Raw genomic sequence first — 104,525 nt, forward strand, 5'->3', positions numbered from 1 at the left:
AAAGGCTAGCAACTTCTAGCTTCTACCTAGAACCAAAAAGCTACCTCGCTGGTGGACTCTGACTAGCGTGTGTACCGACGACGCCTTTCACAAAGAGGGTTACGGAAATGTGGTGAGTGAAATGCTGGCTGTGTAACTTATTTTTTCTATGTGCAGTTGTATTTAATCATACACAGCGCTGCTGCTGTTAGTGGTCAGACTGGGGCTGACCTCTGCCCTCTACGGCGCAGCACCTGATGGAGGTGTGCGCGTGGGCGTGGCCATCCGCGCAGGTGGATGAAGTGGTTTAGCTTTCTTAGTAGCATCTGTTGGGTTAATAGTCAGTGGCCAACCAATGTCTTAAAATCAGCCGTGAAATAAACTAAAATCAATTACCTATCATCCAATTTGTTCCTCATCTTTTGGTTACCTTGTTAGACCTCCTTATCCATGAAAATATTGCTTGTTTTAATATTTTTGGTGTGGGCCTCTGGGCCGTTTCTTGGCCAGTATACCCCCACATTTCAATGAAAAAAAATAGTCAAATGAACCTAAAGAGAGGGTTGTTCTTCTATCAGACTGTTACTGAGGGGAATTCAAACACATCTGAAATACATTTGTTTTTTTCATTCTAATATTAACTATAAGATGTATGTAACATCCATGGTGTTTTGACCTATGTGCATTTAAAATCAAGAAAAAGGCTTAAAAACATTTTTTTCAGCCATTGAACTTTATTACAAAACACAAAATGAAAAGCAGAACAAGTCATAACACAATATACAGATTTGCAAGGTCAAAAACACCAACCAATTCAGCAAATGTTATTTATATAACTTGGTCAAAACTGACCCCAACACAAAAAGGTCATAATTTTAACCAGAGCATTTCATAACTTAGTACAATTTTTTGTTTTAATTCTGCTTAACTAGGGATTCCTATCAAATTCAAAAAGCCTTTATGCAACAAACATTTTATGTGGTTTTTTTATGCATTTAAAACCTAAAACAGGCCAGTACCGACACACCACACCCCAGCAGCTAGAATAGAAATGTTTACTTTTCTAATTAACATAAAAGATAAACATGAAAGCTGATTTGCTAGTCATAGCGCAAATATTGTGTTATCAAAGCAACAATTAAAATGAAAGTCACACCTTAAGTACAAAGTAATGACATCATGACTATGAAAAGGTGGGATTGTTTATGTAAGTCCACATGACCTTTGAGCCCAGTTATTCTTCAGTACTTCAGGCAGTGTTCTCACATTTTTTCTGTCATCCCCCAAAAATGTTCATGTCTCAAGAAAATGGTCCATGCTGAATGTAATAACTTTTTGTGACTGCTGCGGAGATCTGTGCTTTTTTTTTAATAGAATAAAGAAATTGCAATCACTTTTAAGTAAACCAGACCGCTGCATGAGACTAAAATAAAATGTTCGTTAAAACCATGCAAATGAAGTTCTTTCTTTATTTCTCTCTGCACGCCACCTGTAATACCACACAGTTTGAGAAATTCTGAATTAAAGTGAGTAGTACATTAAAGTGCATAAATAACTGTCGTGGTAACGTGCGATGGGGAGTCCTGCCTGGAGTTGCTGTGGAGAACCAGTGACCAGGCGGCTGAGATCTGGAGGTCACCGAGGACTTAGAGGGAGAAGGTCGCGTCCGGAGAAGAAGATGCAGCCATCAGCTCACCTCAGCCTGCAGCCGTTCAAGTGACTCCATTGCAGCCAGAGACTAACATTTAGTTAGAAAAATCCCCCCCAAAACGAACGGACACACGGACACACACCGTCTTGAGGGGAGAGGCGTGGGCCCATCCCCGGTCCCAGCAGCAGCAGCAACAACAGCGCTGTGGCTTTTTTCTGATTAAATACAACTGTAGATGTAGAAGAAAAGTAACACAACCAGCAGTTAACCTTATGCGCACCAAGCCCACAGCATTCAAAACAACACCTTAATTATCTCCACAACCAGATAGTTGTTTTTTAAAATTGCTACAATACTGTAACCCTTGTGAGAAGAGACCTATGGTTTGAAAAAAAAGGAACCAAAAAACCCGGCCATAACACGCCTTTTGTTCCTCGTCAAAGTGGTTAAATAGCTCTGCAACTCATCCAGAAACCCCGTGTGACCTCCCTCCATGCCCATAATAGTGCACAAAAAGAGCAGATTGAGCGCCTGCTGTCCACACATGACCGGCATAACATAGATTGCTCCATCAGACAAAAAATAAAATGTTTGTTAGAACCATGCAAATGAAGTTCTATCTTTATTTCTCTCTGCACCCCACCTGTAATACCACACAGTTTGAGAAATACTGACTTAAGGTGAGTAGCCTACTGTAAAGGGCATAATTAACTGTCAGATTTAGTTAAATCAAAACAATCCCAAAAAATGTGTCAAACACTGCGCACACACACACGACATCACCAGCTGCCATAGACTGTAATACAAGTAAAGAGTTAGAGTAGTGAGTCTACCATACCACACTGCAAAGTGCCACGCTGAAGCGTTTTTTCATCTTTTGTACAGTTCATAAAGAAAAAGGGCAAACCAGTGCATGAATTAAAAAACCCAGAATGACTGCAGGACATTGAACTTAAGGTGGATATTACAGAGCACTTCAATAACCAGAACAAGAAGTTGCAAGGCCGAAAGGAAGTTTTCACACAATATTATGACAGCATGCACGCATTGCAAATGACCAGTTACTGCTGACATGAGTCCCTACAAAGACAACATTGCTGTTGGAGTACAAGCAGCGGTTTCAGGTCTCTGGTGAGCTTGAGACTGAGTTTGCAATTTTTTGCTCACTATTTACAGTTAAAGTTGCTCGTCGACATACAGCTTGAGATATTTTGCTTACAATGGCCGCGTTTCCTAGATTTGTTAAGAAGCTCTTAAGCGCTAAGAGCGTCTTAGGAGCGCTCTTAAGAGCGCTGTGAAAAAAGGACGCGTTTCCCAGAGCTGTTCTTAGCTGACCCGGTGATGAATCCCGCACAATACGCAGAATAAACTGGAGCCAGAGACTAAAAACAAAACAAAAGCTTTATTAACAACTAGAGCTAAAATTATTCAAATCAAAAGTGCACAAACCAAAAGTAAGTCCTGTGGTACTTAAACTGCACTGTCAGAGAGAGGAGGGTGACGGAGCTACAGTAAATAAAGACAATAAATAAACCACACAAATAAAATAGAATATACTCAGGCACAGCAAACCAACCAAAATAACACAATAATAAAACGCCGACGTAAAATGGCTGCCCTATCACTCGACCTCTCTCCTCAGCCCAACACAAAAACCCACTAGCTCAACTTAAAACATAAAACGGCCCATGCTGAATGAATACTTTAAAAAAAAGGGACATGTAAATATAAAAAGGCCTGGGAAAAACGTTGTTTCTTTCCAAGGCTCTTTAAAAACAAAGACAGAAAACATTACAACAACACATTACAACAGCACTAAACTAAACACACTAAAATCATGCTTTTAAAACCTGCATCAACAGAAAAAAGGGCTCACCAAATTAGTCTCCACACAGCTGGCCTCAGCTGCTCTCAGGTGTGCTCGCTAACAAAAGGCTCAGGTGAGCTTCCCACCCCCTTTTTAAAGGCCCTGCCCCCCTGGACGGGTCCCAAATGTCAGGCTGCCCATGGCCTGCCTTACCACACCTAAGAGGATCTATTTTGCTAAGAAGGAAACGTAAGATCAGTCTGACCCACTCTTAACAGCCTTCTTAGCGACCAAACGCTCACTGCAGCCGAATACTAAAAGCATGCGTCATGATGAATGTGCGCCCACAGCTGCAGAACACAGACGCAAGAAAAAATAATAGCATGCAAAGAAAAATAAAGATATAAAAATAAAGAATTGCCCATGTGTTCCTGTAGCTCCATAAATACAATGAATCATCATCATATCACCCATTACGTTTTCACCGGCCTCAGCAAGGCATTGTTTTCACGGAGTGTGGCAGCCGTGACGCCGATCCTCCTGCGTCATGCCCGCACACACATCACAATGCCCACCACACGGGACGAGGTCCGCCAGGTCCACCGTGGATCTCATGCCATGGCTGTGATCCCCCGGGTGATTGGTGTCGTAAATGGCACCCGCACACACGCACACACGCACCTGTGTGTGGGGACCACAGGGTGTTGTGTGTGATTTATGCGCTGATAAAGTGGTGGGTGATCGATTAACCTGGCATGGATTGATTTAGTTTCAGCAACACGGCGGTGGACAGCTCCCACTAAGAGCGTCTTAGGAAGCTTCTTTGGCGAGATCTTAAGAAGGCAGTTAAGAATGCGTGTGGGAAACGCTCCTATCTTAGTGCTCCTTCTTAGCCAAAACCTTCTTACGAGCCTTCTTAAGTCCTTAAGAACGATTGAATTTAGGAAACGCGGCCATTGTGATCATGATTTAAAGGACAAATTTGCCTTGCCCCTGAACATTGTGCAATATAATGTCAATCAGCGCTCGCTTTTAAAGCGAGGAAATCTCCAGGCAGCTAAACAGTGGGCTGATATCTGGGTTTTTGACCTTTATGTTTCTGGTTTTTTGGAGAAAGACCTTAAAATAGGGTTTATCATCAAAAAATCTTCACCAATGATTAAACCCAGATAAATATTGTCATTATGTATGCGTTAATAAGCTATCATTTTACTGGACTGGGCAGTATGTGACCCCTTAATTAAAATAAGTTTGACACCCCTGGTTTAGGCTTTAAGTCATTTCATCAGATTGGTTAATCCACTTTATAGATTAGTCACCAAGATTTGTGAAACATGTTGAAGTGAGATGTTATGTTCACAGTGCAATGTATCGGAAAATCTTCATTGAATCTAAAACACATTCCACATTAATGTAATGCTTCTCTATTCTTTTAAGATTAGTCGAGAAATAACGATCTCTAAATAAAGCTTTGTGTCTGGTGTCATACCCAATTTTACCTGCCTACATTTATTTGGCTCATTTTGTTTGGTAGCTTGTTAATTCAGCCTTTTATGCTACACTGGATACAGAAAAGGATCTGAATTGAAATGTTGGTTGCCAGCGAGAGTGCGTCTTATGTCTTTACGCCACTCCGGAGAAGGACAATCTACATAGCTTACTAGCCAGCCATCCGACTCCCAGGAGTATCCACCACCATAATAACAAACAACATTCGCATTTTCTTTTGTACTGGTCAAATAAACCTGAAAAACAGTTCAGAGGCTGCGCTCATATTTTATTTCATGCCATTTCTATTCGCTATATAGATGGGAAAATGGTTTTACATAATGTAAGTGATTTGGTAACGAGTTGTCAAATCATCTAGAGTTGGAGTGTGGCCTTCTATGCCCTTTGCGATTAATGATTGCTTCATGACTATCTAAAGTCCAACTTTGTGAGACAACAAGTGAGATGATGACATGATTTTTTTTGTTGCTATTAGTCAACCTCCATCCTCAAAGCTGACTCAATAATATGGCACTGCTAGTCATATTTACTTATTCCTATTAATTAACTAATTGTGAATTTGATAATGTGTTTATTCCTACCCAGCTGTTTATATTAATATGACACTATTGTGTGTGCTGGAAACATGATACGCAACTATATGTATCACATAATGTGTGATACATATATTGAAATGACAAGCCAGTATTAAACAATGTGTACCAAAGTACTTCAATGCTTTTATTTGCAATTTGCAATGGATGTTACATATTTGACCAAAAAAAAACTGACAGAACATAGATGAGAACTTTAACATTGGATTTAGCAGTTGAGTTTGGCATCAGCTGTAATCCACATTGTCTCCGCTCAGGGCCAAACGCAGCACTTGCAGCTGTCACCAAAGATGGATCCAGGTCCGCATCTGTTCAAGTGGGTGATGCCACCAGCACACATGTAGAAGCTGTTCTTGTCTTCGGGGTGGGGGTACAGGGCGTCGGGTTTGCCGTTGCAGAAGCCAGGTCCTGGGGCGTGGGTGGTGACAGTGGTGGCGGTGGTTGGACGGGCGGTGGTGCTAGCACCAGGTTTGGGGGTGGTGGGGGCGGAGGTAGGGGGCAGTGGGGGCAGTTCTGAATGGTACAAAAGAGAGGAAGGGGTTTGAAGCAAAGAAATACATTTTCTCTAACTCAACTATGATTTAAATGACTAATCCAGATAGCACTGTATATTACTTTATTACTCCAATAAATGACAGAGAGGGTGGCTCTTTCTCAAGCCTTACAGTAAGAAGTGGTTTTACAAGCAAAGTACCTGTTTGAACATGCATGTTTATCTTTTTTATATGGCAAATGACTGTAAAATGTCCCTTTGATAACCACTCATTACAGGCCCATAATATAGAATATATTGGTAACAAAAATACCTGATGCAGATTTAAATAAGACAAACTATTCGAATCAACTCGTTGGGAATGTTTACTATGAGAGCCAAAGATAATAGTAGGGGTAATAATTATTAATCAGTCGACCACTAAAGACGTCAAACATTATTATCTGTCTTGACCATAGTCCAATACCTTTAAAGGAAACTTCTGCTTGAAAATGCTTTGGACTTACCAATATTAAGAAGTTTGCGGAGATGATTCAGCAGAGGATGGTTCCCCTCGTTGCAGAATCGTCCTGCAAAATCATCCAAATCGAGTGCCCACACAAAGGCACCACCAAACTTCTGCTCCTGCAGGTAGCGAACCTATTGGGGGCAAACAGAAAAATGAACTTGTGTAAATACTTTGGATTTGTTATGAACATGTTACATTCTACAGCTGATATGCCACCTACCTTGGTCTCATAGCTTTCCTTGGTGTCAAATCCCACCCACTCATTGTTCTTGGAGGCATAGGGAACCATCTGGTCCTCAATCCACTGAAGAGTGGTGCCCTTCATGAATCCACAGATCTAGACCAGAGAAATCATGAGGATTGTGTAGCTTTACATTTATTTTGTCTTTCAAGCTCGCCATTAAATGCCACTGTAACGGATATACTGAACACCATATTAAGCCTCATCTAAACTATACCTCATAGTAGGCCCAGAATCCAGCTTCACGTGTGAACGGTCCGGCTGCTGCAGGACCGCTAGCTGGGGCTCCAATGCCAGTGCTTGCTGATGTCAGGCGGAAGGTACGACCATAAGTAGCAAATCCCATGTTGAGCTTCTCCAGTGGCGTGCCTTTGTCTCTCCAGTACCTCATGGCATAGTCCTACAAAGTTTGATGGAAGAGGTGAAATAAAATTATGGGCTAGGTACCCTTAAGTATATATTCATCTCCAGTACCCAATGTCAACTTACGGTGTTGAAGTAGATGAGATCACCATGGTCCTCAGATCCACGGAACAGTGGGCTGTTGTGTCCAGTGAACTTCTCCCAAGTTCCATGAAAGTCGTAGGTCATCACATTGATGAATTCCAGTTCCCTGGAGATCGGGGGAAAAAGGACATTTTCAACTCATACAACTTTGTAGAACAGTTTACTCTCTTCAGATGCATCAATGAAAGCACACTCACTTTGCAATCTCAGCAATCTCATATCCAGCATCAATGGTTCCCTTTCCAGCAGACACTGCAGCAGTTACCACGAGCTGAGTATTGCGGGTGGACTTGGCCTCAGCTGCGTATGCAGCAACAAGCTCCTGCAAATAAAGACCAAAGAGTGAGTAAGAAAGAAGTCAATATGATCTAAACCATACAACAGTAGCAGTGAATTACAGCAAGAAACTCAAGCAGGAGTACCCACCCTGCAGAGCAGAGTGAACTTCTGTTTGTCCTCTGGGGGACTTCCGCGAGATCCAGGGTACTCCCAGTCCAGATCCAGACCATCAAATCCATGAGTCCTCAGGAATTTGATGGTTGACTGGATGAATTTCTGACGGTTGGCTGCAGAGGACACCATGATGCTGAACCTGTGAGGAAGACAATGTTATGTTTTCACACTTGGTTCAAAAACCTTTTTGTTATAGTTGACCAACAGCGTTTGGCCATTGGCAGATTTATATTGGAAATTGCATTAAATGGAAAGAAGTTTTAAGTAGAAGCGTTAAAGTTAGAAGACCACACTATTTGGCTGTCTATTTGCAAGTGACTTATTGCTGGATGTCAAAGCTAGCATCCACTAAATCTTCATTCAGAAAAGTTACCAAAAAACCCCCATCTATATATGTCATGTAGTGTTAAAGTGCTTTGAGTGGTCGGATGACTAGAAAAGCACTCTCCAAGTACAGGTCCATTTACCAAAAAAAAACCTAAATCTATACTAGTATATTTAGACTATATCTCAGCACCATTTTGGGACAGTTAACACGTCATTGAACTTCCAGGATGTTTCAAGAATGTCTTGGTTACTGCATGTGATTTGAAATGTTACTCACTGTGCTGAACCAAAGTTCCATCCACCAACAGCCAGAAGAGTCCTCAGATGAGGATTTCTGGAAACACAGAGGATAGGTCATTCCCACCACACTTTCTCCAAGTGTGTCATTCAGACTCAAGTAGTGTATTTACATTTTACAGTAGGGAACATATCTATACTTGAATGCTTTTTAAGCAAAGTCACAATTTCAGCAAGCATTACCCTGCCCCTTGTGTAAGGCACTGAGCCTCTGCTAGTTAGTGTTGGAAGACAAACGTATTCACGCTTTATCAGTTACTGTTTCACTGTTATATTCAGACTTCTCATTGAACTGTCTCTGTTTATTTTAACACACACACACTTGGCATGTTTCCTGATAGCGATGAGACTGGGGAATGTGTAGCTTTCTGTCTGAAAGAATGTGCCTCTTAAATGTGCTAGCTTAGCCATTTAACTATTGTTACTTACTTGGTCTTGAGGGCATTGAAAGACTTGTAGAGGACGTCATCATTCCACTCATAGGTAATCAGCTCGTTGTTACTGTTGATGATGGAGAAGGCGTAGATCAGGGTGGTGCACAGGAAGGGGTCCACATCTTGAGGCATGTACTTCCCCAAACCAGGTCTGTACTGGGACCAGTTGGTGAAGTAACACACCATCTGGGTGGCAGATCCTGTGATGGAGTAAAGGAACAATAAGGAAGTATTGAGTCCAGTGATTTCAAATGAAAATCCAGATCAAATGTTGCCAAGTTTTAAAAAGTATTACAACTTACCCAGCTGGCATATCACCAAACATAGGCCTAAAGAATATAGAAAAGAAACAGATTTTTAAAAAAAGCACCAACCAAAACATTAATCAAAGGTCCAGTGTGTTGGATCTGGTGGCATGTAGCTGTAAGGTTGCAGATCTCAACCAATAAGAACCTTCTCCTATGTGCCACGTGCATAGAGGAACTACAGAAATCACATGAAAACGTGAATGATCCTCCCTAAAGCCAGTGCTTGGTTTGTCCTTTCTGAGCTACTGTAGGAAGATGGTAGCCAGCTCTGGGAAGATGACTTGCGCATTTTGTAGATTCAATGGGCTCAATTTAAGGTAATAAAAAGACAACATTTGTCACTTTAGTGGATTCTGCACAAAGGGAAACACACATATTGCTATAATGTTTAATTTCAGCCTATATATCCTCCTTAATGCTACACACTGTTCATTTAAGTCAAATCAGTTGAAGAAGAAATTTGCCTCATTAGGCTTTGCAATCTGTACATCATACAAAACACTCACTCCTTGGGGCCCTTAATTTAAGATAAAAACCCTTTAACAGGGAAAAAGTGAGAGAAACAGGAAGTGAAACAGGCAGGATCCCTCTCCCCGGACGGACAGATAGATAATAGACGCTGTGTGTACAGAATAGACCACCATAGTAGAATTACAATATGGGCAACCAGGATGACAACGTTCTAGATAGTATAGTCTGTTAGTGGAGAGTAATGGAGCACCAAATGTAAATAATTACCTGCTAGAATTGTAAGTCTGGTCATCGTGAATTCACTTTTCACAACACTAGTAGACACAAAGTGAAACAGGGTCAATGATGGAAACAACAGCAGAAATAAACCATTCACAAGATGATCACAAGTAAAAATGAAAACTTAGAGGAATTGATTGTAAACTCACCTTGGGACAAGACCAGAGACCCAAATAACCGCAGCAAAGTTTGACCTTTTATACAGTCGATTGTGCACAGAGAAAGGAGGAGGTGTAGCAGCCTTTGATACATTGGGGTAATAAATGTTGTGGTTATTAGAACAGGTTCTGATAAGATCCTGCAAAGTCTGAACCATAGGATGTGTAGACAATAATTTACCGAGTGCCACACGTGGTTCACAGCATGCATTCAACGCATGAACTGGTTATAAATATAGCCGGAAATAGATGCAAAAATTTCATCTCATCTGATCATAGTCCTGATATTTTAGGTTCGATCAGGGGTCGGCATATTGAAAGAGCCATATTGGACCAAAAAAACAAAAAAAATCTTTCTGGAGCCGCAAAATATTGAAAGCCTTATGTAAGCTTTATAATGAAGGCAACACATGCTGTAAGTGTCTATATTAGCCCACTATTAAAATGACTAAGTAGGCTACGAATACATAATGAGCATTCTTGGTTAAATACTTTTTTTTCCCTGCAGCGCATCCTGGAGCAACCCTGTCTCCTACAAATTACGTTCCCCGAGAATACGCATCTTCAATTACCTTGACTAGAAACGTACTTTCTCCCTGATGACGTCTGTCTTTCACGTATTACAAATACGTTTATTATACGTCTGTGATTGACGTACTAAAATACTTGTTTTAGTATACTTATTGCTTATACACGTATCTTAGTTTCATTGTTTATTACAAATACGTTTATAATCGTGTATTAGTGTCATTTTTTTCTTGCTTTCCCGCTGAATTTAAGCATGTTTGAATTTCTGAACTCTGCAAAGGAAAAGAGAAGGGGCGGTTTGAGGCCGGTAATGGGGCCGGTCTGAAGACCGCTTTGCCGCCGATGTGAGGCTGATAATGGGGCCGAAGGTGCCGTTAACGGCCCGCGTCGCACTGGGGTCCGGGACGGTAACAGCCCCCATCGCGCCGGGTCTTCTCTAAGTCGGGTTGTTTGTGAACGCAGCCCAAAGGGGGTGATAAACTCCATCTAGCGCAGTGAACCACTGCAGTGAACTCAACAGACACTCGGATCATCTTCTCAATAAGCTAACATGCAGGCAATCCTTCCGCATTAGCAATGAAAGCAAATGATTCGGTCCAAGAACGGTTGAATCCTCTGTTCTCCTCAGCTAACTTCTCTTTTTTAATTGTCACTGTAACTTGACAGGAAGTTAAAACATCACTTTCAAATAAATTAATTCATTACCTTCAGTCAAGTGATAATTCACATTTTATCATAAAAAATACATTATATTACTTGTAAAACCCAGACATTTGCTGGATCGAGTTAAACATTATTAAAATAAAATACCTTCGTAAAACCAGTAATATGATGACTTTGGGCTACATGGTTGTCATAGATTTACACATGTGGACTAGTGAATAATATGCACAGCAAGCGTAAAGTGCATGTATTTCTTGTCTGGTAGCTGATAAATTGTCACATTGTTAAATGAAACTGGCAAGAGGAAGGGAAAACATCCAAAAGAAATCACTATGTGGCACTTACTATGTTTTCACGGACTTTCCAATCATAATAATAAAAATAAATAAATAATTTAATGAATTGATATAGACTTTGGTTCCTGAATGAACAGCTTTGATTACTTTATCTCTGTCCTTTGTTGGACACTGCTAACGACCGTTGCCCATCAAGATTTTAAACAGCTGGCAGCTTGTTTTTCCACATTCACTTGGAGATAAGTGTGGAGCATTCTGGGACACGGTGGTGCGACAGTCACAAAAAAGAGAATGAATATCAAACACACTGAAGGTGTAATCTTGGAACCCCAATGATATTAAGTATACGACGATGGCAGCTGGTGACAAACTAGTCATATCTCTAATGATTGTAAAATGATGAATTCAAATAGAGAAAATGTATGTATGACAAATGAAACAATAAAACAAAAGAGGTATTTTGTTGTTTTAGTTTACATACTGATTAATCTACAAATTTTACTAAATTACTGTACTGCATTAACACAATTGCCATTGCCCATAGCACCCTGCCTTATCTGAGGTTGCAGATTGTAAGCAACTGAAACGTCTCCTGCGGTCACAGCGTGTAAAGAATTACAATGGCTGTAGTAAAAATGTCAAAACTTGTAAACGTGAACGGTCCAATCTAGAGCCAGTGTTTGGTCCGTTCTAGGCTACTGTAGAAACTTAAATAAATAGATATAAATATTTATATATACTTATTTTCAGAATTCTTAAAGAATATTATGTTCCATTTCTGCAAATCCCACTTAATGCTACAAACTATAAGGGACAATTATCTAGAAACCAAAACCGAGAAACTGCAGTTATTTTGGAACTTCCAGATTGGCTTTATTTTTCAAACACATATTTGTTGCATTGTACACATCTTCTGTACTGAGGTGAGTGTTCCATAGACGATAAGGGCAGATGCAAAGAGAAATTGCTGCTAAATAGACAAAACGTTATCGCCATGACATTCCATTCCATTCCATGTCATTTAGCTCACGCTTTTATCCAAAGTGACTTACAATAAGTGCATTCAACAAGAATCAAGACAGTACAATTTCTTCAATAAAGTCAAGCTACAAAGGGCTATCAGTAAGAGCCATCTAAGTGCTGCCAAAGTGCTGCTACTACCGTCTTTATTCAAGGTGTAGTCGAAAGAGATGAGTTTTTAGTTTGCGGCGCAAGATGTAGACACTTTCTGCCGTCCTGGTGTCAATGGGGAGCTCATTCCACCATCGAGGAGCCAGGACAGCAACCAGTCCAGACTTTGTTGAGTGTTTAGTTTGCAGCAACGGAGCGACAAGCTGATTGGCAGAAGCTGAGCGGAGCGGACGAGCTGGTGTGTATGATTTTACCGTGTCCTGGATGTAGGTCGGACCCGATCTGTCCGTAGCACTGTACGCAAGTGCCAATGTTTTGAAGCAAATGCGGGCGGCCACCGGTAGCGGAGTAGTGTGAGGGAATTTCGTGAGGTTGAAGATTAGTCGAGCTGCTGCGTTCTGTAGGAGCCGTGAAGGTCGAATGGCGTTAGCAGGTAGAGCGGCCAGGAGGGATTTACAGTAGTCAAGGTGGGAAATGATCAGAGCGTGGACCAGAACCTGTTCTTGTGACTGATCCTTATTATTGGATACAGCATATGAAAAGGTATATGTCAACCATTTCACTGCAAATTTTCCCCAATGGATTGCAGTTAGTCTTCTGAACCAGAGAGCACCAAGCGCTGTGGCAGAAATCTGCAGACCTGGTGGGTCAACTGCATGCCCTCTGAATGGGTATGTAGCTGTTGTATGCAATTATTGTAACCATTGTCTATCTTTCCATTCATCTTCAACTGCATGCAGCTTCCAACTTTTTCCTTTTCCAACTTATGTAATATGTTATGTTGGGGGGGCATCATGTACCGATGTGAGGGTCCTGGGACAGAGGATGTTGTCTGTGTACAGATAGTAAAACGCACTCTTAGGTGAATGTGATTTTGGGCTATACGAAATAAACTGAATTGAACTTCTCGCAACCTTAACAGTAAATCTATTACAGCAAAGCATTAATGAGGCAGATTTTTTAAGGCAGATTTTGAGTAATTTCAATGCCCAGAAACCAGTTGGGATTTCTATTTGGGTATGTCCATAATGATCTTCTTTCTATAGCCAACTAAAAAACAGTAATGACCTAATGTGTTTTTATTGCTCCTGACTTCTCGTACCAAGTGCCAAAGGGCATGCGTGATAAAGTGGAGTAAAGCCAAATATGAGGCAACGCAGTCTGACAGGCGTTCATTCGAGCTGTACTCTCGAAATAACAAACTCTGAATGCAAAGGTCCTCAGGCAGAAATAAAAGCGATGCTGAATACAGTTGTGAAAATTTCCCACTATGACTGATATTGCGCTCGTATACAGATATGTCAAACATTAACAGCTAATGTATGACATATTTCTATAACAGCACAATATCAAATGGTGCAGCATTGTGCCATTGATCTTATAGGCTAATCATAAGCCTACATGCTCATTGGCTGAATTCTGGACCATTTGTTATTGGTGAATGATTTTTTCGAGTTTTGTAGCCATGCGAGTCCATGCCATCTCTTCTCTGTAAAGGTGGAATTGTGCGGAGATGTGAATTTATGGTTTAAAAGTATCCATTAAATATGAGTGCTTCATTTGAACCTGTCTTTATGAGCTTACGCTTTGTGGAAGGCAAAGTGTAGGGTGTATTTCCAAATTGATCAACCCTACAAAATCCTAAATTCCAATTTATATGAAAGTGAAACATTGATCAAAGTACTGATTTGTTTGTTCATGATCAGTGTACCTTTAATATTATTAATATTCTGTAACACAAAACCCATCATCTGATAACTTCAGTTGCTAAGTGCTAACACCTGGATGCTTGTGACTTTGCTTGCACAGCTCACTACACTACCTGTGACTTCAGCAACCTTAAAGCATCATAAGATACACCTGTGTTGTACTTACCTGTGTTAGTCAAAGTTGACTGTGTGAGCTTTCTGCTTTTACCAGAATAATCAATTGGTTGGAGGGAAACATGTCAGTCTAGAATGAATGAAGCAGAGACTTTATGAGTTTCACCAGGTGGGAAAATAAACATTCTATGCCAACACAATGCAGACCACCTTACCATTTTTCAAATGAGACGTCTTTGCTGCCGTGCAATTCCAAACCAGAAGGGAATTTGAACTTGTACTCCATTTGTACTCCATTTGAATGGCAATGATGTTGACTTGTATAATCTTCAACATTTATACGATTGGTTGAATTCTTCATATACAACTGACAGAAATGGGTAGGGTTAGCTTAAGAACTTATGTTTGGGAATTAACTATTTGCCAAACAAATATTTGATCTGTCATGTTTCTTTTATTCTGATGCATCATACTCTAAACATTACAATGTAGCATTTTATAGTCAAAAGCACAAGATGCTCAGATCTTATCCCAGAGGCCCTCAGCAGTATCCAGATATAAGTCAGTGACAGTCTTACACCAGGTAACACTTAGGGCCACGCACAGCACTTGCAGACATCATTAAATATGGTACCAGCTCCACACATCCTCAAAAAGGTTCGGCCTCCTACACACATGTAGAAGCTGACTTTGTCAGTGGGGTGGGGGTACATGCCGTCGACCTTGTCATGGCAGAAGCCACGTCCTGGGATCGGGATGGTAGTCTTGGTGGATGGAGCAATGGTGGTTCCACTGGGTTTAGAGGTTGCTGTGGAGGTTGATGCCGCAGTGGTAAAAGCCGGTTTGGAGGTTGTGGCTGATGCTGTGGTAGTAACACTAGGTTTCCTGGTTGTGGTTGCTGGAAGTGGAGGCATCTCTGTGACAAGTGAAAAGCACAGAAAGACAACATTAAACCAAAAGGTACATTTTGTTAGAATATGGCATGTATAAATGGGACCAAAAACCTGCCAAGACCATTAATCTTGTCTTACCAGAATTAAGGAGTTTGCGCAGATGGTACAGCAGAGGATGGCTTCCCTGTCCACAGAACTCTCCTTTAAAGTCATCTAGATCCAAGGCCCACACAAAGGCACCGCCATATTTCATATCATTCATGTACTGGACCTGAGGATTAAACAAGGAGACAAGTCAGACAAAAGATAATGAAAAATTAATCTTGAATTCAACCCTGCACACGAACCCTGAATATATAATCCCTCAGTATTGATGTGATAGCTACCTTGATCTCATAGCTCTCCTTGTTGTCGAATCCCACCCACTCGTTGTTCTGGCTGGCAAAAGGAACTTTCTGGTCATCAATCCACTGAATGGTGGTACCCTTCAGGAAGGTGCAAATCTGAAAGACCGGAATAAATGAATGCTCTTGGATTGTGCAATCGGTTTATACATTCCACTTATTTAAGTAGGCATTTTATTTAATTCATACTCTACCTCATAGTAGGACCAGAATCCAGCTTCACGTGTGAATGGGCCAGCTGATGCAGCACCGCTAGCTGGGGCTCCAACGCCAGTGCTTGATGATGTTAGACGAAAGGTACGACCATGAACAGCAAATCCCATAATCAGCTTCTCCACTGGAGTGCCGTTGTCTCTCCAGTATTTCATGGCAAAGTCCTAAAAAGGAAAGGATGAATGATCTGGATTTGTTGATGCGTGCAGGAGCAACTCATTGCTTTTCCTGAATCAAAAAGGTATTCTATGCACTTGTTGTTGCACTTCCATGAAGTTGGGGACTTGTGAGAGATAAAGCAGCCAGGCTTGTGATAGCTTTCTAGTCCCCTTTAAGTGTCCCGGCTAAACAATCCAATATTCCCCATAATCCAACTAACTGCATTATCCCCGTAGAAACTGGAAATGCCTAAATCTTGGGTTTAGAAAAGCTATGAAAGCATTCTGGCTTGTATACTGCAAACATACTATTGAATGCAGGAGGTCATCCAACTATTTTTTACTCACTATTTATTACATTTATTTTTTTAATTTAATTTAGCTGACGCTTTTCTCCAAAGCCCGAAAAACGTTCGGGCCCCACCGCCCCAACAACATTGGAACTAAATGGTCCAACTTTTTGAGACTCCATCCGTGCTTTTTTAATGAATAGATTAATGAAAATGTAAATCCCTTTCAAGTAAACCAGATTGCTCCATCTGACAAAAACTAATAACATGTGAAATCACTTTGTTAAAACAATGCTAATAAAGTTATATATGTGCAAAAAATAACTAATATTTGGTTAAAAAGATTACTAAGAAAGCCGGTTGGATCTCTGTTTTCTCCAAAAAGTGAAGCCCCAGTGCTTCACAGCAGCACAAAGCTTGTTAATTACTAAGGATGGTAAAATGCAGAGAATAATTCCCCCACTGTGGGATTAATAAAGGATTCTTTTAATATATATATATATATATATATATATATATATATTATATATATATATATATATATATATATATATATATATATATATATATATATATATATATATATATATAAGAATCCCCATCTCCCCTCGCGCCCCACCTGTAATACCTCCGCGCCCCACTAGAGGGTCGCGCCCCACAGTTTAAGAACCACTGCACTAATGGCATCATTATGGCATTTTCTGGGTAATCGTTACAGACTTATGAAATATGTAACTTTTCCGCCATATAGTTGCCGTTCCGGAAAAATTAAAATAAATCTGCTGTGATCTGTAATTAGTTGTTCCCCGTCACTTCTATGCAGGGACGGTCTCACGCTGAAAAGTAAGCAATGGGGAACGCTTGTGCACCGATATGGAATCAAACCTTCCGCACTTCGACATTGACAACAATGGATTGGATGTCACAAGTAATCTGAAATGTGAATGGCCCCTTACAACGTTGAAGTAGATGAGGTCACCACTGTCATGTGAGCCGCGGTACAGTGGACTGTTGTGTCCAGTGAATCGCTCCCAAGCCCCATGGAAGTCATAGGTCATCACATTGATGAAGTCCAGATGCCTGGAATGCATATGAAATACCGATTAAAACTATGGCTTATGAGCCAGCCTATCATCAAACATATGTATTGATTTAATATAAGAGCATTTTCAATAACGCTGCAGTACTTGGCAATCTCAGCAATCTCATATCCAGCATCGATAGTTCCCTTCCCAGCAGACACTGCAGCAGTTACCAAGAGCTGGACTTGGCCGGTGGCCTTGGCTTCAGCTGCGTAGGCTTCGGCAAGTTCCTGCAAGTTAAGACAAGGAATGACTTTTGAAAATATATTGTTAACAATGCAACGTATGAATATGTTCCGTACTGCTCAAGAGTTCATGACCCACCCTGCAGAGCAGACTGAACCTCATCTTGTCAATTGCAGGACTTCCACGAGATCCAGGGAACTCCCAGTCCAGATCCAGACCATCAAATCCATGAGTCCTCAGGAATTTGATGGAGGACTGGATGAACGTCTGACGGTTGGCTGGTGTGGACACCATGATGGAGAACCTGATGAAATTTGTTTAACTCTGAATCGGACTTAAACTGAAATGCACCAAAGCTTTTGATCATGTGTTTGACATTCCTTACGCTTCTATTTGTGTCTAAATCTATGCCTTGTTTAGGATATTTTTAAAGAAGTGCACATTTGATAGACAAAGTAGAAACACTTACTGAGTTGAGCCAAAGTTCCATCCACCAACAGCCAGTAAGGTCGTCAGACTGGGGTTCCTTTAAAACACGGCATGATTTGTTTAATGCAGAATAATTAAGTTGACAAAGGCCTGTTTTTCATACTCAGTGTTTGTATGTATAACTATACATAAAATGGGATTTTGAAATTTCACATTTTAATTCATACACATGAAGATTTAGGCACAAGCTTCACTGGGGAGAATATTTAATAACACGGAAAGACAAGTTCTTACGTGCTCTTCAGGCCGTTGAAGCTCTTGTACAGGGTCTCGTCATTCCATTCATAGGTAATCAACTCGTTGTTGGTGTTGATGATGGAGAAAGCATAAATCAGATGGGTGCACAGGAAGGGATCCACATTTTCGGGTGTGTATTTCCCAGTCCCAGGTCTGTACTGGGACCAGTTGGTGAAGTAGCACACCATCTTGGAGGCAGTTGCTGAATATCAGTGAAAGCAAATCAGAAGTCAATATTGCACATAAGCTCTATTATTTGTATTGACACTTTAAGTCAGTGTCAATACAAACTTCAAAGTGTATCACAATGTCATAATGTGTACTAAATGTAACTTACCCAGCTGGCACATCGCCAGGCACAAGCCTATAAATAGGCACAAATTTGAGAATAAATTGCATGCAATAAGTTGAATGTATCATGTGATCAAAATATAGAAATGAAGCACTGAGGAATGCTGCTTTACCTGCTAGAAGAGTGAACTTCGTCATCTTGGTTTTCAAAGCTCAAGACTTAAACTTATTTTTTTCTAGAATAAATAAACACAAGGAAAACACAAAGACACATTAAATGAATATAATATGATTGCATATTCTTTGAAAATGTACAAAATGTACAACTTGACTGTAACGAGTATTAAGCATATTGTATAAGTTGGTGCACAATAACTCCACTAATGTGAACTATCATAGTTTATTTTTAATGTTTATGCTTGAGTCAAACATTATATAGTCAACTATATATTAGTTACCCCAAAAAATGTCCCACATGAATGCAACTAATTTCACGTTGTTTCAGGAATTCATAATAGCAGCAATGACATAAATTGCACCTGTACCATGTTCTTAAAAAAATAACTTAACAAAGAAATGTCTCTAGATTAATATGCTGGATTGAGCTTCGCCGTGCTCTTTCCCTGTGAGCCCCATGTTGCAGGTGGAACTATGTCTGGAGGATTCCAATCCAGCCCTAAAAACAACTGCAGCACTATTCTCAAGCTTACAGGAAGCACTGTGTATCCTATTGTCTAATAACTGACTCATACTAAACAACAACGCAATATCTACACAGCTGAATTACAAGTGCAAGCTTACCTGAGGACCTCAGAAGGAAGTTAAAGCATGCAGGGTTTCAATCTTCTTATATACATGAGGAGGATACCGGTGCCCCTCACATACCATGAAAGGGAGGTGGGAAATAATGGCATGTTCTTTATGTACAGAAGGGGATAAGATAAGTGAAAGGCCTGAACCGACATATGGTGATAAGCTTTGGTATGTGGCGGAGACAGCTTGAAAAACAACCTATTTTTTTTCCAAGATATGACTCAATTTAGGTCATGACAAAAACGCTTTCACCTGGAATATTCAAAAATAAGTGTATTTCTAGTGTGTTCCTGTCCTCTCCTGAACACTGTTAAGCTGTGTTTTTATGTTTTGGTCTTTGTCAGCAGGTGTTACCACAGGAACACAGCTCAGCAACGTCCTTGAGCTGTCAAAGAGCCGATGCAGGGGTTTATGAGCATTAGTAGAGACTGCGACTGGAACATATATGTTATACATTAAAACATAACAATGTGAGGCTGGGCTGGCATCAGGTCATGTCCGAGGGACTGCCCTTCCAGAAATGATAGAGGCTTTGAAGGCCAGACTGTTAAAGAGGCAATTAGTAGGAAATGAGCACATTTTTTAATGCATTTTTTAAGCAAAACAAAACAATTCTGCTTCCTGCTGCCACTGGAAACAATGAAAGTGAATGAAAATAGTCAAGTTGGAAGTTTGTAATACCAAAACAACAATCTGAAGAAAACCTTGAGCCGAGGGAAGAGCAGTTATGAGATAATCATCATGATGAGTGACTCTTTTTTGAAAAAGTAACTTAGCCCATTGTTTATAGTGCAGCTTTAAATAAATCTTCATCCATTTCCATCAACTTATCCAGGGCGGGGTCACGGTGGCAGCAGGCCCGGCAGGCTGACCCAGGCTTCCCTCTCACCCACAACATTCACATTCTGGGGGACCCTGACAGCCCAGGTCTCTAGCTTTGGGCTTTACTGTCTGACATGAGATGGAGTTCGATCATCTCATCTCACGTGAAATGAATAAGTTATAAGCTGCTTTGCAGCTGCGGCTGCAAATAACTAACTGACCACTGGCCACTCCTCTCCTTCTACTAAAGGCCATTTATGGAAACTGAACTGCCCCAGGACATGCAGATCATCTGAATAATGACACTGGCTTTCCCTAAACACTCAATGCAAATCACTCCATCGTACACAATGTTGCTGTGTGACATCTGAACTACTTCATCTCCCTTGGTAGTAAAAAGAACGTTGAACACAACCATCAAGAAGACTAGTTATCAATGATTATTACTACATGTCTGATAAGAGCACAAATAAATGATTAATGTTTCTATCGATAACATTGTTATGTAACTGGGTCAACAGTGTTGTCTATTTCGCATGGTGTTGAACCATGACCAGCTAAAAGTCCGCAGAGGTTCATTTAGGAGAGCAGATATTTTACTTCTGACGCAGTCTCTGTCCCATAAACACTTATCTAACCTGCAGCTGTGTAAAACTGCTCCATGTTGACGTTTTCCTTTTAATGTTTGAAAGTCAGACGCTACTTACTACTTAACATTGTGCAACACAGATTGTGAAGAGTGCTACATCACAAAATATTATGATTATTATTATTGTTAAATGCTCGTGGTCAAGACCAAAATTCATGGTTTTATTTTCACTACCAACTTCAATCCTCTTTTAGATTAGGCGACTATTTTTCCACAGGAATGCTTGTCTTGCTATCAAATGTTCAAACAGCTTGCCACAGGAGGCGGGTGTGGCACGTGGCAACCTGTCTTCCATCCTTTGGTTCAATGCTGTGGATCTCAGGATGAAGATTCACCAACAGTCACAGGACACGAAGCATTGCCTTCCAAGAACAGAGTTACAATCTTAAAAACTATCCTGATAGTGCATTTACTTCAGCCTGTGGGGTTGGGTTTTGATGGTGATATGATAAGTCTAACCCACGGACACTATGTAAATGATTTTATATCCCTGCTAGTTGAGCAACATTCTTGAAAAACGATTCTCACTTTCTAACTATTAACACAGTTTTTTTTCCCTTGACATGAAAGATACAGCACGTTTATGTTATTAGACAAAACAAGTAGTCTACATGACACAGCCCTGCAAAATAAACCTGTAAAATATACACATTTTCTATGACAATATTTTTCTTATATATATGCTTTTGCTGTTTTTACAGCAGCTCAAATGAAGACAGTGGAGAAAGGGACGACGTCAAATGTGGACATTAAAGAATACGAGACACAGAGGACAGTTACACCATCTAGTGACAGGATGTGGTTACCTGCGTGATACATGCGTTTGACAGCTCAACCCTGACAGGATAGAAGTCACAAACGCAGTATGGAGTCGTGTGTCACCGCATCTAAATATGTTCAAATGTGTAAAACAAATGTATTCAAATGTTTCAATGTCAAATAGATATCATTTCTGAATGTGAAAAGAGATGAGCGCGTACAAATAATTGCAGAAATAGTTTCTATTCTGTGAGTGCATGAAGAAGATGAAGAAGAAAAGGTTTGCACATCTATCTGTTTATGGAGTCGAGTAAAAATCAGTAAAAGAGATTTTGACCCTATTGACGCTTCTTCCTAAAAAGCCAACGAGGATGCTCAGATTAATATATCATTAGACGACCACGTCCCGGAGCCGGGGACGCGAGCCTCGTCTGCTGTGAGCCTGGTTGCAACGAATACCAGTTTCCTGTTTGTTGCTGCAGGTTATCACCCATGCATATTTCTGCATTTTTCAAGATGCATGCAAGTTGTACCACATCCACAAATAAATAATCCTAGCACGTTTGCCAAGCCTGTAAGCGTAGATTGATGTCTGTAATGTTACACTTAACTATTGTTTTTCTTCATAAAGTTTGGCTGGATGGAAATATAGTGGAGATTTTGCGTATTTTGATGTAACGACTTAGTTTTTGTTTTCAGTATCCAAAAAAGACACAGGTGTAGAGTGTGTGAGGGCGACACAGTTCCATGAAGTAAGAACATGGAGTAAGACCATAATATATATATATATATATATATATATATATATATATATATATATATACATATATATATATATATATATATACATATATACATATATACATATATATATATACATATATATATATATATATATGTATATATATATATATATATACATATATATATATATATATATGTATATATATATATACACATATATACATATATACACATATACACATATATATATATATATATATATATATATTTAATATATACTATTTTATGCTCCGATATTTTTATGGAATTATATATTATTATTTTAATGACGTTTTAAAAACATGTACAAGATCATTTTTATGGCACATTATAGTACTTACTTTTAACTCCATACCATTTCATTTTTTGTAATCAGATTTCCTTTGCCACATTGTTTTATAATTTTCTATGGCTTACTATATTATAAGAACATGTATGACATACTTGTGGCAGTCTTTATTATGTCTTATATGCAAAACTGTTTGATTGATTCCTCAACGCAGCCCCTCACAAAGATGGATTCATGGTTTTTCAGACAGTACAGACACTTTATTAATAATCCACTCATTGTTAGATTGTCTACGAAGACACATGTAGAAGAATATGATACAGTTGCGTGTGTAATTAATTAATTAATAATAGAGTGGACACAAATCATGGATTTGTAACTTTCACTTCAAACTGCAAATGAAGGCATAATGAAGCAGAATAAGATTTATTGAATCAGCAGTTCAAATTTCAAAGAAAGAAAGCAGTGAGGCAGCTGCAAGGAGCCATCTTCTCTTCCTGCTTCCTGTTGTAGCCGAGCGCTACGAGGTTGGACATTCATGGGCGAGTTCAGTCTGTGGCTCAGGGCCAGTTGCAGCACTTGCAGGAGTCAAAGTAGATGAGGCCGGGCTGGCAGCGGTGCAGGTACGTGTTTCCCAAGAAGCACTGGAAGTAGGTGCTCTTGTCAGTGGGGTTCTCATACAGGCCATCGAGGCGGCCGCTGCAGAAGTCTTTGATGGGGTCCCGGGTGGTGGTGGGGGCTGGGGTGGTGGTGGGTGGTGGGGCGAAGCCTGCACATTCACACGCGGGGAAAAAGAATGCCACGATTGAAATTCACAGACAACTGTAAGCTCTTCGGACAACTGAAAAGTGCACCAAAACTAAAAGGTTCCTGAGATCGCTGTTGATTGATGGATCGATAGATTACGCCGTCAATTCAAATGAGTTATGAATGAATTAAAGAATGCCTGCGAAGCGTTTAACTAAAAAACTATGAAAAGGTACTTGTTTTTTTTTTTTAAATAAGGTGTAGTCTGTAAAAAAATCTGTGAAGTACTTGAGAATTCAAGTCTCATGACTTCAAACGTGCTCTGGGCTCAGTATGGACTATTAGGAATTACTATTGCAAACAACAACATCCTTTCACGTGTAAAAGACATCACAGTGAGCCGAGACGGCCTTGTACGCTCGTTGAGCTGCAGTATGTACCCATTGACATCCTGAGGTGCTTGATGAGAGGATAAGCTCCATCTGAGCAGAAGTTTCCACCAAAGTCATCCATGTCCAGAGTCCACACATGGGCACCTCCCAGGTTGTTGGCAGTCATCCACTGGACCTAAAGGATGAGCACATCATTGACAAAGAGGATCAAACAGCTACATCAAGTAGACCTCCACCAACTTCACAAGAATATTTGATCACAGGTTACGTGAGTGGTATTTTGCATGGTGTCATTATAACTGCAAGTAAGAGTGAGGCTCTTGGTTACCTTGGAAGAATAGCTGCGCTTGTCATCATAACCAACCCAGGAGCTTCCATAGGTGGCGAAAGGTACCTCCTGTTCAGGGATCCATTCTGAAGAAGTACTGGAGCTGAAGTCACAGACCTGGTAAGACAGAAACATCAACAGAGTGAGCTCAGACATGAACACGGGGCTTTGGGATGGAGATACTCTTAGTTTACCAACTTTACTGATAAAAACACCTAAAGGGATGTGCTTATGATCGCGTGGCATCTAGCGGTGTGGTTGCATATTGCAACCAACTGAATATAAATCTGCTCTCCACTCCCTTTCAAAGACCGCGATAACGTACAACGCCGCGGTAACGCCGTGGTATCTTTCAGGACTTTGCCTCACTCAGAGGCCATCCACTACTTTAGCAGCAACAAAACAAGCGTGTAGAGAACCACACAATGGCCTTCAGGTTATCTAAAACGTGAAAGGCTCTCTCGAGGCTTCCTCCGAACACGTCCCCTGAAATGCTTCCGAATTTAAAGAAGAATCTGCATTCATTTTTTATTCCTAATATTGGATTTGTTTCGCTTCTCAGTTGTTGAGCACCATTTTTTTCTTGATCAAATGTAGATGACCGTAAGTCACATGGATGTTGAGTCAGGTAGCAGCCGTAACCACAATACTTATCGTGTTCTGAATGTAGGCCGTGCAGTACCTCATAGTAGGACCAGAAGCCGGCAGTGCGAGTGTAGGGTCCGGCATCAGCCGGACCGTTAGACGGTGCTCCTAGGCCAGTAGCACCGCTGGTAAGGCGGTAGGTTCGTCCGTAGGTGGGGAAACCCAGCAGGATCTTCTCGGCTGGTGCTCCCAGAGCCAGCCAGTGGGTGATGGAAGAGTTCTAACGAAAAGGAGATATACAGCGCGGCATAAAACTCAGTTTCATGGACATTGGAGCAGATGCCTCCCTGTAATGTAAAATGTGTGTTAGCATTGTGGATCCAACTGGGAATAAAGTCTGTATTTTTCAGCTCATAGTACAGGTTTAAAGGTCAAGCAGCAAAAAAAAAATGTAGATTTTTACTCAATACTTTGTGGGGACCAAACAGGAGCCAAAAGGGGAGGGGTTAACACGCTGGATAGAAACCTGACTCTAAATGAATGCTTATGTTATTGTATGTCGTTTTGATAACATCATCTATATTCAATATCATTTTCAGGGTCATTGTCACAGATTTTTTGTGAGACCCCCTGCCAGTGGTAAAAATATGTAAAAGCTTTCTGAAAACCATATTTAGAATATTGCTAAATACCATTCTGATGAGCCTGCTAAATTACATTTTGGACAATTTAAGAACAAATACATTTGTTTCAAAGAGTGTATGACTTTTGTGTGTCTTTGTGTGCGTCTTACAATGTTCTGATGAATTTGTGAGCCGGAGTCCAGAGTGCTGCGGTACAGTGGGCTGTTGTGTCCTGTAGATGTCTCCCAGTGTCCATGGTAGTCATAGGTCATGACGTTGATGAAGTCCAGGGACCTGTTGATTTGAAAAGGTAAATGTTTAGCTCAGCGGTAGGAGACATGTAACAGTTGGTGAAGGAGAAATTCATTTGGTAGATTTTAGCGAAGTTGCAGTGAGTTTACAGCCAATAGCTAGTTATTTAGCTTAGCCCAAAGACTGGAAGAACCATCCAGTCTCGCGCTGTGCAAAGGTATATCGAACTGTTTCAAAAATGTTTTTTAATGGAACAAATACGCGAATAATTGGCACCAGACTCTGTGTGTGAAATAGAATATCCCCATCCGGATTTTCCATATTTCTGCATCCCATTTTTGCATCTCACAGGTGAGAAAGCGGCTTTAATGTTCCACACCTTTCCCCCCCGAACTAAAGATATCTTACTCTTCTGAGCATAAACATACACTGAGTCCATTGAAATCAAACTCACGATGCGATCTTATTGACCTCGTAGGCTCTGTCGATGGTGGGACGGAAAGAGGCCACGTTAGCCGACAGCAGCAGCGGAGTCTTCCTGGTGTCCTTGGCGTCATCCTCAAAGGCCTTTGAAATTTCCTGTAGAGTCAACCAAAACAGCTCAGGTCCTCCACATCTGATTGTTTCTGTCCATCTCTCCCTACAACACCACAGGTTTTAATGGAGACTTGGAAGAATGATACATCCCTGAGTGTGTCATCTATTTTGTTTTAAAAGCTCCTCCCTTGGTATCAAAAGCTACACCTAAGTGGCTTCATATTGTTGAATAAAAAAGGAACATTATACTTACTAGGAAGAACAAATTGATTAATTTATTACCAATTAGCAGTTTTTTTTTTACTTGTACCATGTAGCCATGATATGATGATACATCTTCTATTAGTGTATTGTACAACCAGATTGAGAGACTGAAAGCACCAGAATGCACCATTTTCTGTAGGTTTGCCTCTAATGCCATCAAATCTTTTCATAAATACTATAATCACATGAAGGCCCAACACTGATGACCTTAAACAGACTGAAGTGCACCTATTGAAAGTCTTAAACTACTGAGATCCATGCTCACCGTGACCAGCAGGGTGAACCTCTCCTTGTCGTCCATTGGGCTGCCGTTGTGTCCAGGATACTCCCAGGCCAAGTTCAGCCCGTCAAACTTATGGGTGCGGAGGTAGCTGATGGCCGACTTGATGAAGGATGCGCGGCCCTCTGGCTTGGCAACCACGGCGATGAACCTGGTGGGATGTATAAAAAAAAAGATCTCCATTCAATCGACCTCCATCGTTGTGATACAGTGGCAGAGGGAGCTGCCTGACCTCTGACCGTTGTGTGAAAAAGATATGGAGGAACTCACGGGCTGATTCCATTGACTGTCCCTCCGACAGACAGCAGAGTCTTTAGATCAGGATTACTGAGCGCAGATAGAGAGAGAGAGACAAACAACATCTTCACAGTCAATACATTACACAAAGAGTTTGGTTAAACTGATACTGATGGCATTAATACTTCTGGCCTGGCTGTCCACATATTACATTCCTGCTTATAGTTTATTTTGCATACACCATATCTCATTTGCCTGTACTTAATATGTCCGACACGCCTTTTGAATAACTCAGATTAACAAACTGAAGCCTTCCATAAAGCCCAAGTCTGTGCTTAAGCGACTTAAAGTGCTCCTATGGCCAGATACAGATCTCTGAAACTCCTTCGAGGTCTTTTTTTGGTCTCTCTGAATAATTCAATTCAATTCAATTGATTTAGTCTAGTCAAAAATCACACATTCTCAATGATCCTCAGAGGGCTATACAATACACATATGACATTCTCTGTCCCGGGACCTCCCCCAAAAAACGTTAAAACAGGATTTCAGGCTGAAAACGGTTCCGTCTAAAACTCGGGAGACCACTGGGAACCTGAATGGAGGTCTTGTTTTGGCTGGACAAACGGATATTCAGGACACGTTGACTCACACATTCTTAAGGTTGTTGAGCCTGATGAACTGCTGCTCATCGTTCCACTCGATGGGGCTGATCTGGTTGAAGCTGTTGATGGTGGTCAGAGCGTAGATGACGTGTGTGCACAGGAAGGGGTCAATGTTGTCCGCGGTGAATTTGGCAATGCTGGGCCTGTACTGGGCCCAGTTGGTCATGTGGCACACCAGTTTATTGGATGAGGCTGAGGAACGACAGTGGGATTACCAGCAATGAAGCTTAACTGTGTTTGTTCTGACACTTTGATCGTAGTGATGAGAAAAAGAGTCGATGCCTCACTAACTAATGCTTACCGATGTGCAAAACGAGCAGAACGCCCAGTGCTGCGAATCGAAAAAACAGAAGAGAGATGTGAGACTTTGGTATTATAGCCATGTGATGTATAGAACATACATGTCCCAGGATGGACACATAGAATGAACAGGGACCTGGTGTGCAAAACAACAACTACTACAATTAAACTACAACAACTACAATTAACGTCGCTGCAAGAAAACAACCCTAATACATTCACCTCGTCATTTAAACCTTAAGACCGACATAGATTATGTATTGTCTACTTTATACGGGACAGGGGATGTATAGGGGGAGAAATAAGTGAATCATGAAGATTAATTTGATAGATGCAACTTTGGTTTGGCGCCTATTTAAGTGTTAGAACATTATGGTGTGAGTAGATGAGGCAATTCCCGTGCTCTATCATGTTTTAGAAGTTGTTGCAGTAATATTTGGGTTGACACCATTTGCTACACATATTTGGTGCTAAATGTGACTATTTTTGTCCACTAGAGAATTGATTAAAAATTCCCCCAAAGCCCTCTATAATACCACTTTAAGACACCAAGAAACCCCCTCATTGTAGCTTGGAAAGCCGCACATCCTCATAATGTGCTGGGTCTGTAGTTTGTGGTTGGTCACAACAGGTCACTTTGTCAGTAAATTCTCAATAGAATGAAAAGCTACAATGAGGACTGACGTCATTGGATCCACAAGAGTCAAAATCAATCTTGGCAATCCAAAGAATGTTTAGGGACCCCAGTATGCAGATATGTGTAAACACAATTTTAGAAAAATACACCTGTACTGCATGCAACACACACATTTTTCTTCTCAACTTGCATGTGATAACCATAAAGTGGGCGTGTCTGAAAAATAGAGACTCATGGGAACCATAGAACCCATTTCCATTCTCAGATCTTCAGGTTAGAGGTCAAAGGAACCTTTGAATATGGGCGTGCTAGTTATTTAGCGCCCAAGCTAGCATGGCATGCTACCAGTGGATTCATTAGGTGGAGGAGTTTGATACCAGTATCTTCACTAGCTTAGCGACTAGTTTGATACCAGTATGTTTACTAGCTTAGCGACTAGTTTGATACCAGTATCTTCACTAGCTTAGCGACTAGTTTGATACCAGTATGTTTACTAGCTTAGCGACTAGTTTGATACCAGTATCTTCACTAGCTTAGCGACTAGTTTGATACCAGTATGTTTACTAGCTTAGCGACTTAGAGGCTACAGCCTCTTCAAAACAGTATTGTTGGAGGTAATAACATGCGATTAGTTCAATGTATTAGTGCATGAAAGGGCAAATAAATAATTAGAGCAACATTAGAGGACATGACTTGATTAGATATGAGTTATGTGACATAATAACACACTATCACAAAGTGGACCCATAATGGACACAATTTAAATTATTAAAACATCAGAATAATAAGATTAATAATGGTTGAACAACAAAATCTTATGCAACAATTAGCACAGTTCTAAATGCTAGAAACGGTCAGAATAACTTATGTTATGGAAGTTATGACAGAATGAAAAAAACAAATCACAAAAACAAGCGAGTGAATTAAAGAGAAGAGGTCTACGTCTCTCTCCTGGAGTTTTTGAAAGATGTAAACTAAATCTGTAAAAAGTTATTGGCATCTTTGTATATGTGTGTGTGTGTGTGTGTGTGTGTGTGTGTGTGTGTGTGTGTGTGTGTGTGTGTGTGTGTGTGTGTGAGAGTGTTTTTGTGTGTGCATAACCGGGAAATGGAACACATGAAATGAGTAAATGGTATTCACCTGTGAGGAGTTTCCCCATTGTGCTGTCTGAAGATCCGACCAATTTTCAGTGAACTTCTGAATGATCATAAAACATTCACTTCAGATGATGACAAAAACAGATGGAAAACCAAAGCAGATATCATTTGCCAAGTGCTGAAAAAACAACAACGTTAATTTTGTCTTCGCTCATTTTCTTTCAACATTTCCTGGGTATGTAATAAAACAGCTATTTCTAAGACATCGCTTTCGTCGAATGCATTTTGTTCGACATGTGGCACTATTCACTGTTTTATCTGCAAAACAATTGAATGATTATTAAACAAAACTATTCCATAATGAGTAAATAATGAGTTATTAGTTGTAGGCTGACAGCCATTAATAATAGCTGTACAATATCAGCAATATTCCCCTTGTTACACATGAAGCAACCGGCAGCTAAATGCTAGTTATATACAACACAAATGCAAACATGGCGATGATCTCATTACCTTTCTTCAAGAGGAAGCGAAGCAGAGTCTCCGGCTTGGTGGCGTCGGTCAGATTTATATTTTACTCATTAATGACTAATAGCTGGTAGCAAAGTGCAGCTGATAAGGGCCGATGGTGGTGGGAGTCTGGCTGACGTGCACAATAACTCCACTTACTGTAATACCGGGCGAAGCAAGTTGGTTATTAAACATTCTGGGAAATGAGCTATCAGGTCAATTTCTACGTCACAGCTGATAGAGCTGAATGTACATCAGAGTTATCTGGCTTTTGTTCAGTGTTTGGGCGGAGGTAACCCCACCATGTGGACAGGATTTGTGGGATACGTTGTGCAATCCATGCACAGTAGAAGTTTAGTTTTAAACTGAATTATTGCTGAGAAAAAAAAGCTCTTGGGCGGTGCTAAGCACGGGTTGTTGCCATTGCAAAAAAGAAAGCGGTAAATGTACAGTGTATGCGAGAATGTCTGATTAGTTAACTTATTTCTCTGAAAATCAGTAATTTCACGCGACGTATTTTCTTGGTAAACTCTCTGGTGTCTTAGAGGTTCATTGACCATACAAGAAATGTCATGGAGTAGAGAGACTTCACCCAGAGAACCAAGTTTACAATGCAACCAGACACATGCGGTAAACCCGCATTCCCTCTACTGTCCATCAGGGGGCGACTCCTCTGGTTGTATAGAAGTCTATGAGAAAATTGCTTGACTTTTTTTTTAACATGAGTTTATGGTCTCAAATTGTAGTTTAAAGTCTTCTTCAGTATGACATGATTTTCATTTAGTAAATGATGGTCCATTTAGAGTCGAGTAGAGCATGAAGCAGAAGATGCTATAGGGCGGGCTACCCATGCACGGGATAGTAAATAATTAATATAACATCGACTACTCTGTGTCTGATTGTCTACTAACTGTTACCTCCACAGGTTGGATTGGTAAGGGTTAAGGATGAGTAGTGAGATTGGTTAGGGTAAGAATATCAGAACCAATCAGAGGTACAGTAGGGCGGGTCATAACGTCATCGTAGCTGGATTTGAAATATCGGATCCGGGATGACCGGTCTGGGAGTTGTCTGTTTACATTTTAGAAATGTAACATTTTCAAAGTGTGTTTTCACTTCTTGAAATTGAATTGCAGCATTTTGTTTGCCAGAAAATATATTTTACTTCATTTTACTTAAGTCAATCTTCTTGTTTTACTTCTGGTTGCAAAAAAACAAAAAAATTCCGAACTCTAGGTTTTAAAACGACAGTGCACAAACCAATGGTTTTACATTGACACGACTGTGAATGTAACAAACACACACGTTCCTCAAATACAATCCCAAAGTGTTTATTTTAAATCATATTTACAAGTAGCACCCCTCCCCAAACCCCTCCCTCACATGTTCATTCAATCACAATTATGAAAAGGCCCAAGGGCTACATTATCTAGTGCATTCAGCCAAGCCATATGAAACACAGACTCGCTGTTACCACCTTAAGTGAGTGATGAGACCAGTCAGTCCGCCAGAAGACTCGGCGGCTGGGCACAGAGACACGGTGAAATGACTTCATGGCTTTTCAATGAATACTAAAGTCATTGAGAAAACACTTCTTACAGAGTAAAACACAAAAAAAAAACAGGACATTATTCAACAATTCTGATAGCTTCTCCATCTTCTGGGTAGTGCAGAGATGAAGCAGGTGTGAGGCGATTCTGAGTGATGCTGATATAAATCCAGGTCTAGAACAATTTAGTTTTCAAACGCTCGGGCCAATAATTTGGCACTGTAGCCGAATCTGTTTAAGACCAGAGTGTTGAAATGACTGTTGCCCAGAGGTGGACCAAGCTGAGATGGGTCAACCCCAAATATAAGTACACGTATATTGGTCTCACCTAAATTTAAACTTCAGTTCAAGATCATGAAACTAATATTAATAATGACAGCTAATGGTCTACAACCTGTTGTTCTAGTTGTAGGTATTTTGACATTTTGCGTGACAATATTCATGGAAAACATATTTCCTAATTTGCCTAATATATTGTTTTTTCTTTTACCAAAACTATTGTAAATAAATTATATGGTAAGAGAAAAAGTTTCATGCATGTGATGAAAATTTACATTTTCCTGATAAAATAGAAAACATCAATCAAGTAGTCATTCTTAGTCATCATGAAGGCATAACATGTAAAACTAAAGTAACACAAAAAAGGTTTTGGTTGTCCAGACCATTGAAATATTAAAGCTGGTGAGTGCCTTTGGATCAGCTATTTAGAGTTTCCTTCCAATTTAAGTCATAAGCTTGCTAAACAAATATTTTACATCTTCTCGAGTGAGTGAAAGAAAAAACAATACACACAGAGCAGAACACTAAACTAGTGAATCTATCTTCAGGATAAATCCTGGGCGTTCAATTGTGAATCACCAACTCCTGATGCTTTAGCTGTGGAGCAGTTGACCTGAAACTCGTGCTGGCCTTTTCCAGAGCTTCCCACCTCTTCTTTTTCCTCATTGGATAGAGTTTGAACAAACTACATGCCCTGAGGAAAATAATGAGTAGTGGCTGAAAGCTAGTCAGAGGACCTCGAGTCAAATCTTTAAAGGCGCGTTCACACCAGCTGTGACGGATCTCATTGAACCAAAACCAAGAGCATTCGTCCCGTTGGCGCGGTTCGTTTGTGTTGGTGTGAACGCCGGATGGGAACACTGCTACGGACCACCAACTGCTCTATGATCCCTCATGAAGGGTTGGTCTCGAAACGTTGTCAATGTAACTCTAGAGCGGTTCAATTCTGGGGAAATGTGCACGCTAACTAGCTTAGATAGCAAGCAACTGAGGCTAAAAAAGGCTAAAAGGTAAGAACTTTGCATCATCCGCAGTGTCGGAAAGCACATCGCTCGTTTTGAGGCAGCTGTTGAGTCATACGCATCAATACAACTATATGACCAATAACTCTTTCTGGATGGTTTAAGTTTTGCCTTTGTAAACCAAACCAAATCAGTGAGAGAATTGGTCTGCTTCTGCAACCGGACCTCCGGGTGTGAACCTGCCCTAAAATGTCCGATGACTGTTTCAAGTTGAAACAGTCATTCTGTACATTTTTAAGATTTGAGATGGCTAAGATAATTGAAACTAAAACATGGTTATTATAGAACATTAAGTGATAACTGAATTGAAGGTAAGCCATAACCATGTATTTCAGTTGTTACTGACTCCAAAGCATCAGTTGCTCTTTAACTTTTTGAATATCACACAGCAAACAGGCCTGAAGCAAATCCACCAACATACTGAGGCACAACAGAAGAGAAAAATTGTAAGCACTCAATGTCAATCTTTGAAATGCTGACCAGACCTGACCTGGACAGGATAACTATGCGAGAATGAGTGACAGGCTGAATGTGCATATTGGAGGACACATCCTTCCTGTAAACTGTAGTAAACTAGACATGTTACATAAGAGCTGATAGATGCTGACAGGATTACAATGATAATGATATATGACACTGTTAACTATTCTCTGATAACTTTGGCGACCAACTCTTTCACCTTCAGCAGTGGTTCATTCATTTAATATTACCCTACCAACATAAAAGCAGCTGCAATAAACCCAATTAACACTGAACGGAAGCGTTTGTACATCGTTGTTGGAATTTTTCAAACAATGCAGGCACAACAAAATGTAAGCGAAGAATTAAATACTCCCTTCATCCATCCAGTTTGACAACGCCCAAAATGAGACATAAAAAATATAAAATGTAAACATTCATTTGGACCGGTGACGTTTTCCTGTAGCTTGCCATAATTACAGCGGAGACAAAAACACAAACGAGCATAAAGACATTAGCAGGAGCTGAAAATCAATGATAAAAAGTTCTTCAGTGTTCCATCGAGTGACTGATTCTGTGTTCACTGTGAGCAACAAGACGTAGAGTTCAACAATGGGATGCTGCTTGTCAGGCGAGTTGTGAAAAACAAGGCAATGTTGTATCCTGACACAAATCCTGACGTGGAAAATGATGAGGTTCGTGTGAACGGGTACATGATGAGTTGCATTATGAAATTCCATGTCTTTCACAGTATGAGTACGAGTGACTTTACAATTGACCCCTTGTTAAGCACCGCTATCTGAGCCACCGTGGAGCCCACACTGTCACTAACTGCACTTCCTGAGGAAGGATTCATTAATGTTTGTTAAAACCTAAAGTGATTTTTGGAGAGAATCTGTTTTGAAGGATGTATCCAAGAGCCTACAGATCACAGTGTAAAAGTGAATCAAGACAGAAGACAACGAATGACATGAAGGACCAACAGTGTTCCTGTAAAGACAAGGTGTCTTTACTCACTGCTACCATCATTAAAAAGCTAAAGCAGCATGTGTATTTATTCACTATACCTTCAGTAGCTGGCATAGCATAAAAGTGCTAATGCTAGTTAATGATGCGCAAATGTAATCTGCTTATTTTAGCTCCGTGGGTTTTATAAACATACCATTGCTGATAATCTGTGGAGCAGAGACAGACACATGTCAGAGCTGGCTAAAGCTATGCTATTATGTACTGATTTTGAGGGGCGGGACTTAGCGAAGGGTCAATTATGACAGAATTGACCAAGCAGGTGAAAATGCAGGAGTAGCTGCAGACCTTTACAGCTGTTTAAAACACCCACAACCGGTCAGAAAACAGACACTTGTCAGTCAAGTTGCTCTCAGCGAGGACAGAACAGACAAACAGACCGTATGTACATAAGTTATACACGTCATTGATTCTATGAATAATTTACACCTGAAGTCTGTGTAGTGACAGCTACAGTTTGGAGGTCGCGCGTATGAGACGCGTCAGCCACACATGTGATGGTCCCGGTAAGGCATGGTTTTTACTGACACTGGTACATAAATACACAACAGACAGGGATTCCCTGCTCCCCCAACCCTTTCAATCCATCCAGACTTTAAAAAAAAAACCTCTTTATTTTTATTGTTTAAAAAATGAATACTGAAAATCCCTCTTTCCTCACCCACCCGTCCAATCCCTGCAGTGCTACAACCTTCCCCGACCATCTGAACCCACACCAACCCCAAACACAGGCTGAGACACAGGACAGCTTTAGTTTCAAGCCACTCAAAGCAAAAAAAAAAGTCCACAGATGAGGGCTGAGATCACAGGCCGGCCAACGAAACAAGAGGGAGGAGAAGCAAGCCGGTGAGGAGGTGGAGAGTTTGACTGGACAGTGTGGAGGAGGCCTCGTTCTGCACCATCATACCGGTTCCTGTGTGAGAGACAGTTTGTAACAAGTCACTTTAACAAGATGTAGAGTTGCTAAACGTAATGCAACATAAGTACAACATGTAAAGTAAGTAAGAACCCTCTTTTGGTCCTCTTGACCTTTCCTTTATAGCCAAAGCACCTTGAATGTCTGACTATAATAAATTCTCACTGTCCCATGTTTGTTTTAGATACTGCTGACATATTTATGACCAAAATAACAGATATCCTAATGTTCCTATCTCTAAGATAACACAGCCTTAGAAGTTCCTTTCTCTTGGAGCACCGCCGATAACCTGAAATAGGTTAGATAGGTCTTATTAGATGTCGTTACATTAGTCATGACCACAACAAGTTATTGTTCTCCTCATGTACTGTGGGACCGTAACACATTCTAATTCTAATCCCTGCTGTATTTCTAGGTATTTGTGTAACACTATGATTTGGTTATTGCAATGAACATTCAAACAATCACAGCACACTAATATCGGAAGAACATGCACAAGAAATGTCCTCCACATGATGCCGTCACGTCAGCGATTAAATAATAAATGGAATGCACTTGTATAGCGCTTTTCTAGACTTCTGACTGCTCAAAATACTTCAACACAAATATCATCTGGAAAAGAGAAAGAGGAAGAAAGTTCTCAAGGCTCAGAAGGAGGAGCAGGAGGCCCAGCAAAAGAGGAGCGACCTGAAGATAGAGCTCATGGAAAGAGATGACACCCCAATGTGAGGGGCTACCAGGCATGCTGCCACCTGCCCATCAGGACGAGCTAACATTCATGCAACATCCATACACAGCATGCAGGAGTCATTTGGGGTTAAGGGTCTTGTTTAAGGACACATCAACATGGACTAGCGGAGCCTGTTTGATCATAGGATTGTGGGTACAGACCCAGTTATTCCTGTCAGTGTTTCTGTGAATCCTCCAAGATCACTTCATTTGATCGTCAATGCCTGTTCGACGCTGCTTATTACTCCAAAACATCCCCTCCCTCAGGGAAAGGGACGGTGGGTGCTTCTCAGTCGCTCACCTGAGTCCCGGGACACAATGATCTCGTGCGCTGGCCCGTCCCCGCCTTCTCCCCAGGACCGGATCTCCAGCACCACGTAGCCGCTGTCTTTTGGCAGCGGCAGGCTCATGGACGTCTTGGCCTTGTCCAGCAGCTTCAGGGAGGTCTGGCCCTCGTGTTTGTACAGAACCTGAGAGCACAGCAGGTCCCAGAGTTTAGTTCAGACCTCAACGTGACGACACAAAGGGCATTTTTACACTTTTCATCAGTTCAGCATTCACAATGTTGCTGACAGTGGTTTTTGGAGATTATAAGATGTCATTACGTTATGGAGTCGTAATAACACTCATCTCTGTTATCACCTACAATGTGAAAGCCAAATTAACAATATTGTTGTTCTCATTGACGTGTTTTTCCTTTTATGTTATCAGATACAAAGGAATGAAACCTGACGGTGGCCCATAACTACTGTGTAGACCAGCAGGCATTAACAAGCTGCTGGGCAGCAGATAAAATCATACTTTTATGATCACGATATTGTAACATTGTTTTTTTTGTGACTCGTGCACTGCAACTATCAGAGTTTGAGTTAGAATCAAAGGACCATTGTTACAGCTGTTATCTTTGGATTACGCGTTCTCCTTCATATACAAGCTGATACATGATCTTTGATTTTATTACACTGACTCTTTATTGCTTCTCATATCTCACATGTGCAGCAGATTACACACATTGTGATGGGACAAAACGCTGGACCTTCATGATCATCACATGAGCTTCACAGCTACATGTGTGTGTACATTGTTAGTAATGTAACACTGGGCTGCATGGAGCTGTCTATAGATCTTCATACTGTTTTGATTGGATCTGATCTGACGGTTGTTTTGAGCATTGCAGGTGAACGTAGACACTTCCATCGGCAGCCAATCAATCGGTGGCTTTGTATTGTTTAGTCTGGGACCATGCTGGATGTGAGGAGAATGCAGCTTTAAGACACTTCAGCATTGGCTTCCCATTCCAGACTCAGAGGTTTCCCCTTGATCGCGACAATTTACTTTACTATTTCCTGTGTAAAATAGTTACATGTAATGTAATGAGTGGTTTTAAAGAGTTCATTTTGGTCACTGGAGTCCGAGCAGAGTGTACGGTGGCATTGCCTGAAGTCAACACTTTAGTAAACTAAAGAGAATGATGTCTTTTATGTGCCACACTGCATGCAGACAAACACACACATGCACACACTTTTAGTGAGACAGCACTCACTTTGTAGCCCAGTACTGCAGACTCATTGTGCATGGCCTTCACGTGATCCCACCTCACCGTCACAGATGAGCCGTCGGCCTTCCATGACACGTTGCCCGGACGACGATTGGGGGCTGTTGTGGAAACACACACACATGTTGAAAATTTGATAGGAACAGAAAGACAGTTTGTGCTACCGAGCCGCTTGATGGAGATTGAAACCACCCTCACTCAACTGACAGCAGCCAGATATGAGCACTTCCTGTTGCATCCTTGTGATGTGCGCTTGCATTGTTGCTGGAGGCTGATTTCAAACTACAAGCAAATCATTTTCATAATGCTAAATATATATTTTTTTCTGTGAATCTGTCCCTCATTGTGAGCTTTGTAGTTTGCACACACGTGACTGTGCATGGACGTGTGAGTGCTGCAGCCGTACGTGGTTTCCTGGTGGTGACGGTGGTGCGCGGCGAGGACGGCCCCGTGCCGGCGCTGTTGTACGCCAGAACGGCGACGTGGTACCGAGTGCTGGGTCTCAGTCCGGACACTCTGGCTGTCGCCTCCAGTCCCGCTGTCCGCACTCGGTCTGCTGCCGCTTCGCGCTCGTGCTGCCGCCAGTACCGGATCTGAGGAAGCACGTTGATACACATTACCTGAGACACTTCTTTTCAAGTTTAAAAGTGAGGCTGTCTGCTGTCACAGCAGCGGATGCACTAAACATGTCATGTGCCATTTGCATCCAGAGTTTAATGTGTCTGATGAAGTCATCCAACTTCAACAACTAGAGAAAAAATTAAACTGATCATCTCAACTTGACATGCTGACATCAGCCGTTCCCAACACTATTAGGTGATACGTTGCTTATAAACCCTAAAACAATCAAAGTTCATAGAGTGAGTTTGAACTATCTTAGCTTGTGGGGCTGAGACCAGCTCATAAAATGATAAGAACTTCATCAGCAGGTCAGAGGGCTGCGTATCAATGAACTGGTTCTATCCCAGTACAGCCGCGTGCAGGAGAGCAAAGCTAAGCTTGTTTTTTATTTTGCCACCTCAAAGAAAAGAACAGTAGTTGTAGATTAAGAAATAAACTCTGACCAAAAACAGACACAAGGAACAAGGAACCACGATTCACGACCGTCAAGGAAAAGTATGACGTGGAGAACAGTTTAACAGTTTATCTTTCTCATTTACTACTCTCAGGACATAGTGACAGTCTGAGCAAATATGATCAAATCTAATTCAACTTACCTTTTAGACTTAGTATGTGGTTTGATTTAAAGGACTAGATGGACTTTGTGTTTCCCCTCCAACAAAAACAGTAAAAATCAGACAGCGATCCAGCTGAAGGTCCGGACGCATTCAAGTAGCAAACATGTCCCTGATTATCAAGTATGGCAACCTTCTCTTGTATTCTTACAATAACATGAGATTGAATGTATTTTCTTACCCTGTTGTGTGGTTTAGGAAGATGCTGTTGAGGAAGGGCATGCCAATTGAGCTTGACTTTTTTTTTAAGAAACGTAAATGCATGTTCTACATTTCTCAAACCGATCTGTTCATGAGTTCATCAGGTCATTTTAAACATTTTTTTCCCCCTCTCTCGCAGTCGGGTGCAGTCTGCTGCGTTGGACGAACATCCACATGTGTGTCCATGCAGCTCATTACCTCATATCCTCTGAGGATGCCGTTGGCGCTGAGCTGCTGGACGGGCTCCCATGACACCTGGATCTCAAAGGCCGTCAGTGCCGTGGCGTTGATGCTTGACGGTCCCACCGTTGGCTCTGTGAGGAGTCAGCGAGAGGGCAGGAGGTCAGTGTGTGCAGCGCACTGCACGATGTACAAACAGGGAAGCAGTGAATTCACAAGCTGACAGTGGTCTACTTCAGAATGCCCTCTAGTGGTGGCTGGCCATACTGCAGCTGCCTCTGTCGTAAAGCTTTCTTTACGTGTTGCCTGGTTTCCCTCACTGCTAGCCTCCTTCCACTGTCTGCTGATGAGTATTATTTCATGAATGTGTCCCCATCTGTTTCACTCCACTAATAATAGATATCTGAAGTAAAACTTGGTGTTATTTCATTACAAAATCTTCAGAGTCTGTCCAGTAGCTACAGTCGGTAAAACACCTCAGTGATGTGAGAAAAAGGTTGGGCAATATCTCCATGACATCGCTGGGCTGTGCTTATTTCGGGATCTTGTCATTTAGACTTCCTCTTATCCTGCTTTTCTTCAATTAAGATGTGCTTTAAGAGCTCATGGAGGGCCCTGGAACGCTCCTGCCAATCCCCCATGATAGATTACATGAAGCCCGTTTCACAGTGTCCTGTCTCTGTGGAGAACAACAAGCTTGTAGAAAGTCTCCTTCAGTTATATTATTATTATCATCATCATAGTAACCATGATGCAGCGAGGAGCCAGATCAGGATCATGTGGTCTGATCATAATATAACAGCTATAATAAATATGGCACAGACCTACTCTTTCTAATTCATTATGAAGTCATCCATAGGACACACTGTACGCGACACCTTACAAGCCTCCAGATGTTTTGGAGTCATGTCATAAGAGCTTTAGCGGATCCTACTGAAGATGTCTATCTTGTCTCTGTCTCGTGAAATAGTTCTGCTATTAGTCTGCAGTCGATGCTACTGAGAGTTATAAACTGGATTTATGGTAAATAAAATCCAGCATTACACTTGTTGTACGTCATCATCTCTCTGAACGAGCGACTGAACCCAGTGAACCCTGAATGGCCGGGCATTCCTTCACCTCCTGGGCACTGCCGAGGTGCCCTTGAGCGAGACAAGAAGAACAATGCAATCGTGATCTGCTTCGTAAAGAGTCCTGTTTACAGGTCTCCTCTAAACGTCATTATCATGATATTGTCTGTTGTCCTCCTGTTTGAATTACACGTGTTCTTGGTTCAATTAGTTAGAGTAGTAATAATGCAAAAATATTTGAATGTATTTTATATTATTGATTTATTTCAAAAGTAGGCATGAAAGTGGATTTACAAAAGTTAGGTTGACCTTTCAGGTTGCCACAAAAATAGTTTATTTAGTGAATTCAGTTTGATTTTGCAGAGACTCACTGTTCTTTCCTGCCATCCTGTACTTGCCATAAATAACTTTACCTTTTGTTGTAAAATCAGCTAAAAAAAAAACCAAATATTCATTATAATAATGACACTGAATGTAACTGTTATCATGAGCCTGAGCATAAGAACAGCCTTGTAACACCAGCTTTACTGGAGGTGGAGCAGCAGGAACCTGCTGGTCAGACTCACCCTCCTCTGCAGAGTAGACTCCGGCGATCTGGCTGAACGGACCTTCTCCTCGGCGGTTGTAGGCTTTGATCTTCACCTCGAAGGGGCTGTACGGCGTCAGGCTGTCGTTGTAGTAAACATATCGGGACGACTCCACGTGAGGGATACGCGCCACCATCCAAGATTGCGTGTCCTTCTTCCTGAATTCCAGGACGTAGCCAAAGCCATCACCATTCTGGTACTCTCTTGCCATGGGCTGCAGGTTTCAGGAGAGAATTAAGATGTGGCCCTCTACACAGACAAATGGGTCACTTCCCAATGTTCCAACAGACATCTGACACAACTTGTGTGTGTGTGTGTGAGTGTGTGTGTGTGTGTGAACTCTTTGGGCTTTCCCACTGCGACATCAGCAAGCAAATGACGTCTCTAAGGATATGTTCTCCACATACTGGCCGTTAGGAGGATACTTCCTACTGTAATGCACCAGCAAGAAGCCTCATTATGTGAAACAGTTTATTTGAGTAGATTTGCTTTAGCAAATCAAGAATATCTTCCAAAGGAAGACTTTTTAGTCCAGAATCCTCTCTTAGTATTCCTTTCCTTCCACCGCAGCTCAACAAGAAAACGTTGACTGGATTAACCCGAGAATATCCACTAGATTAGACTCATTTAGACTGCAGAAGCTTTATCATGTTATTTATGTTACTATGGATTTTGTCTGCCATCATTCACATTTCCATTCTTCAGGAAAAGTTCCATTAATGGCCCGAATATAACAGGAAGATGTAGAATTATTACAGCAGCCAAAGACGTTTAAACCCTCATACCGTATATACATGTGTGTGAATGTGGTTTTAACATAGATTTAGACACATGTGAAGCTGTCCTTTAAGTCCTTAACACTGCAGGTATCATATAATGATCAAATAATCATATGTGTAGCATTTGAACAATTCCTCTTGAATTACAGCTTTCTAACATTATGAAGGGAAATGTGTACATTATCCTATGTACACTCACACACTAACTACTCTCAGTCATCCACTCACCGTCCAGGTCACAATGAGTTCGTTGCGGTCTCCTCCTCCGCCTCCAAGACCACTGGGGGCCACAGTGGGAGCTGAGGGCCACATATACAGGCACAGGATGATATACAGGTACATGATATAATACACACAAGTGTGGATCAGTGGAGAGTAGTGCTTGGTTGTACACCTCAGGATTTTTGTAACTTGGTGCACCTGCCGCACAATCACGTGAAAAGCACGAGTTGCACGATTATACTGAGAAGGCCAAATCACTTTTAAATGCTTTAGAATCAATTACAATCTCTTCTTGTCATTGTGGAGGTTGGTTTATGTTTTTTTTGCAGGATACACCTACAGTCTATGTTCATATTTAGAGGATACATTCATTGTCTTTTGGATTCTTTACAGTTCATTTTGTTTGTTCACCCTCTGGCGTTTCCAAGAATATTGCAGCTCACAGCAGCCTACGTTCATGCTCGGAGCTTGCACGCCGTCTGCTCGGTGCCAAGCGTGAGTATAAACTAATAGCTAATAGCTACTTTAGCCTATGGCCACCGGCTCCTTTAGCCCTGGGCAAAAAGCTCCTTTAACCCGAGGCTAGCGGCTCCTTTAGCCCGGGGCCAACAGCTCCTTTAGCCCGGGGCCAACAGCTCCTTTAGCCCCGGGCTAAGTGCAGTCTGAAGAGCTTGAAGGACAACTGGATGCGACCGGTGGCCCCTCACCTGCTTGCTGTGTGCGGATGGTGTGAGAGGGCATGCTGGGCTCCCCGCTGCCCAGGATGTTGCTGGCGATGACCTGGAACTCATAATCCATCCAGGACATCAGTCCCATCACACGAGCCGACTCCGCATTCCCCTCGATGTTTACCGGGTCTGGTGCACAGTTATTCACACAGAAAGATATGTGAAGCATCAATATTCAATAATCACTCTCAATGTATGTCATTTTTTCTGGATCGTGACCACATTTCGAACACAATGACAAAATGCGGAGGAATAAATTCCCACAGCTTTTAAGTTCTTCTACTCTGACGTAGTTGTCACATTTAAAACGCTTCAATCGAGGGTCGCTTTCATACTGTAAAAAATATATATTTTAAAGAGATCACCAGATTGTTACACTCAAACACACACACACGCACACACACGCGCACACACACGCACCTGTCCTCATCTTCTTCCACTCTGATGAGAGCGTTGATCGGCCCATGATGATGTATTTGCCGATGGGACTGTGGTTATCGTAGCCACGACTCCACCGGAGCTCCACCGATGCGTCGGCCACGTTCTTCACTAGTAAACCTCCAGGGGGTCCTGGGGGTCCTGGACACAAAATGTTTTTATTGGTTCAATGAGTAAACTAAAGGATTCATATCTCAAAACTGGAGTAGCAGGAGATTGATCAGTACCTCATGAGTTAGATGTACACATGAGTTACAGTTCAACAAATATATATGTATACTGTAGCTCAACACACACACACACACACACACACACACACACACACACACACACACACACACACATACACACACACACACACACACACACACACACACACACACACACACACACACACACACACACATATATATATATAATGTTACTGATACTAGTGTGTTGTAACAAACCAGTATCAATTCATTTCGTGGAACTGTTTTGAACAATTTGATGAAAATGTAATTTTATTTCATTCATGACCGGTCACTGCCATTTTTTTAATAAAAATTGTATAATTCAGAAGCAGGGTTCGCCCTCAATGACACCTCACTGTGTTTTCTTTCTGCTGATGTCATCAGACAGACTTCCACACAGCGCTTTCCCTGATCTTTGTATTATTGTATTATTATTTATCTCTGATTTGCAGGACTGCATGACTGGATTTCATGTTCATTTATTTGCTGCGTTGCGTTGTATTCTGAGGAGAATTATTGTACGCGAGTCATAACAGGAGAACTCAATTTTACACTTTTTGACACACCTACAAATCTTTCTATGTCAGGTTGTTTTTTGAAAGCGAGTCAAGAGGCGGCGACTGTGGCTCAGTGGTCAGCATGCCCGCCTTTCATTCAGAGGATCAGTGGTTTGATCCTCGGCTCCGCTAGTCCGTGTCGTTGTGTCTTTGAGCAAGACACTTAACCCCTAATTGTTCGCTGTTGCTGTGTCTACAGTGTATAGAGCAAAAATGTAAGTCGCTTGGGATACAAGCATCACCTAAATGTAGTAGAGCTATAATGAGTGGAAAGGAGTCTATCAGTCTGACCATTATTTCACATGAGTGCAGTAGTTTAGCCATCCCTAGTGAAGGCGTTGAGTGGCGATAAAGAAAGCCACAGCCGTGCTGGTGTTTCATGTTCATCAACATGACAGCCTACATCCAGATTTATTCCAAAACCAGTATCGGAAATGACTCCAATCCAGCTTAAATTACTGGATTGGCGAGTATGTAAGTCGATCTGCGATCACGCCCTTATATCATTTATCAGCTCCTTTATGCTACACAGGAACAACAACAACACTGCAAATTAGTACGACACAGCTGTTGTTAAACATCCTGTTTGTTCGATGATGATGCCACTTTGTGAAGAACACATCTGTGTGGAAATCAGCGGGAGGAGAGCTAGTTCACTGCTAACTTCTACTGTTAGCACAGTGCTGTTTGGATCAATAACAGAGCTAATGGCTAACGTTAACGGAGGTTCCATTGAGTTCCATTATCATGTGTTCAAGCTCAATTCAGTAAAAATAAGTATTGGGTGAAGGTACTTTGTAAAATGTAGATTTTGACGAGAAACTTGAATGAATTCAGTTAGTTGATGAAGATATTTTCACAACAATATAAAAGAAAGAGGGAACAATGAGCTGTTTAATGTTTTAACTGGTATCTGCCCATGCGCGGGTTCAGGTATCAGAAGCGGGAAGGAATAACAGGTGTCGGTACCTACACAAGACCAAGCATGGTTGACTCGAAAGAGAAGACTAAAACCAGAAACGACACAAACTGGACACATTTTTACCCATGGAACTTTTTTCCCAAAAGCTATAATACAAACACGATCATTATCGTACATCTGGCAACACCATTTCTTTGCCTCAAAGGTTTTCCTTTTCCCTCTCGTGGTAAATGCAGAGGTCTTGAGGACCTGTCTTACCTCGGACCACGAGCTTGGCTGAAGCTGAAGCGCTGTCCACCACAGTCTGAGCCGTGCACGTGTACATCCCTGCTTGACTCAGCTTAGCGCTCAAGGTCAACAGGTCACCAATGTTTTCCTTCTGAAAGAGCAGAGACAGAACGAATGAGCTCAACATTGTGGTCGTCAGGAGTGTAGCAGACAGAAAACACAGTGAAGAAGATCTGCATGCTGCAGAGGAACTGACCACAGCCAGCTGAGGTGAAGATTACAGGAGCTCATTTTCAGCTAGACCCACCACTAGCTAACGGCAGCATCTTATCACATCAACACTCATTAAATATGGAGACATAAAGGGCAGGGACATGAAATGGATAGTTAATCTCATTTGGGAGTTTGTTTCTGCTCGGCCCTGTGCTCAGGCACCGTGAAATGTTCAACTTACTTCCTGAAATTAAGTAATTACGGCTGGAGAATATCCAGCACACAGCGGCGTGCTCAATTTAGTCTCACTGTTCAAGACTTGAATTACCGACAACAGGTTTTTTTTTTGTTCACAGTCACTTTTGACCACCAAATCATAATCTGTTCATTTTAAAAACCAATTGGACAAACATGGAGAAATGTCCTTTCCGACATTTCCGGCCCAGGGGTGAACACACTGCACAGCATTTCATATGGACTTTAAAGGGGAAATGTAAAGCAGATCATCCTCAGTCTTAAACAAATCCCCAGTATTGGACGTATTGTATGAAAGCATGATATATATTCTCCATTAAAACCAGTGAGTCACACTGTTGCAAAGGTTGACATATTCCTTCATTATCATGAACATACACACTGTGGTGTATTTTGACTACATGGACCAGACTTGCCAGAAACAATCCAAATGTGGACTCATCCACTGCTGAAAATACAGAGTGTAGGGAAGTGAGAACGCACAGGCAGATGGTCAAACACCAAATAGTCAAATATCAAATCTCTTTGTATGGATGAACTTATTCAAATCAAAGAAAAATATTTCCAAAATAGGGAAAACTGTAAATTCTTTCAGAGCAACAAAGCTTGAGGTTGTTTGATGTTTTGAAGCTTAAATGGAACTAATGAGAGTCCATCTCAGCGTTATAGCTGCCAACAAGTCCCCTCTTTCCACCCAATAGATTTACAAACAGCAAGGAGGAACCCCCGTGCAGGAGGATTGCCTCGCAGGACTCACCCCCTCCACCCGGTGGTACGGCCCGGCAGAGTCCTCCAGGTCCAGCAGGACCCCGTTGAGAGCCCAGGTGAAGGTCAGGTCCATGGTGGGGTCGTGGGAGGCGTGGCACTGCAGCGTCACGTTCTCTCCTTGGTTGATGTCGGCGTTGGAAGGAGCCAGCGTGATCTTAGTGGCATCTGCATACAAATGAATGTTAGTTTAGATTCACAGTGGCAGTGGTGTGAGCGCTCAAGGCTCTGTGAGAACCACGCAAGGAATTCAAAGGAAAGAAGAAAAGATGTTTTTTCACAGCAGGCATTTTGTCTCGTCCTGCACAGGGCTGCTGTCTAATAGACTTTCTTTCTTCGTGAGTGAAATGACCTGGAAGTATATAAGTGGCAGCCACGATAAGAGCTGGTGGAATCCTCTAAATGCTCAGAAAAGGTGCTTCTTCTTTTATCTCTTTTCGCACAGATACACTGGACCATCCTCTATCAAAAGAAAGGAGATAATAATGTCCCACAATTCCTTGCGACAGCAACAATTAAAACACATATACCGGGCTCCTTTTCAGGTTCATTGTCTTTTGTCTTTCTAGTAGAACAAGTGTCAATGGTTTAATGTTAATAGGCTTTCTTTTTCTCATACAGTCTGAACAAACCTGTTTAAACACGTGCCAGTGGACTTTCCTGTTAGCTCAAGTCAACAACATACATCGCAACTGGAAATAAACTGGGGCACATTTTGAAAGCGCCCGTTTAAAACTGAAATAGTCTCCCTATTATATAGTCGTGACATCACGGTTGTTCAGAAATCCTACGACGCTCGGTTAAAGAAACAGTTTATGAGCTATGGGTCTGTCTCTGGGAATTGAGCATTTCTATACTTTTACTGTATTTTTCTAGCACATTCCTTATAAAGAAAAGCGACGCACCATCCGGCCGTCAATAACAACTAGCGTCACTGTTTATTTCTAAATGGATTTAATAAAGACGTATTTCTAAAGAGGTGTGATCGCTGATGAATTGTACAACACTGCTGTACTCATTTTCTATGTTTTCTAATTAAAGTGGCTTTTAAAAACAAAAACCATCTGCCGCAGCCTGAGTGCAGTGGGATTCTGTGAGCACAGCGGTTGTCTTTTCAGAGGCTTCATGGGTTCTCCTTCACATCAGAGTCTCTTTGACTGCAGCCTGTGGATGGTGCATTCAGGCTCACTGTCATGGCCTCCTGATGGAACTGAGGCATCGTTAGCAAAAATGTGTTTCACCTGCTGTTTCCCGTAATGTCAAGGCAAAATATCTGCTGAGAAAATGGTCCATTAGATAGGAAATACCTGACTGGTGACTTGTTTAGGTGTGAAAGATAGCAAAGAGCATCAAGTAGTCTGACATTTAAATGGGACTCCAGAGTGTGAGGGGATGACACACGATCAACAGCCAATGAGTGAACGTTTACAGTTGTTGATTTGTGATGTATATATGAAAAACTCTGAAAAATGAAAAAACGTTCCATATACCTTTGTTTTTTAAAATAATTTTGTCCACGCTATGAACTGGGCAGAATATTTTATCATTTAAATATTCATTTCAATCCCTTGACGTTATTTTATTCCTACTTTGGGCTCATACGTGTGCCGCCTCAGATTCAGCAAACGCTACATTGTTTCAAAAGGCCATAAACATATCTTTAATATTTCCATTCTGTGTGTGTGTGTGTGTGTGTGTGTGTGTGTGTACCTCTGACAGACAGGTGTCCGGTGCTGTTGGCTTTGCCCAGGTAGTTCTCAGCAAAGCAGGTGTATTTCCCTTCGTCTGCCCTGCTGATGTTGTGGATCCACAGGATGCCGTCTGGAGTCACAGTGACTCTGAGGAGACAGAAGCATACGGAGGGTAAAGACTGCCCGCAGCTATCTTCAGTACCTCAGTACCAACTCAAGGCAAAAATACTGGGAACAATGTAATGTAATCTGAGACAACATGACAAACTATTTCTTCGAATATAATCACAAAACATTTTGGCATTACAAAGATTAGTATTAGTCCAGGCGTTCGTGTTATTGCGTCCAGCAGGAGAGCTTTCACTCTATGTGGTGTAGCAGGGACAAAGAAATAAGTTAGTGTAGTGAATCACAATGTCAAGGTTACGCCATCCGTCTGCATTGCTGAATGTTAATAATAATCCCAGCTGGTCTGCTTCTTCCACAAACCCACTGCTCTCACCTTCAGACTGCTGCTGCACAAGTCACCAGCTTAGCTTAAAGGAAAATTCAGTTTTGTTATTTTAACAACATAGATCTTAGTTTTAATGCTATTTTCTTAATACTAGTCATTTTATTATCCAAACAAATTGATTCAATCAATTTGAAGCCACTCGTCACAGCTTTATGTGTGATCAGGACAAATCCACTGTTTAGTTATTATAATAAAAAAAGAAAAGAAACATAGAAGTTGTTGCCTAAAAGTGTTGTTGTAAATGTTCTATTAGAGCTTGACCTTTGACCTGCAGTACTGCAGTACTCTTTGTGAGTACAATCACAGCAATATTAGTATTTACATGTGTGTAATTGATGTCTGGCTTCATAAGTACAGTATGTTACCAGTCTGCAACCTCCGGGTCAGAAAAGTGAAGCCAATGCTGAAGTGCCTTTAGGCTACACTCCCTCTACTGTTTGTATAGAAGCCTATGAGAAAATAACTCTACTTCTTCCTCTATTTACTACCTCAGTAAACATTGAAAACATGACTTTATGGTCTCAATCAATAGTTTCAAGTCTTCTTCAATGCAGCATTGAACAAGACAAAACAAGACCAAAAAGATCGATGGCAGGGACGAGAGGAGAGGAGTTAATATGAGGTGCACAAAGGAGTGAGAAAACTTTAGAATGCCAGACTTTAACTCTCTAGCGTGTATTTAACGCCCACATTCAGGTCGTTTCAGACTTCTCACAATGTGTGTGACAGAATCTGATGAAATCAATGGTTATTAAACCGCAGACACAAACCGAACGCACTCGACTGTGGAAAGTCGCTTTTGATCTCACCTCCAACTACGGTGTTTTTCTGCATCTTTCTACAGCTGACATGAGTTACAGGTTAATTTGTTTAATGAGCCGCGTCTGTCAGACGCCCTGCAGACGATGACATCACTGCAGCTTCTGCTGTTTATCGCCTGAGTCTGGAGTTAAGAGAGGAACGGCTGTTATTTTCATAGTTTGCCTGGAGCAGAGTGAGACTGTGGCAGTGAACTTGATATGAAGAGAGAAGCGTCTCGTGCTACAGAGGGCCAATCCCGACGTTCCCGCTAAGCCATCAAACCCTGAACCTTCTGGGATTTACTGTCGACTTACTACAAATGAGAGACCGTGAGGGCTTGAAAAGGTGTCAATACGAATGGGACAGCACTTTGCTGCAACATATCACGTTACCAATTATTCATAATGTACAGTTATTCAATCAGAAACATTCTCATCATTACCACTGGTACATTCAACTACTTGTGGGTGATAATGAACACATTCTGGGTCCCTCTGACCTGGAGAGCCATCTGCATTAAAACAAGTGCTACAGACTGTAGGAACAGACATATTTGATTTGGGAGTAGATTACATAACTGGTGGAGTACAATCCACAGATTTAGAGTAGAGAACGTTAATTGGGAACGTTTCGGGTTAACTTCTCGAGGTGTAGATTGAAGAAGCAACACGCCTCCACCTGACAAATAAAGGGAAGTCGAGTACAAGCAGGTATCAGAGCCATGCTACTGCTGCTGGATAGATTCTCAGTGGTCACACAATAAATGGAAAAATACCCAAAAATATATAAAGAGCCAATTAATAAAATCAATGAAACGCAAGCTTGGGATGACAAAAATAAATATGCTAGCTGCTCGTGTACGTTCCATAGTAACTGCCTCAGTATGTGCAGGCAGCTCGGCAGGGTCTATTATATTGTGAACTTTATAATTTATTAATGCAAAATAACCTAATTTGAACGTGTCTCTAATTTCACATATATTAACTGTATATCACAAATGAGGGATGTCAGGCGCTATTGACTAAAACAACTCTATAAGGAAACACTTATAGAGTACTACGACCCAAGTTGTTCTTTGTAACTATTGAGCAAGACTAAAAGTAAAGAATAACGACTGATGGGTTGTGTTACATAAACACATAAAACAATGAGGTACAGGCCTCCTACAGTAGATGATAGACTGTACAGCGGCATGCATCTAACCATCCATACTTTGCTGTATTGAATGCATACCTAGCTACCCTGTTAATTTCATGCTGTGTTACACTGAGCCTCATAATGTCTCTATTTCATGTATATCTTTTTATTAGTGCAATATTAATATGTTTTGCAATACAAGAAGTAACTGAACTCTGAAATCAGAGTCCAAGTCTTCCTCAGGCGACTAACCCCAGGAAGGACATGAGGGAAATACATATGAGCATTGGGTTTTAAAACGAGTAGCGTGCTGTGTATGAACATCAGTATGTTGCCTCGGTATTACCTGCTGCTGTTGGTGAGCAGCTCCGTCCCACGGCTCCAGAACAGACTGGGCTTCGGAGCAGCCCGAGGGCGACACTCGATCATCACCTGCCCTCCTCTGGCCGCTGGGATCAGCCTCCTTACCGGATTCGACCTGAAGTCTGGGGCCTGAACTGGCAGGCGGCAGCAGAGCAGCGCAGAGTAGAAAACAAGCAGGTTGTTGGATGCGATGCAGAAGGGCAGAGCACGGGAGATGGAGGAAGAGTGGAAGACAGAAAGCTATTAACATGAGACTAGAGCCTGGTACAGTATTACATCTCATTAAAATTGTATTTGCATAAATAAAAGGAAAATTTGCAAGCAACCAACAGAAACCTGGTCTAAAGTAAGTGTTGCAGGATGTTCCTGCCATTTAAGAAGCAATGCTTTTGAAAGGGAATCAGAGATGACACGAATTAATCTTACTGATATAGCCCTTAATGGTGAATTAAGTATACTTTGATACTTTCGTTGAGAAATGTAATTTGAATAAATACATTACAACATATCTAATGTCATTATAAACGAGGGGAGCTGAAGAGAGTCCTCCTCAGATGTGTACCTTGGACCCTGAGCTCAGCAGTGGAGTAGACGGTGCCATGTTTGTTCTCAGCGACACACTGGTACATCCCAGAATCCTCCAGGGCCAGATTGTTGATCTTAAGACGAGCCCCGTTTACCTCCACCCGGTCCTGGGGGGCAGAAGAAGAAAGAGAAAAGAAAGTGAGGGATGGGAGATGTAAGCTGTGAAGCAAAGCATACAGACTACATGACATTTTCTCTGTGTAGTTCTTTTATGTCTCTTCATGGTTGTGTTGTGTTGGTCTTTTGCAGTAGTTGTAGTTTTGTATGTATCTGTGGGTGCTATGCCCATTTTTTCTAGTCGTTTTGCATCACTATGTAGTTGTTTGTTCACTTTGAAGTCTTTTTGCTTTGTGTAGATAACGTGCCTGAATGTTTCACAACCCTCATTAATATAATAATTTCAAAAATTATACACAAACTAAACCTCTATAAATCAAATCCATTTCAGTGTCAGCAATATAACTCATGTTACTGGCAAGTAAATAATTCATTTATAAGTAATCTTTTACGACATTTACACTCATAATTGTTTAGTATGATGTAAGACAATTTTACAACTTTGAGCTGTTTATCACCAGCGTGTACACAATCTATTCCTTGTACTTTAATGAAAAATTGATTTCCTGTTCCTGTGATTTCCATCTTTTCCTCTGAATTTCATGTACTCTCTAAATAAAAGGAAATGAACTTTATCTGGGTGAAAGTATTCCTGTTACTGTGAATTTTTATCAATTTGGTGACTGACCATTGACCATGACTGCTCGAGGTTTGTTAGTAGGTAGATCCTTGAATGATGTGAGGGTCACGGGACAAAGGATGTCATATGTGTACAGGAGTACTGTAACATCTTTGTGTGTAGAGGTATTGTATGCATACATATAGAGCAGGGAGACAGCACGCTGCATGTGTTACCTGTGTGCCGAGTGGCAGTCCGTTGCGTAGCCAGCGTATGGAGGGGCGGGGTTTACCGGCAGCGATGCAACTCCAGAGAAGATCTGAGCTAATCTCCACCTCTGAGTCGCTCATCACCTGCAACCACTCGGGCTGAGCTGGAGGTTTGGAGAAGATAGATAATGGTAATTTAACATAGATATAAAACAGAGACAGTAAATTGCATAAAATACTTTAAGTATGTGCTAAGAGGTGCATTAAAAGACCCCTTCAGATGTGAAATGTGTGACATTGGTGTTCAGTTAAAGTGAAGGTTCTAACACTGATGTTCAATATGGCTTCATTCAGACATTTACCGACAGGGCACAGGTGAAAAGTTGGTTGGAATGGCGAGAAAGAGAAGTGTTCTGTTCTCACGAGCTGCTTCACTGATGGATTTTAAAACATATTTGCCCTTGAAGCCTTGAGTGTGAAGGACAAACAGTGAACACCGCCACTACATTCTCACATCAGTTTAACTATTGAAATATCTGATTGTCAATTCTGCTGCATGCTTTATAAAATCTCCAGAGCATAAGGACGTTCAGTTGGCTGCTCACATCCTGAATCTTAAGAGTTATTCATCAACATAAGCTGGATATTCATTTATTTATCCAGGTAGTCGGCTCCAATGGACACTGGAAATACATTTATAGACATTTGGTCGGATCAATATTGTGAGAGGCTTTTTCAACCTGGTTGCACTGCAAGGGAAAAATGTGTTAAATAGACTGATCTAGAATGAAATGATAAGTGTTTCATAGTTAATTTAACCCATTGAGATTGAGGTCATGCCCGTGAATTGTATGATAAGTTTAAAACCTCAAAAATAATCATGTCCATATATTGTATGAGTGTATTGAGGTCATGTACATATATCGAATGATAAGTCTATAATGTAAGATGATTGAGGTCACGTATATTGTACAATAAGTCGATAACCTTATATGATTGAGATGATGTTATAGGAACAGGTCTAGCTGATTGTTTGTCCTTGACCCATTCAACTTAGATGTGTGCTGTGTTAAAAGTAACATGGACATCTTTTCATGTTACTTTATGAGTCACAGTTGCTGCCGGGACTCTCAAAGTAGAAGTGACCAGGATTTGTATTCACACATAAGGCCAACCTGTTAAATTAGCCTGAAATTGTCATCTGAACATCACTAAGTGTCCTGATACAGTATGTGCTTTGCTGCTATTCACAGCATGTCTTCTGTACCTTGCACGTTGATGCGTCCCTGGTATGTGTCACTGCCCTCTGAGTTGTAGGCTTCACATTCGTAAACACCCTCGTCATCGAAGGAGAGTTCTGGCAGGATGAGAGTAGGGGTCTCGGCACTGGAGCCCACCTTGGACGGCATCAAACCGTCCACCTTCCTCCATCGCAGTTTTGGGACTGGACTATGAGACAAAACATAGAAAGAGACCCAGGTGAAATAAAGGAACAGTTTCAGAATGAAACAGGACACAGACCAGATGGGGATGAAGTATTGAAGGCGTGTTAGAGGAAGACATACAAGTAAGAAGTACAAACAAGTCTCAGTCACACATTTCAATGCAAAGTACATTGCAGACATGTTGCATTGACTTCAGGGTGGAAGACTTACTTTCCATAAGCAAAGCACTCTAACTGGGTGGTGTGTCCTGCTAAGTCGTAGGTCTCTGCGGGAAAGCGCACTTTGATGTTTGGAGCTGATTTCCTGGGATTGGCTGAAGGAAAAATACAATTGTAATTCACATGAAATCCCTTTCATAGTGTATTTCAATGTCACACACATGCATATGCACACACAAAACTATGGAGACATTTTCGTTGTTAATTATGTTGCCTTTTGTTTTTCTCTGAAGTAACATACTGGTACATTTACTGGCAAGATAATTATTATATTCATGATCCCTTGTGGAGGAGTACTACCATTAATATTGAAGCTTTAAATAGTAATGGTAGTGTAACTGGTCATGTTTTACACCAAGAACAATTGTAAAAAGAAAATGTTAGCCAATAAAACAAGTGAACACACCAGGTTCTCCAGATGATGAACACCGTCCATTTTGAGCACCAATAAGCCCAGTAAAGTTCAAACAATAGCTTTTAGGATTGTCCCATCCAGCCTGTTTATATTGTGTGATGGGATAAACATTGTTTTTGTAGGGTCTGATAAAAGGGCTACACAAACTGTTAACAATAGATATTGCAGCTCCAATGTCTCTGTGGACAATAGCGGTTGTGTTTCTGAGCACCAGAGTGCCTTTAGACCTATTTTACTGCAGCAGGGTCTCACAATCTGTCAAACCTTGGGTTAAAAAGCTCTAGGTTTCAAAACAACAGCTCCAAACGAGCTTGTTGTGAATACATCTTAAGACGGAGTACCGCTTATAACTATAACGCCGTGTGAGATCTTCTCAGCTATCCCTCCGTCCTCCATGAAAAAAAAAAAGTGTATTCATCAGTTACACACTTTCTGCATCACGCGGCTGCTAATAGATCAGTCCTGCATACCTTCTGGCAGCACAGTCAGCTGGTTGGCCTTGCTGAAGGTGCTCTTAGTGCTGATGTCCATGTTGATGGTGGTGAAGCAGAAGTAGTTCCCGGTGTCGTTTGGCTCTGCTTTGGCCACGTATAAGTTGCCGGTGACTTGCGACACAAACCAGCGGCCGTCGTCCTTCTTGATGAAGTTGGGGAATTCGTTGATCAACCAGCGGTAGGACAGAGCTGCAGAGGAGACACGTTCATTAGCAATGCAGTCGGACCCATACCGGGTTGTAATCATTGCTGTCCTACTAATTGTTGGATTTCAATATGGAAATGCTCAGCAGAGTCATCTGTACCCAGAACAGGTAAAACATAAGTCTGCTGATTTAAAACACTGTAGATTATGGACCCTTATCCCACCTGACAGCCGATTCTCTTATTTGTAAAGGTGTCTAATTGTTTCTCTTATCTTCCGGGTGGTTAAAAATGCTAAATAACTGTCATGAACCCTGAAGCAGAGTGGATACCTGGGTAATGGATAGGCGGCTGGCAGGCCAAGAAAGCTCCAATGCCTTCATATGCTGTCTGAGGACTCCTGCTGTCCGGAGGGAAGTCATGAAGGTCTGGAGAAACAAAAGAGTACTGTGACATACAGATGGTAAACGCAGCCAGCAATAGTACACACAGTTGATAGAAACCAAAGCACAGTACTGTAAAATAAATCCTCTCTCACACCTTCTATATCTGCTACAAGGACCAACTCAGGCACCTTATACAGGTCAAAAGGTTAAAAGGTTAAAAGGCCTCACTCACAGCCAAATTTGAGGTTCGCTGCCCGGCTGATGATGGTGCCACAGCGGTTGATGGCCAGACATTGATAGGAGCCTGTGTCTCGAATGGACTCTGGGCTGCTGATCACCAGGTTGCCAGCCACCAGGGTGTAGCGCAGGTCCAAACCCAGCGGGACCTCAGTGCCGTTCACAAGCCATCTGCAAAGAGACAAAGATGGAGGGAACAGGAGAGAGTAGACATGACAGGGCATTACAGGGGTGAAGAGGCTGGAAAGAGTTCATGATGATGGAGGTGAAGCCAGTGTCCTCATGTGTGGGAGATGGCAGCACATAGTCATAGCTGCAGGACAGTAGAAGAGTGGCTGCGCTACTGATGTTATCAATAAAAAATCTAGTGGAGCCCAAGTCCTCCGAGGAATAAAGGGGTCCCTTAAAGTGAGCACAGCCAGCGTGTGTGTGTGTGTGTGTGTCCGTGTTTGTATGTGTTACCCACCTGTAGGATGCAGCGGGACTAGCTCTGGCCTGACAGCTGAGGGTCACCTTGCCTTCACTCAGGCCTTCTGGGTAGATTAAACTGTTCGGCTGTTCTTCAAACAGTGGCCCGCTGTCATGACCCGACACACACACGTCTCCACCTGGAAACATGTTCAACAACACTTTGGTCACACACCAAACCCTATGCCTAAGACGTCCCAATGAGGAGGACCACCTTGTGTAAGGATTAACTTTACCGCTGCATATATTAATATGTTTTGCATATACAGTATATAATATATATATACATATATATAACATATACATATGCATATATATAATTGCAAGAAAGATGAATGTTCTTTGTATAAGAATCCATTGAATAACTTAGAATTAAAGAAGAGCAAATACAAATATGTACAACATTCAGCTTGAGGGATAGTTGAGCAAATGAAACGTGATTTAGAGTCAAATGCTTTAGGGCGGGGCTAAAGTGATTGACAGGTGTGCTACCTCAGTGATGTTCGGTCTGAGAGTTGTCGTCTATAAATGTCTTCTTTGGTGTAATTAGCTGCATGTGGCGCCACATGCTTTACAGCGGTGATCAGCTGGAGTCGCAGTACCGAGGTCCCGCCCACACACCTGCCCAAGCCAATTGCGAGCCGAGCACAGCTACAGCTCGTTAACGTGAGCCACCGAGCTGCTACATTAGCACCACAGGGGCTGTTTGGCACAACGGTGAACCAAAACATCTCTACAAATCCATGTATGACCACACAGACTGGAGAGGGTGGGGTATATGACGTGTACTGCAGTCGGCCTTCCGGGGGCGATGGAGAGATCATTTGGCTTCACTGTTGAAGAACTGTCATGTCGTCCATCTTTTACAGGAGTACTGTTAAAACAATCGCCCAATGTGCAAAGCGACAGACCATCATCACTCTGTACAGCTTTATGACCCCAATAGGGAATAAGACTATATTATGCAGTCTGGCTTGAAATGTGGGTCTAATGGAAGACATGCTTCTTCATGAGTGTAGTCAGACTGCGCTATCTTTTTTAAGACCGATGCAAAGAGCATTATTGTCTGCAGCAGTAAAGCTGCCCACAGACATTGTGGGGAGACTACAGCTTAATCATTACACAATACTGCCGCTCAGCATTAACACTGTGCCAGCTGCAAGTTGCAAAAAATGTATAATACATAACACAGAATGTAAGATGTCCTTGTTTGAAAAGAGGATTGTGAGACATAAATGAGATATTTTCATTGTTGGAAAAAGTGAAGGCTGGAATATTCTGGACATCCATGGACTCTGCTTGTGCTAATACATCACTTCAGCTCTATATCATAGTAGCTGGTCTCATTTTTGTGCATCGAGTACAAGTAAGATAACCCACGAAACATTTGTGAATTCAATGACTTTCATTACAACTTGTGATATTCTCAGGAAATATAAGCTGGAAAAAGAAGAGAGCCAAGTCACATTTAGTGTGGTGACATGATGATACATTTCAGAGGCTTAACGGGGCATCTTAGAAATACTGCTGGGACCGTCCAAGGCCGAGTAACAAGGGATTTCTAACCTGAGTTGTATTTCTGTTGAAGGGTGGAGGAGGGCAGGAGGGAAGGAAGAGAATAAATCTGTCCATCCCTGAGCTGTTTATCTACTCGACACAATTACTGTGACCCAGTGCATTGTGGTCTGATGATGGCAGTCCAACTAGTTCCTCGCCGCTGGGGCTTTTTGTCAATACATTCTTCAATTCCTTCCACAATTCCCCTCAGCACAGAGGAAAACACTGGATCTTGATTAGTTCAGAATACCCACGTCGGTTTACCAAACAGCGTAAACAATCCCTCTGGCGTGTAGCCCAAAATTCAACACGACAATCATATATTCCCATCCAAATGTAACAGAAGTTGTTCAACACGTGTCTGAAAAGTGCAAAAGAAGATATTGTAAATCATCATCCAACGTCTTGTTAAATGTAAATGTCTCTGGGCGAGTCAAGAAAACAAACTTACTGCAAAAGAGAATCTATGACTCTGGCAGTGGTGGGAAGTACTATTACTCCAGTACTGAACTAAAGTACAGTTGAGAGATAGTTGTACTTTACCTGGCAATATCCACTTTGTTGTATTTTAAACTTCTATGTGTGCTTCACTATGTTCTATTGAAAACTATTGTACTGTACTTAACTACATTTAAGTTGACAGGTAAAGTTAGACATCAGGTGACACCCTCAACATTACTGCCTTTCAGAGGTTTCAGTGAAAGTATTGATATAATCCATTGGTACCAACGTTAGCTCGTCGGCTAAATCCGGCTAGGACACTCGCGGCCAGATGCAACTTTACAACCACAAATTAGAGACCTAGACCATACAAAGGACGTGTGGCTTTCCTAGCTATATTGACAAGAAGGGGGTTTCTGGACAGGTCCCTCAACAGAAGTGCTTGTTTTCCAATCACCGAAAAATCCGCTGCCCCCTAGTGGCCAAACCAGTTTATTATTGCAGCTTTAATTACAAGGTGCAGTATTGTAGTAGGAGTCTACTACTACTACTGGGGTCCATACAGTGTGTATATGTAAGTTCTTGCTGCGTTTGAGCTAACTCCCGTCTGGAGGTCCAGGGGTCAAAACAGTGTGTAGGAACCACACTAAATGTTTCTGTACGTTAGAAGAAAGAAATGCACGTAGGCCAAAAGATATTCATATTTATAAAACATTGTGTTTGCCTGCCAATGAGCTATTTCCTTTCCTAAATCTGAAATCGACCTGTAAGAGTGAGCAGCTGGTTCAGCCTCGCATCCCTTCATAACCATATGCAAAAACAATGCAAAGCACCTCGTGAATGTTGATGCATAGAGATGAGCTGCTGCTCAGTGGGTCTTTATGATGAATCCCAGACTACAGAGAGGAAGAACACTCCTCCTCCCCTAATTATTCCATTCATCTACCAGTCTCATTGTAGGATATCATTCAAACAAGAGAAAGTTTGACAGGTGAACACCATTAATTTATTCATATAATTTTTCTTGTGGCGTTATGATTACGGTTTATAATGCGGAAATGGAGTGACAGTCACCATGGTTACTCCTTTGCTCCAGTGAGCTCTGATACATTAGATAGCTGTTTACAGTCCGTGTACAGTATGCTGGATCTGTCACTTTGGATTACATCATAAATTAATTAATAAAGTTGTGTTCACTGAAGCGATTTCACTCACACTTTATAAAAACTGGCATTGCTCTGTTCTGCATTTCTTTGATGCTAGTTGACATTATCTGACATTATACTAAATTCATCAGCTGACCACGAGTCTCGGGAGATCGGTCTCTGCTCTGCGCTGAGGAACGCTGATGAAATATCAAGCAAAACTTGATTGGAGGTTTGAGTTGGTTCCTATTTTTTGTAATATAAATATGCTTATAGATATGGCTCACGAGTACAAGCATCAAAGGGTTTGATTGTTTGTGATGAAGAGAATCTATAAGTGCAAAGTAACGTGAGATATAAAGTGAAATGAAATGTGAGAGGCATCATTACGGCTGTAATGATGCCTCTCACATTTCATTTCTACAGTCCGGCATCAGTTCACCCCCTCACCATTTGCGTGTGTCTCCTAAATGTTCGTACATGGGTCACAGTTTCCGTCAGGTTTGTTTCTATACGTGTTGCGTGGGAAGTGGCGTCCGCCTCTTTCAGGCCCCGGCTTCATGAGCCCCCTGTTCACACACATTATACCTTTCAGTCAAAGAGCTGAATGCTTATTTCACCACTGAACATCTTTCACATCTGACAACTTTCTAGTACAAAACATTTCGATGCGGCTTCAAACCTAATATTGCATTCATGTCCTCACATATTCAGTAGAATCCTCGGTCAACAAACAGCGCACGCTGTCTGTTTGTCATTGTGTATGATTCGGTTTGTTCTTACTCGGGGGGTCTGGCGAAGTGGAGCCATGGCGCAGAGGGTGGCAGTACTCTAATGCTGTGTTTATGCTGCAGGTAACGAAAGTCAATGAAAAAGAACATCTTTGCTTTTTCAGAAAACATGTTTCCGTCAGCCTTCAGAAGATCTTTTCTTTATCCGTGCACAGACTTTTCTTAGCCAGCGTGGATTAAATATGTAGGCATGTTTTTTAATGAAGCATTTCCAGTTATCTTTGCTCTATTTTCTTCTATTGCACTATTTAATGGAAACCTTCCATCCCTCAATTCAAGGCTTAAGAGCAGGAAACATTTCACCTGGCTGTTTGTTTGAGGGCCAAGACAATGTGTGTGCAGAGTGGTGTTACTCCCTATCCAGTATATAGCTTTATCGCTGCACACACAAACTCACACGTACACACACACACACACACACACACACACACACACACAGACGTATATGTGGTGCAGTGACTCACTTCCTTGCGAGTTCATATTTTAGTTGTACACTATGTCACCTCAGCAGTTTAGCTTCATGATGGCTGCAGCTGCATTCTGGAGAATACATTTTGAGGTTTATTTAGCTGCAGTCGAGTGCAGCGGCTCAAGTTGTGCACACATTCAATCAAACAGTGTGGACAGATGAAAACTTTTCATGTGTGTGCACCTGTTATTCAGCTCAGCACTGATGATGCTGATGATGATAAAGAACTTTTTTTTTTTTTACGTGTGCTGTGTTTGGGGGGACTGAGCCTCACACTGGCAGAGCTGGTTCATTCCAACAGAAGCTACAGCCAATCACCATCTCCCTGTACCATTCATCAAACCGGTGCAACGCCGCGCCAATTGAATCCTCTCCCCCGACTGTGTAAAACAACAACGATGAAATTTCAATTCAACCCATAAGTCCCAAAACGAGCCGCAACTAACACTAGTAACTCGCTCTCCATCTCTCTCACACTTAAACTCAGGCGAAAGCAAAACTGAGGGAAAGTATTTTTGTATTTTTTACAGCAATAATAGAAGTATTTTTTTCAACTCATCATTAGGAAGTAAATGTTGATTGCACAGTGTAGTGGCTGTAGAATAATGACACCATCTGAGTTTGGAGAGGTTCCCTGTAAGCCTGGACATCAATATTCAGTTATGAGTCTATTTACAGCACAGAGAAAGAGGACAGACCTTGAGTTGTGTCTATGCTGATGAAGATAATAACATAGTAACATGAAGCCTCCATAGTCCATGCCATGCTACAGCTACACTCCTTCTGTCCTTACCTTTCATAATAAAAGCCCTTGACAGACATCACTGCTTACCAGAGCACAATTTGGTAAGGAAAAAGCTTCAAGTAGCTATCCACACGTAGTGGAGATGGTAATGATAATGTTACTGTGTACTGTGGGAACTCTACCTGTTAACAAAGGAGTGAAAGAAGGCCAAGAGGGAGAGTGAAACGTTCTTTATATGAAGCTAGATCACAGTGACAAAACCTGCCTACGTATTAATACCACTGGTACTTTTAGTGTGCTGTTGTGCCTTCTTCTTCTGCAGTGGTTCAACAGCAACCCTCTGGACCACGAGCGCTACCAGCAGAATGAACCAATGAACCAACTGCTACTTAGCATAACAACAGTGTTTTTTTATTATTTGGTTCAAATTTGTACTAAATTTGAGTCAATTTCTTAAGTGCATTTTAGCATTCGGATACATCAGACTGTGTTTTAATTGATTCAAATGAATTATATGTTCTGACTGAGTTTAATCTGTTGAATGTGCTGACTAGCTCATCAGCTATCTATCAGCAGCCAGCAAACTGACATCAGAAGACATTCTCTCGCTGGTGGATGATGATTGGGTAATTTTTTCAGCAGGCTGAGGTGTAAAACAAGACACAGGGCGATGATTGTAGATAAGAAGGAGACGCAGAAAGCTAATCTGGGTCTCACTTCAAAGGCTGACACTCTCTGTCGTGTTGAGACAACTTCTGTTCTCTGGCTGTTAGTCTCACCGTCAGCCAATGACAGAACAAATAGAAACACAAAATAACCCGATGGCTATATGCGCAGGATTCATCCGTCTGCATAGAGAAGTCAGCGTCATATTGACTGGAACATGCACCACCAGGAGGTCATTTACAGAGCAGATGCTGTAGCAGTCTGCTGTCAGCCCTCATTATCTCCCTCTGTTACATTAGTGTCGATGTTAGCTTTCATGTGCTGTTCTATCCTGCTTCCACAATGATCACAGCTCCAAAAGAACCAGCTTATTTTGTTACATTTTGTCAAATCAATGTGCCGACATGACTTGTGTGCATTAAAGAGGAACTTACCGACAGCCTCCTTCAGGAGTGCTGAGCTGAGGACCAGCAGGCACAGCAGGCGCTCCATCATTTGGATCCAGCTGGATTACAACAGGATTGTAAAGGGATCAGGAGCAGATGGGATCAACACCTGATCACCAAGAGGTGTTCAATCTGGGCCTGTGAAGGAAAAAAAGAACATTACTTACATGACAGCTATAGTAGCTCCAGTGAATTCATTAAGCATTGTTTGCTTAAAATGTTTTTATTGAAGTTGACTTCCGATCCATTAAACCCAGGTATCAGCCTGAAGAGTGAAGCCAATGCTTCAGGGGACAACTCCTTTGCTCTTTTCTGGAAGATCATTTTAGTTTTTAGCCTGTTTTTTGCATCGAAATCGGCGTCACAAAATGTAAGCTAGCTAATGCTAGTATTAGCTGGTAACTAAGTATTTGCTACGCTAACAGTACTCAGGCCCACTTATTGCCTGAGCTCCACCCCCTCGTCCAGATATGGTCACTTCTGCCACCAAGACAAGATGTTTGTAGTCACAAATTTGGCATATTGTCCGTGGCGCACAATATGCCAAATTTGTGACTACAAACCCGCCGGCCACAAACCAACGTCCAACGCCACGGTGAAGTCCTCGACCTCTTTTACACTATGCTAATCTATGATAAAACCTCTTGGTCCTTGGTCCTGACAGTCAAACTTTGCTTGTAACAACAGTGTTCGTAGTAATGTACACATGTTCTGAAAACATTCTATTATTCATCATTCGTCATGTTGGGATTGCATCCTGTCTCCCTTTGGGGGATGACAACATTTCTAAAGGTTTCCACTCATGTGTTTGCTTTGTAAATAAATCATGATAATCAAATGTTTTCGGACAGCATCACCAGCATCAGAGCACCCTTGTGTATTCATAGATCGGTTCAACTTCAGCTACATCTTTTTACCCACAACACCACCCCCACATATGGTCTTGCTGCTGCAAGTCACATTTAAAAGGGTCGTGTCAGTGGCTAAAAGCTTTGTGGAAACCTCAGATCATTTTAACTGCAGTTACTACCTTTATCTTTGCCTCAACACAGCCCTGTCTCCCACAGGCTGCGTCAGGTAAAAGGAAAATACAAAAAGCCATTCAACTCCTTTTGACACGTGGAGGTGGAGGTTGACTGACACAGTCAGTCACTAAGTTCTTGAGTCATTAAGTCAAAGTCAGCTTTATTGTCACTTAGTCATTAGTGTCATTAGTGTTCTGTTCTGAGGCGCTACGCTCATTCAAATTCTTGCAAAGAACACTATTGTATCTGTTGGTGCTGTGCTCCAAACTTTTTCATGTTGCAGATCCAGAGACAGCCGTGGATGGAGGCCATATGTCTGGAAACATTGACTGTGTTTCTTCAAATGGGGCACGAAGGAACACTTTGCGCTCAAGTGTGAATTTGTTGTAATTTAGTGGTCAAAGGTCCCTCTGACCTCACAAAACACATTTTTGGCCATCACTCAAGAACTGATATGCTAATTATGGCAATTCCATATCAATGTTTAGACAGACATGAGTGCAAACTGCATGCTAACATGTTAAAAATAGTAAAAAAAAGAGTTGATTTAAGTGAATACATTTGGAGACAATGTTTTGACTTTGACCTGTAATTTCGCCTACGGCACAAAGCCCCTTGTGTGTCTGTCACTATAATACAAAACAATCGACTCCTCTAATTCAATGGACGTAAACCTTTCAACACAACAATGTGCTTTAAAACAGAGGAGGTGGATTTAATGGCCTGTTTCAAAATGTTGACGTGAACTACGTGTTTCAATGCTGCGTGGCTCTTCGCTGCTACTGAAATGCTCAGCTCATTTACATCAGAGCTGAAAACATTGTTGGTTACTGCGGCTTTACAACAAATTAGAAACATAACAAATTTTACCCTGTAACTCTTTATCTGTTTGCTTTTTATTGCTTTTTAAATTGCAGTTTTAATCTGTACTTATTTGCTTGTTCTCTCTTTAAGTTTTATGGGCTTTTTAAATGTAATTGTGTTTAATTAATATATCTCTACACTCCTATAAAGCACTTTTGAATTGCCTCGTTTCTGAATGCTGCTCTATAAATAAAAATGCCTCCCAAAGACGGTATTGTTTCTATGAGTTATTGTTTCATCATGGATAGTGAGTGTAGCGATTTAAGAATTGAGTGTCTCAGAGACTTGGTGGCCACATACTGTAGTTCTGAATAATTAAAGCAGACCCGTGTGTATTGCATCAACACCAAACACTACTCATGCACACTGTGCAGAGGGACGGGTTGGCTACAGAGAGACAGGGGAATCAAAACATCAGAGAGAATGGAAGATAAGGAGTGCACGAGAGGAGGAAAGTGGAGCGACGCAGGAACTCCAACTGACCAACTGAGTACATATCCAAGGCAGGAAACACACTCAATGTTTTTGCTGTAGTAAAAGTGTGACGGTCAGCTGCTCACTGACGTCTGTAGGATGTCGGGCACATCTGCGAACATGAGCTGGCAACAACTTAACACTCTTAATTTCACACTATGAAACTATTCAAACTTCTGTTTTCAGACACATGCGACTATCCAGAGATGTCCCCCAGGAAGCATCCTCTGGTTTTTGTTGAGTGAAGCCAATGCTGAAGTGGCTTGAAGCTGAATTCTCTCTACTACCCACCAGGGGGCGACTACTCTGGTTGTATAGAAGTCTATGAGAAAATGACTCTACTTCTCTCAGTAAACATTGCAAACATGAGTGTATGGTCTCAATCTCTAGTTTAAAGTCTTCTTCAATACAACATAATGTTGATTTAGTAAATTATGGTCCATTTGGAGTCAAATAGACCATAAAGCTGAGTATGCTTCAGGGCGGGGCTATAGTGATTGACAAGTCTCTAACAGAGACGGTGTCTCTACATCAGTCTTCCACATGTCAAACGTGGTCTATGTTCATTGGCTGGAAAAACAGCAATGTGGCAACGGCCATAATCGCATGCTGTACCGAACTCAAGGCTTCAAAGCGTCTACAAACCAATGGAGGGCGTCTTCATGACTACGTCCACTTCTTATAGACAAGCTATGATCTCGCTATGTTTTTCACTTTTTAGTTTGAAGAGAATTGTCTTAATGATAGATTGTATTGGAGCTACGTATCAATTGTCATGGAGTCCAGAGGGTTTATCCTAAAGACTGTGGAAATCCACTGACTCCTCTCAGACCATCACATGGTCACTGGACACACTGACAGCCAACGTGTCCAATGTTTTGGTTTATCCATAAATATATGGATAAATAAATAAAAATACATTTTTGGTCTTCTATTCAAAGACCATTACAACCTCACAGAGCCCGTCGCACTCCTGTAGACGAGCTTTGTTCAAATGCAGAGTCAAGCTTAGCACTAGTTCACTTTCATTTTCATATTCAATTTATTTTGAAGAGGAAATCATAGACCTGAAAGAAAAGTACACGAAAAAAAAAAAAGTGTTTGTTTGTCTATCCATATGTATACATTTCTCTCTGTCACATGACATATTTTACAGTACACTGATCAATAATTGGTGAGAGAACACCACTACATGGGGAGATAAATTTAATAAGCTAAATATTACATATATATGTATTGTACACCCTGAAGCAAAATGTGAACATATTTGACGCTGCTGTGTTAATTATTTTGTTGAAGGGAGACAGTTCCCCTCATGGTCAGCTTTTCAGCAGCAAGACCTCGCTGAAAAGAAATCAAAAAACTAAATTGTTTTCCTCCTTAAATCCTGTTAAACTGTACAAATGGTACAATCTTCTGAAACGCTGCAGCATGGAGCTGCGATTGGACCGGCAGTGGACCTTGTGAGTAACGGAAGTGTGGGTCCTTGTGGGTCCTTGTGGGTCCTTGTGGGTCTATTTTCCACTCAGGAGTTAAGTCTGTTAAAGGACATTCGAAGACAGCAGCAGAAAAGGTCAAAGGGGCTCCTCGCGTTGACAGCAAAACCGCAGACACACACACACACACACACACACACACAAACACACACTCTGTCCTCCACCACAATGCGTCTCTCTCCCACCTTCACACTCCATAAAAGAGAAAAAACGCCCAAGGCTGGGGGTCTTTGAGGGCTATGTGGACATCTGCCGATGGAGTGCACGGTCCCTTCAAGGACCACACACACACACACACACACACACATCGTGGAGCGTGTGTGCGTGTGTGTTAATTTAGGGACAAAATATTTGATGTCAAACGTTGACATTTAAATAAACAGAGGCCATGTTCTGCTACATTCCAAATGCGCAAATTAGGCCTGCCTAATATTGGAAAAAATATTGAACATTAAAAAGAAAACAAGTTAAGCTCCTCCCCAAATATATTTAATATTTTATGAGTGTGAAATATGTCTCGAGCAGTACCATACTGTGATCCTGTACTGGTCCTGCTGTACTCCTGTCTCTACTGTAGTAGTACACTGACTGTCGAGGAGTACCTCATACAACCTCACTTCTAAACACCAAAACTATCAGACGATTCCCAAAAGAAGAACTGTGTTTATTTGTAGACGATGAGGCACAGCATGTTGGTGCACAAAGGCAGCTGTGAGCACAACTGGAAAGGTTTCTTGTGTGCATGAAAATAGTCAATGTGTCTAATTAGGCAGAAAATTGTAGAGCTACATAGCAAACGTATTTTTAGTGCGTTTTAGTGACAGAAGACATAACATGATTAGTTTTTATCCAAAGCATTTGGACTGCCGGTGAGGGGCAGTAGTCTGTACGCTGTGACTGGAGAGCACAGTTCTTCCTTACAACCTAAATGCGTCTCATTCTTCTAGGTGGTCAAATATTTAGCCGTTTATCTCACTTTCATGGACTTTACAATGCAAGTACTGGATCCCGCTGTGTCGCGTTGCAGAGAAATGTCCATCGGCCTCACTCATACGTCCTCTCTCTGCTGCGCTATGTTTACGCCTGGATTTCAATTCCCGATAATCATTAATCGTATAAGTTAACAATGTTTTCGAATAGGTCTCTGTGATTTCTAAACGTCTTTCTCAAAGCGCTACTAAAACGGTCCATCTGTGGTGATGGACACACTTTAAAGTGTCTTAAAAACGTGCTACGTTGTAATAAAACATACATCACAAAGCCTTATGAACCCTGCACAGCTTCATACCTAATGAAAGCTCTACAGCTGCTCTCTGTGATTCATGTTCCTGGGTGGGAATCAGTTGCACAGGCAGACGATACTCTGACACTCACATTAAACCTTAAATGATGTGAAGTGATGGATCCTGTAAGATTCATGAATATGCTAATCTTTTCTGCATCACACCTGCTGTATGTAAGTGTGTAAACATACACGCATAAATGACAAGCAAATAGATGACGGAGAGAATGAAATGACCCATCAGGACAGCTCCTGTCAGAACAGATGATCATACATTAGGCAGGAGGGAGAGGAGGATGACGGAAACTGTCAGAGCAATTATTGTTGTTTATTTATTTTTCTGGTAATCTAATTACATTTTCTTATTCTGTAATTTAACACCAAACATCACTTCAATTTAAGGTCAAGCTATGAGACGGGGAGCATTTCTGTTGCTTAAGCAGGAACCGCTCAGTATGTGGATTTAAATGGCTCTTTTTATGACGATTCTTATTATCAGGGGATTATATGCGAAATAAAACACAAGCATAACTTTAGATCCTTCTAAATACTACACACTTTAAAAAAAAAAAAAGAACCACCTATGATCAGGCTTTTGGGAAACACTTGTGAAGCTTAAGAAAGGTTCATATCGTGGTTGTAAGGCTCATCCCCCAATTAGACTGGGTTTCTTGTATAAGTGTTGTAGAAGAAGTATAATTAACTCAGAAGGACAAATGGAACCCGCCGGTGTGGATCAACAGCTCACTTCTTCATGGTGATGAATCGGTTTTGTTATCTTTTTAGGAAAGTGTCCTATATCTGTAATAAATTAATCTCGGGGAAGAAATATCTGATCAAACGATATGAACTCAGATCTTTTCTTGAGAGGTCACTGAAAACCAGCACATCGTAAAAAGCACTCAAACGCCAAGTGTTCAGAGCAGCACGCACGTTCTCTCTCACACACACGCACACACACACACACACACACACACACACACACACACACACACACGGGCGTTCAGAACATTGTGGCGGTTTCGTTCCACCCCGCTGTGTTAAAGGCTCCATTAGCACGCTCAGTTAGCTGAGCAGCAGACTCTAATCCCCCAGATTGATGTGTTTAAGGTGCATCTCTCGGTGGTGAGCTGTGTGTGTGTATTAGCTCGTATATCATCCCCTCCGTGACTGTGATGCAAGGCCTCTGAGTTGCATCACCGTTGCCTGACCCACTTGAATGGAAAAACAACAACATTGATGAGAGAAGCTCTGATGACATCACACAGAGGGATTTTAACTTTACTCCATACTCCATGATGCTCTGTATATCTAATATATGGGCCATTCTACCAAATTGGTTCAAAGTCAGGTTGGGAATGTAAAAAAATATACCAAAACATATGGTAACGTTTTGGTAGTGACATAATCATTTCTGTTTTGGTAGTGAAAATTCGAGCTAATGTTGAGCACAACTAAAGAATGCTAGCAGGTGGATGGCTCGCATTCACATGTCTGAAGAGGTGCACACACATAAAAACATAAAACTTAACATAAAACCGCTCAAAGTTTAGTTAATTGAAGAAAAGATGCGTTCCGGTAGTGACAATTCTTAAGGGTACACGCTGATTTTTAGACTTTGGAATCCCATTTATATCAAAATTATGGGATGTAGCTCCTGGGCGTTCAGCCGTGAGGGACAGAGATGTCGTGTCACTGCCTGGTCAGACGTGCAGGGCTGAAAACCAGCCTCAGCTAATGGACTGAAACTCTTGTGTTTCGTAGTGACATGAAAACGGGGGACATGATTTTTTGGGTATAGTTTTTTTAATTAAACCCATGATAAATCTAAATCTTACAACTTCTGTTTGAATCTAATCATACAGATCTTTGAACTCACACCATTGAAAAAAATCGTTGAAATTGTTTTAAGTGTCTTTTACAGACATTTTAATTTAGAGGTCAGGGTTGAGGACAGCTACTTCCAATAGAAAGTACCCTAGAAATGATGATTTTGTTTATATGTAGCTTATCAGTTTCTAATTTAATGCCTAGGGTTTAAATAGACCATAACACATTCTTACTAAATATCGATGTTTGAATACTTAATTGTTGTGTTAAATAGTTTTTCTTGTTGGGGGACAGCACTTTGCACGAATCCGGTAGAATGGCCCATATATCTAAAGAGAACTACTACCAAAGGACTTCTTCTCATTTTCTTCATTTAATATGAATACCTGTTCATTTATGTAATATGAATACCTGGTTGGTCTATTTGCCCATCATTGTATGTGTTTAGAGAATAGAAGCACGGGGCGCCAGAGTTCAATATCTGCTGTACAGCACTGTTGTGTGAAGGCCTCCTCTGGTAAAGCAGAAGAGAAATACTTGGCATTTGAAAAGTACGACTGGAAGGATTATTTTGCATTCAGACCGAATGTGGGTTCTGACCCCACCTTGAGCTTTCTGTCTGTGTGAGAATATTAAAATACTCCATCTGGAAATACAAACAGTTACCCGGTGCATACTCAACAATCGTAATGTTGAAATTGAAAGATCAGTGAGTGTGTATCTGTATTTAATTTCTTCTTCTGATATGTGCACCATTCAGCCAAATGACACACCATTACTGCCAAGACCATTTTGTTCTTTTTTTAAGTATCAACTGGCTGGTATTTGACAAAAATGTCCCATGAGTTAAGACGGTCTGGGGGACACTGTAAGGAGACTTTAAAGGAGGGTCCTTTACTCGCTAACTTTGAACCAATTTGTTGTGCAATCAGCTCTGCTGTAACACGTTAGAAGTCGTCTTGTACCAGAATTTGGTCGTGAGACTCCAATCTTGATTGGTAACGGCAGGACCAGACAACAAGAGGGCTGCTGCTGCAGTTGCAGAGAGCTCATTGGCACAATGGTCTGATTGCGTTACTTTGTACTGTGTTGCAGTCTTCCTGTTTAGACGTGGTCCTTCCTTACTGTCGCTTTAACCTCACATCTTTTTTTTTAGGTCATTTCCTTGCTTGCTTTTACAGCTTTTTACCGCTGTTTATCATTGAAGTCCTCGCAAAATGACCTGACTGCGATCTCTCGGCCTGGTTGGTAGTACACGTCACATGGCACTGAGCCCTCCTTACACCAATGTATTTTTAATCGGTGCTGAGTCAAGAGAGTGCTGTGTGTCAGTGCAGTGCTGCTTGACCTTACTCTGGCGTTTAGCACCAACGTCTTCCTGATCAATACACTTCCGACATCGTCTCAGAGCGGCTCTACTACTCTACTATTTATCAGCGTCAGTGGATGAGGTTCTCACTGGAGTCAGTGATCCTGCAACACACACCGAGGACCGAGGACTCGCTCTGTCCTCACTGGGATTCTTCTCGGTGAATACCGCGGACGCCGCAAAAGGTTCAGCATGTTTTAGGAAAACTATACAAAAGTTATTTCCCCTGTGTGAACCGCCTCCAGTCTTCAGAGAGGGGGAGACGCAATGAATGGTGCAGATGGAGATGATGGAGCGTGTGTTTAATCTCTAATGTCCTATTGTGGGTTTCGCAAAGAAACAAAAACTGGTCTTTGCTTTAGTTACGTTTTCAACAGCGAAAATTACATCTAAGGATGCCAGTTTTGCTGTTTTGTATTTTTTATATTGTACATTTCGCAGTGTTTCGGCTTGAATATTCAGCTGCATTCAGCTGGAGGCTGATATTGTCACAATGTTAACAACCAATCTGTGTTTAAATTCCTACGCGCAGAGCTACATTATGATGCGTTCAGGCTCTGTTCAGAGAAAAGAAGTATTGGGCCAAGGTAAATTATAATGTTTTCGTAATGTGTCCACGTAACCTGGTAAAATGTACCGGTAGTGTTGAGAAACTTGAATAAATCCAGTAATTTTGATGTTTTCATAACATAAATATATTAGAGATGAATTATGAGCTGTTATCAGTAGCTCTACGCAGATTATTATACATCATTAAAATGAATGACAATGACTAATGACAAGATTATTTTTTATCCATTGAAATTCAATCTTTTATTTGTTTATTATTCATATTATATTTTTCTAAAGAAAAAAAACTTTCAATAACTAAATAAAAGGATAACACGCATAACTGTTGATGGTTTACAAGAGAAGAGAAGTTGAAATGATGTGTTTGGATGTCGTAGACCAGCTGCTGTCATCAAACAACAAAAAGATCTGTATCTTTTAATATGGATCATCAACGACAGGCATTGAGAATACCCGTCAACAAAAACATAATTAGGGATAAAAGTTACATTTGCTCCATTTTTTCTTTTGTGCTGATCTGATCCGTGAGTTTTACGATCCGTTTAAAAATAATTGAAAGGATTAGAATCTCGTCAGCCTAAAACTCAATTGCACCATGCCAACAAAACAGTACCATGAAATGTGAAAAGGAAATTAAACCACCAAGCAGATCAAGCATCTAATTAGCCCTCCAGGGTAACGCCTCCTCCCACCCAGTGTACACCTGCCCCCACCCCAACCTTCTCTTCCTGCAAGTTAGGCATAAATTGAGCGACCACATACCGGGAAAAACACAATTACTGCGGCATTAACGGATGGAAAGAATGAGCCGTCATACCGGGACGGGCTGAACTGTTGTCTAATGAGGAGTCCTGAGCCGGCACCCAGAGGAAAAGATAAACATCTCCATGCTGCACCCTGAACCAGCTATTAGTTCCCCATCCTCTCGCAGGGAGAGCAGGATGACTTCACGCACACTGAAGATGACATCACCAGGACACACAGCAATCATCTGTGTGTGTGTCCGATTATTACAGAACAACAGAGAGTCTGTGAGCCCCGTTCGCCACCTCTGGCCCTGTTGAACAGAGAACCATTTACTGAAGCACAATGATGGATACGCGCACGCAGTGACCACTGCAGCAGCAGCCTCAGAACACTCTCTAATCACAGTCACTTGACTTGAGAGCAGAAGTGAGTTGACATATGAAGAGGTTATTTGTCCTCTCTGCCTGTCTCCTACAAGGACTCATGTAAAAGGACACACCTCCTGGGGCCGATTGTCAATCTGTATTGGATCCGGTCAATTCAAACACCATACTAATCAAATCCATGGTTTACCGAGCTGAAACGTACAACCTCAAATATTGGAGGTGTGAATCTTCACTGGCAAAATGATACAGAAATTGCAGATTATTCCATTATGATAATTTCGGTAATAGTTTATTTGCTGACTCTGGTTCCAGTCCGTGGTACATGTAACTACGGGAATCAGTGACCTGATGTCAAAATGGTAGCTTAAAGCTACAGTTGGTAACTTTAACAAAAAAAAGGTTTTATCATATTTATCCCGATCATACGCATGTATGTATATATGTATGTATGTATATATATATATATATATATATATATATATATATTCTTTTGGTGTATAATTTGACAGTTTTGAGACGGATATTCCGGTATATAAAAGGTTAAATAAAGAACGAGGTTCCCTTGTCATACTCGGCAAATATGAATTAAGATCCTTTTGTATAACCTATTTCTCTTCTAATTGTTTTCATGAACAGTGGTGAGATGAGAAAGTACTGTAATTCATTCTTTGTTAAAGTTACCGATTGCAGCTTTAATTGTTACTTTTTTCTATGTTGGGTCGACGCTTGTTTCTTTTTTCAAAAAGCCTAAAGGATACAGAATGAAATGAACTAAATTAGGATTGAATCAAGAAACATGTGAATACGTTAACAAGGAAACTGTAAGAACCTGACCGAGGTCTCAAGGAAAACTTTTACTGCTTGAGTTCTGTGAACACTATTAAGGATGGTAAACACAAAAAACCTAATAATTAAACAAACGTTTATAAACCCAAACACTCACACAAACACAAATCCACACGTGGGGCTACACTTTCTCCTTACTGCTTTACTGCATTGTTCTACTTGCTTCCTGGCTGAAGGACAAACTCCACAGTCCCAGTGTGTGAGTGTGTGATTATGTGTATTGGCAGATGTGAGGTTTCGTGGCCTATAACCACCGGATGTGTGACCTCTGACCTCCGATGTAAGTGCTGCCTCTCAGTAATCACCACCACCTCCTCTGGCTGCTCTGACTTCCAGCTGACCTCAGGTCAGAGGAGGTTGTTGGCTTGAATAAGGTCAGCAGGGCAGACAGGACTGCTCACGGACAGCTCGGCTGTTGAAGTTCTGAAGTGAACCCCTCTTTTATTTATTAAATATCCAAAGTCCAAAAAGTAACCCAATCCTTTTGAGTGACATATATTTGGTCCTACTTTTAGACAAAACAATTGGACTGAAGATAAAAAGTGGACACTGTGACATCACTCATTGGTTTGTGAATTCAAGTTTTGAAGCCTCGAGTAGCCATCTTGGTTGTTTTTTTATGGTTGTTGTTTTTTTTAGCCAAAAGTGAGAGTGGGCGGAGCTAAGTACAACAAATGCAGGATAAAACATTTACAGATGATCAAACCGTGACAATTAACTTTCATGGACTGAAAAGAGGTGAAAGTTTGGAGACGAAAACACAAACAACTCCAAGATAGGAAAACACTGTGGTAGTAAATTGTCAATCACGAGGTAGCCCCGCCTTAAAGCCCTGTTTTATGGTCTATTTGACAGTAACTTGACCATAATTTACGAGATGAACATCATGCTGTATTATCAGAAGACTTGAAAGATTGAGACCATAAACTCATGTTTACAATGTTTACTGAGGGAATAAATCAAGAGAGAAGTCATTTTGCAAGTTTAAGGTACTTCAGCACTTCTGTCCTTGAACGCTCCTGTATGCTTCTCTTTATGCACAAAACCACTATTGGCTTCTGTCAACAGAGTGAAACTGCCCATAACTTGAGTGAGCTTTGGAAGCAGAAGACCCTGAGATGACTGTTTCTGTACATCTTAAATTAGTTGCCAGGTTTGCAGTGCCAGCTGATTTCCACCGGTTTGTGGCTTTCACAGAAAATGATGACTGCCCAAATACAGTGCGGCGAAATGGAATTGTGCAGTCTCGTACGGAGGCTATTCTAGTGGATCTGATTAAAGTCACTGAGCGATTGTACACAAAGTCACGCAGTGGAGGAGGGGCCAAGCCACTTAGAATTTTATAAACCATCAACACATTTGTAAATATTCCAAAGTTCGCAAAGCTCAGAATTTTACAGTGATGATAATCCAGTGGCTTTTTGGTAAATATAGCTATCTAGAAGGAGAGGGGTTTTCTGGAGAGGACACACACAAACACGGGTCAACAGGGACAGGAACACAGAAATAGAGAGCTCCTTGGTAAGCAGATTTTTGGCTGCCATATTGATTCAAGATAGTTTTGTATCTGTGGCTGTATGTCGACGTAGCATTATCTTTGACTCGCTTTCAGTAAATCTTTAAACTCCTAGTGTATTTCTGCATCAAAATGCATGCGGAGCTGCGCTGGCATTGTACAGCCCTCCTAGAATGCCACTGATACTGTACACTATCAAAACAAAAGGGCTATTAACTCCAAATGGATTTTTATAATACTGCCAGTGATGATTCCGCTTATCTCTGAACCCCCCTCTGTGTCCAACCAGCCAACATTAAAATAGATAGGCCCCGCCCACACTTTCCGTCGAGAGGCACCCAGGCTCTCCCGGGATCCAGACCCAGACACCGTGACTGCTAAAGTCAGGCATCGGCGCCGCCGGAGTCTCAGCGGAGAATCAGCCCTGGTAACATTGGTCTGTCTATCCCAGCTCATCTGTCACACACTGCACACAAGCAGTGTCAAGAGAGACGGAGCGAGGAGATGACAGACAGGGACCAGGAGGTGAAAGCTGGGGTTACACTAAAAGTATGGAGTCCATATTAGCCTATCAGAACAATCCGGATCCTAAACCCAGTGTTTAGCCAAGCATTGTGGACTCGTCTGTGCCGGTTGCTCTGTTTTACTTTCTACAGTTCGAATCCAACAAGATTTGACAAATAAGATGACTGAGAGGGCACGTTAACTAAAGGTTTGCTTTATCTATGTTTGGGCATTTTCATGCACTTGGATTTGTTTTATACAAAGTATACATGATCCATGAGTATACATGAGTTTTTTCCATTTGTTCCATGAGTTTGTTGCCTTTTCAAGTTCCATGAGTTCATGGAAGTTCCATGAGTTTGTTCCATGAGTTGGAACTCATTGTTGCCGCTGCATAATTTGCACTGACATAGTTTGAGAAGCTCAGACACTATAGGACCATTAAGACGCTTCATTTGACCTCCAATGGCGCACTGCATGGATCAGATCTGAGATACCAACATCACAAAACCAGTCGTTTTCGAGATAGAATTATAACTTATTAGTTTTTAGAGTTTTTGTGTTTCATACATACGGTTCGGTACTCAGCAAACTCCAAAAGTGTTGCAGAGTGCATTCTCCAAGAAAGAAAGGATTCAAGCAATAATCCCCATACATGTCACCCCAAGAAACTTTGATTCTCACCATATTCAGCATCACAGTTCCTTCTGAGTGTTGGGTTTCAGGCTTGCACTGCTCCACTTGTAACCACCCATTCATTCACTTCAATGAGATCCACTGACTGCTGTCAAGCGGTGCCGAAATAGCAGTCACTACGCCTTCCCAAAGTTTGGCTTGAGTCCTCTTTACAGCTCCGTGTTTGGACCAAAATGTCAAGGTTTGTGACAGGAGCCATGATGTGTCAAGATTGGGAAGACTTCTGAGAAATGGCAGAAACAAATGGCAGGGATGGCTGTGGGTTCATGTTTGTATCATATATGATATCTGCTGTGTGCGGATGTGTTGTGTTTGCTGTTCAGACTTAAAGCTTGCACACCGATTCAATCTAGCCCAGTGCCCGTGTGGAATGGCTCACAGCCTGATTCCCGGAGCGTGGGTGGCTATATTTACATAAAGCGGAGTTATTAATGATTTCAGGTCAGACAGTGTTGGCTCAGTGAGAAAGTAATTTTGCGTACGATTACACAGACATCAAACGGTGAAGATCTAAATTGCAGCTTTATTACTAAGTCAGGATGACGTCTTATTATACCTCATAAATTGCAAGTGTAAAAATGCTGAAATGAATGAGGCTCCATATGGGAAATATAAACCATTTTTTGGTTATAGGATACGGTGCATCACTAGAACACAATATTTATGGTTTGTTAACAATGAGTTAACTATCACAATAATTTCCATATCAACTCATCGTACGATATACCGTGTTATGGACACAACCGCGACCATTTTTATGTCATCAACTTATCGTACGATATATGGACATGACCTCAATGGTTTTGACGTTATTAACTTAATGTACGAGATATGAATATTACCTCAATATTGTTTTACATTATCGACTCATCGTACAAGATATGGATCTGACCTTGATAGTTTGTACGTTATAGACTTATAGTACAATCTATGGTACATGACCTCAATATTTTGGACGTTATCGACTTATCGTACGATATATGGGCATGACCTCAATAGTTTTTATGTTATCGACTCATCGTACCATATATGGATATGACCTTCATCATTTTTACGTTTTCGACTCATCAAACGATCTATGGACATGAACTCAATAGTTTTTACGTTATCGACTTATTGCACGATATAAGGACATGACCTCGATCATTTTTGGTAGGCCTTTATTTTGCACGTTGTGTTTACATGTGTTTGTCAAGAGCATTTTAGCTAAAATGATTCCAGACTGAACAGCAGGAATAGTACAGTGGGTCGGTGTGTTGTAGGCTGAAGACCTGACTAAGCATTTGGTGCCAACTTCCAGAGCTGTACTATTTGTTAGTCTGAGTGGTGGAAACACTTCGGTTCTCATTAGGGCCTGATGTTCCTGACTCAGCCTTTGTCGTATGAGCACTTTTGTCAGATTTGTGGTTATTTGTGGTTATGTGGTCCATCTAGTTACATCCTGCCCCAATGCAGTTAGGTGACACATAGTGTTGCTGAATCCAGCAGCACAAAAGAGTCAAAGGAGACGTCTCTTTGATCAGCAGCAGGGGAATGAACGATAGGCCATGTGATACTAAAGAGATATTAAGTACTAAGCCTAAAAGAATAAATTAAGTATAAGTAACCTCCTGTGAACAGAGACATGCAGACGCACAGACTACCTGTGCGGCTCCAACTTCAGCAAAAGGACTGAAATGGATCAAATTGGACGTTTGAGTCATTTTTTCTCCCCAGGACTGGTCTTGTTTTACACCTACACTCATATTACCCTTACCCTGAGAGTAACACAACACCAGCGTTTTATGTGCCAGGATTCTCAAACTGTGCTTTGATTTCGGTGAACACTTGAAAACCTTGGGTTTACGGTTTATTACAATGATCAATACAAATTTGCTTTGCCATTCTAGAAGAAAATGTGAAATGTTACTCATTTTTACCTTTAAACTGTCCCAGCTCATAATGTTGAACCTGAAATCCGCAATCAAGCCTCATCAATACATCATCCTGGCCGACCAGTCAGCTGACTTTAGCTTAATATATGTTTTGCTGGAGTTCAGATGTAATTTACTGAAGCGATGAAGTTCCATCGTGGTGCCATCGACTGCCGGTCAGGTAAAATGCAACGCGACAAACCTGATCAGTATTCCACAACAGCAGTTTAGCCAGAGCCTCTCCAAACAGAAGGAATTTTAGAGGAGCAGGGTAGACTAACCTTTAACCTCTGGTTATCTACAGAGAGCAGGATGCTACTACTCACTTAAGCCTTGTATTGTCAGTGGGCTGGCGCTAGCTTACCTGACATTATCTGTGCACTAGCTCCTGGTGCTGTCCTGCTATTAGCAGTCTGCAGCATGTTCCCCAGCAGAGCGCTTCACTGACTTTTAATTTGGACTCAGAGTGTTGGAAGGCTTCTATCTACAGCCTCAACACTTCCCAGACACCAGGAGGCTTCCAGCAAGTCATCCCTGACTCTGAGAAACACACATCTGCATGACAAAGTGTTCATATGCGCTCTCACCGTATAACAAGCGTCTTCTTTTTTTGCATGACTGGGCCTTTTATAATAGTTTATGGTTGCTTATTTTCTAGTCAGGAGTAAATAGAACCATTAAAAAACAAACATTTAATTGTCATCGTAATTATACTGAAGGCTTTAATTACTGGAGGGTTTGCTTGGACCCACTAAATTATAGAAAGTATGAATAAATCAGAATGCATGAAACAGTTGCATAATGTAAACACTTCATATTGTAGAAACAGCGACTTAGTAAAGAACAAGAACTTCAAAATAAAGTTAGATTTGCCAACAACTTTCTCTTCAAAACTACATATTTTAAGATTATTGTAAAACAGGTGTGTTGTTGGTGTTGCTCTACACTGAGCTGGAGAGCAGACCCACATCCCAATTCCTCACTACCTCCATGAGATTCAGAAGATGCATTTACTGACCAGTGAAAAGTGTGTTAACTTTCTAATTCCTACGATTCCCTTCTGTGACAGCTGAGGTCCACTGCAGCTTTTAGACACTTTGGATCTGAAGTTATTGTTGGCTTCAACACACCGTCAAATGAAAAAACGGGCACTGAAGTACCCAGCCACCAGCTGATCTCAAAGCATAGTTGACAAATGAAAAAAGACACAAAAGTGGAACTTGACTTTGGAATTTCAGATGCCAGCAGTTGACACTTCCCTTGCAGATGTGCTCCCAGATCAGCAATCAGGACGCTTTCTCTGAGCAGAACAAAGCATTCCTCCTCTAAGCAGCTCCATATCTCCACATCTATCCGCCGCAGAGGTTCATCAGTCATGACGGGCCGCTGCGGCTCAAACCTCTCTGAGATGGAGGGCCTGACCTTTCTGGTCTCGCCCGGTATGAAAGCACAAAGAGCTGCAGAACATGCTGGGCACGCTCACAGGGATCTCCGATGAGGGCGGGAGATGGGGTCTGAGCGAAGGCCACCGCTCCTCTCCGGCTCAAAGCGTGTCGCATAGGAGCTGGAGAGTCTGGTCCATTCAACTGGTAGCCTTGGTGGAGACGTGGAGACTGCATTGATGCAATGAGGGAATAATAATAATAAAAGGACTAATGTCGGCACTTAGCTATCTTGGTTAGTCCTAAGATCGAGTCACCATCTCCAGATAACCGATTTGTAATGAAATAATAACAATTAATAATACACCATAGCCCCAGGGTTGTTTGTGCCACGCACCATACACAGACATAAAGCCAATGTAGCCAACGCACAGCAACGGGGACGGGTGTGAGACAGAGCGTGTTCATGTCCTTTTTTATACATAATTGAACTAACTCAGTTCTGTTAGTTATTACTTTTTTGATTTGTGAACAAAGAAGTTTTCTGAATTTGCTCTTTTGATTTACCGAATATGATTTTACGGGGCAAACATTTCCACAAGAATTTATATTTACGACCTGTGATGAGTAAATAATACAATCATTTTAACTGTAGTAAGTTTTGTCTCAAAGATTCAATAATAATAATTATCATAAATATCATAAATTATGTGAAATTTCTAAGTTGAAGTCAAAAAAACTTCCAATTTACTTGAGGGAGTATCGGCACTTATATTTTTTCCACTTCAAACACTATCTGTGTTTACTATGAATATGAACATATGCTCAATCAAATATAGAGATAGCGTCATCATTCCATAGTTTGTCCACTAGAGAGCACTGACAAGAATATTTTTCCATTCTAAGACAACCTCAGACAATCATGTCTCTGCCACAACTCTTAATCATAATCATAATTAATAATGTATCCTTTATTAATCCCCTTTGGGAAATTCTTCTCTGCATTTGACCCATCCTTGATTAAGGAGCAGTGGGCTGCCCTGTGAGGCACCCAGGGAGCAATTAAGGGTTAAGTGTCTTGCTCAAGGACACTTCGACATGTGAACTATGGGGGGACCCGGTATCGAACCGGATACCTTACGGTTACAAGACAACCACTTTCGAAAATGATCATTAGCCGATAAATACATATTCTCAGTGTTCCCTACACCGTCTGGTGCTCTTTTAGGCCTCATCCATATTTGTGCCTCTTTAAAAAAAAACAAATAATATCATAATTGGCATTGGCTGCAAAAACCTTATATTGGTCATTTAATCAGAATTCGGTCAAAACGTCTGTACAATATGATCAAATGGATTCCTTCATAGTAGGTAAATCTACATGTGTTACCGTTATGAGCACCATTTGGTACAATGACTGTTGGAAATACCATGGAAGCCCATCGTGAGGGCCGACACGATGTTTTCACATCTGATTCCAGTCGTCGTAACATGATCTGGGTGCGATGCACCTCTGCTAATGTTATTTCGTACAACAGCTAATCACACCTGAAGAGATGACTATGTGAGCACCAGTCTGACACCAGACTCCACGTTGTTCCTGTAAAATAGAATATGTTCAGAATATCGCAATACACTGAACAATAAACAGGCAAATATAACGGCTCTGGCGTTGGTATGGCAGAGGGCTAAGCTAACAGTTTCACCCTGTTCACAGTCTTTGCGCTTAACATCTCGTCAAAGCTGACCAAGGGGATCTTCTTCAGGTGGATTAAAAGTGTTTTCACATACTGGGCAGTCAGTGAGCACTTGGTACTTTAGCTGGACAACAAGGATCTAAACCATCCCTTGTGTTGCCCTGACCTAGACTTAAAGCCACTCAGGGGCTGCATAATGAATGAACTGACGGGTTCGCCGTAGCACCGCTGAGTAGTGTCTAGCCAAAAAACAGAGTCCAACTTCTGCTTCTGCTTTGCATCCAAAAAGTACGTACTCATTGCTCACTGTTCGCGGCCCTCAATGTGTTACATGCCAAAAGCATGCATCAACCCAGTGACAGAACACAGCATGTTGTTTGGCACCATTTCAGCTGAGTGTCTTTAGAGCGTTTTGCCGTCATACTTGTTTCCCTCCTCTGAGGGCGGAGCTCACATACGTAGCACTCTGCAGTCTGCTTGCTTATTGCTCTCTACCAATATTAGCTTCTTTGACTCGACAATGTTGGGATGGAAAAGAACACGCACGCAGGCCGACTTCAACCATGGTCACCGAAACCCACACTAAAGTAGAAGAGCGGCGGGTGGGGAAAGTAACTAAGCAAAGGCTAATAAATGTAGTGTCAAATGCCACAGGCCTTCAGGAAGTATCGTGCCTTCCGGCTGCTGTGTGAAAACACAATTTTGCTTTGTAATCCACTGCAGCAGGATGCATGTTGTGTTGTTGTGATGCTGATGTGCTGAGGTGGCTCACACAGATGCTGTTATTAAAAAAAAAATGCCGCTTTTCATATGAAGAGAATGTTGTAGTCTGATTTTTAAAAGCACTTTCCACACTTTGCACTTATTGCCAATGTGTTCTGGCAGCAGGTGTTTTGCTTGAGCCTTGCCATGATCGGGAGCTGCATGCTGGCACCAGCCCCTTGGCTGCCCTCTAGTCAACTGTTCCAGGTATTATAAGCAATCATCTCTGCTGACCTTTGCCTTCGATCCATGATCAAATGCTCTTATAGAGGAAATGTCCTGAAGCGGATCCCCATCAAACAAGAGAACCGCTCTTGCTGGCAAAGACATTATATGTTGTTCTTGGACAAGGGCTGCTGGGCTCAATCTGAATCAGTCCTCTCATTCGGGCTATTGCTGACGAGCCATCTGAGGCAGCACACAGTGGTAGGTGCTGGGTTACTTGCTGGCTGTGACCAATCGGCACTTTGCTGCAGTTGGCTCAAATTTACTGGATGTAATCCTCTGCCATTGTATCAAGCCTGTTTGAAGTAGCTGCCTTTCTTTATTAATTTACCAGGTAGGAGTTTGTTGCATTTGATGATGCTTTGGGAGAACAGTCAAAGGCCTGGGGAACTGCTACTTTAGCAGCAGTTGCAGTTCGCATAGCTTCCAGCTCAAGTTACCCTCGTCACCTTTTCAGCATTTGCTCTTGTTCCTCCAACGTATGTTTTTCCCTTAGAGCTGCTGGACCAGCAAGCTGCACAGCCCTGTCTGCCTCTGCTTCGCTTCCTGCAGAGGACATGGTGCTAGAGTTCCTACTGCAGGCCCTCTTTCTGCATGTGCATTGAGCAACATTTGAAACACTTTGTCCTCAGACTTAATACCATCATCACCATTAAAAGGCATAATGTTCAGAAAAACATCACAAATAAATTCATCATTACACTTTTTGCTTTGAACCACGTGTCACGCCTTTCCTTTTCATCACCAGATAATATCCCTTCAAAGAACCCTAGACACCTTTTTCATCATCACAAAAACTGACGAGATCATCAAGAACACATTGTATCTCGGCTTTTATCTGTTTGTCTGCATTATTTTTCTTAACTTGGTAGTATTATTTAGCTTAGCTTTTCTTTCCTAGCAGCCAGCAGCCTTTCCAGCTTTTCTGCAAAGTCTTTTTAGTTACATTTCACTCCATATTTTTCCTTTGTCCTTGTGTATTGTTGTGGCTATAATGGTCGACTGAGCAGGCCTGTCAAGTTTTACGTGCATCGAATAAGTGAATTGTCCCCTCTATTCAGCCACCAGCGCTTAGCATGATAACATGGTGCTAGCATGATAACATAGCGCTAACATTATCATGATAATATGGTGGTAACGTTATCAAGGTAGCATGGTGATAACATTGGCATGACAAGGTGGTAATGTTATCATGATAACATGGTGGAATTAGAACGCTAATGCTAGCTAGCTAACAAGCCAGACACTAAATGAGAGTGTATTGATTGATTGTAATGCTACTTTGTGGTTACTAAAAAAAAAAGCAAAAAGTGAAAGCGATAAACAGTGTGGGGAGAGGAGACGAGACAAGGGGGATTTATTATTGGTAACATATTATTTGATTTATATTATTTGTTAACATCATGCTGCAAAGCCAGGATCTTCCAAGTAAAGATAATGCAGACGTTTCTCAAAACCAGCATTCTCTTTACTGACCAGCAGGGAGCGACTCCTCCTGTTGCAAAATTAAGTTCAATTGTATGGAAGTCTACTAAAAAATTACTTCACTTCTCTCTTGATTTATTACCTCAGTAAACATTGTAAATACAAGTTTATGGTGTTGATCTCTCGTTTCAAGTCTTCTTCATTACGGCATGATGTTCGTTAAATTATGGTCCATTTTGAGTCATAAAGAGCATAAAGCAAGGTATGCTTTAGGGCGGGGCTTACTGTGATTGACCGGTCACTGCCGCGACCAGACACGTTTACGGCGCTTCAAAACATCAGTCCACAATCAATGGATGACGTCACAATGACTACGTCCACTTCTTATTGACAGTAAAGCAGTACGCTAAATTTAGAATACTTTCACCACTAAACCATGCCGTCAGAGAACCCGTACCCATGATGCACTTATCTGCGCCCTCTTCAAAGCCCCCAGACTCAAAATATTCTACAATATAGTGTACACTTAAACTGATATAGACATTTTTAGGTGTCTAAAATTCGACCACAGCAGTGCATTGCTTTGCTCCTGTACTGCTCCTCCTGTCTGTTTCTCCAAACTCCCTCTACTGTAGTAATACAGAGACTATAGAGAAGTACTTCATACAACCTCACTTCTCAATACTAAAAATATCCCTTTAGAGCAGCAATCATCAATTGCCATTTAAATAAATGTCTGTTAAGTCATTATCCATCCCCGTTCCGCCAGACTCAAGTGATGATGAGTATTGCAATATTTATAGATTCGCAGTATTATAAACTGAGTGTCTGTGGTGACATTTAGAACAAATGTGTTTGGTATTCAAAATCATGTGGGGGGGAAAATATTGTGCGTTTTAATATAACACACAACAGGCTATATATATATATATATATATATATATATATATATATATATATATATATATATATATATATATATATATATATATAGCCTGTTGTGTGTAGTGTTATATTAAACACATTATATATATATATATATATATATATATATATATATATATATATATATATATATATATATATATATATATATATATATATATATTGAAGCACAGATGATACTGAATCACAGGCTGGTCACGTCTTCTCCCATCCACGAAAATTCCTCGCCTTCATGTTGCTTTCAATGAGGGGAAATTATAATTAGTAATTTGTGCGTTGGTGCTCCAGTCCAGTAGTATTGGCCCCCTCTTTTTTTTTTTGGAGAGCACTACTGGACCTGATTCAGTCCGCCAAAAAGAGCTTCAGCAAAAACTGTATAACAACCTGAGTCTGCATGGCTACAAACCCCCTTTGAAAGACTCAACACAGGGAAGGAAATGCTCGCAGCATTATGTTGCTTCAAATTAGCTTTGGCCGGAGAACACGTGTGTGGAGTAGCATGTCTTAACCCCGCGTGGTTCCCACGTCTCCAGCAAACAGCCTGAACCCCTTAAGTAAAATAACCGACACCCTCGCATAGAGGACTCAAAGACTCAAAGACTTCACCGGTTGAAGTTCACTTGACTTGTTTTAGCCGAGGCGAGGAGCCGGGCTCCTTCACGGACGTCTTGAGGTGGAGTTCACGTACCGGGCTGCGTTCAATGGCCAGATTTAACATGAAGTTTGGCGTGACGTTGCCCACCGGAGCGCTGCGCGGTGAACGGGGCTCAGCACCGGTAACTCCTGGGGGGCTCCTCTGGGTCTGTCCGAGGCAGCCGACACATGTGTTATTGCGTCAAAAAAAAAAAAAAATACTAATAAGCGGTACACCCGTTCATACTGAAGCTCTTGGGGAAACCGCTTTTCAACAACATCCCGGGAGAAAAAAAAACCCGCATCTGCCGTTCAGCGCATGTTGCGCCAAAAGGTGGGCTGAATGAGACCGAACCAGACGAGGAGACGGATAACGGGGTTTGGTGACAGGTGTGGGTTTGTTTACCTACCTATGATGCGGATAGTCGTCTTCGCGGGCAGCTGCGGATGCGGAGCCGCGGATGGTGAGCAGGAGGCTGGGTGATGCTGCTCGCGACGTCGGTGGAACCAGCACCCGTGTTTCAGATGTCAGAAGCGCAGCTTTGTTACTGTAACTCTCCTTCTCCCCGCATTCAAGGACGAGCCAGCTTCTCTCTATCTCTCTCGCTGTCTCTCTCTCTAATTTCTTCCTCTCCTCTGCATCCCTGCTTTCTTTCGATCACCTTCTGGTCTCCTTTTACCAGTGTCAAGCCCGCGAAAATCCAGCAAGAGTACTTCCGGTATCCATATGACAAATTAAACGTCTGCTGCCGAATAATTTTAACCCATCTGTCTTTACTTGAATAGCCAGCTCGTATAACTTCTACTGTTAGTAACTACATTAATTAATCAGTGTATTGTCTAATTTAAATATATATATATATATATGTTTGAATAATTCTTCTAATTCTTGAATAATATTTTTGTTTTATGATTTTGCATCTTTACTGTAAATTAAAGATGGTATAGGCTCAGAGACGGGGAGACAGAGGAACTTCTCAAAAGCACAGAATATTTTATGTTTTTCAAATACCTTTAATGTCACTTTTGTCTCTCTGACTGGACTAAAGAAATGGAGCAATGTTATATTACTGTGGAAATACTGATTCTGAAACCATGATGCTCTTCTACTACTACTATGCTAAAGAAATCTAATATACTTGAGTAAACGTTATTCTTTTTGTCCTAATGTTTAATTCAGGGTATCAAGACCACATTCACATGACTTTGTACGTGATCCTCAATTTACAATTAGAGCTACCAACCTTATGTATTTATGTCAGCTGATCTCTACTCCAGCATAGTGTATTCAAAGAAGGTTTCAAGATGACTAATGCTGTACGGTAAATCTTACCGACTAAAAAAGTAGTAACATCACACAACTGTCGCCTCTTATGAGCTGGCTGAAGTGTAAATAGTAATCCTCAACATGTGTTGTGTTCAGAATTATAAAGATAGTTGGAGAACATTTGCACATTAAAGAAGACGTCGGCTCTACCGAATGATTTTCTAGGAAAGATTTTAAGGTATTCTGTTATCAAATGGTTTGATAAATAGTGTATAGATCTGGCATAAATAGGAAAACCACCAACCAGTTTACCCAAATGTTTAAGCTCTACGTCTGGTTAGCCTAATATACGTCCCCTTTCAAACAGCTTTAATTTTGAAGGTAAAATCAATTAACTTCCGGTATTTTTCTTGCGCTCCACAGTGAACTTGACGCAGCAGCGTCTCCGTCGTTGGACGGCGCCAGTGTGCATCTCCTTTTGTTGTGGGCTCTCCGGCTGCCTGGAAGTGAGGCACAGAGGGGGCAGGTGCTGCGCGCGGCCTCGCTCCACACCCCTGCTCCCCGGGGACCCGCGCGGAGAAAGAGACCCTCCAATAAAGCCCTGCGTGAAAGTGGATTTGGATGATATCACACTTACATGATGTTCCTAAAAAAAAAAATTAAAAAAAAATATATATATATTGCACTGAAGACTCTTTTCATTTAATTATTTAATTATTTACTTTTACAAAATATTATAATAACAAATCACATCAACACATACATTAAAAAATAAAAGTGTGAACAAATATAGTGATTAATAAATAAAAAATAATATTACTAATAATGGATTAGTATATTTTCTGATTTATATATATATATATATATATATATATATATATATATATATATATATATATATATATATATATATATATTTCATATTGTCTTGTGTATTTCTAGAACGTTCCATTTATTCAATACTTCCAAAATTGGCTGTTTTTTAAAATTTATTTAGCTTTGTGAAAGTAAAAAAAAACACATTTGAATCACCTTTCATCTAATTTATAATTGGATTTAAGTGCAAATGTTTTTAAAAAAATGTAATTGAGCTATTCTTGATTTGCTTATTAATAAACAAATAAGGACAGGAATATAATGCATCAAGAATGAATTAATTCAGACACAATTCATAATGTAAAAGCAGTGAAGCACAGTCTGTGTAAGTAACAAGACAGTGGGATCTGTCAAGCAATACGTGAGCAATAAGCACGGCTCCGACTCTATAATTTCATATTCCGGCCTCGGGGTCATCAGAGCAGAGCCGGCGACGCACAACGTGCCACCAATTAGACAGACAGGGTCATCTTCTGACAACACGCAGCAACAGCCGGCATGCAGAGCGAGCAGGTCCTCTTTGATTGGTAATTACTCAAGTCACAGTGCCTCAAGGAAGACTGATAATTCACACTCTTGTTTGGCCTGTTAAATAATGAGCCTGCACGCCATCCCCGCCATCTGCAGCGCTGAGCCTAAACGCTAACGAGTGCAGATTGTGAAGACTCGGCTCAAACTGATTCAGAGTATACGTTGGAGCGTGAGCTGAGAGGCATTGCAATGACTTTAAGATAACAACGAACACACAACATTCTTTTATCGTTGATGGAGAACACAAGGTCTTTCCTTTGAGAACTCTTCTAGCACGCATTGATTTCTCATTTGCAGACATTGTGACTTTGTGGCAGAAAGAAAAAAAAATGTCTCTTTTAATTTAGCTCGACATCCAGGATGTAGCTTTCAAATGGCATATGTTAGCGTTCTATGTGTGCGTTTGTCTGAAATCACTTTTTTACTTTGCCAAAAATGGGATAATACATCTTCAGCGAGTGCACCAGTGGGCTGCACGGTGCTGTAGTGGCTAGCACTGTCGCCTCACAGCAAGTCTGGCAGCTCCGTCTGTGTGGAGGTTGCATGTTCTCCCTGTGTCAGGGTGGGTTCCCTCCGGGTTCTCCGGCTTCTTCCCACAGAGCAAAGACATGCAGCTTAGGTTAATTGGACTCTAAATTGCCCGTAGGTTGCCTGTCTGTATGTCTGCCCTGTGATGAACTGGCGACTTGTCCAGGGTGAACCCTGCCGTCGCCCAATGACAGCTGGGATCGGCTCCAGCGCCCCGCGACCTTAAACAGGAAGAGCAGTTTGGATAATGGATGGATGGAGTGCAACAGTGTGACACCTGTAAAATCAAAATGTCGTCACCCTAAATGGTGAATAGGGTTTGCATTAACCGTGCTACACATTGTGTTACCTTTTAATGTGACAGTTTGTTATTCATTTCATGTCTGCCTTAAAACAGGGGTTGTATCGCAACACTTCCTGTTCGTGCTACAGAGGCTCATGCGTCCTTGTGCGTTTGAAGAGAGAGGCACATGTGTCACCAGATGCTCTCTGCCTGCTCCAGCTTCAGTCAAGTCACAGGCAATTGAGTTAAACGAAATAAAAGATTACATCAAATACCCTGAGTGGTTGCCATGAAAGGATTTCAAATTAATTTATTTTGGCCATTTTCCAGGGACTTTCATTTGCCCGCTTTTCCTTTTACACTCGTATTTGATGTGAGGGCCATTTTTCTTTTTCTCTGAACCAATCCCCTCTGAGCCTCTTTGCTCTCAGATTTACTGATTCTCAACTTTCAAAACACCTTGAGGATCTGAAGCGACACACACACACACACACACACACACACACACACACACACACACACACACACACACACACACACACACACACACACAGACAAATCTCCGACAACAGGCACTTAATATTTCATCCGTGTATTGTATTCCTTCTAATGGACAAAATTCAGAATATCAGAGCAGCAGCCAGAGCCTCCATATCAGGTCCTGGAAATGTGTTGTCCGTGTCCCTCTAAAATCAATGTAAATGCTCTGACGCGAGTTTACCTAATCAACCATCAAACTCTGGAGAACAATATACAGCATATCACATCCTGCTCGCTTAATTTTCAAAATTGTTTACACTTTTGGTCCGTTACAAAGTGTGAACATGTCTTTTCTTTCAGGTGGGGTCAGGGTTAAAACACACAACGTCGCGTATATCTTGAACAAACTCCCAGAAATCTGCAGGTCTGCAACTCTCACTTCTTCATCATGAAGGCTGAAGGCTTTTCTGTTGGCCGCTGGCTGCTTTAATTGCGTTAATTGCGATTACATTTTTTCTTCTACTTTAGCTTTTATTTGATATTCTCTGGGGTCTGAAATGACTGAAGCTATGATTTTACTTTGCTCTTTCATAATGTGTATCTTTTGCACCTTAAATTTCCTTGTTGCTGAAATGTCCAATAGAAAAGAACTTACCTTAACTTCCCACCTCCTCATTCTTCTCCGCTGCGTTCACTGGCCTCGTCCAGAGTTTGACCTCAGAGAATTTGTTTTTCAGGGCATTAAAAAAACCTCAAACGGCATAATTGTCTTATGGTTTTCAAATAGCTAAACTCTATATAAACATACAACTTTACACTAAATTACTTTTTTTCTCACTAATTATTCTCTAATGGCCAATCAACCCGGCACTGCTTGCATCTCTTCTCTCCGTGCTGGTTAATGTGAATTAAATTCCCTTTTGACCTTCGATGAAAACCATCTTTAATTATTCTGACTTTTTACACCTCATATACAGTATCTCAGTCCTAGAATGCCTTGTTGAGTTCATATATATATATATATATATTGTACCACTAGCAGCACTGAAACAGCTCGGCGACCTCAACGGTGGGTACAGCCATGCATGAAGAATATAACAGCTGCAAATACAGAACATTTAAATGAATAGAGATAGGCCACATGGCCGCGTATGAGCATGGGTGGGCCGCGCGGTGCCCGGCATTGGCATGGGGCCGTCAATCAGCACTTGTGTGATACCATATCACTAGACAATAAATTAAGAGGCCAGATTATCAACTGTTGAGTACACTAAATGTCCACAGTAACATTTTAAAGAGACTTGCTTTAACCTGTGGCTCATACTGTCCAATACCTGCTCAGAAGCTATCACAAAAATCAAATGATAACTCAAAATGTTTAACTAAATTTGAGAAGGGAGTAATTCCATTGCCCCTCCTTTGGGTCTTTTGCTACCCCAGACATGCTCGCCAGCTCCCCCCGTCACCCATATCTGTGTTTCAGCCCCCCGTCACCCCTATCTGTGTTTCAGCCCCCCGTGACCCCTATCTGTGTTTCAGCCCCCCGTGACCCCTCCTTACCCAAACACCACGCCGCTGTCTGCCCTCTGTGCTCCCTACCGTCCTATTCATTTTCATTTGGGCTCTGCATGCACAAACCATCCACCAACTGTCACATGTTGTCTTCCCCGGGCTGGCTGGCTGAGTGTGCGTCTGTGTGTGTGTGTGTGTGTGTGTGTGTGTGTGTGTGTGTGTTTGTTTGTGTGTCTGGTGTCACATTTATGAAATTAAGTTTACAAAGAGTGATGTGCGGCAGGAGCAAATGAATTGAATATGGTAAATGGTAAATGGACTGTACTTGTAAGCGCTTTTTCTAGTCCTCCGGCCCCTGAAGACATGTCATCTAACGAAATACCACAGTGACAAATGTATCATGCGGTCACAATGAAATGAAGTTTGAAGACGTTTGTTTCCGTGTGACAGCAGAAAGAGATGCAGTTCACCTAAGTGTCCTTTACACAGTGGAGCAGGGACGCCTGCTGGCGGACATTCGTCCCACCAGAGAACTGAATTATATTTACTGCACCTTGAGAATTTGACGCTTTAAAGGGCGAGTGTGTTGGATGTAGGGTGTTTTTTTGTAATATAATATGGAATCATTTAGTATTCTCATGTTCCTAAAGAAGCCCAGACTGGACAAGCAAAACACTGTTTCTACAGAGTGCCAATCACATGTTCACGTTACCTGAAGGCCACCGTAGTTCTCCCACATGCTTTCAATGGGAAACACAGTGGACCTTTAAGTGTTTTAACTCAAACTAAACAACCTTTTTAAAAATGTTCCCAAATGTAGTTTCAAATTATTGTAAAAAAAAATAAAAGGAACAAAGTGAGGAAATCCAATCGCAATGTTTCTTTTGGTTTGGCTGATTGTTGGCAACACCGTGGATGAATCAGCTTGAGAAAGACGTCTTGATAGACACGTGATTGATACCACGCTTTGTCGCTCAGACATCGAGTTTACTTCTTTCCTACTCGCTCTGGCTTTTGTCAAATCTCTTGAACAAGCTTTTAATAGCTGTTAATGAGGTTTTCTCCATTTTAAGTTGGAAAGCGATAACACCTATTGTTAACTAGCATTAGCTCTTCCATGTTACGCAGCTACTGAACACACCGTGATGTGTAGCTTTAGCTTCTATTTTTAAAAATCTTTTCAACCTGTCTTCACTGCTGAACCCGTTTGAGTTTGACGTCCTGATACGACCTTCAAACACAGATTAGACCCTTCTAGCTGCTTCTCTCTGAAATTGCTTTTTTGTTTTACCAAAAATTAGATAAGATTATTTCAGTGAGTTAGTGATAGTGTGGGCTCCATGGTAACTCTGACAGCTTGATGGAGTGGCACCAAGGGGCGGGGCTTAGCCAAGGCTTAAATATCTGTGGGTGTTTTTCCAGACTTGAATATTGCAGTTTGTCATGAGAACCGAGCTGACGAGATGCAGTCTGACTGTGCTTGCAGCTAAAATAATGTATTATGTATGAGATGTAGTGAGAGAGGCTGGTCCGGTGGTGAACATGTCTCATGTCCCTTTGACCCGGAAATAAATTGCAATCCATTGAGACGTTAAAAAAACTGGAATGGACGGCATTTATATAGTGCTTTTATTCATAGTGCATTCACTATATGCCTCAAATTAACCTAATGAACCATGCGGATGCTGATGCTGATGTGGCGAGGATTCTGTAAACAGTTTGTTTCCAGTAGTCCGTTTAAGGCTACTGATGGTGTTTTCACTTCTATGTAATGAAACACAGACTCGAAGGCTCTGCTTGAACGAACAATAAAATATTGTACGAGAAAATTCTGCTTTCCATGGTCAAGTAAACTATTTCAGGGGTGATTTATTTATTCTGTCTCACACACATTCACTGAGCTGTCACCTTCTCTATTTCATCTGAATGAGGATTAGTCAGGAAAGGTCTAGGTGTCACAATGTTTGTGGTTGAACTAGAAGCCTTTTTTTTTTCAATCGGGGAAAGGAATTGAGGAATCACTGAGACGGCAGCAAAAGGTTAGCTGTCTTCGAGCCACAAGACTCAAAAGGACCGAAACGCGAGGTTATTGGTTTCGTCTGTGAACCAGCTAGAGTCCATTATGAGGCTCATAGAGAACAAGGAAATAAGAGGATTTAAAGAATGTGACTCTTTGGTTTGAGTTATAATATGGTAATCCACTCCCGACTGATTTGAGCTTGCTTAACGTGTATCTGGTTTTTACCTACTTTAGACGTGTAATGCTAGCTTGTTTGCCAGCCAGCTGAATTTCAGCTAACAGTTAACCCTAACTCTGATGATTGAATCATGACATACATTTCAAAACTTGAAACATTCCATATGTCATTCTTGACGAGCAATGTCGCTTTTTTTAACCTTCGTTATGCCAATAAAAGAGATCAAGAAATTGCGTTGGGTGAAACGGACACATTCAAAACGTACTCTCGTTTAGAAGAGCCAACAACATCAAGACGACACACTTTATCTCTCCTTTCAACCTTGACGAAGGCAGCAGACCAGATCCAGTTCTTCTCTCCTTTCACATCAAACCCCAGACGTATCCACAGTGTAACTGTTTACAAGAGGCAACTCAAACTCTCTCAGAGTATTTCACTAACAGGAAAGTCAATAAAAATAGCTTACTGTCATTTAGGCCAAATAACAGTTTACCGGTAAAAATAGGATCCTCGTCGGCCGTCTGCCTGCATTAATCTACTCTAACCTTTTATTGAAAAAATGTCACAACTGTTTCAAATTCACATCACTGCCAGTATGAATAGTTTTTATGCAAAACAGTCACGGATGAGTATCTCCACTTTTTAGACGGATTATTTGTTAATGTGTCAAAGCCATAAAAGTCTTTTTATTGGCGTTTGTATTCTTAGACTGTTCAATTCATACATTTTATGCTGAGACAGTTTTGTCTGAGGAAACATTTAAAATAATTTCTAATTAGAGGGATAACTCCGACACAAAATGACTCAATTACTCACCTTGTGTTACTTTGACTTCTTGAAGATAACAGTGTTTCTTGTCTGCCTCCATGGTGAATGAAGAATGAATATGAGTTATGTGAGAGTTTTTAAAGGGATATTTTGATACAGTTTTGTTGTTTTTAACCTTGGCCCATTTAATTCAATTCATCAAGATGTTTATTTTATGGATTTCAAGGTAACACAAGGTGAGTAAATGATATCCAAACAGCCATTTGTTGGGTGAAATATTCCTTTAATACAATTAATGATGGCTGTGTGTCTTTTGGGAATTCCATGAGCCGGACCAGTGAGCCAGCAGGGTCAAGGGTCGTGGAGCTGGACCAGCTTACTGGAATGCGGCCATTACTTAAGGTTGATCCTTAAGAAATGGCGCCATTCCAGTTATGTTGTAACAACTGTGATTTTCAATGGCGTGTCAGAGCGTCTCCACTGTTTTACCCGAAAAATGAAATAAATGTCTCTTTGCATAACTTTCCAGGCATCTCCTGAGTCCGTCTTTCATCCAACATGCTCATCCCCATCATTAGCACCTTGTATTGATCAGCCCAGTCCGGCCTTGATCCCGTTTTACACTATATCATCCTGGGTGGTGAATGACAGGCAGTCCGGACTCTGAAACCCTCCTGAGGCTGCGTCCATCTGTTGCTCGGAGCTGCGCGATCAATACCGTCGATGTTAATGACGGCTAAAAGCCTGCTAAGAAACCTGAGAGGCTCTTTTAGCCCAGGGCCAGCGCTGTCATCCCCGGTGGGCAACAGTCCTCGTACTGGTCAGCTGAAGACTCACCCAAAGAGGGTTGGTGGTGGAATATCAGGGTCTCAGATTCAGCCCCAGGTTGGACCCGGCTGCTGAGACGACCCAAAGACCTTGAAGATGTTTCTGCCGCCGTGATGAGCACGGAGGAGAACAGGGTGGGTGGTTTCACACACAATGTCTATTCCTCCCTCATGCCGTGATTATACAAGAGCTTAGGGACCAGAAGAAAGTTGAGAGAATGGATGCTGCACCACGTATCCGTGGTTTGCAGAGAAGTACAATGCCAACATTTTATTGTGGCAAAAAGGTTGCCTCATCCCAATGACTGCCTGTAAATTAGAGAAATAAACACCTACTATATTTGAAAGGTTAGAAAGTACAACTTTGAAAATGATTTTTAACAAGAATATTCATAATCCATACAGACTGCTGGAGTCAAATATATTATGAGCGTACTTGCTGTCAAAAGAAATGTCAACATTCTAATTAATCATTTTATTTATGAGGCAAAAGAGTCTCTGGGATTGTGTAAAGGTTCTTCAATAATATCCCGGCACCTTCAAAAGAACGTAACTTTATTTTTGTCCAAAACATAAACCAATATCTGTGACCCTAATGTAGTCATCAAAGCAAAGCTTTTAAATGCGCAAGACAGGATTACCACACATGCCTGTAGGGCAGAAATATCACCCTGCACCTCCACCACTCACTTCTAAGGTGAGTGATGTATCCAATGACAAGACACAGTGTGTATTTATCCTGTCACCTGAATGCAAACTGATTTATCCATGTCTAGGAGAGCCCAAACATACTGGAGTCCTTTGCAGAGGTCACAGGGCCTCTGTGGTACGCAGAACCCTTTAACATGCAGTGTTTCTCATCCAAGTTCATTGTGTGTCCTTGAAACCTAACAAACGTGTTGAATACATTTCCTTTCTCATATGACAAAGCCTACCTCAGGGTTCTGTGCTCTGATCTCAGGGTTCTGTGATCTGATCTGAGGGTTCTATGCTCTAACATTAGGGTTCCATGCTCTAATCTCAGGGTTCTGTTCTAATTTCAAACCTCAAGGTTCTATGCGCTGATCTTTGCAGTGGTGCAAAGATCCCAAATCACTGAGAAAAGATAAAATACTCCTGTTTATCCAACGGTCTCAGCTCCCTGCAGTGTCAGCAGGTAAACAATATGGAGGACCAGGCCAGGTCTTCATGGAAGCATTGTCTCATGTTCCCTTGAGAAGCTGCCAGCACTTTCTCACCACCCTGACTCGTAGCTTCTTAGTCGGCCGCTCTGTGATTCACAGATTTGCAACAAAGGTGTTCATGACGCAGAGTCGTGTTGTGCAGTATCGCACTGCAGAAAGATATTTCAGAGCGTCTGTTCCTTCGCATCTGGCAGATTAGATGTACACCGTTATATTTACTGAAACTGAGCCCCACCATATTTTATGCCGTTGAGAGAATTTAGTCAAAACACTGAAGAACTGATGTGTTATTGCCATTTTCCAACATGATTTCTTGATGAATTTGTGATAATATGAATTATAGGGTTCCTCCGTCATGGATGTGGGATGTATTGGTGAGTGATGTATTGATGTTATATGAATGAGTGAGACCTTGAATGTGCAAACTGATTGATGCCCTTGTGTGCAATGTATCTGTGCACAGTGTGACGAATCTTCCTTACATTGTGTTTTTTGTCTGTCTATATCTATATCTATATATATATATATATATATATATATATATATATATATATATATATATATATATATATATATATATATATATATATATATATATATATATATATATATATATATATATATATATATATATATACTGTTGTGTATGGTGAGCTATGGACTGTAGTTTATTACCACTGACCTTTTCCTTTGGGACACTCAGCCTGTACATTCTGGCAGGACAATGGAAATCAGCCTTGCGGCTGGAATTGGGTGCATTAACATTTTAATTTGAAGTGTTCATCAATGTACATTGTCCCTCTTGAGCAAATAAAAAACTTTAAACTTATAATGAAAATGAATGAAAATGAAAAGTACTTTATTAATCTCCAAGGAGAAATTTTTAAATATTTTTTATATTTAAAATTTTTTATAGCTTAGTGCTTCTTTTTTTTTTTTATCTCTCACTGCCATGGTTACTCCTCACCTGGACATTGGCCAAACTACAATAGTGCCACACGCTCAGTACATCAGGTTAGACTGTGGTAGAGAGACAAGCAGCTACTGTGAGGAGGCATAACTGTCCTCTGGCACAGATGAGCTGCACTAAAAAGAGGAGACGGAGGTCTGGATGAAAGAAAGTTTTGGTTTTAAAGTATCTGGTTATTTTAACCTTTAGCCAATAACTGTTCCTTCTTCGTATGAAATCTACATCTCTGACCTTATTTGAAAGCTTCAGAATATCTAAGCTCTATTTCTACTATCTTCTGTCTAAAAGTGTTTCTACACCCTTGTTTTGCATATAATGGTGTGCTTTTGCGAGGAGTTATGCTTTATATTTATCTTGGATAACTACTCACGCACATCATTGTATCGTGGTGCCCGGCCTCGGTTGAAGCTCAGCTTCAGTGATGTCGGCTCTTCTCTCAGTCGGTCATCGTTAGAGTCTTGTCCAGGGGTCACAAAATGCTTTGTTGGTAGGCAGACACACACTATAAGTGGTCCTTTCCCCAGGAGACAGTTGTTAGTGCCCTGTGTGAAACGATTAGCCAGTCGCTATTTAACCTCTGACCTCAAGGTTCTATACTCTGACCTCAGGGTTCTGTCCTCTGATCTCATGGTTCTATCCTCTGATCTCATCATTCTATGCTATGACCTCAGGGTTCTGTCCTCTGATCTCATGGTTCTATCCTCTGATCTCATCATTCTATGCTATGACCTCAGGGTTCTATCCTCTGATCTCATGGTTCTATGCTATGACCTCAGGGTTCTATCCTCTGATCTCATGGTTCTATGCTATGACCTCAGGGTTCTATACTCTAATCTCATGGTTCTAGCCTCGGATCTTATGGTTCTATGCTAAGACCTCAGGGTTCTATGCTCTGCCCTCAGGGTTCTACATTCTAATCCCAGGGTTCTATGCTTGCACCTCAATGTTCTATACTCTGACCTCAGGGTTCTATGCTCTGATGTCGGGGTTCTATGCTCTGACCTCGAGGTTCCATGCTCTGATCTCAGGGTTCTATGCTATGACCTCAAGGTTCTATGCTATGACCTCAAGGTTCTATACTATGATCTTAGGGTTCTTTGCTATGACCTGAAGGTTCTATGCTATGACCTCAAGGTTCTATGCTATGACCTCAAGGTTCTATGCTATGACCTCAAGGTTCTATGCTATGATCTTAGGGTTCTATGCTATGACCTCAAGGTTCTATGCTATGATCTCATGGTTCTATCCTATGATCTCAGGGTTTTATGCTATGACCTCAGTTTTTTTTTATTATCTCAGACAATAATATTTTCATTTAAGCACAAATGCTTGTTCTATGCTCTGACCTCAGGGTTCTATGCTCTGACCTCAGGGTTCTCTGATCCCAGGGTTGTATGCTCTGACCTCAAGCTTCTATGCTCTTTAGGAGCTACTAAAGAGGAAGCCGACCGTGGTGGGAACAATACGGAAAAACCAGGCTGAGCTCCCACCCCAAAGTACAAAGCGGTTCAAAATGTGTGCCAATGAATGTGATACTCATGAGCACACTACACAGGGATGGGACAATATGTGACCAGCATCACTCATATCCTGATTGTAATTGATTTGCTTTTTTTGGTTAAATCTTATAAATAAAATAGAAAAACCAGTAGCACATTATTTTTTTACCTGTGATAGGTAAAGGGCACATATTAATCATATATGCTGTTTATTTTGCTTGTAATTTGGATGATATAAAAATTTGCTGAGTATTTTAACATAAAATTGTGTTGAATTAAAAAAAAAAAAAAATGCAGTGAGTCCACCAGACCCACGGACACCGGCTGAGTAACAAAAATATGAACACAATACAAGGGTTTAGAGACTACACAAACTATTGTAAGGATATGTGTAAGGATACATCGGGGAGAATCTCTGTGCTGAGACCTCAGCTCCTGCTTCTCCAAAAGAGAGAGAGGTCTACCAGAGAAAAGCAAACGGAGCAAGCATCCCCACCTGTTAGCTTGATAAAGCCTTGCTGTGTGCATCAGTTAGATTTTTCTGCCAGGAGGCCGTGTTTGCATCTTTGAACGGTCAGCTGCAAAACCGCGATGGTCTGCTTTGGAGATTAGAAGAAAAAAACAAGACAAAAATATATAATTTTCACTGCCGGACAGAAAGTGAGGCTGTGAGATCAGACAGGGCCTTGAAGATGAAAGTTAAAATGGATTCAAAATGGCCAGAGGAAAACAGAGCAGAGTTGTATTACAGTATGTTCCCTCATACAGCATACCTACAGAGCACTGAAGACAATTAGCATTTATATGAGTTGTGTCCTGAGGTCCTGTTAGCTCCTTTCTCTCCGCATCACCCTTCCTGTGCTGGAGTCTAATGGGTAAATCGTGAGAATCACAACACTGCTAAATTAACAAAGCAGAAACTAAGGATTTCTTTTCTCCTTTCGATTCACTTTTATGTACTGGACAATGTTGTCTACCTGTCTTCAATAGTGTTTTATATTCATACTGTCTCCCAAATGCTGTGCTATCGGTGTATGAATATGACTGTGACTTAGTTTAGGTGGCCCCTGTCATCAGTGTATGAATGGGTGTGAATGATGACAAGTAGTGTTAAAGAACGTTGCGTGGTTAAAGAGACTAGAAAAGCGCTATACAAGAACAAGTGCAGGAAACATTTTTATTTTATTTTAGTGGAAAACTTGATAAGAATCTGCGCTTGTGAATAGAGTTTCAGTAGAGCTGAATGCAGAAATGGTTTGAAGCCCTTCAAACGTCTCGTTGTGAACACAAAAGGCAGGAATATGTTAGCAGGCAAAAATGTGAAAATAATTCATTTGCGGATTTGTGGAAGAGTTTGAAATAAATAAGCAATATTCCAAAAATAATCATTTACAAATCTTTTGTAGATGAGTATAAAGTGTGTTCATGACATCCGTAGACCAAAAGTGTTCTTCCCCCGCCCTTTTAAAGAAGGACACTTTAGGAGCTGACTTCTTTTGAGTAGGAAAGTATCCCAGCGTATGTTTCCTCACCAACTGCTCGAAGCTGTTGTACTATTGCTTCAAGACCTACTAAAAATATGAAATGTTAAATGGACCTGTGGTCACTGTGAAGTCTGCTGTGTGAGAACAGACAGTGTCCTGCTGCCACAAACACTCACCAGAACACCAAACCTGGACGCTTAACAGCATTAATCTGGAATGAAGATAGAACAAGTAAAAACCTTCTGTCTTGTGTCACGGTTAAGCTTTTCAAAGTTGAACTCAGACAATGATCTTTTCCTTTTTATTTGTCTGATATGTAGAGGAAAATACAAGAAGTATGTTGTCAGTGAATGAAGTGAATTTAAAGATGCTGCCTATTCAGGCTGAACGTTTTAAGATTAATGCATTCATGAAAGAGGATTTTGATTAAAACATACTCAAGGTGGTAGGACATAAAGGCTTTTATAAAATGTAATATTCAGCCTTGTAATGTTATATTATGTAATGGCTTTCACACTGTGGCATGTGGTGACAAACTGTGGAGCCAGTTTTGCAATGTACCAAACAACCCTGAGAAAAACAAAAAAAGTTTAAAAAAAACAACATTTCCCAATAAAATATAACCCACCACCAGGAATCTTAAATGTGTAACCACACATATTCAACAGCAAGCTTCTCTGATAATGAATTACATTTGCTGCTCATAATACATTTAACTCCACCATAAACATGTGAATATTCACAAATCAGTATGAAATGAAACAGTCAGAAACCAATCAGTGTGAACTATTGAGAAGTGAATCAACTGCGTATCAAACATGTTGTTGATTAAAACATATTCTGAGTTGTGGGAAGGCCAAGAGGATGTGTTATATTTAGCATTGTAATGGACAGCTTATGTAATGTAATGGCATTCGCGCTGTGGCATGTGGTGACAAACTGCAGCCAGTTTTGTAATTTATTTTTCCCGAGCTGTGACAGGGCCGAGCTTGTTCACTTTTCTGTGTCTGTCTCTTGCAACTGGTACCTGGAGGTGTTGATCGCCTTAGTTGTAAGCGCCTGGCACGGTGCTCTACCTTTCTGACGGCCAGCTCTCTTGCAACATCCATACAACATCTACTAATACCATCCCAGCAGTCCCAGTTGTTTCGGGGTGTACAGCCACCCACCTTATTTAACAATACATCACTTTATTGTTCGCCTTGAATCTGCGTCTCCCTCTCTTTTGTCATCGCTTTAGAGCCAGGTCGTGACACGAGCACAACTCCGAGAACTGGTTAAAACCTCTTTCTCTGAGTTGTATTTTTTAAGAGTTTCAGTTGTCCTGCAATAGAAAGAAAAAACCGCTCAAGCTGCTGAGAAAAACTGCCAGAGACCCAATAAACCGAGAAAGAAGACAGAAACTATTATAAGGATATTACATGAGGGACACCTTCCTCACATGGAAGTCGAGCAGCAGAAAGTTGGTTTAGAGTTCATGACACACAGTTCACAGTTGAGGAGGAGCGTCATTCCAACACTGGCCCCATTCATCTTCTTTTTCTGTCATCCCATTTTTAACTTGCCAAACGGTTGCTGAGTTCTAGTCTCTCATCTCCATCACAGCCTGTAGAGAAACATTCTGCCAATTCAGAATAGACTTTAGGGCCAGATACCGATGTAAGCCACTTTTGCACTTAGTTTCTGCCTTCCATTCTCCCAAGTAGTTCTTTGGCATTGCTTGATATTGAGTTGAGTGGAGTTAGTGTTTGGAAGGCAGTTGACTGATAAGCATTTCTCGAAGATATCTACAGTGGATTGAGATATCATGCGGTCTTATGTGGGTATTATTTCTTGAGGAAAAGCAGACTAATCCGGCGCCGTCTGCCTCTTCATGTGTATTGAATAAAGCCGGTGAGCATCTTGCTTTGACTTTCATGAGCTCTGGATAATGTAAAATTTCAGTCAAATAAAATGACACTCGAGTATTTGCTTAGTTTGCCTACAGTTATATTGAACATATTTCTTATAGTGTTTTTGATATAGTCCATCCATCTATCCATCCATTATCACTGAAAACCTCTAGTGGGCCTTCTGGAGGCATCCTAAAGTTAGGAGGCATCCTGATAAGATGCCTAAACCACCTGAGCTGACTTCATTCGACATCAAGTCAAAAGGACAATCTTTTGCACCAATATTCAGTTTTTAGTTATTTTTCAGGAGAATATTTTTTTTCTTGGATTATGTTTGTTTTTAGTGTGTTTTGTTCATGTCCCATGTGATTAAAGTACAAGAACAAATAGTTCTTCTTAGATAAGAGTGGGTTGTCTTTGAGTGACCAGTACACTAGAAAAGTGCCATACAAGTCAACTATTTTTGTTGCCTAAGCCCAAACAAGTACTTTAATTGCATTTTTTTCTTGTTTTGTAGCGTTAATTACACATTTAATCATACATTTACCTTGAAACTTAACGGAGACTACAGTTGTATGAGAACATGCTTATTTTGTAGGAGACAGGATAGTTTAGATACACAGAGTCTTTTGAAACGGTCAAACGGGAAACCAATAAACTCCTCCAGTAAGAAAGCAGGACAACTCTCTGCCTGTGCCCGCTAAAACAAATCACTGCTGAAAGACTACATCTGTTTTAGGATGTGATGACACAGTTGTGAATGGTTTACGCACAAAAAACTACTACTTCCACTAGAACACTGACGTTCCAGCAATATGTGATTGGCTGTGAATAAGGTCTCCATCTAGAGGTGGATGGATGCCAAGTGGTTTTCCTTTGACTTTGGGCTTAGAGAAATAGGATTTCTCCCCGTGGACTTTCAGACAGAAATCAAGTGAGCGCTTCAAAAAGAGTTCAGTTTTGTGGTGACTTTCTGATGTAAGACAGAAGATACCCTGTCTGTCCATTGACTGGAGTGGGTATTGATTTCCCGTACAGAGGGACAGAGATCAGTCCATGTGCAGATGGTCTGCAGTGTAACCTTACTCTGATTAATACCCTGTCAATCAAATACGCTGATTAAGTTATGACAGAGTTTCTGTACACTAACTAACACATGGTAGACACTCCACCTCCATCCTGGAGCACCCCCCACCGCACCCCCTACCACCTCTGTCGCTGGCTGGATGGGTCTCGGGGGAGGCGCCCCATTAAACCTTATTATCTGGATAGAGAGAGGATGAGGGGCCCAGACATTGATCCATCAGAGTGGTTACATCTCCTCGTGTCACGCACAGAAATGGAGTGTATTAAGCTGAAAACAGGGATTTTACCAAACTTCATTCTTGCTTTTATCACTTCATGCTTGACTGCTTTAAAACCTGTCCACCTGCCTCAGTTAGTATTCCAGCTCAGCTGCAACGGGTCCAGAACGCTGCTTTAAACAGAGACAGGAACTGATCACACACCGTTTTTAATCTTACTTTAATGCGTCCTTGCAGAGGATTGATTTTTACTATTAAAACAGAACTCTTCAGTCTTCGCGTCCCTGCAGTCAACCAGCAGTGATCCTCAACAACGCTGTGAGCAACACTTCTGAGTGCCGAGCAATCAATATCCAAGATATTTGTTTGTAAATTACTTGCAAAGCTAACATTAGCAGAGTATGCTGTCACATCGAGCACGTCTATGCTATGCCAGCTACTGAAGATATAATACATGAATACACATGCTGCTTGTTTCTTTTAGTGATTGTTCCTGTAAAGCTGGGACGGTCTTTATTCCCTGTTGCAGTGTTGTTCCTTCATGTCATTGTCTTCTGTCTCCATCCAGTTGATGAGGTTGTTCACTTTTACACTGTGATCTGTAGCTTTAGCTTCTGTCTTTGTCTTTAACCACTTTAACATATACAGAATATCAAACGCATATTGTGAACCATTCTGTCCTTGTTAAAATATAAGTTGGATATTGGAAATAAGCTGCAATGGACTGCAATAGCCTTTTGTAAGGAAGCTGCCAATAACTCCAAACTTTAAAAGGTTTAAAGACATTGAGGATGGTAACAAATATGAAAAGATAGAAAGCGTTAAAGTCGTCTGTCTTATTTCATTTTCGATCCTAAAATAAGTTTTGTTGCCTAAACCGAACCAATCGTTTCCCATCGTTAACCAAGTGGCATTCTGCATTTCTACAACCGTAAGACGAGGCTGAAACTTCTTTGTGAAACGTCTTCTTGATTCACGAACATCGACATTCATGAATTTGTGGTTTGCGGACATGTACATGTCAAAAGAATGTCCGCTGACTGGGTTGATGACACTGCCCCCTAGCCACTAATCCTGGGTTTGGAAACACTTTAAGAAAGAACTTTGATGTAAGTGACTTCACTTCGTAATCTCTGTGACTGCAAAGGAGTACCACTCCTATGATGAAAAAAAGGGCGGAGGAAACATAATCTGTGGAGAAGTGAAGGAGAGTAGGAAGAGAAGTCCTTGGTGATGGATGGTCTGTGTGATAAATTGAGAACTCATCAAGTGGATGGTATCGGAGGCCGACCGGTGCTCAATCATTCTTTTCAAAACATTTCTTTGTACTCGGAATATCTTAAACAAGTAATGACAGCCGTTACTAAATAGATGTCATGTCATCAGAAGATCTTGTTTGACTGGAGACGTGTACTGTCGCTCCCTGTGGAAACCTCCAGCTCTAAAAAAGTGGAGCCTTAAAAGTGCCTTAAACCTGCATTCTCCCTAATGACCAGCAGGGGGGCGACTGCTCTGGTTGTATAGAAGTCTATGAGAATATAACTCGACTTCTCTTTTGGTCTTTTCCCTCAGTAAAAATTGTAAACATAAGTTTATGGTCTCAATCTCTAGTTTCAAGTCTTCTTCAATACAACATGATTTTTGTTGAGTAAATTATGATCCATTGAGAGTGAACTATGTCTCTTGACAGGTGCATGGCTTCCAGAGCGTACCTGACAGGTTTTTCCTCAAGAGAAAGAGCCCAAAAGAATGTCAGTTACTACGTGAAGACAGATTCGCTCTGTGTCTCATTGTTCATGTACATTTTAGTGACAACAGCAAGTAACAAATAATTCTCTTGTGATTTCAGAGACCCAACAGAAATTTCTCAAGGGTCAAT

At 41.2% G+C, this 104,525-nt stretch overlaps 4 protein-coding genes across 4 annotated transcripts; all 4 read right to left on the reverse strand.

The window, feature by feature from the left end:
• Window positions 1-5,784: 5,784 nt before the first annotated feature.
• Window positions 5,785-10,046, reverse strand: LOC137796136 (acidic mammalian chitinase-like). Its single transcript, XM_068593847.1, has 12 exons — window positions 10,007-10,046; window positions 9,846-9,892; window positions 9,102-9,128; window positions 8,795-8,999; window positions 8,346-8,402; window positions 7,715-7,880; window positions 7,486-7,610; window positions 7,271-7,394; window positions 6,999-7,181; window positions 6,761-6,877; window positions 6,539-6,671; window positions 5,785-6,052 (listed from the first exon to the last, which is right to left on the reverse strand). Exons 2-12 carry the CDS (start codon window positions 9,868-9,870, stop codon window positions 5,793-5,795), a joined length of 1,422 nt encoding a protein of 473 aa, XP_068449948.1. The 5' UTR covers window positions 9,871-9,892; window positions 10,007-10,046; the 3' UTR covers window positions 5,785-5,792.
• Window positions 10,047-14,980: 4,934 nt separating this feature from the next.
• Window positions 14,981-19,909, reverse strand: LOC137796125 (chitotriosidase-1-like). The gene is made up of 12 exons (XM_068593817.1): window positions 19,501-19,909; window positions 18,873-18,935; window positions 18,746-18,772; window positions 18,406-18,610; window positions 18,152-18,208; window positions 17,821-17,986; window positions 17,602-17,726; window positions 17,371-17,494; window positions 15,948-16,130; window positions 15,736-15,852; window positions 15,488-15,620; window positions 14,981-15,372 (listed from the first exon to the last, which is right to left on the reverse strand). Exons 2-12 carry the CDS (start codon window positions 18,895-18,897, stop codon window positions 15,047-15,049), a joined length of 1,488 nt encoding a protein of 495 aa, XP_068449918.1. The 5' UTR covers window positions 18,898-18,935; window positions 19,501-19,909; the 3' UTR covers window positions 14,981-15,046.
• A 3,465-nt stretch (window positions 19,910-23,374) lies between these two features.
• Window positions 23,375-29,817, reverse strand: chia.1 (chitinase, acidic.1). Its single transcript, XM_068593444.1, has 11 exons — window positions 29,799-29,817; window positions 28,023-28,052; window positions 27,709-27,913; window positions 27,093-27,149; window positions 26,808-26,973; window positions 26,196-26,320; window positions 25,660-25,783; window positions 24,964-25,146; window positions 24,282-24,398; window positions 24,002-24,128; window positions 23,375-23,583 (listed from the first exon to the last, which is right to left on the reverse strand). The coding sequence occupies exons 1-11, from the start codon at window positions 29,815-29,817 to the stop codon at window positions 23,375-23,377; spliced, it is 1,362 nt and encodes a 453-aa protein (XP_068449545.1).
• A 1,789-nt stretch (window positions 29,818-31,606) lies between these two features.
• cntn2 (contactin 2) lies at window positions 31,607-85,725 on the reverse strand. Its single transcript, XM_068593443.1, has 23 exons — window positions 85,454-85,725; window positions 62,445-62,594; window positions 56,195-56,336; window positions 55,724-55,899; window positions 55,438-55,533; window positions 54,938-55,150; window positions 54,045-54,147; window positions 53,657-53,838; window positions 52,417-52,553; window positions 51,482-51,611; window positions 50,903-51,053; window positions 48,124-48,251; window positions 46,406-46,581; window positions 45,211-45,331; window positions 43,223-43,381; window positions 42,782-42,931; window positions 42,081-42,151; window positions 41,053-41,287; window positions 39,435-39,550; window positions 38,207-38,393; window positions 37,789-37,901; window positions 36,547-36,715; window positions 31,607-35,513 (listed from the first exon to the last, which is right to left on the reverse strand). Exons 2-23 carry the CDS (start codon window positions 62,503-62,505, stop codon window positions 35,404-35,406), a joined length of 3,126 nt encoding a protein of 1,041 aa, XP_068449544.1. The 5' UTR covers window positions 62,506-62,594; window positions 85,454-85,725; the 3' UTR covers window positions 31,607-35,403.
• Window positions 85,726-104,525: the final 18,800 nt, after the last annotated feature.

This window comes from Clinocottus analis, unplaced genomic scaffold (assembly GCF_023055335.1).
Source record: "Clinocottus analis isolate CAN_PGR_092001 unplaced genomic scaffold, fCliAna1.0.p SCAF_3, whole genome shotgun sequence".
Taxonomy (NCBI): domain Eukaryota; kingdom Metazoa; phylum Chordata; class Actinopteri; order Perciformes; family Cottidae; genus Clinocottus; species Clinocottus analis.

Coding starts and splice junctions, on each gene's coding strand:
- LOC137796136 (XM_068593847.1), bottom strand. CDS start 9,870: ATGACCAGACTTACAATTCTAGCAG. Junction 6,672..6,760: donor AGGAAAGCTATGAGACCAAG/GTAGGTGGCATA, acceptor TGCCCCCAATAG/GTTCGCTACCTGCAGGAGCA. Junction 6,053..6,538: donor CCGCAAACTTCTTAATATTG/GTAAGTCCAAAG, acceptor TGTACCATTCAG/AACTGCCCCCACTGCCCCCT.
- LOC137796125 (XM_068593817.1), bottom strand. CDS start 18,897: ATGACGAAGTTCACTCTTCTAGCAG. Junction 18,209..18,405: donor TTCAACGGCCTGAAGAGCAC/GTAAGAACTTGT, acceptor CGTGTTTTAAAG/GAACCCCAGTCTGACGACCT. Junction 17,987..18,151: donor TGGAACTTTGGCTCAACTCA/GTAAGTGTTTCT, acceptor AAATTTCATCAG/GTTCTCCATCATGGTGTCCA.
- chia.1 (XM_068593444.1), bottom strand. Junction 24,399..24,963: donor GCTTCTGGTCCTACTATGAG/GTACTGCACGGC, acceptor CTGTCTTACCAG/GTCTGTGACTTCAGCTCCAG. Junction 24,129..24,281: donor AGCGCAGCTATTCTTCCAAG/GTAACCAAGAGC, acceptor CTCATCCTTTAG/GTCCAGTGGATGACTGCCAA.
- cntn2 (XM_068593443.1), bottom strand. CDS start 62,505: ATGATGGAGCGCCTGCTGTGCCTGCTGGTCCTCAGCTCAGCACTCCTG. Junction 56,337..62,444: donor ACTCCTGAAGGAGGCTGTCG/GTAAGTTCCTCT, acceptor ACATGTTTCCAG/GTGGAGACGTGTGTGTGTCG. Junction 55,151..55,437: donor GCCGCCTATCCATTACCCAG/GTATCCACTCTG, acceptor TCTCCTCTGCAG/CTCTGTCCTACCGCTGGTTG.